The sequence below is a fragment of the Rhinoderma darwinii genome, chromosome 4 (assembly GCF_050947455.1).
Source record: "Rhinoderma darwinii isolate aRhiDar2 chromosome 4, aRhiDar2.hap1, whole genome shotgun sequence".
NCBI classification, from domain to species: Eukaryota; Metazoa; Chordata; class Amphibia; order Anura; family Rhinodermatidae; genus Rhinoderma; species Rhinoderma darwinii.
The window spans coordinates 124,203,264-124,347,442 of NC_134690.1; the positions used below are offsets into that span (position 1 = coordinate 124,203,264).

Here is a 144,179-nt window from a genome sequence, read left to right on the forward strand (position 1 = left end):
GTATTCATTATCAGGACACTTGATTAACGTTAATCTAGTGTCCTGATAATGAATACACATGACCATCCAGCCTGGACGTCATGTGTACTGAGAATCCTGACACTTCTGACTCGCAAGAGAAACAAAATCTCGTTTAGCTCCGTAATCTCGCGAGATTTCGTTTCTCTTGCTGCAATCTCACAGAAAAGATTCAGAAGTGTCAGGATTCTGAGTACACATGACGTCCAGGCTGGATTTCATGTGTATTCATTATCAGGACACTTGTGTATGTGGCTGCACATCGTTCTAGTAAGAACGCTGTGCTGCTTGTAAATGAATGGAGATGAGTGTATGATGCTGACTGGTCACGGATTGGTCAGCGTCATACACATAAACATGCCCAGTTAAAAACACAATACACGCCCAGTTGGACATAACGAAATAAAAACGCCCAGTTGTCCATTTCAAAGTACATTTGCATAAATATAAAATAGCTCATAACTTGGCCAAAAATGAACGTTTAAAAAAAAACAAAAAACGTTACTGTTATCTACATTGCAGCGCCGATCACATGCAATAGGAGATAGGGGTTAGAGAATCTGGTGACAGAGCCTCATAAATCTATAGCTAATTTTACCATTATTTCTAAAAATGCCTTTCTTCTCTCTTTACATAATTATGTCCTCGAGTTTCTTCTCTGGGATCGGCTGGAGGTACCTATATAGTACCTTGGATGTCCATATATTCATTTCCTGAAAAAAAAGTCTTCTTTTTCAGCACTGTACAGTTAGGACCTTAAATATCCAGCCAAATGTTGATTAGTCATATTCTGTAAATTTTTGGCATTTATTTGTTCTGGAGATCATGTATATACTAAATATAATGTATGAGCATTTATTTCATGCGATATATATCCCCCTAGATGTAATCAAATGTCATTCCTTTGATAGTGCCTGATTGTATTGGGACTTCACTTTGGTAATGCACTGCATATCCCATCTTAAAGCTGTAATTTACGGTATACGATGGTGAGGGGAGTTTGGTATATTCCATATATTTGTGCTGTGGATCATATAATATGACCACATTACATGCCCGTTTGATTTATTAAATATATGCTTTAAATAAACCAAATTACATTGGGATTCATCCCCTGATGGTTGTAGTATCTTAGACATTATTGACAAGTTGAATATATGTCCCGTCTTGATGTATATCCCCACTATAATTTGGGGTGCACCAAGATGGAGTATGTTGTTTATATTATGGCTGAGGTGTCCTAACATGGCTGCCGACCTCTTTGGGATACGACCCATTGGTCGGAATTTGCCTATCTGTGATGGGTTTGTATACCCTATCTGAGATATGGCAGAGATTGTGCTCTTTTCAAAAATGGTGCCTGATATATTCAGCAGCGCGAGATTAAGCATATTAGGATAAGTGGACATGCGCAATAGGTAGTATAGGACGCTGACAGCCTCTCAGTGATGGTGAAGTAAATTTATTTTAATTTGTGTATGTTGTATACCCCTGTTGATATAATATTCACATTTGTTCATGTATGTTGACAATCTTATTGATTGCCCTATTTACAGGTCCTTCTCAATGAATTAGAATATCATCAAAAAGTGAATTTATTTCAGTAATTCAATTCAAAAAGTGAAACTCATATATTATATAGATTAATTACACACAGAGTGATCTATTTCCAGCATTTTTTTTTCTTTTAATATTGAAGATTATGGCTAACAGTTAATGAAAACCCCAAATTTAGTCTCAGAAAGTTAGAATATTGGGTAAAAGTTGGAGATTGTAGACTCATGGTGTCGCACTCTCATCAGCCAATCAACACAAAACACCTGCAAAGGTTTCCTAAGCCTTTAAATGGTCCAACAGTCTGGTTCAGTAGGCTACACAGTCATGGGGAAGACTGCTGATTTGACAGTTGTCCAGAAGACAGTCATCGACACCCTCAACAAGGAAGGTAAGCCACAAAAGGACATTGCTAAAGAAGCTGGCTATTCACAGAGTGCTGTATCCAAGCATATTAATGGAAAGTTGGGAGGGAGGAAAAAGTGTGGTACAAAGGTGCACAAGCAACAGGGATAACTGGAGCCTTGAAAGGTTTGTCAAGAAAAGGCCATTCAAGGATCTGGGAGAAATTCACAAGAAGTGGACTGTGGCTGAAGTCAGCGCTTCAAGAGCCACCACACACAGACATATCCAGGACATGGGCTACAACTGTCGTATTCCTCGAGACAACGTCCGAAGCGTCTTACCTGGGCTAAGGAGAAAAAGCACTGGTCTGTTGCTCAGTGGTCCAAAGTCCTGTTTTCATATGAAAGTAAATTTTGCATTTCATTTGGAAATCAAGGTCCCAGAGTCTGGAGGAAGAGTGGAGAGGCGTCAATCCAAGTTGCAAGCGGTCCAGTGTGAGGTTTCCACAGTCAGTGATGGTTTGGGGAGTCATGTCATCTGCTTGTGTTGGTCCACTGTGTTATATCAAGTCCAGAGTCAACGCAGCCGTCTAGCAGGAAATTTTAGAGCACTTCATGCTTCCCTCTGCTGAGAAGCTTTATGGAGACAGTGATTTAATTTTCCAGCAGGACTTGGCACCTGCCTACACTGCCAAAAGTACCAATACCTGGTTTAATAACCACAGTATCACCATGCTTGATTGGCCAGCAAACTCGCCTGACCTAAACTCCATAGAGAATCTATAGGGTATTGTAAAGAGGAAGATGAGAGACACCAGACCCAACATTGCAGACGAGTTGAAGCCCTCTATCAAAGCAACCTGGCCTTCCATAACACCTCAGCAGTGCCACAGGCTGATCGCCTCCATGCCACACCGCATTGATGCAGGAATTCATGCAAAAGGAGCCCCGACCAAGTATTGAGTGCATATACTGTACATACTTTTCAGTAGGCCAACATTTCGGTTTTAAAAATCATTTTTGAAATTGGGCTTATATAATATTCTAATTTTGGACACTCAATTTTGGCTTTTCATGAACTTTTAGCCTTAATCATCAACATTAAAACAAAAAATTGCTGGAAATAGATCACTCTCTGTGTAATAAATCTATGTAATATGAGTTTCACTTTTTGAATTGAATTACTGAAATTAACTTTTTGATGATATTCTAATTAATTGAAAAGGACTAGTATATATTTGATCACATTGTTAGGCCCAATTCACACAAACGTGTTTTGTCCGTGATATACAGTCCGCATGTCGGCCACATTTCCCAGATCAAACACAGTTCAGGGAGCCGGGCTCCTAGCATCATAGTTATGTATGACGCTAGGTGTCCCTGTCTCCCCGCGGGAATACTGTCCTGTACTGAAACATGTTTTCAGTACAGGACAGTAGTCCCACGGAGAGTCAGTGACTCACAGCATCATACATAACTATGATGCTAGGAGCCCGGCTTCCTGAACTGTGTTCAGTCCGGGAAATGCGGCCGACATGTGAACCATATATCACGGACTAAACACGGTCGTGTGAATTAGGCCTTAGACTGTTATGCTTGAGGAAGGCTCACACTGAGCTGAAACGTTGCATGTGGAATTAAACAGGATCACTGTTTCATTTATTTGGTAGTGCTGACTCTCTTTCTAGTAGGATATACTACATATATATGTGTTCAGATGTTGGAGTTCAGGGGCTGTTAAAACCACCACGAAAAACCACATGACTTTCACCGCATCGAAAAACCGCATGCGTTTGTACCGCAATTTGGTGAATTTTTCTATGCAGTTGCATTTTCTTTAGCCCAGCCAGATTGAAAAACGCACCAAATCACGATAAAAACAGATGCAGTGTTCGGGTGCAGTTTTTTTAATGCAGTTTTAACCGCACCTCGACCGCAATATCTGAATGGATCGGCTGCTGAAGCAAAACCACAGCTCTATATGATTTATTGATATTCATTACACTTATCTTTTTATTATAGAATTAAAACCAAAGAAGCAAATGACCTCCAAAATAAACTTCAGAGAATGGAAATTGATAAAGAAGCAATAATAATGAGGTAATCATAGATCTATGTATGTATTTTATGTTAGAAAAAAACGGAGCTCAAAACCTGAATACAAGTCATCTCAATATTAACAGTCATATACATAAATATTCAATTAAAACCAACAGACTAAAGCCTCATGCACCTGGCTGTATTATGGCTCTGTATAAGCTCTAAATTGTACAGACTTATAGTATGGCAATGGAAGTCTATGGACCCATACTGTACCTCTAATTTAATACTAATTCATACTGAGGTTCTTTTCTATCAAATAAAGGGTGCCTATACACACAGCAGGCAGTGCGCCGTGCTGCAAAATCGCTGTCACGAGCAGGGGGTTGAGCGAACCCTCTAGGCTACTCCGCCAGATTGGCATAGTAGCTGCTGGCCAAACAGAAGCTTAACAGTCACTGACAGATGGTACCTTGGAACTTTACTGGAAGCAGACTGTGCCGGATTACTGGAAGCAGACTGTGCCAGATTATTGGAAGCAGGCTGTGATGGATAGCTGAAAGCAGGCAGTGTCAGATAGCTGGAAGCAGACTGTGCCGTATTACTGGTTATGTGGGATAGCCGGAAGCAGGCTGTGTGGGAGAGCTGGAAGCGTGGGATAGCCGGAAGCAGGCTGTGTGGGATAGCCGGAAGCAGGCTGTGTGAGATAGCCGGAAGCAGACTGTGTGGGATAGACGAAAGCAGGCTGTGTGGGATAACCGGAAGCAGGCTGTGTGGGATAACCGGAAGCAGGCTGTGTGGGAGAGCCGGAAGCAGGCTGTGTGGGAGAGCCGGAAGCAGGCTGTGTGGGAGAGCCGGAAGCAGGCTGTGTGGGAGAGCCGGAAGCAGGCTGTGTGGGAGAGTCGGAAGCAGGCTGTGTGGGATAGCCGGAAGCAGGCTGTGCCGGATAGCCTGAAGCAGGCTGTGCCGGATAGCCTGAAGCAGGCTGTGTTGGATAGCCGGAAGCAGGCTGTGCCGGATAGCCGGAAGCAGGCTGTGCCGGATAGCCGGAAGCAGTCTGTGCCGGATAGCCGGAAACAGACTGTGCCGGATTACTGGAAGCAGACTGTGATGGATTACTGGAAGCCGACTGTGCCGGATTACTGGAAGCCAGCTGTGCTGGATTACTGGAAGCAGACTGTGTCGGATTACTGGCTATGTAGGATACCCAGAAGCAGGCTGTGTGGGATAGCTGGAAACAGGCTGTGTGGGATAGCAGGAAGCAGGCTGTTTGGGATAGCCGGAAGCAGGCTGTGTGGGATAGCTGGAAGCAGGCTGTGTGAGATAGCCGGAAGCAGGCTGTGTGAGATAGGTGGAAGCAGACTGTGCCGGATTACTGGTTGTGTGGGATAGCCGGAAGCAGGCTGTGTGGGATAGCCGGAAGCAGGCTGTGTGGGATAGCCGGAAGCAGGCTGTGCCGGATAGCCGGAAGCAGGCTGTGCCGGATAGCCGGAAGCAGGCTGTGCCGGATAGCCGGAAGCAGGCTGTGCCGGATAGCCGGAAGCAGACTGTGCCGGATTACTGGAAGCAGATTGTGCCGGATTACTGGAAGCAGACTGTGCCGAATTACTGGAAGCCGACTGTGCTGGATTATTGGAAGCAGGCTGTGCCGGATTACTGGAAGCAGACTGTGCCAAATTACTGGCTATGTAGGATACCCAGAAGCAGGCTGTGTGGGATAGCTGGAAGCAGGCTGTGTGGGATAGCAGGAAGCAGGCTGTGTGGGATAGCCGGAAGCAGGCTGTGTGGGATAGCTGGAAGCAGGCTGTGTGAGATAGCCGGAAGCAGGCTGTGTGAGATAGGTGGAAGCAGACTGTGCTGGATTACTAGTTGTGTGGGATAGCCAGAAGCAGGCTGTGTGGGATAGCCGGAAGCAGGCTGTGTGGGATAGCTGGAAGCAGGTTCTCTCAGATAGCTAGATTTGGTCCGTTGGGTACTAGACTCGGGATACTGGACCTTTGCAGGATATACTTGGAAGTACAACATTGCTTGTGCACTGGAACACTGGGCAGACTTCCTATTATAGTCCTGAAAGTGCAGGTATAGGCTGGGGAAACTCTACCGGCCTGTCCTGATCGCATGACTGAAAGCTTGCCAGCGTCCCGGAGGAGGCAGGCGCCGGCGAGCACAGTTGAGCGCTATAATCACCGGCGCTACAATCACACACGTTTTTTTAACACAAATTGCCGCGGTTATTGTTCCATCGGCTTGTACAGTTTAACATTGTTTCATGGTTGGCCCTGCAGCACACTACAACCACATATCTGCTACGTGTACAGGCTTCCTGATATAAAATCTGACTGAAATTTTTTTTGTATGCTGCGTCGTATGCCATTTTACAGAGGTATTCTCACTTTGAATTATTGCATACCCTAAGAAGAAAGAATATATGAAACTAGAAATAATTCTAGTCAACAGCAAAGAATGTCTTGACCATGGGATTACAGAGCTCACCCCCTTTTGAACCCTATTGCTTAACCTCCCCTTCAATACTGTCCACCCCCTTTTCTGCTTCATGGCCCTTCCCCCCCTTTCATGCCACTCTCCCATCCCTAGTGAGACACACGAGACAGTGGGTTGGAAAATTTCGGCCACAGCAGCCATTTTATTAACAAATTTACATGAACATAAAACATAACTTTATAAATAACATTACTAGGAAAGGGAAGTCCTTGGAGCTCCAAAACTTTGGCGCCTAACTGCCCCCTGTATTGCTACTTACCCCCAGCCGTCTCCCTAAAGGCTCAGAGGCACCTTTCTACTCCGCAGTAGGCTTGCCAAGTATGTCAAACCACTCCCCGGGACACCACCCAGCAGGAGGCCAAAATACGCCCATATCCATGAGCAATTATGTACAGGGTGGGCCATTTATATGGATACACCTAAATAAAATGGGAATGGTTGGTGATATTAACTTCCTGTTTGTGGCACATTAGTATATGGGAGGGGGGACACTTTTCAAGCTGGGTGTTGACCATGGCGGCCATTTTTAAGTTGGCCATTTTGTATCCAACTTTAGTTTTTTCAATGGGAAGAGGGTCATGTGACACATCAAACTTATCGAGAATTTCACAAGAAAAACAATGGTGTGCTTGGTTTTAACGTTACTTTATTCTTTCATGAGTTATTTACAAGTTTCTGACCACTTATAAAATGTGTTCAAAGTGCTGCCCATTGTGTTGGATTGTCAATGCAACCCTCTTCTCCCACTCTTCACACACTGATAGCAACACCGCAGAAGAAATGCCTCCCGATCTGACCCCCTTAGACTTTTATCTTTGGGGTCATCTGAAGGCAATTGTCTATGCTGTGAAGATACGAGATGTGCAGCAACTGAAGCTACGGATACTGGAAGCCTGTGCTAGCATTTCTTCTGCGGTGTTGCTATCAGTGTGTGAAGAGTGGGAGAAGAGGGTTGCATTGACAATCCAACACAATGGGCAGCACTTTGAACACATTTTATAAGTGGTCAGAAACTTGTAAATAACTCATGAAAGAATAAAGTAACGTTAAAACCAAGCACACTATTGTTTTTCTTGTGAAATTCTCGATAAGTTTGATGTGTCACATGACCCTCTTCCCATTGAAAAAACTAAAGTTGGATACAAAATGGCCGACTTCAAAATGGCCGCCATGGTCAACACCCAGCTTGAAAAGTTTCCCCCCTCCCATATACTAATGTGCCACAAACAGGAAGTTAATATCACCAACCATTCCCATTTTATTTAGGTGTATCCATATAAATGGCCCACCCTGTACTTGTTAGGGACCATACCTCTGATGAATCCCCCACTTCAAATTACCACCAACTCCAAGGACCCTCCAATCCACCACACGAGTATACTTAAACCATCTTTAAGTATGCGAGCTCCCACCATCCAACATTGCGCGTTCAATCCCTTCTTGAATCCGCAAAGCCCACAGGTCAATGCCCACCGCATTCAGATGCACTCCGTCACCTAGCCAATATTTCCCTTGGCCATCCTCAAAATCGTAGTGCCAAACAAAAAAAACCCAGTTTTTTACCACAAAGCTGGAAACCGCCCGATTAACTTTTACCCGGGCCTTGTTTATACGCTCTACCGAACGCGCATTTCGCCATACACTCCGCGGCACAATTTCCGACCAAATCACCTTCACCTTCGGAAAACAGGACCACAGCCGGAGAAGGTCATACTTGACATCCCGAATTAGTTCTCTAAACGGACGAGTACCTAAGTCGTTACCCCCCACATGAAGGACCAACAAATCAGGAACCCGATCCAACTGAGCATACCGATGAAAATCCGGCAAAACTCGACTCCACACCATGCCGCGCGTTCCCAGCCACCGTATCACCACCGATGACCTTTGGAACCCCATTTGCCGCCCATCCGGCCGCACATCAGCCCTTAAAGCCCCCCAGTGCACATACGAGTGTCCAAGTATCCACACCAATGCAGGGGAGCAATCTGTAATAGAAGAATAACAAAGATGACACAAACCGGAAATAGCATGAAGAGACGAGGAATGCAAATTACATAAAGTGGAGACGCACGTAGGACTTATACCTCACAGAATCCCAACGACCTATGCGCTTCACCACCTCAGGCCCCAGACCCCATGACGCAGCTTCCGTAGCTGCCCCAATACGAAAAGAGTGTGGTGAATAAACAGCCTTATCCAAACCCAACACCTCCAAACATCTACGGAAAACAACTGTAAACTGGCATCGTGACAAGAAGGCACCATCCTTATGACATAACAGCGGCCCCCCACTACTCCCTTGTAGTGCGGCGTACCGCGCGTAGCATCTCACCGGGCACATCCCTGCCCCCGCCACAGCCCCCAGTACCACCCGTTTACCCTTACCCCCATGATCCATTTTCGACCGCCTCACCCAGAATTCCACTCTCTCTCCGCCTCCTATTACATCTTCCGATTGCAAACACCCCGCTCTCTTCTTGCTGGGGGCAACTAGCTCACCCACTCATAAAGCTCCCAAAAAACGCCCACGAAAATGCCAACTGAAACAATGCTACTTCATAGCCCGAGAAACACACCCTCCCCAATACTTCACCTAACTGCTCTAACAGCGCGAAAGAAACCGGGCGACGGCCGTCCGGCCACCCCGCCCCCTTTTTTCGAAACCCCTTTAAAGCTTGGACAATCAAGAAATCCTTTGTCAAGTCCGCCAACCCCCTTAGTTTAAAACCAAAAGCCAAAGCTGAAATAAAATGATTCACTTTAGACACCGACCAGCCTTCCACCGATACCCGACCCAAGAAGCCCAACAAAGCTACCACCTGTTCCTCCATAGACCCGACTTCGGGCAAACCTGCTAACCACGACACCCAATCCTTCCACGCCGCGTCGTACGCCAACCATGTACCAGGCGCTAGAGAGGACTTGATCAAACCTCCTTCTGCTCGCAAACCAAGTCCCAAAGCCGTTCCGGGAACGCGACCCCTTCCAGATCCGCCTCTGGTGCCAACAGACGAGTCCGCTCCCACTGTAGGCGAGAGAGAGAATCCGCAATGTCATTTTGCACCCCCGGAACATGAACTGCAACAATCCAAGCATTGAGTGACAAACATCGCAACACCAGCCGCCGCAGCAACCTAACCACTGGGGGGGAAGATAACGTTACATTATTGATCGCCACCACCACCCCCATATTATCACAGTGGAAGCGCACCTTGCTATTACGAAAACGCTCCCCCCAAATTTCCACCGCCACCACATGCGGGAAGAGTTCCAGCAGTACAAGATTACAAACCAGTCCCAAAGATACCCATTCATCCGGCCACTGCCCCACGCACCATTGTCCTTTACAATATATACCGAACCCCACACTACCTGAAGCATCTGTAAACAACTCCCATTGAACATTATCCACCACCGGCGAGATAAGTAATGACTTCCCATTATACAAGTGTAAAAACTCCCTCCACACTGCCAAATCATCCCGATGCTCCCGTGTCAACCGCACAAAATGGTGTGGGGCTCTAACCCCCGCCGTCGCTGACGCCAACCTTCTGCAAAAAACTCTGCCCATGGGCATTATCCGACAAGCGAAATTAAGTTTCCCTAATAACGACTGCAACTCCCGCGGCTGAATCTTACGAAGCCAACCCGTCCTGCTCACCTCCAATCGCAGTGCATCCAGCTTATCACTAGGAAGTCGGCATTCCATTGCCACCGAATCCAGGGTAATGCCAAGAAAGACTATACAAGTGCTGGGACCAACAGTCTTCTCTGGGGATAACGGAACCCCAAAACGATGAGCGACCCACTGGATTGCCCCCAGCAAATTAGCGCACACCCCCGAACCCGATGGGCTCACACACAGGAAGTCATCTAAATAATAGATGACCGACTCTAACCCCGCCACTTCACGGATTACCCACTCCAGGAACTAACTGAACGCCTCGAAGTAAGCGCAAGACACAGAGCAACCCATCGGGAGACACCGATCCATATAGTAAGCCCCCTCCCAGTAACACCCTAACAGCCGCTGGCTGTCCGGGTGAACCGGGAGAAGCCGGAAGGCCGCTTCAATGTCGGTCTTCGCCATAAGGGCCCCCGCCCCGTACCGTCGCACCCACTCAACCGCTGCATCAAACGACGTATATACCACCGAGCACAGCTCAGGGGCAATGCCATCATTAACGGACAACCCCCGCGGATGTGACAAGTGATGGATAAGCCGGAATTTATTCGGCTCTTTCTTTGGAACAACCCCTAGTGGCGATACAACCATGTCCTGTACGGGACGAGACGGGAACGGCCCCGCCATGCGCCCTAACCCCACCTCTTTACACAACTTGTCTGACACCACCTCCGGATAATCCATTGCCGACTTCAAATTCCGTAAAGAAAGGGGGACCGCGTGAGCCGGGGAAGGGATCACAAAACCAAACTGAAAACCACGCAACAACAACTCCCCTTTCTCCCTATCCGGGAACCTATTTAGGCACGGCTCCATCTCTTACCACCTCACCGGAGTCAGCCCCATGGCCCCCACCACTCCCCCCTTTGCCTTTACCTTTTTTGAAACACTTGGCGGACCCGTGCGAAGTCCCGCCGCAAGAGGAGCAAGAATGCTTGAACTTACATCCCGCCCCGAACTTGCATTGGCCGACGTTAAACTGCCAGCACAAGCCCGACCTCCCTCCTGTCCCTCCCCCCGATTGTCCTGAGGGGCCGGCAACCCCAGCCCCCCCCCCACTTGAAATGACTGCCCGAACTTAGCCGGGGCCATTACCTTTAACCAGAGCCCAATGTCTTTATTGTCCCACCTAATGTTGGGACGAACCGCTTTCCTCTCACGAAACTGTTCGTCATACCGCAACCAAGTCTGACCACCATACGACCGATGCGCCTCACCTATAGCATCCATGTATCCGAAAAGGGCGGAACAATTTTCTGGTGCCTTTTCCCCTATAACACTTGCCATAATGGCAAACGCCTGTAAGCAATTCACAAATGTCTGAGGGATTAAACGGTATCGACGTTTCTCCTCCTCCTCCTTTTTACTTTCCCACCTTTTACCCTTATCTAAGTTACATTTTTCCAAGGGAAGAAGCGAGAAAATTTCGACGTATTCATCTTTCCAAATTTTTTCCTTTACTTCAGTCTTTAAATGTGACCCCAACAACTCCTCAAAACAAACGTACACTTCGCCTTTCGCTTTATCATCTAACCTCACCCTATCAACATCCTTATCCTTGTCAGTCTGAACCGCAACCGTCACCCCCCCGACCTCCACCCTGGGAACCACCCTCAGGGGGTGCTCTGTTTCTCCGCCCCCCCCCCCCGCTGCAGGGACCCACGCTGCGACCGGGGATGTAGCGGGCAACCTGCCCCCCTCACAACATGCTAGCAATGCTTTTACACAGCCAAGCAATTCCTGAACATCTCCCCCCCCCCCCTAACAGTAGACATCAACCCACTATTTACAACATCTCTAACTGCCTCCCCTTGGGAACCCCCACCAACCCCTGGGGATCTAAATATAGCTGGAAACGTATGTAACGGTGAGAGTGACTCACCAGACTGCGTGGGAGCTGAGTTCCCACCAGCCGGGGCGACGGGACCCCCACGACGACCATCCTCCATCGGCACACCTCCGTCTTCACCCGCCTCCGGACATCTGGGGCCTGAAGCCGCGCCGCAGGCTCTACAGCCGTATCCACCGCCCTGGACCTCGGAATCAACACACGACTTCAGGGGCCGTCCCGACCTCCGCTCTCCCTCCACTGCTTCCCCCTCCCTCCGCCTCTGCAGCACCACCGATTGTGGCCTGCGTGACCGTCCAGGGACATCATCCAGCTGACAGGCGGGCCGCCCTACTGGTGCATCGCCAGATCGGCCCGCCGCATATCCACGCAGTGTTGACCTGGAGACGGGAGGCTGTCCCTCTGGCCTGGGACGCTGCCCTCCTCTCTCCGAAGGGCCCGACCGGCGACCGGGATTCCTCCTGGACCGGGACCTCCGCCCCCTAGCGGTGGAAGCAGAATCCCGGCCCGAAGGGTCCCTCGAGGGGCTCCCAAGCCTGCGCCGAGCCCTAGGTAAAGTGTCCGGGCTAAGGCGCTCTGGAGGCCGCACCCGCCGTGATCGCCGGAGGGGGGATGTCAACTCCTCTGGCGCTGCCTGCGTCCCGGCCGCACTCGTTCCCGCTGCCTCCTCTAGCCTTGCCGACAGCTCCTGTTCCGAGGCCGCCGGACCTGTCCTCCCGAGCTCCTCCTCAAGCCAGGCCATACCCCGCTCCGCCACAGCCTGCCGCACCTGCTCCATCAGGGCCTGCATCACGCCTCAGGTCAGTCCTGTGTGACAAGGCTAACCTGTTTTCTTGGGGCGTGAATGGCGCGAATCTGGCCCTCACCCTTCCTATATGCCTTTTGTTAACCTCGCCCCTTCCTAACCACCCCCCCCCTCCCCTTCTCCTTCCTCCCCCTCCTCCATTTGAACTTTTCACCTCTTTCCTTCTCCTCTGCAACCCTGGTCATGTCTGCCTCCCCCAATCATTTTATGATGTGTCCGGCCGTTTCTTTACCAGCACCTGTGATAGAAGATGGTGCAACACTTATTTACTCCACTAAGCAATCAACATTGGAATAAAAGAGATGCTACTTGTTGAAATAGACTGAAAATCCCTTTCATACATCTGCTGCATAGCCCCATTCAAATGCAAATCTGAATGCAACAAATCTGCCGCAAGTGAACATACCCTAAATTAATCCTGTATTAGTTAATGTGATTAAATCTCTCTAGAGCTTATTACAAACTATCCTCTTTTGATGGTGTCTCTTTTTATTTTCTGGACTCCTTCAGGAGGGGTTGTTGACCAGGGCCAGACTGGGGCTTAAAATCATCCCTGGCATTTTTAAGCAGACAGGCCCACCGCAGGCCATACGCAGCCACCAGTGTTGGGCTGGAGTACATGGGACCAGTATTAAGCTATACAAGACATGGGGAGATTTATTAAAACAGGTGTAAATGAAAAGAGGAATAGTTCCTGATAGCCCCAACTCCAACAAATCCACTGCTTTTCCACGAGAATAATGTACATGCTCGTTATTCTGGAGGATTTTTTTGTATATTTGTATATAGTGCCCCACATATAGCCCCCCTGTAGATGGTGCCCCACATATAGCCCCCATGTATATGGTGTCCCACATATGGTCCCCCCTGTAGTTAGTGCCTCACATATTGCCTCTCGTGTAGATTGTGGCCCACATATAGCCACCCCCCATAGATAATGCCCCTCACACTTTTAAGTGGAAAAAAAAGACCAAAAAAACAACTTTACATACTCACCTCGATCCCGTTCCCACGTCATCCTATGTCAATGCAGGCCTGCTCTCTTCTGAGCAGGTCTGCTGGGGCTGAACGATGGCGCTGATTGGCAGGGCAGAATGATTGCTCCATCAATCAGCGCCTTTCAACAACAGCAGTGGTGCGATGTCATCGCGCCGCTAGCATAATTGAAAGGCGCTGATAAGTGGGGAAAGTCTTTCTGCCCTGCCAATCAGCGTCATTGTAAGGCAGATACAATTAGTGCATGTGGGTGTGGTGGCAGCTGGTTTCAGTGGCGCCGCTGCCCAGGGCCAATTCTAGCTTTTCTGCTGCCTGAGGTGAAAATTGAAACGGCGCCCCCCAGATCTTGATTGGCATCAGCCTGACTGTTCTACATTACTACCAGCCTTTGAAAAACCACACCAAATTGTGGTGCAGTTTTTCGGCCAGGAATAGCCACTGAGGAAAACTGGACACTTACCATGGTGACGCTTCCCTCCTACATCCTGCAGCCCTGGGATGATGTTTCATCCCATGGGACCTCTGCAGCCTGTGATTGGCCTGCGCTCACATGGATGAAACGTCATCCCAGGAGGCCGGCCCTGACAAAAAAACGGAATTCTGAGTAAGTATAAGATTAAAATTTTTCCTGAGTTGCGATTTTTTTGCATAGGAATCAATGCATTTCCGCCGCAAAAAAAACACATCATCTGCTATTTGTTGTGGGTTTTACCTCTCCATTGAATTAAATGGGGAAAACCAGAAACAAATAAGCAGCATTTATGCAAATACGATTGACATGCTGCGGATTAAAAAAACGGACCGCAGGTCAATTTCTGAGCATTTTTTTCCGCTCATCATGTGGGTGAGATTTGTTCAAATCTCACCCACTCTCCTGCTACTGCATTAGGGCTTGTTCACACGTAATGGAATTGCTGCATATTTTCCTTCCGGAATTGCGGATGGAAAATACGCAAAATACAGTAGCAGCAAAGTGGGTGAGATTTTATCAAATATATGAGGGAAGGGAAAGAAGAAAAAAGTATGTGATCTAATAATAATTAACTTTTATTAATATGCATTAAAATAGACAATTTCACTAAAAGTCCAATGGTGCAATCTGGTATGTGTGAGTGACCCACAAACTCACGACACCGTTCCAGAGTACGACTCCGCTGTGAGCAGAGTCAGACCTAGCGTGTGCACTGAATCTCAGAGCGGAGCGAAAGCCTCCGGCGCTGAGATGTCAAAATGACCCCGCAGGACAAGCAGTCCTACAAGGCAATAGCCCTACTCTCGTAGATAAACGGGGTAGGCAGCAGTGAGAAGACCGCACGGCGAGTTCACCGGCGGTCGAATTGGAGCGTAGCGGCTAGATGAAAAGACACACCCAGCTGCTAGTAAATCACAGCAGGGTGCGCTGCGCTGACAACACAGCCGTGCTGTAAGCTAGACAGCTGACGGCTGTCAGCCGTGCAGTAGAAGTAGGTGGTAGGTTAACAATCGATTGGCCTAAGTATGGCAGCTAAGGCCATGTGTTGCACCAAGGAGACATTAAAAGTACTGAGCACCCGACGCGCGTTTCGCCATCATTCTGGCTTCTTCTACAGAGCAATTCATACTGTCAGTTTTAACTTACAATCGACCGACTTTACTAATATGATTGATTTGATTTGACTGACAACATAGCTTGCTACCCTGGCAGCATAGAAGCTCATGCGTTCTCCACTTGAACACAACTGATAGTATAACAATCCATAATTTATAACATCATTATACCATACAATATATGGCCAATTGGTATGTGAGTTTGGGGGTCACTCACACATACCAGATTGCACCATTGGACTTAGTGAAATTGTCTATTTTAATGCATATTAATAAAAGTTAATTATTATTAGATCACATACTTGTTTCTTCTTTCCCTTCCCTCATATATATATAGCTTTATTGGGTGGTGTACACCAATGTGATCTGTTCATATTATTGTGTGATAGGTGGTCCTCGACACATTACCTGAGATTTATCAAATCCTATCCACACGCTGCGTAAAATTTCTGACAAGAAAGTGGAATGAATTGCTGCGTTTTTCAGAGGAGATGTCACCATCCCCCAACATTGAGAAAAACGCAGCAAAATACGCACCATTTTCTGCAGCAATTCCAATACGTGTGGAGAAGCCCTTATGCTGCGGATTTAGGGCTTGTCCACACACAACGGAATTGCTGCAGAAAATTTCTGCAGCAATTCCATTTGAAAGTCAAAGGCTTTCCGCTGTGGCAAAAACGCACCATTTCCTGTGGTGTTTGTGGCAGTAAATGCTGCGTAAATTGCTGCGTTTTTCCCAATGTTAGGAGATGGAGACATCTCCTATGAAAAACGCAGCAATTCTGCAAATTTTTCGTAGCAGGAATTGACATGCTGCGGTCTGTAAATTATGCACCGCAGGTCAATTTTGGCTTGGAAATTTTACTCAGCGTGTGGATGAGATTTGTTAAATCTCATCCACTATTCTGCTACTGTATTCTGCTGCGTTTTTTAATGGACAAATTTCCGGGCGGAAAAAAACGCAGCAATTCAGGAGCGTGTGGACGAGCCCTTACCACAACGAAATCCATTGGTAAAATCTGCATTATTTAAACTACGAGTAAAATAAATACAACAGCTATAGCGCTCTCCACACGATATATACACACATGAACACATCACACACTATATATATACACACATGAACACATCACACACTATATACACACACATGAACACATCACACACTCTATATACACACATGAACACATCACACACTATATACACACACATGAACACATTACACACTATATATACACTATATATACACATATGTATACATATGTACACATCACAGACACACAAATAGGCACAGGCACATTACACGCACACATTATACACATATAAAGTACACATTGTAAACACACGTGCACTTACTTTTTTATGTAGGATATTTGTGAAGGCAGATTGATGGGGTGAGATTCGTCACTCCAGCACTTCTGCTGACAGTCTGACACAGAGCCTGCCAACTGTCTCCCCACCCCCACCCTCACGTCCCGAATGGCAACAGCAGGAGGAGGAGGAGAGGTTGTGTGAAGAGCAGAGAAGGTGGGCTGGAGGTGGGAGATTTTAGCACAGGGAGTTTTGTAATAGCAGCACAGACCACGGCTGCTATTACAGTCGGACGACAGTTCTAAGCTGCTGTGCCGGTCGCCCCCTTACAAATGCTGTACCCTGCCGCCTTAATTTTGGCAATCGTATTCATCCGTATTCATATGGCAAATGGTGGACACAGGCTCAGAAGCTGAGTCGGTGACACGCTGCTGTAATTTAGCTCCGACACCCACTATTCGCTGCATTTAAGGTGTTTTCAGCTCATTGCCACCCCAGCAACGAAATTGCTGGGGTGCCAGTGGCTGCAATGGGAACCGGAGGCCTAAGGCCCTGGTCACACTGAGTTTTTTTACGTGGAAACCGCGTCAGAAAATGCGCCAAAAAACGGCCGAAAATGCCTCCCATTGATTTCAATAGGAGGCAGATGCGTTTTTTTACCGAGAGCGGTAAAAAACGCTTTTGGTAAAAAGAAGCGACATGCCCTATCTTCGGACGTTTACGCCTCTGACCTCCCATTGACATCAATGCCCGTGGCGCTCAATGGCCGCGGGCGAAAAACGCAGCGAAAATTTTCTGCCTGCAAAAAACTCAGTGTGAACTCAGCCTAATACTTCCCTCCAGGTCTGCCAAGTACGGAAGCCTTCCAGGCCCCGCCTGGAGGCGGGGCCTAAACTACTTCCGTAGCCGACAGGAAGATGGAGCTGAGGGGCTGAGTCAGTGTCACCAGCGGTGGGTGCCAGCTGTATGTTACAGCTGACACCCTCCTGTAATGGCAGGAACCGGAACTAGCTCCGATCCCTACCATTAACCCCTTAGATGCAGCGATCTCTGCATCTTAGCAGTTGGTAGCAAATCGACAGCTCTGCCATTCGATCGCAGGGCTGCCGACTACTGCTATGGCAACAGGAGGCCTAACAATGGCCTCCTGCTCTGCCATTACGGAAGCCGATTAGGTCCCGCCCAGAGGCGAAGCCTAATCGGCTTGCTTTCAGTGAACAGCTGACAGATCTAATACATTGCACTACATAGGTAGTGCAATGTATTAGAAAATGTATCAGACAGTTGGACTTTCAAGTCCCCTAGTGGGACTAAAACAAAGTGAAAAAAAAAGTTGGAAAAAATATAATAAAATTTAAAGTAATAAAATAAAACACAATCGCCCTTTTTCTCTTATCAAGTCCTTTATTATTGAAATAAATAAATAAACCATACATATTTGGTATCCCCACGACCATAACGGCCTGAACTATAAAAATATTATAATATTTATTCACGCGGTGAACAGCGTAAAAAAAAACCCTGTAAAAATCAATGCCAGAATCAAAAAGTCACGTGTCCAAAAATAGTACCTATAAAAACTATAGCTCGTCTTGCAAAAAACAAGCTCTCATATTGCTCTGTCGAAGAAAAAAATTAAAAAGTCATGGTTCTCACAACATAGCAACTGAAAAAAAAACATTATTTTTACAAAAGTAATCTTATTGTGCAAAAAGTTGTAAAACATAAAAAAGTGCTATAAATTTGGTATCGACGGAATCGTACTGACCCGCAGAGTAAAGTTAACATGTAATTTCTAACACATGCCAGAATTGCTGTTTTTTGGTCAACTTGATCAAAAAGTCGCATGTACCCCAAAATAGTACCAATAATAACTACAGTTCGTCCCGCAAAAAAACAGCCCTCTTACCACTACGTCTATGAAAAAATAAAAGTTGTTAAGGCTCCAATAAGTCAGGAAAGAAAGAATATGTGTCACGTTGGGTGCGTGGACCCACTGGGCCGTACCGCCTTAACGGTATGGCAGCTGGCCTACAGGGCACAGGTCAAAGTCTATAGTTCAAATAGGTGTACCTGTGGCAACTTCGAACAGCAGCAAGACAGGCTCGGATGAGACTAAGGCAGCAGGCAGACACCAGGCGTGGTGTAACAGGACAGGCGTAGTACTTAGCGCAGCATGACTCCAACTCAATATGGCACTTGGTTCTGGATAGCACGGGACACAGGATACAGGGAGCAGGAACAGGAACACTGGGAACTAGGAACCACTAAGGGACCATTTGCAGAGACAAACATAGGTAACGCCAACCATGCTCAGGCATTGCAGGCAGGGGCTGGGCCCTTCTTATAGTCCAGGGTGCTCATGGGCTAATTTGGTACTTTAATTCATGTGCGCACCCTACGGGACCCAGTGAAGTGGAAGTGAGCGCTGGTGTCTCCTGAGGAGGAGATGCGGGCCAGCGTTTACTGATCCATGGCTGCAGCCGTCAGGACGTGAGTGAACCTGACGGCCCACTGCAATGGGCATTACAATATGCAGTTGTGCGGGCCTGAGGGGAACATTTCTTCTGTTCCAAAAGGTGATTTATCAAGGCCCTAAAATTAGGGAATCAGGAAGGGGAGGGCCCAAACATATCTGCTGGAAGCAAGGGTGCCCATATTATACCAGGACAACACTTCCCAGCAAACTTCCCCAAACTGCAAAGGTGCGGAGTGTGGCCCGAAAGGGAGATAAGAAAGGACACCATTTATTAGTGCGACACTGGCCTGTGCATAAAGGATTGCTTCACAGCGTAACACACATCTATGGATTATTTTATTGTTTTTTTTTACCCCATTATTATACCACCTGACTATGTCCCTGATGTACCCTCCCCAGCTTACATATACCCACACATTATAAACTAAATACCGGTAAAACTCTAAACAAAACTACTACCAAGCAAAATCCACGCTCCAAAAGCCAAATGGTGCTCCCTCCCTTCTGAGACCTACTGTGTGCCCAAACAGCCGTTTTACTTCTACATATATGGCATAGACATACCCGGAAGAACCCTTTTAACAATTTTTGGGGGGTGTGTCTCCAGTGGCATAAGCTGGGCACGACATATTTGCCACTGAAATGGCATATCTAGGGAAAAATTTTAATTTTTCCTTTGCACCATCCGCAGCGCATTCATTTATGGAAAAGACCTGTGGGGTGAAAATGCTCACTACACCCTTAATAAATGCCTTGAGTGGTGTAGTTTCCAAAATGGGGTCACTTCTCATGGGTTTCTTTTATTATTTAAAATCAGAGCCTCTGCAATTGTGAACCAATACTTTGTAAATCGCCAAATTTGGCCTCAATTTCTCATGGTATACTTTCACTCCTGAGCCCTGTCTAATGTCCAGGCAAAAGATTAGGGTCAAATGTAGGGTGATTCTAAAACCGGGAAACACAGCATAATAATTTAGAGAGCTGCCTTGTTATGGTGGAACAAGATGGGCACCACATATTGGCATATCTATGGAAAAATTCCCATTTTCACTCTGCAACATTGAGTGCACACTAATTTCTGGAAAACACCTGTGGGGTTAACATGCTCACTACACCCCTAGGTGAATATATTGAGGGGTGTCGTTTCCAAAATAGGGTCACTTCTGGGGGGTTTCCACTGTTTTGGTCGCACTGGGGCTTAACAAATGCGACATAGCAACCAGAAACCAATCCAGAAAAATCTGCACTCCAAAAGCCAAATGGCGCTCTTTCCCTTCTGAGCCCTACTGTGTGCCCAAACAGCAGTTTGACCACATATGGGGTATTGCTGTACTCGGGAGAAATTGCTTTACAAATGTTGCAGTGTTTTTTCTCCTTTATTTGTTGAGAAAATGAAAAATGTTGCGCTAAGGCTACGTCTTATTGAAGAAAATGTTTTATTTTTATTTTCATTCTTTAAATCAATAGATTTTCATTTAGAGTTTTCCAATTATAGCAATCGTACACTATACAAGTACATTGAAAATTTGAAGTAAGTAACATAAGTCAACCAAATGACAATATTGAAGCGTTAATGTGCATATACATCATTATATCGAGACAAGGACATTAGTAAAGAAACAGGCGTTACACCAGAGATACATGAGTTAATTCAGCTAAAGATCGGCATACAAACCAATCCAAGTTACATTATCTACAAGAGGATAATCCGCAGCACCTTCACTGCCCAATTCTAATAACATCTATGAAACACCTGTGGGGTCAAAATGTTCACTACACCCCTGTGTAGGGGTGTAGTTTCGTAAATGAAGTCACTTTTGGGTAGTTTCCACTGTACATGTCCCTCAGGGGCTTTGCAAAAGCGACATGGTGTTAAGAAACCAATCCAGCAAAATATGAGCTCCCAAAAGCCAAATGGCCCTCCTTCTCTTCTGAGCCCTGCCGTGTTCCAAAACTGCAGTTTATGACCACTTATGGGGTATTTTCGTACTCCAGAGAAGTTGTTTTACAAATGTTGGGGTTCTTTTTTTCCTTTATTTGTTGAGAAAATTAACAATTTTGAGCTAAAGCTACGTCTTATTAAAGAAAAAGGAATTTTGAAACACCTGTTGGGTCAAATGTTAATTAGCAAGTATAATGTGTGGCATTACTATCTTTTTACAAGCAGATACATTTAAATTTAGAAAAATGCTAATTTTTGCAATTTTTATCCAAATTTTTGTGTTTTTCACAATTAAATACTGAATGGATCGACCAAATTTTACCACTAACTTAAAGTACAATGTGTCACGAGAAAACAATCTCAGAATTGCTTGTATAGGTAAAAGCATTCCAAAGTTGTTACCACATAAAGTGACACATGTCAGATGTGAAAAATAAGGGTATGTTCACACGCAGTGTTTTCAGACGTAATTCGGGCATTTTACGCCTCGAATTACGCCTGAAATAACGCCCCTAATACGCCTACAAACATCTGCCCATTGCTTGCAATGGGTTTCACTGTGTTCTGTTCCCACGAGGTGTAAATTTACACGTCGCTGTATGGCTCGTAAAAAGACGCCCGCGAAAAAGAAGTGCATGTCACTTCTTGGGACGTTTTTGGAGCCGTTTTTCATTGGCTCCATTGAAAAACAGCTCCAATAACGGCCGTAAAATACGCTGCGAAAAACCCGAGTTGCTACAAAAACGTCCGAAAATCAGGAGCTGTTTTCGCCTGAAAACAGTCCCGTATTTTCAGATGTTTTTGGTCACTGCGTGTGAACATACCCTAGGGCTCTGTAGGGAAGGTCAAAAGTGACTGCATTAGGAAGGGGTTAATATTTGTGTTATTCCGTCATATTTTTATGGACACAGTAAGGCCTTGTTCACACGGCATGTATTTGACATGTTTTTGACTCTTTGTACGCGCCGAAAAACTCGTGAAAAACGCATGCTTTAAGCTTCCCATTGACCTCAATTGGAAAACGCATTGTAGTGCATACAACGCGTTTTTTTTTACACTCGCTTGTTTAAAAAGAAGCGTAAGGTCAATTAACGCGCCTAATTCCCATAGTCAATGGGAGTCCTAATTACGCGTCAAAAACGCAATACGCATCCGAAAACACCTGTATTTTAAAAAGCGGTTTATAAAAACGCTAGCGCACATCAGGTTTTTTTTAGCGCCGTGTGAACAAGGCCTAAAGAGAAAGCGAAACTACAAGCAGATCACTTATATCAGAGTGGGGCAAAATAAACAATCAACTCCTCTCTTTTTCCTATGCAGATATATTCAGTCCTGATTTATCAATTACTGGCCGTGACTTTGAATTGTTGAAAGGTTAAGCAAATTAATGTTTGTTTTTGTATAATTCAAAGTTATACAATTCTCCAATATACTTTCTGAATTATTTCCTCACGGTTTTCAAGATCTTTTCTAGTTTGTTATTCTGTGGGAATATTCATTGGTTACTTCCAGTAGATAAAATTCTGTCCATGGTCATGTGATGGACACACAGGTGCATGGCTTGTTAGAAGACACAGCTCTGATACACATAGTGTAACTGTAACGAGCCGTGCACCTGTGTGTCTGTCACATGACCAGGACAGAATAACAAGAAGCAGAGATCTTGAAAACTGTAAGAAATTAACATAGAAAGTATATTGAAAAATTATATAACTTTTAATTATACAAAAGATAACATTAATTTGCTGAAACTGCACAATCCCTTTAATTTTTTGGTCATTGTTAGGCCATCAATAGCTGATCGGTCGAGGTCCGACTCCCGGCACTCCCGCCAATCAGCTGTTTTGAAGGGGTTGCAGCATTCGTACGGGCGCTGTTTCCCCTTCATTCCTTATCTGTACGTACAGTGAATCGCCGACACACTTGTAGCGGTGGTTCACAGTATTACAGCCTTCTCCTCTTCAAAACAGCTTATCAGCAGGGGTGCCGGGAGTCGGACCCCGACCGATCAGCACAATATTTTTGGACTGGACAACCCATTTAAAGAGGTTGTCTGGATAGGAGTTAGTAGAATAGAGTCACTCCTTCATCATTTCTATCAATAAGCCAAGGCAGAGAGTAGCTGTAGGGGACTGGAACACTTGCTGCTGGGTTCCCCTGTAGATTACAGCCGATGGACAACCCCTTTTAATGTCACATATAGTGTGTTGCTGGAAAGAGAAAAAGCAACAGAAATGTGTGCCACTGTCCAAAAACAAATTGTTTTCAATTCTTGGCTATATAAATTAGGAGAAATAGCTAGAGATACCAATTTCTCCAGGTACAATTACAAAATGTAATGATTTGACTGGTCAGAGAGATTGAGGGACATGATTTCAGTCTCATCACTGCTGTATAACTCTACTGATAGACCAACATGTGATTTATGTGATTCCTTAGATTTCATATTCGTTTTTCTTTAATCTTTTAGACTTACAAAGGATCTAAGGGAGAACAATGAGGCAGTGACAGATTCCCAACAGAGGTGCAAGCAGTTACAGGAAGAGATCACAGAAGTGAGAAGAACCGTAGAAAATTACAGAAGAAGATCGTGCCGTTTGGAAAATGAACTGGAAACAATGACGGAAGTTTTAAAGCAATCAGAAGAAGAAGTAGTTAATATGAAACAGGAAAGGTGCTTACTGATATTTGTAACGGCAGGGGGTAGGGAGACGGACAAGTGAGCCCTAATCTACCCGCCACTCTGTCCCTGCCTACTTGCAACGACCCGCCCTAGGCGACGGGGTACAACTGGGCGGCGGTCCCTGCGCTCAGTAAGTGCACGACAAACACGACAAACATACAAGGAACACAAGCAAGGAAAAGGGGCCGTTGCCCACGGCAACACCGTGAGCAACCAGAGTGGTGAACGAGCCGAGTCAAGCCAGGAGTGTGCGAGGTACAAAACGAAAAGCAGAAGAGTAGTCGGTAAGCCAGGGTCGGTATGGAGCAGGATCAAAAATAGCAGGAGCTGTAGCCGGGCCAGGAACCACAAGGAAAGAAACAAAAGCAATAACAAGCACCGAGGGACAGGAAGTGCAGGCTTAAATAGACCGAGGGCGGGAGCTAGCTGAGTCTGGCCAGGTTACGATAGGCTCTCCCACTCCTAAGCCTGCCAGCCTGAATGGTGGAAGCAGGAGTCAGTCTCAGGGATGTATTCTCAGGTGCTGACTGATTAGTTCTGGGAGTTAACCCCGCAGTGCCTGGCAGATCCTTTACAGTACCCCCCCTTTTATGAGGGGCCACCGGACCCTTTCTAAGTGGACCTGGCTTACTGGGGAAACGCAGGTGGAACCTCCTGACCAATACCCCAGCGTGAACATCCCGGGCGGGTACCCAAGTCCTCTCCTCGGGCCCGTATCCTCTCCAATGGACCAGGTACTGGAGGGAGCCTTGGACCATCTTGCTGTCCACAATCCTGGCCACCTCGAATTCCACCCCCTCCGGGGTGAGGATGGGAACAGGAGGTCTCCTCGAGGGAGCCAAGGACGGGGAGCAGCGTTTGAGGAGGGAGGCATGAAACACGTCGTGTATACGAAAAGACGGGGGTAACTCCAGCCGGAAGGAGACAGGATTGAGGACCTCAATGACCTTATACGGCCCAATAAACCGGGGAGCAAACTTCTTGGACGGAACCTTGAGACGCAAGTTCCTAGACGACAACCACACCAGATCCCCGACCATAAACAGGGGGTTAGCAGAACGTTTTTTATCAGCCTGAGTTTTTTGTACGCTCTGGGACACCTCTAGGTTTTTCTGAACCTGGGCCCAGACTGTGCACAGTTCCCGATGAACGACCTCTACCTCAGGATTGTTGGAACTACCAGGTGAAACGGAGGAGAACCGTGGATTAAACCCAAAATTACAAAAAAAAGGAGAGACCCCAGACGAGTTACTGACCCGGTTATTAAGGGAAAATTCGGCGAGGGGAATGAAAGAGACCCAATCAAATTGACAGTCAGAGACAAAACACCTTAAGTATTGTTCTAGAGACTGATTAGTCCTCTCCGTTTGGCCATTGGTTTCAGGATGGAAGGCAGAGGAGAAGGACAGATCAATCCCCAACTTCATACAGAAGGCTCTCCAAAACAATGAAACAAATTGTACCCCTCTGTCCGAAACAATATTGACAGGGACCCCATGGAGACGCAGGATGTGTTTGACAAACAAGGTAGCCAACGTTTTGGCGTTGGGTAGTTTCTTGAGGGGCACAAAGTGGCACATCTTACTGAAGCGGTCCACCACCACCCATACCACCGACTTGCCTTGGGATGGAGGCAAATCGGTGATAAAATCCATGGAGATATGTGTCCAAGGTCTCTGGGGAATGGGCAACGAACGCAGTAAGCCCGCTGGTCGGGACCTGGGAGTCTTGGACCTAGCACAAACCTCACAAGCGGCGACGTAGGCCTTAACGTCTTTAGGCAACCCAGGCCACCAATAATTTCTGGTAATTAGGTGTTTGGTACCCAGGATGCCTGGATGGCCAGATAGTGCGGAGTCATGATTTTCCCTAAGTACCCTTAGCCGGAATTGCAGGGGAACAAACAGCTTGTTCTCAGGAAGGTTCCCGGGAGCTGCACCTTGATCAGCAGCAATTTCAGAGACTAAATCAGAATCGATCGAGGAAATGATTATACCTGGAGGCAAAATACAAGCAGGATCTTCCTCCGAAGGAGGGCTGGCCATGAAGCTACGCGACAGTGCATCAGCCTTAATATTTTTAGACCCAGCCCTATAGGTAACCAAAAAATTGAATCTGGTAAAAAATAACGCCCATCGAGCTTGTCTCGGGTTTAGCCTCCGGGCAGATTCTAGGAACACCAGATTCTTGTGGTCGGTAAGGACCGTTACCTGGTGCCTAGCCCCCTCCAGGAAGTGGCGCCACTCTTCAAATGCCCATTTAATGGCTAAGAGTTCGCGGTTGCCAATATCATAGTTACTTTCAGTTGGCGAAAACTTCCTGGAGAAGTAGGCACAGGGGCGGAGATGGGTGAGGGACCTGGTACCCTGGGACAAGACAGCCCCCACTCCCACCTCAGATGCGTCAACTTCCACGATAAATGGCTCCATTTGGTTGGGCTGAACCAGCACCGGGGCCGAGACAAAGCACTTCTTAAGGACCTCAAAAGCCTGGACAGCCTCAGGAGGCCAGTGGAGGAGATCAGCACCTTTGCGAGTGAGGTCCGTAAGGGGCTTAGCGATGACCGAGAAGTTAGCAATAAATCTCCTGTAATAATTAGCAAACCCCAAAAAACACTGTAACGCCTTCAGGGAGGCAGGTTGGACCCATTCCGCCACAGCCTGAACCTTGGCGGGGTCCATGCGGAATTCATGAGGAGTGAGGATTTGACCCAAAAATGGAATCTCCTGTACCCCAAACACACATTTTTCGGTTTTGGCAAACAGTTTATTTTCCCGAAGGACCTGGAGCACCTTCCTGACATGCTCCACGTGGGAGGACCAGTCCTTGGAAAACACCAGTATGTCATCAAGGTACACTACCAGAAAAATCCCCAGGTAATTTCTCAAAATCTCATTTATGAAATTCTGGAAGACCGCAGGGGCATTACACAACCCAAAGGGCATGACGAGGTATTCGAAATGGCCTTCGGGCGTGTTAAACGCAGTCTTCCACTCATCCCCCTCTTTGATGCGAATAAGGTTATACGCCCCCCGTAGATCCAATTTAGAAAACCATTGGGCCCCCTGAACCTGATTAAAGAGATCAGGAATCAAAGGAAGGGGATACTGGTTCCTTACCGTGACCTTATTCAGGCTACGGTAGTCAATGCATGGCCTAAGACCACCATCCTTCTTCCCCACGAAGAAGAAGCCAGCACCTACCGGAGAAGAAGAGGGACGAATGTAACCCTTGGCCAGGGATTCCTGGATATACACTCTCATAGCTTCACGTTCGGGACAAGAAAGATTAAATATCCTACCCTTAGGAAGCTTAGCTCCTGGTACCAATTCGATAGCGCAATCGTATTCTCTATGAGGAGGTAACACTTCGGAGGCCTCCCTAGAGAAAACATCAGCGAAGTCCTGAACAAACTCGGGTAGCGTATTCGCCTCCTTAGGGGGAGAAATAGAATTAACAGAAAAACATGACGTACAACATTCATTACCCCATTTGGTTAGCTCCCCAGTATTCCAGTCAAACGTAGGATTATGCAACTGCAACCAGGGAAGACCTAGCACCAAATCGTACGATAATCCCTGCATCAACAGTACAGAGCATTGCTCCAAATGCATGGAGCCAACAAGGAGTTCAAAAACAGGGGTATGCTGTGTAAAATAACCATTAGCAAGAGGAGTGGCGTCGATACCCACTACCGGGACAGGTTTAGGCAAATCAATAAGAGGCATAGCAAGGGACATAGCAAATTCCACAGACATGATATTAGTAGAGGACCCTGAATCCACGAAAGCACTGCCGGTAGCAGACCTACCACCAAAAGAGACCTGAAAGGGAAGCAAGATCTTAGTACGTTTCATATTTACGGGAAATACCTGTGCGCCCAAGTGACCTCCCCGATGATCACTTAGACGCGGAAGTTCTCTGGCTGCAACCTTACGCTTAGGACAGTTGTTCACTGGATGCTTGTCGTCCCCACAGTAGAAGCAGAGACCATTCTTCCTGCGGAATTCTCTACGTTGTTGGGGGGACACGGAGGCCCCGAGTTGCATAGGTATCTCTGAATCTTTCGGGGAGGAACGAAGCAACGGAGCTTCGGGAGGCATCATGGGGGAGTCGGAGGAGAAAACACATAAACGTTCACGTTGTCGTTCCCTGAGACGTCGGTCAAGTCGTATCGCTAAAGCCATAACCTGGTCTAGGGAGTCACAAGAGGGATAGCTAACTAGCAGGTCTTTCAGGGCATTCGACAGACCCAACCTAAACTGGCACCTTAAGGCAGGGTCATTCCACCGAGAAGCTACGCACCACTTCCGAAAGTCAGAGCAATACTCCTCAACAGGTCTCTTACCCTGACTTAAGGTCACCAGCTGACTCTCGGCAAAGGCAGTCCTGTCAGTCTCGTCATAAATAAGTCCGAGAGCAGAAAAGAAACAATCAACGGAGGAAAGTTCAGGGGCGTCAGGAGCCAAGGAGAAGGCCCACTCTTGGGGCCCTTCCTGGAGCCGGGACATAATTATACCCACCCGCTGGCTCTCAGAACCTGAGGAATGAGGCTTTAAACGAAAGTAAAGCCTACAACTCTCCCGAAAGGAGAGAAAAGTCCTCCGGTCCCCTGAGAACCGGTCGGGCAACTTGAGGTGGGGTTCAAGAGGTGCGGTGCGGGGAACTACCAGGGTAGCATCAGGCTGGTTGACCCTCTGAGCCAAGGCCTGGACCTGTAGGGAGAGACCCTGCATTTGCTGAGCCAGGGTCTCACGGGGATCCATAGTGGTGTCAGGGACCAGGGGTAGACTAGGTATGGGCTTGTTATTATGTAACGGCAGGGGGTAGGGAGACGGACAAGTGAGCCCTAATCTACCCGCCACTCTGTCCCTGCCTACTTGCAACGACCCGCCCTAGGCGACGGGGTACAACTGGGCGGCGGTCCCTGCGCTCAGTAAGTGCACGACAAACATACAAGGAACACAAGCAAGGAAAAGGGGCCGTTGCCCACGGCAACACCGTGAGCAACCAGAGTGGTGAACGAGCCGAGTCAAGCCAGGAGTGTGCGAGGTACAAAACGAAAAGCAGAAGAGTAGTCGGTAAGCCAGGGTCGGTATGGAGCAGGATCAAAAATAGCAAGAGCTGTAGCCGGGCCAGGAACCACAAGGAAAGAAACAAAAGCAATAACAAGCACCGAGGGACAGGAAGTGCAGGCTTAAATAGACCGAGGGCGGGAGCTAGCTGAGTCTGGCCAGGTTACGATAGGCTCTCCCACTCCTAAGCCTGCCAGCCTGAATGGTGGAAGCAGGAGTCAGTCTCAGGGATGTATTCTCAGGTGCTGACTGATTAGTTCTGGGAGTTAACCCCGCAGTGCCTGGCAGATCCTTTACAATATTATAATATAATATAATATAATATAATATAGACTGCAAATACAGCGTAATATAAGTGAGTCAGTAAGAGCAGTGGCCAAGGTACCTAATTATTTTCTATGCAACTGATGATAAATCTGCCAATTTGTCGGAATTTTCTGTCAATAACAGTGACAGATGATAGTTTTACTATGAGTTGCTTATAAGCTAATTCAAAAGTGACAACCAATATGGACTTTTACATTTTGGGTGGAAATCTTTAAATCATGATTTCCTGAGAAGTGCCAGCAATGACTATGGCTGAATAGCATGGTATCTAGTATGCTTACATGAACTATTTCACTTGAAAAGAAGGTGGTTGTTAGGTAATGTGACCCTGGCAACCAGACGGTCTGATTTAATTTAGCTGATGAGTCCATAGCTAGATTGGCACAGATAAGGATAGCTTGTCAGCATTGAAGCTATGCTTTACCATACACCATCGCTGTGGAATTCATCACAGTTTCTGTGGGACTTACTCACACAGCACGGCGAGATCTCGCGAGATCACTCTGTACTGTCATTCACAGCGTGATCTCGCGAGATCATACTGTGCTGTGAGTAAGTCCCACAGATACTTTACCAAAGTGTCGGGAGTGTGAATAGACATCACATCCTGGCTGGAGGCAATGTCTATTCACTCTCAAGACACTTCGGTAAAGTTACTGTGGGTGTATGTGACAGCACAGCGTGATCTTGTGAGGCCACGCTGTGCTGTGAGTACAGATGGAAATGAATGGAGAGAAGTGTGTGACGCTGATTGGTCAGCGTCATACACTTCTCTTTACAACGCCCACTTGGTCAAAAGTTAAAAAACGCCCTGTTGGGCATTAAGAAACTAATTCGCATAAATATAAAATTGTTCATAACTTGCTGAAAAATTATAGTTTTTCAAAATAAAAATCACGGTTGTTAACTACATTACAGCGCCGATCAGATTAGGTATGGAATAGGGCATTTATAATCTGGTGACAGAGCCTCTTTAATATTGCTATCAAGCTATAGCTTTAAATTAGTACATTGCCCAAAATAATTTAATAGTTCCTATCTCTTGTAGCGACAGTGTGGTTTTCAGGATACCTTTTCCGTTTCTCCAGATACACTTTGGTTATGGAGAGGGATTGGGGCACAGCATTTGTGGTGGGTGTGGCTTATGGATTTGGTTATCTAGTGGGTGTATCTTATGGGTGTGGCTTATACAGTGGGTGTAGCTAATCGGGACATGGCTTTCTTCCCAGAATTTCTGCATACAAATAAACGAACAAAAATTTCTGCAATAGTTTGGCTGACAACTACTATGGTGGCCGGTATCCCTCTCTTGTTATCTGGTTGTATACATGCAGGTGATGTCTTACGTTATCACTAGGGTCTTGGAAAACTTTGTGACAACCTCTATGGGAGCTTAGTGGCGGCCATATTAGCTGTCATTCAGCTTTCCCAGAAACTGATAACACTGGGCACAGGCTGAAATGAGCTTGAAAGAAGGCAACATCTCAAGGTCTTATAATTGAAGCCATATCTTCTATAAATATAACCCGTCTTTACCTACATCTCGGCTGCTACAATTGCCCTATACTGTAGGCCGAAGATACAGGTTTGAGAAACTGCGCACAAGGATAAAATGAGTAATAAGAAATACGAATTACTAGTTATGACACGCATGCTAAGAACGAAAGGTCCCATCTGTGGGGAGACACAATTCACAACATTTCTCACAATTACCACACACCAAGAAAAACACTGCTTGGAGGCGGTAAATAGGTCAATAACGTTATATTTACCAGTTGGTGTAGCGCAGGGATTTCCTACCCTCATATCATCCACTGCTGTTTCCTTTCAGGCAGCAAACTGTACACTAGGGAACACAGCAGTCTGTTACTCAGGTTTTGCCCCCGAGCGGCCGTTACGTGGAAAGACACACCACTATAATATGTCCTAGCAACTGTTCCCCAACCAGGGACAAACACAGGATTTTTAAAGGGGGGTTTCCAAACGCATACTTTGCAAACCAAGTTATTTTCAACACGCTCCCGCTACCCTCTGGTGTTTAGCCTACGAGTATTGTTATGCACCAACCAAGCCCTTTATATTACAAGCTGTAATGAAAAAAAGGGTAGGCGATATGTGCTGACCACTACCAGTAGCGCAAAAACCAGCGTAGATCGTGCCACACTTAGTGCCCCTTGTACATGGTACCCCACGCTGCCCCCTGTAGATAGTACCACACACAGCCCATGTAGATAGTGCTTCTAGGAGATAGTGCCACACACTCCCCCCTTTTATAGATAGTGCCACACATCCACATAGATAGTGCCACAGTACCTCCAGTAGATAGTGCCACACACCACTCCCTGTAGATATTGCCATACACTCCCCCCTTTGCAGATAGTGCCACACACCCGTTTTTGTAGATTGTGCCACACCCCCCTGTAGATACTGCCACACATCCCCTGTAGATAGAGTGCCTGGGTGCCCCCAAACAAATAATAAAAAACATACTCACCACAGCCCCCTGCAGATAGTTCCACACAGCCCCCTGTAGATAGTGCCACATACACCCCCCTGAAGATAGTGCCACACATCCCCTGTAGATAGTGCCTGGGTGCCCCCCAATCCAATAAAAAATGTATAATCAACTAGCTCCGTTCCTGCGAAGAACGGTGTTCCACAGCCTCCTCATTCCTGCAGCCTATATGGTGCTGAGACGGAATCCTTGCTAAGGCCCCATGCACATAACCGTAAAAAACCTCCGTTTTTGTGGACCGCAATTGCGGTCCGCAAAAACGGACCCATTCACTTTCATTGAATGCGGACACCTTTCCGTAGCACTACGGAAGGGTGTCCGTGCCGCGGAAATGTTCCGGGAATTATGGAACATGTCCGTTCTTTTGCATTTTGCGGGCCGTATGGGAGCACGGCCCGAAAATGCGTCTGTCAGTCGGCGGCCGGCTGTGATTGCGGGCACGGTCGTGTGCATGGGGCCTTAGGCTTGTGCAATCCAGTGATGCCATTCTGCCAGCATGCGCAGGGATCACCTCCCAGCGTCTTATAGGTTGCAGGCCTAACGCGACATGTAGCCTAGGGAATGGCAGAGCAGGGAACGGATAGATTCCTGCACTGCCATAGTATTCAATTGTATCTCTAAAGACGCAGATACAATTGAATATGGCGGTCGTCCGAGGCACCGGGCCAATTTCCAGTCCTAGCAACACCATTAGGGGGGATTCACACGAGCGTGTATTCGGTCCGTGCGGGCCGCGTGGTTTTCACGCGGCACGCATGGACCAATACAAGTCTATGGGGCAGTACAGACAGTCCGTGCTTTTTGCGCAGCGTTTGTCTGCTGCGCAAAAAGCGCGACAGGTTCAATAACTCTGCGTATTTCGCGCATCACGCACCCATTGAAGTCAATGGGTGCGTGAAAATCACGCGCACCACACGGAAGCACTTCCGTGGGACGAGCGTGATTCGCGCAACAGCAGTGAAAAGGATGAATGAAAACAGAAAAGCACCACGTGCTTTTCTGTTTCCGAACATCCAAACGGAGTGTCTTTGCGATGAGCGAAGCCGGACAAGCGTACCGAACTTCACCGGGTTCGGCCAAACTCGTTTTGGCCGATCCCGGCAAAAAAATTATCGGTACGCGACGTCAGGAGATAGTCACTGTCCATGGTGCTGAAAGAGTTAAACTGTTTCAGCACCATGGACAGTGACTTGCGATCCCAAAATACATTAACCTGTAAAAAAACCCGAAGTTCTAACTTACCGATTACTCCTGTCTCCTTCCTGCAGTCCGACCTCCCGGGATGACACTTCAGTTCAAGTGACAGCTCCAGCCAATCACAGGCCAAGCACAGGCTGCAGCCAATCACAGGCTGCAGCGGTCACTTGGACTGCTGCGTCATCCAGGGAGGTGGGGCCCGATGTCAAGAGAGGCGCGTCACCAAGGACGCGTCACCAAGGACGCGTCACCAAGGCAACGGCCGGGAAGTTCTCGGTAAGTAGGAACTTTATCTTTTTTTTTTACAGGTTTTTCGCTGTTGTGTTCGGCATTCACTGTCGAGGGTGCTGAAAGATTTATCTCTTTCAGCACCTTGGACAGTGACGGGCGTTGACAAGCCTCATCTCTATGATGCCGGCTGCGCGAAAATCACGCAGCCGCGCATCAGACACGCATGACACACGCAGCTGTCAAATGGTTTTTGCGCTCGCAAAACGCTGCGTTGTTTGCGCGCGCAAAAACGCAACGTTCGTGTGAATCTCCCCTTACAATGTAAGGGCCTTCCGGCCCTGGTCGCAGAAGGCGGGGTTAGCCGGGACACATCCTGGATAATAATTTGTCGGATTTTCTCTGTAAATTCAGAATAGTCCTGGCAAATTCGGGACTGTTGGCAACTATGCTCATTCCTGTACTATAAATCTTATAGGACTTAGTAACATTACTTGAATTCTCACAAATTAATATATTGCTTTCTACTGCCTTTTGTTTTAGAGAACTGAACATTTTTTCCTATCAGAACAGAATTGAACAGCTACAGGAAGCTCTCAAAGAAAGTATACTGAGTGAGGACAGCTGGGAAACAAAGGTAACAGTCCTGCTTTTACAGGAGTATGATCACTTTGACATAAGACTATTGCAGAATACTCACTTAGTTATCATATCTTAGACTGTTCTGCTTAGCTGCCATCCATAATACCAGACGTTTCTATAGCATCGCCATGATCCCTTCTCTGATAGACAAACACACTTTAGCATTTACATGGCAAGAGAGCGGAACTGTTCAAATTGACAATGAAGAGTCCGATGTAAAGTTCATATTTCCATAATGCAAGTGATTACTAGTACAGCCAATGCAAAGGTTATATTTCTCTGACTTTAACCCTTTAGTGATCAGACTATTTTGGGCCTTAATGACCAAGCGATATTTTCATTTTTTTTTTTTTTTTTTTATCATCACATTTCAAAAGCAATAACTTTTTTATTTTTTGTGGGATGAGTTGTATGTTTTAATCGCACTAATGTGGCTTACATATAAACAGCAATTCTGCAATTCTTTTTTGCATTTTAAACTTAAGCCATTTACCATGTGGTATAAATAGCATAATACCTTTATTTTGCGGGTGGGTTACAATTATGGCCATACCAAATTTATATTGTTTTTTTGTTTTGTTTTACTACTTTTTCACAATAAAAACACTTTAAAAAAAATTATTTGTTTTTGTATCCGCATATTCTAAAAACGATAACATTTGAATTTTTCCGCCAACGTAGCTGTATGAGACCTTATTTTTTTTACGACTTTTAGATTTTATTGGTACCATTTTGGGGTACATCAGACTTTTTTTTTTATAGCTTTTTATTGCGTTTTTTGGAATGCAGGATGAACAGAAATTGACATATTTTTTTTTTAAATTATTTATGGCGTCCACCGTGCGGGTTAAATGACGTAATAGTTTTATAGTTCAAGAAACAGACGTTGCAATACAAATTGTGTCGTCTTTGTTTTGTTTTTTATAATAACGCATTTTGTAATAGGAAAATATAGTTTTTGAATTTTTTTTACATTTTTTTATTCTAAACTTTATTGGTATATTTTTTACTTTTTTTTTAGTCCCACCATGGGACTTCACTATGCGATCGTTCTATCGATAATATAATACACTGCAATACTTCTGTATTGCAGTGTATTCAACCTGTCAGTATAAAATTGACAGGCATTCTATTAGGCATAAACTTTGTTAGACCCGCGACTGCCATAGAAATCATCAGCAGCCAGCGTTCACATCGCGGGGTTGTGATGGGGTGACAGTGATCTCTAAAATCACTTAGATACCGCAGTCACTTTTGACTGCAGTATCTAAGGGGTTAAACACCCTTGATAGGAGGTAACTCTGATCCTACCCGTTAGAGCAGGAGCCCAGCTGACCTTAGACAGCCCGGCACCCGCTGTAGCCGGCACAAGAAACTTTATTTTGGATTTTTATTTATTATAAATGTTATGAAACTTTTTGTTAACTTTTTTTTTTGTCCCACAAGGGGACTTCAGTAGGCGATCATTTGATCGCTTTTATAATACACTGCAATACTTCTGTATTGCAGTGTATTATTGCCTGTCAATGGCATGGCCTATAAGGCGTTCAGTAAATGCAGACTTGGGGGCCTGTTTTAGGCCCCCAGCTGCCATAAAAACCATCGGCACCCCGTGTTCGCATCGCAGTTGTGCCGATGGGATGAGAGAAGGGAGCCCCCTCCCTCTAAAACCGGTCGCTATTGACCGCCGCATCTAACGGATTAAACGAGCGGGATCTGGGATGCTGATTTAGATCCCGCCTGCTTGGGCAGGTCTGCTCCAAGCCCTCCCCTACCTCTGATAGCCGAGAGCTTTTAGTGCTCCTCGTGACGCTGCAGCATCGCAAAAAGGCTAATGCGCCAGAATGAAGCCCGGTAGTGACCGCCGACATGGCGGTCACTGACAGGTTAAAGTACAGCCAAAAACTAAACACTCATTAGGGGGGAAATTATTAACTTTTCTAGACAGTTTTCTAGCATAGAACATTCGCAAAAGTCACAATTTGCTAGGTAAATTGCGACTTTTGGGCAATAAATTTGTTGCATCTTACTCCAGTAAACTGTTTATTAAGAAAGGAGTATCTCAGTTCCAGCTAGAGATTCACCAGTTTCACATATCAGTCACCTCAAGTCTTACTTACACTGTGACCTTAAAGGGGGGTTGATCTGGTTCCTGCCAGTAAGACAAAGCTCAGCTTCAAAGCGATGTTCCATTCCAACTTAGTCCCACAACATGCCTCCTGCATTCCTGCTCCTTGCATAATAAAATACTTTTCTGTAGCTCTCAGGCTATGTTCATACAGAGTTTTTTGACGAGTTTTTTGATGCGCAAACCACGCCACGAAACTCGTCAAAAACGGCCCGAAAATGCCTCCCATTGATTTCAATGGGAGGCGTCTTTTTCCCACGAGCGGTAAAACCGTCTTGCGGGTGAAAGAAGGGACATGCCCTATCTTCGGGCGTTCACACCTCTGACCTCCCATTGACATCAATGGGAGGCAGAGAAAGCGTATTTCGCAGCGTTTATGCCCGCGGCGCTCAATGGCCGCCGGCGAAAAACGCTGCGAAAAATGCTGCGAAAATCGTCGTGCAGGGAGAGGAAAATCTGCCTCAAACTTCCAAACGGAAGCCACATACACAGCGATTCTGCTTGATTAACGTTAATCCAGTGTCCTGATAATGAATACACATGACCATCCAGCCTGGACGTCATGTGTATTCAGAATCCTGACACTTCTGAATCTTTTCTGTGAGATTTACAGCAAGGGAAACGAAATCTCGTTTACTTCTGTAATCTCGCGAGATTTCGTATCCGTTGCTGGAATCTCACAGAAAAGATTCAGAAGTGTCAGGGTTCTGAGTACACATGACGTCCAGGCTGGATTTCATGTGTATTCATTATCAGGACACTGTAGTAATGTTAGGGTTTGTGTATGTGGCTGCACATAGTGATATATCTATATCTCTAGTGCAGTGTAAATGAATGGAGAGGAGTGCATGATGCCGATTGGTCAGCGTCATACACTCCTCTGTACACCGCCCACTTGGTCGAAAGTAAAAATACGCCCACTTGGGCATTAAGAAACTCATTAGCATAAACCAAAATCGCTCCTAACGTTGTGAAAATAGATTGTTTTTTTAAATAAAAAGCACTGCTGTCACCTACATTACAGCGCCCATCTCCTTATGTAGGAGACAGGACACTTATAATGTGGTGACAGAGACTCTTTAAGCTGCAGAAAATTTGACTTCTTTGCCACTGCATTGCTGTACTATCGATCCACTCCGGACTCTAACAGTATGTTCACACGCTAAACAAAAAACGGCTGTATAATACGGAGCTGTTTTCAAGGGAAAACAGCCTCTGATTTTTAGCCGTTTTTTAAACCACAAACGTTTTTTGAGGCTTTTTTTGCGGCCGTTTTTCAGCTGTTTTTCTATTGACCCAATGAAAAACGGCTCCAAAAACAGCTCAAGAAGTAACATGCACTTCTTTTTACAGGGCATTATTTGTAACGCCGTTTTTTCAAAGGCGTTTACGGCCCGAAAACCTGCTGAAAATAAGCCATGTGAACATACCCTAAGGCCTTATTCACACGAACGTTGTATACGTCCGTGTGCTGTCCGTGAAAACAACGGACAGCACACGGACCTATGTAATTCAATGGGGCTATTTAGACATGCGTGATTTTTCACGCAGTGTCTTTCCGTTGCATGAAGCTCACTGCATGTCCTATTCTAGTCCGTTTTTGCAGGCCACTGAAGTCTATGGGTGAGTGAAAATCACAGACAGCACACGGACGTCATGCGTGTGCTGCAGGGGCGTAACTAGGAAAGACTGGGCCCCATAGCAAACTTTTGACTGGGGCCCCCCCTCTGCTGGGTATCACACAACCCCCCCCCCCCTTGTAGATAGTGCCTCCCTATAGATTCCACCACACAGCGCCCCCCTATAGATAGCACCATACACAGCCCCCTGTAGATAACGCCATACAGACCCCCTCTGTAGATAACACCATACAGAACCCCTCTGTAGATAACGCCATATAGCCCCCCCCCAAAAAAAAAAAACGGCCTATAGTTTGTCCTACAAAAGACATGCATCCCCTCTCCACAGGATCTCCACAGGATAGGGGATACATGAGTGATCGCTGGCAGCGATAAGGAGAACGGGGGACCGAAAGTCCCCCAAAGTTCTCCATGACAAACCTCGGACTTCCGGCGTCTGCGCAGTTCAATAAAAATGAAAGGAGCGCTGGTCACGCATGCGCACAAGCACGACCGGTGCGCAAGTCATTTCTACGGAGCTGCCGACACAGACCCCGGAAGTCCGAGGTTTGTGATGGAGAACTTAGGGGGGACTTTCGGTCCCCCGTTCTCCTCATCCCAGCGATCCCACATGTATCCCCTATCCTGTGGATAGGGGATGCATGTCTTTTGTAGGAACAACCCCTTCAGTGGCGTCGCGCTGTAGCAGCCATAGCGGCTGCTAGCGGAGCCTGCGGCCATCGGAGGGGGCCGTGCCGGCGGGTGGCACGGGCCCCCTCATGCTGCAGGCCCTGTAGAAGTCGCTACGGCTGCTATAGCGGTAGTTACGCCACTGCGTATAGGTTTGTACGGCGTAAAACTACAGCTCCCAGCATGGCCGGAACAATGGTAAGGATATGCTGGGAGATGCGGTTTCACAAAAAAATCCTATCACCATCATCTCGCTGCAGATCATACAGTGACTACAATACTGATTAGAGGCAGAATAAACATTTACATTAAGTGACTCACCGGTGACGTCTCAGATTCTAGTTCTTTTCTTCTCCCTCCGGTTCAGACATCTATGATGGATTTCTCCCGCCATGACCCACTTCTGCAGTTTTCCGCTCAGATGTCTTCAGCTTCTCACTTTTAAAACATTTCTGCACCTGTAAACAAAGTTAAAATTCTAAACACATCTAAATATAACTGTCACACACACACACACACACACACACACACACACACACACACACACACACACACACACACACACACACACCGTGCCCCCTGTAGATAGTGACCTACATAGAAGCCCCTGTAGATAGTGCCCACATATGGACTCCAGAGCTGCAAGGCAATAGTGCTAACCACTGAGCCACCGTGCTGCCCTACATATAGCTTCCCCTATAGTTAGTGTTCCACGTATAGCCCACCTCTGTAGATAGTGTCTCACATATAGCTCCCCCTGTATATAGTGTCCCACATATAGCCCACCCCTTTAGACTGTGCACTACATATAGCCACCCTGTTGCTAGTGCCCCACAGGTAACCCAACCCCTGTATATAGTGTCCCACACATAGCCCACCCCTATAGAAAGCACCCTAAAAAAATAGCTCCCCTATAGATAGTGCTCTCCATATAGCCCACCCCTGTATATAGTGCCCTACATATAGACCCCCCTGTATATAATGGCCCACATATAGAGCCCCCTGTATATAATGGCACACACCCCCACATATAGACCCCCCTGTATATAATGGACCACATATAGAGCCCCCTGTATATAATGGCCCACACCCCCACATATAGACCCCCCTGTATATAATGGCCCACATATAGAGCCCCCTGTAGCTACTGGCCCACATATAGACCCCATATATATGTATATATATATATATATAATAGCCCACATAAAGACGACCCCCCCCCTGTAGATAGACCCCCCCACTATAGATAATGCCTTTCACACTTTTATGAGGGGGGAAAAAAAAAACTTGACATACTCACATGATCCCGTTCCCACGCTGTTCACTGGCGATGCAGACATGCTCTCTTCTGAGCATGTCTGCAGGAGCTGAACGAGCATCCTCCAATGACGCTCATTGGCGGGGCAGAATGACTTGCCCCGCCAATCAGCACCTTCCAAGCATGGAAGCGGCGCGATGATGTCATCGCGCCGCTAGCCAATCAGTGTCATTGTAAGGCACTGGATGGTCAGGCACGGAACATGCCCGGCCATTCAGTGCTAATACATGTATTTGGCTGCCGCTAGCACTGGGGCCCCCTCCGGTGCTAGCGACACCTACAGGCATGTGTAAGGCTCGGCGGCGCGGGCCCCACAGTAGCGGCGCTACCGCTGTAGCAGCCATAACGGCTGCTAGCGGCGCCACCGGGCATTTGGGTGTGCGTGTCGGCTGGCGGCACGGGCCCCCTCAAGCCCCGGGCCCCGTAGCAGCCGCTACTGCTGCTACCGCGGTAGTTACGCCACTGGTGTGCTGTCTGTGTTTCACGCAACAGTTGCTAAGGAAAGGATGAGAAGAAAAAAAGCTGATGCCACACAGAACAAACACTGATGGCACATGGAACTGCAACGCAAGAAAAACACTGTTTTTTACGCGTGCAAAATGGACACATTCGTGTGAATAAGGCCTTAGGCCGGGTTCCCACGGGTCAGATACGCTGCGTAAAAATCACGCTGTGTGTCCGACCAGGAACATTCCGTCCGAAAAATCGCAATTTCCAATGGAATTTCTGCTGCGGAAAAATCGCTAATTCTAACCCCCTGCGCGTAGTCCGGCCTCATACGATTTGACACTGCAGCCTGTGATTGGAAGAAGGAGGGCGTTCTGGGTAAGTATGATTTATTTGTTGTGAGTTGGGATTTTTGCGGCATAATCGCTGTGATTACGCCGCAAAGGTTGCAACACTTGGTTTTCTGTTTTGTAACCCCATTGAATTCAATGGGAAAAACCCAGAACAGAAAATCAACAAAAACGTACCATAAACTGACATGCTGTGGAATTTAATTCCGCACCGCAGGTCAATTTATTAATGTTTACTCTGCGGTTTTTATCCGCAGCGTGAGCATGAGATTTTCTAAGTCTCATCCACTTTTCTGCTACTGCAAATGCTGTACACAGTTCCACTGCGGAAGTTCTGCAGCGTTCACGCTACATGAGAACCCGGTCTAATGGCAAAACACACAGCATCTCCGCACGGAACCCACAGCATAAATTGACATGCTTTGGAAAGTCGTACCGCAGAACACTTTCCGCGCCACTTTTCTGTGTGTTTTTTCCGCAGCGTGGGAATGAGATTTTCTAAATCTTGTTGACTTTGCTGCTACTGTAAACTCTGCAGAATTTCCGGACAGAACTCCGAAGAGTTTACTCTACGTGGGAATCCGGCCTTATTGAGAAACATTTTTTTGTTGCATATGCAGTTCCCATATATACTAGCATAGGGTCAACATTATTGACACTAAGGCCTTGCTGACACGGTGCTAAAAAAAATGACGTGTAAACGTGTCTAAACTGCTAGCGTTTTTGTAAAGCACTTTTTAAACTACAGTAGTTTATTATGCGTTTTCATCATGTTTTTTGATGCGTTTTGTGCGCGCTTTCGCACTTTTTTGGGGCATGTAATTAGGACTCCCATTGACTATGGAAATTAGGGGCGTTTTCGGTGCGTTTTATGCGTTGACCTGACATTTCTTTTTTTACGTAAAGCTGTTTTTAAACACAAGTGCATGAAAAAACGCTTTGTATGCACTAACGGCACACTTTCCCATTGATGTCAATGGGAAGCTTAAATCATGCCATGTGAACAGGGCCCTAAAGTTTATTAAAAAAAACAAAACACTCATGACGGCAGTAGAGGCAGGATAAACCATAGCCATGTCTGCAGTTGGCATAAATAATTGGTCAATGTAATTGGACTGCAGGTAATCTGTTTAAAGCTGCAGTCTTTTCCGTCTCTCCCCACCTCTGCTGTACAATCCTTTTATGTTACTGCACCTGGTACACTTCTTGTTTGCATATGGGAATACTTCATGTTCGAACACAAATTACAGAACAAAGAATTAGTGATGTCCTTCATTGCGCATTGCACTGAGTAATTCCTGGCATAATTGTTTGCCGTCACCTGCCCTAGAGGACAATGACTGTTTAGTCCCTTATCAGAAATCACACAACCACTCCAATCTGCTCATTGCCAGATGACAATTACATTAGAGATTGCTGTTTTTATTTCAATAACATAAACTATTCTTGTTTGTTTGTAGAGAGCAGGGTAACATGATGATGATGACGTTTAAAGGGTTATTCCCGAGTGCAGGCTTATATTTTTTTTTTCATGATTAGTAAACCTACTGCAAATAATTAGTTTAATGGTGTAAATACTTTTCAAAAATTAATTTTCTATCTTTTTTTAAGCCTTCCAACGCAGCTACTACTTGTTATATTTTCTAAATGGGGGCGTGAGATGCTTGATGTCAATCAAGCCCCACTGCTTCATTAGTGCGCGCTCCTGACGCTGCTAGCTACTGTAGTACTAGCAGTATCAGGAGTAAAGGTGGCAGATCGTCTCAACCAGCCATGCTAAGCGTGGTTGAGACGATCCTCCCGTATTCCCAGCAATCTTTATTTGACCCCACTCTAGTTTTAGTGTACAGTTGACACACATGTAGCTCTCTCTCATCAGGCACGTTCGCGACCGTCTGGGACCTAACGCGCATGCACCGTTAGGCTTGTTCACAATGTCACGGCCGGCCATTCCTGGAGTGGAAATCATTGCGCAAGCGCAGCCACCACTAAAGGAAATCAGTGGTGGCCGGATCCCTAGGCAATGAGCTATATACAATGAGGGGCTGTCATAAAGATGGAGCCTCTGTATTTACAGAACTGCATAACTTTTAGTTGATGAGCTTTATAGTATATTTATCAAGATGGGAATACTTTAAGGGCATATTTATTACATATCTTCAGTCTTGAAATAGCTATTCCTTGAGATCTTCATAGATTGCAGTTACAGATGAGTCATTACTGATAAGAATAGGTACGTAGTGGTTCAGATCGCAGCAGACTTAGTAGGTGCACGAATAGCTTCCCAACCCAAAGTATTCAGCACACAATACTGTAGTTGAAGAAAATCTTGTTTTTATTTATGAGAATATTGCCAGAGGCTTAGTGCAATGTTTCGGTCGTTAAATGACCTTCATCGGGCACTGAACCTTCCTGGGAACTTGTAATGTCAGGATAGGGAGACAGACAGGTGAGCCCTAATCTACCCGCCACTCAGTCCATGCCTACTTGCACAGCCCGTCCCAGGCGACGGCGTACAACTGGGCGACGGTCCCTACGCTCAATATGACAAAACAAGACAAGGGTACACGGAAGCAAAGGGAAGTGGAGCAGTTGCCCACGGCAACACCGTGAGCAACAGAGTAGTGGACGAGCCGAGTCAAACCCGGAGTGTGCGGGGTAACAAATGCAGAGCAGGAGAATAGTCAGTCAAACCAGGGTCAATATGAAGCAGAGGTCAATGGTAACAGCAGGAACACCAGAGCCAGGAAACAGGAGAATCACAGGCAAAGGACAAGCAGCAAATTAAAGTATAAGTAGACCAAGGGCGGGAGCTAGAACCGTCTGGCCAGGCTGCGATAGGTTCTCCCACTCCTCATCCTACCAGCCTGAGTGGTAGCAGATCGAGTCACTCTAACAGACCTAGGAACAGATGCAGGCTGATTAACCACAGGCGTCGACACAGAAGCTTTGTCAGGCAAATCCTTTACAGAACTGGCATATCCTGTAGTTGGCACTCTGTTCGGAATGGCGGCTAGCCGCTAGTATTGTTGCTCATTCTAGCGGCTAGCCGCCATTCTGAACAGAGCGCCAACTACAGGATACACCAGTTCCCAGGAAGGTTCAGAGCCTGATGAAGGACATTTGACGACCAAAACGTCGCACTAAGCCTCTTGCATTATTTCCATAAATAAAAAACAAGATTTTCTTCAACTACAGTATTGTGTGCCGAATACTTCTTTTCATTGCTGATGAGAATCACACTTTATAAAAAAAAAATATCAATCACTGCAGCAGTCCTCAATAAGGTAGAGACGTGTAGCACTGTTCATTCCAGGCTTTTTTGATTTATGAATATAATGTCAGAACTACCAAACTGCCAGAATAATTGTGACACGGACAGGGCAGCAGGAAAGTTAATAGGAACTAGATGTAACCGTTGCGTGCAGGAGGCTGTAGGTCAGCTCATGTATTATGAGATTATTTTTGCATAGAAGCAAAAGGAACATTATGGCATTTGATGGAGCAGGCCACTATTTTTTATGTTGGATTCATAGAGAGTCCGGCAGAAAAAACTCCATATAAAATCCCATAACATGGCCATGTACATGAGGCCTAAGAATGAAGATTAATTTGCCATTCAAGGTCGGTGGAAAAGCTAGATGACAAGAACGGTTCCCAATAGTGGTTGTCTGCTTTGGAAACCCAGTATCTGTAAAACCAAAATAATCTAGAAAGAGACTTACTTTATTTTTGAGCGAAATGTAATATCTTAATATGTAAGACCGCCTAACTTTCCTCATATACAGCTGAGCTGCAAGCCCACTTTTCTCACTTATAATATTGAGACACATCCCTACTATGGTATTAATAATGCAAACTACATTTTGTACATTATTAATGTTTCAGACGCATTATCCCTGCCTTGTCTGTTATCACGAAAAAAAACAACAATGTTTGTTCAGGCTTCTAAACAGAAACCTGTTTTTCCTCTTTTTTTTCTTTTTCTAAAGAAGATTCACTACATGACATCGCAAATTGGCCTTCATATTGCATTGAATTAAAAAAGGAAAGTTTATTAATACGACCTTTATGTTTTATATACCACAAATACACTTCTCAACATTGAAATTGCAACACCGAGAAGGAAAAGTTTTCGAATTGTGGAAATCATGGGATCGATAGACCTGTTAATGATATGCAAATTATAAAAATGGAAACAAAATATTCTAATCATCTTGATTTATTCAATATCGAGTATGAGCGCCACGCACTTACACGCCTTGGCATGCTATCAATGAGGTTATTAATGACTGTCTGAGCAATGTTATGCCACGCTGAATGCAATTGGGCACGCAAAACATCAAGATTGGCTGCTGGCAGCTCCGTTTGCAATTGCTGACCAATGATATCCCAGATGTGCTCGATGGGAGACAAGTCCATAGACACTGCAGGCCGTGCACGTTTAGGCCATGCAGGCTGCTCACAGTAGCATGAGCTACATGCGGCCTGGCGTTGTGCTGTTGAAAAACGGCTTCTGGGACGCTTTGGAGAAATGTCCGCACCTCAGATTCTATGACCAAATCAATGTAACGCCGAGCTGTTAGTGTACCTGAAATGAAGACTAGAAAGGTCTGGCTACCTTACATTATGCCACCCCACACCATTATCCCGGAGGTTGGACCGGTATGACATTCCCTTGTAAAAGGCTTCATCATGGAGTGGAGTGGACAATGTGGTCTCCAGACCTCCGGCTATCATTGTGTCCGAGACAAAAGCAGGACTCATCGCTGAAGCGCATAGACCTCTATTCCAGCCTCAATTGCCGTCTTGCTGTGCACCATGATAGCCTTTGAGAGCAGTGGCTTGTGTTAAATGGAACACCTGTAGCTGGACATCTGGCTCGTAGTCCAATGTCACGCAAAGGCCTTCTGATGGTTTGTGTCGACTCTGGTTGCTGCCCTAGGCTTGGGATAGCACGTCCATTTTTACTTGCAGTACAGGGTGGATCACTATGTGGCATTCTTCCGATCACAACGGTCTGTGCAGAGGTTTTCCTCCACGCACCTCTTGCTGTCATTGCCGTTCGTTGTTGTTCTCCCAACCTTCGGGACACACAAAGTTGAACAGTGCTGACATCTCGGCCTACGCACGTAGCAATCTGCCGTAGTGATAAACCAAAGTGTCTCAGTTCAAGGATTCTGTCCCTCTCAGCTTGCGACAAGTGGCGATAACTTGCACGTTGATGAAAAGGAGGCATCGCACAATCATCCCACACCGATTTTTGAGGTTTCATGTGGCTAAAAAACTTTGCTTTCAATCTGGCTTTTATGCCCCTCCCGCATGGCACATGCCATTTGATCATTTGCAGATCTTAGTAACACCTGCTACTTCCTCGATTTGCATAACCTTACGGCAGGGGTCTCAAACATGCGTCTCGGGCTGTCATCTGCGGCTCACAGGGCACCAAAGCTGTCGAAACATCCTTGGGACAGTAGAGAGCAGACTGAAGGAGGAGCACCACACATACACCCCCTGTAGAAAGTGTCACCCCCCTGTAGATAGCGCCCCACACACCCCAACCTGTCGACATTGCTAAACTCCCCCTCCCTGTAGATAGCTCCATTGGGGCTCCCTCTAGGAATGGAATCCCCAGCCAGAGCGTTGCCGACGCACTGGCTGGGGATTCCGCTCCTAGAGGTGGCCCCTAACGTCACTGTCCACATATGGACAGTGATGTCAGGGGCTCCGCCAAGAGAGGAATCCCCGGCCAGAACGTCGGCAATGCTATTGCTCGGGATTGCACTCCTAGAGGGAGCTCCAATGGAGCTATCTACAGGGAGGGGGAGTGTAGCGCTGTCGACAGGGTGGAGCGCTATCTACAGAGGGCACTGTGGCATTATCTACAGAAGGCACTGTGGCATTATCTAGGGGGTGTGTGGCACTATCTACAGAGGGCACTGGCACTATCTACAGAGGGCACTGTGGCATTATCTACAGAGGGCACTGTGGCATTATTTACAGGGGTGGGGTAGCACTATCAGCAGAGCTCACTGTGAAATTATCTACGGAGGAGGTGTGGCAGTAGTTACAGTGGACGCTGTGGCAGTGTCTAGAGAGGGCACTGTGGCACTATCTACAGAGGGCACTGTGGCACTATCTAAAAAGGGGCTGCAATTTTTGTGTCTGCCAAATACTGCCAACTGAGCAGCCAGACTGCTTTTAGCGACACTTAAACCGGAAAACTGGATTGTTAAAATAAGCACGTGGAGTAAACTTGCAAATTTCCATTAAGTTTAAACCTAGCGGTATTATTATAGTAATGTAGTATTGTTATAGTATTCAAATAACAAATTGATTAACAATAATTTTGTATTGTTTCAAATTTGAAAGTAATGCGGCCCGTCAAATTCACATTTTTTTCTATGTGTGGCCCATTTCAGACCCCTGGCTTGCCGTTCCTGGTGTTGAAATTTCAATGTTGAGGAGTGTACATTGTCTTTTAAAAATGCAGATTGATACCAGTAAGGGCCTCTTCACATCTTGTTTACCTCTTATGCAAGATAGCAACGTATCCCACTGTGTAGGCATACAGTGGGATTCGTCGCCCAAACTCCTAGGGCACAGCGCTACTTTCATATATGGACAGTGATGTCAGAGGCTTTCAACTATGGAGTCCCTAGCAAGAGCATTGATTTGCAAGCGATCTGGCTGTGGACTCCTGTCTTGGGAAAGCTCATATATGGACAGTGACGTTCGGAGCTTTAAAAACCAACGGCCAAGGCATCAGCAATGCTCTGGCCGGGGATTCCGATACTGATAAGAGACCCAGACGTCACTGTCCATATATGGACAGTGATATCAGGCGTTTTAAAGCATCGGAAGCGCTCTGGATGGGGACTGGAGGAGCCCATGGCATCAATATCCATATATGGACAGTAACGTCGGGGGCTTTTTCAATCCTGGAGTCCCTAGCCAGAGCGCTACCGATGCTCCTGACATCACTGTCCATTTATGCAACGTTTGTTGAAAACATAGTAACTATTTAACTCTTTCCCGACTGCCAAGTGTCTTTTGACGGCAGGCTGTGCAGGTGCTTAGTCTGCAGCGACGCCTTTTGGCGTCGCTGTATATCAGGCTGATGAGCGCTCGTGTGAGCGCTCATCCTCTAAGCAGGAGCTGTAACTAACAGCTCCTGATCCTAGAGCAGCCTGCTGAATACAGCTGGGGTCGGAAAATATTCGGACCCCAGCTGTTTAACTCTTTGATTGCCGCTGTCCTTGACCGCGGCATGATCAAAGGGAATTCCCCACTTTGATCACATCACCGGGATTCCGGTGATGTGATCAAACGCCGGGGAATCCCTCTGCAGTCAGCCCTGGGGACCTACAAAGCACCCCAGGGCTGTCTGTTCCGTTTGCCTGCTGTTCGGGCACACTAGGTGCTGCCCTAACAGCAGCCTGTGTCATAGTGACACAGTGTAATGTATTAGCATACAGGAGTATGCTAATACATTACAAGTAAAAACAAAAGTTATAAATAAAGTTATCCCTTAATGGGATTAAAAAAAAATGTAACAAAAAAAATAAATAAAAAAAAGTCCCCAAAAAAGTCATTATTTTGCATAAAATAAATTTTATTGCCCCTACACTAAATAAAAACAAAAAACCTACACATATTAGTTATCTACACGACCGTAATAACCTGAAGAACTAATCTAATGGGTTATTTAGCGTGAAACATGAACGGGATAAAAAATAAACAAGAAAAACAATGCAGAGAATTGCTTTTTCCTATATTCAGGCCGTAAAAAAAAATATTTTTTACCCCCAAACTGTGAGGAAAAAAATACTATTTCTTTCGCATAAAACAAGGCCTCATACAGCCACGTCAATTAAAAAAAATAAAAAGTTATGGCTGCAGAAAAGGCAGAGAGGCAAAACCAGAAAAATTTAGCTTGTCAATAAGGTCTTTTCAGGCACGGTCATTAAGGGGTTAACTGCATTCAAAATTCTGCTGTCTTCTGTTCTAACACATCCCAGAAATCCTTCCTGCTTTTCTGTTTGAATAGAATTAGCTGTAGTGATTTGCAATGAGGAAAGTGTCTAGACCAAGCACTATATACTGTAGTATTCAACTCTGCTAAGCTGTTTGTCAAAAAAGTGTTGACTGATTCCAGTGTCAAACAACACAATTGTGAATGCAGGTCTGGGGTATAATTTGATAGTATAATATGAATTGATTATGAACCTTTAAGTTTTTTTTAAAACCTGGTGACTGAGATCAGGGCCAGCTACAGGTTTGTGTGGGCCCTTGGGCGACACAGACTTAGTGGGCCCCTTTGCGGGAGACCTCACGGCAGCATTAAAACGGCAGTTTGTGCCCCATAAAGAAATTAGGCCCTTTTTATGCCCCCCCTACATAAAAGTTAGGCCCCCAGTTTGTGCCCCCATGTAAAAGTTAGGCCACCAATTTGTGCCCCCATATTTGCAATGCCCTCTGTAAATAATGCCACAGTGCCCTCTGTAGATAATGCCACAGTGCCCTCTGTAGATAATGCCACAGTGCCCTCTGTAGATAATGCCACAGTGCACTCTTTAGATAATGCCACGGTGCCCTCTGTAGATAGTGCCACAGTGCCCTCTGTGGATAGTGCCACACACAGCCCCATGTCGGTAGTGCCACACACAGCCCCCCTGTAGGTAGTGCCACACATAGCCCCCCCTGTAGGTAGTGCCACACACAGCCCCCAGTAGATAGTGCCACACACAGCCCCCCAGTAGATAGTGCCACACACAGACCCCCTGTAGATAGTGCCACACAAACTCCCCACCACTGTAGATAGCAACATTGGAGCTCCCTCTAGGTTTGGAATCCCCATCCAGGTCGTTGCCGACGCTCTGGCCGGGGATTCCTCTCCTGGAAGAGCCCCTGACGTCACTGTCCATATATCGACAGTGAAGTCAGGGGCTCCTCCCGGAGCAGAATCCCTGGCCAGAGCGTCGGCAACTGGAGGAGTCATGACCGTAGCGTAAGCGCTCGACGCCGTGGTGGGCTCCCCCAAGGGTAGTGGGCCCCGACCCTGACTGAGATAACAAGCTGTGCCATGACAAAAAGGAAATGTATTGTCTTTGTAAGGCTCATTTTGTCACTTTAACATATTTTCAATATTTTTTTCCTTTAAAGATGCAGAATGAAGTGGAAAATCAACACCAGAAATATTTACTAAAGCTTAAGGAAAGTGAGAAAAAATTGAGTGAAGAAGCAAATATGGAGTTGGAGATTGAGAGACAAAAACATAAGGAAATGTTAATGAATTTTCAAAACAAGCATGAGGCACTTGAAGGAAAGGTTAGTTCTGTTTATATGATTCAATTGATTTCAGACATTATCTACCAGTGTTTGCTGCCTACAACCAAAGAGGGCTTTTAGCATTTTCAGCTACGAGATAAAAGTTTCCATTTTTCATTTCCTGTTTTATCAGCTAACAAATATAATTTAAGAGCCTCTGATGTATTAGGAACTGTAAGTTTATTGTGACAGCCAATATGCATTTTTACAGTGGTCATTAATAGGTTCTTCACTTTGGACAATCCATACTTGTTAGAAGGGTTCTTTAAAGATAAATTGATCACAAATTGTCCCCCTTCTGGGATCCCCAATCTGTGGGGAAATCTGTCCGTAAGCATTCAATTTCCCTTCAGCACCACCACAGGGGAAATTAGGCATTACACAGTGACCATTAAAATAAATGGAGGAACTGTCCTGAATTAGAGCAGTTGCTCTTTGTAACTGCTCTCTACTCTGGCCAAGAGATAAGGATCCCGAACAGAGGACCCCCTGTATTAACTGCGAATTCCAGAATAGGGTATATGAAAATGGGTTTTCTAAACTGGACAACATCTTTAAAGGGCTTTATTTTATAGCACCACTTTTAATGCAGTAGAGTAGGAGATCCACAGACAATTATTGGAGGTCAGGTTCACTCAGTATAGAAGGTAATCTGCCTTCCCAATTGCAAGATATACCCTGTTTAATGAGTGCTTTGTATACAATAGGGAAATGGCAGTATTTTTTTCTATTGGTCATATAATCATTGGAAGACCAGTCTTGTGAAGATGCTTGATCTAAATGTAATAAATATAAGTAATATAAATGAAATGTTAGTGTTTTATGTGATTAAACATTGTAAAAAAGAAAGCTCTATAAGTCATAAAGAAAAGATGCAAAAATTGCTTTGATCTACCAACAATGAAAATAATTTAACAATCATGTTCTAAAAAGTGTCTGGTCATTATTCTTTCTTAACGTCTAATTTTTTGGATCCACATATAACTGCCCCAATATGCCCTATGTGAAAAAAAATATTTATGGTATTAGGGGTTGAGATAAAATAACTATTCATATAGATTTTTTTTTTATTATTTGTTAGGGTATGTGCACACGACCTATTTTCAGGCGTAATGGGGGTGTTTTATGACTCGAATTACGCCTGAAAAGACGGCTCCAATACGTCGGCAAACATCTGCCCATTGCTTGCAATGGGTCTTACGATGTTCTGTTCAGACGATCTGTCATTTTACGCTTCGCTGTCAATAGACTCCGCGTAAAATTACGGCCGCCTCAAAGAAGTGCAGGACACTTCTTGGGACGTAATTGGAGCCAGCTCCAATTACGTCAGTAAAAGAGGCAGCGAAAAACACGTGCACTTGTAAAAACGTCTGAAATTCAGGAGCTGTTTTCTCCTGAAAACAGCTCCGTAATTTCAGACATATTTGCCGTTGCCGTGTGAACATACCCTTATTGTCACATGTAATAGTATCAGTCGGTTAATGTAAAAAAAAAAAAAAAAAAGTGCTCATAAGAAATTTACTTAATATCAAGTTTAAAAACAAATAGAAATGTTTAGACTTATGGCACCAAACTAATATACACATATTTGATCTAATTTTAACTGTAACAATCTGTAAAATAAGTTTACTATTTGGTTGAATAGACTGCTTAAAACCTGTTTTATAAGTGGGTAGAGAGAACATCTGTTTGTTTCCTAATATAACTATTCAAAATAGCTCACCTCCAGAAAAATAGCTATTTTGCATAATTTTTTTTCCAAGGGAGCATTGCCCTTAAGACTCCCTACCAGCTGGATCTCCGCAAGGAGAATCATTACCTTCCAAAAGTTGCATAATATAACTGAAAGGAAGTAATAAATAAAGTGCAGTGCAAAGAAATAAAACTGTTACCAATCTCAAAAATGAGGCCCCAGGTAAGTTCAAACTTGGAGGTTGTGGACAGTCTACTGAACACATGCTGAAACTTACAGTTCATCAATCTAGTAAGACTGATATAAAGGTAATGCTGTCCATTTCCTGTGTAGTTTTCTAAAACTTCCTGCTGTGAATCTGTTTTTGTACAGGCTTTGACATAAGCACCTTCTAGAGTTTCTGTAAAGGGTTGTCCCTCTTTTGCTTAACCACCTTCCCCGATGATGGGATGATTGCTGCCAACACCTCCATGTTTCTCCTTTATCGAAATGTAAAATTACATGGCAAGGACCCCTCTCATTGGCATCTAGGGCATTTATACAAAGCTTGTCGTATATGTTCACCCTTGACCACCATTTTTCCGTTTATATATAGATTTATCCTTCAGGAAATGTTGAGTAAATTTGTACTTCTACTGATCCTAATTTAAAGCATTCATAACCCAGAGCTGCATTCATAGTTCTGCTGGTCTTCATTGGAAATAGTTGAGAAGCTTGTTGTCAAATACAGACCTAATACCTTATCTAAACTGCTGTAAAATAGTGTGACCATTTTTCAAAGCTCTGTGTAGACTAGTAGGGATCAACCCAATATATTGTGGGGGCCTCAAACACGGCCCTTGACTCCATCGAGTGGCTGCTCATTCTATTGAGCCAGGGCTCGGTGAAAGAGCAGACACACTCACGTGTGTTTTTTTTTTTACACAGCTGTAATTGTGGCCAGTGTTTTCTCTATATTTTATCCAGCTAAAATCAAGTTTAGACTCAGCAGTAAAAAAAAAAACAATTTAGGAGATCTGTTCTTGTTTTTGGCAAAATACATATGGAGGGAACATAGACCAAAGGCATATAAAAAAAAAAAAAAAGGCCATACGTATGTTTACATAGAAGCTGTATATAGTAAATGGTTGGATATTTAAAAATCAAGACTATTTGCAAAGTTGTTTTATTTTTTATTTAGCTGCATTGGAACAAGCAAAAAACTGGTTGCAAATGTGAACTTCTCCTTAAAGGATTCTTTAGCTTCGTCATGTCACTGATCACCGCAGCTCGACAGACTCCTGGCTTTGTGGGAGATGAGGGTATGTTCACACGCTTAACAAAAACCGGCTGTAAAATACGGATCTTTTTCAATGGAAAACAGCCTCTGATTTACTGCCATTTTTTATGCATCAGGCATTTTTTATGATTTTTTTTTTACGGGCTGTTTTCTTATGCACTGTTTTTAAAAACGGCCGTGTGAATTATGCGCCGTTGGAACGGAACGCCGTTGTTCCCATTGAAATCAATGGGCAAATGTTTGGAGTATTTTCAGTCGTTTTTCGGGGCGTTTATGGAGGGATGTTATGGTGTAAATGTATACAGATCTCATTGTAGAGCAATTATGTATGAAACCAGCATAAACATTTTTTTCATTGTTTTATGCTTAAAACTACAATCTGTCATTTTCCGCAGCCAACGTACTCCTTGATTTTTCTGCCTGACAGTCTTTATTCTATTTTATGAAAAAATTCTTTAAATGGAAAAATGCTGGCGAGCCTTTATGACTCACTTCTATGTCTAGTTTATATTAAGGAGATTAGTAATATTAGTCTGCAGTGTTCATACAAAATTTTCTAACACCATTTATTAATACAGACAATATTTGTAAAAAATACCGGGATGAGTAACCTCAGTCATACATTCAGGTGTTATACAGGAAAATATAATATTGTAACACTTAGGGTATGTTCACACGGCCTATTTACGGATGTAATTCGGGCGTTTTTGCCCCGAATTACGTCTGAAAATAGCGCCTCAATAGCGCTGACAAACATCTGCCCATTGAAAGCAATGGGCAGACGTTTGTCTGTTCACACGAGGCGTAAATTTACGCGCCGCTGTCAAATGACGGCGCGTAAATAGACGCCCGCGTCAAAGAAGTGACCTGTCACTTCTTTGGCCGTAATTTGAGCCGTTATTCATTGACTCCAATGAATAGCAGCGCTAATTATGGCCGTAATAGACGCGGCGTTCAAGCGCCTGCACATGCCGTTACGGCTGAAATTACGGGGATGTTTTCAGGCTGAAACATCCCCATAATTTCAGCCGTAACGGACGCCCTCGTGTGAACATACCCTTAGGGTATGTTCACACGCTTAACAAAAAACTTCTGAAAATACGGAGTTGTTTTCAAGGGAAAACAGCCCCTGATTTTCAGATGTTTTTTTAAGCAACTCTGGTTTTTCGCTGCGTTTTCGCAGCGTTTTTAACGTCTGTTTTTGGAGCTGTTTTCATTGGAGTCTATGAGAAAACGGCTACAAAAACGTCAGAAGAAGTGTCCTGCACTTCTTTTGACGAGGCTGTAATTTTACGCGCCATCTTTTGACAGCGACGCATAAAATGACAGGTCGTCGGCACAGTACATCGTAAAGCCCATTGAAAGTAATAGGCAGATGTTTGCCGACGTATTGGAGCCGTTTTTTCAGACGTAATTCGAGGCGTAAAACGCCTCCATTACGTCTCAAAATAGGTCGTGTGAACCCAGCCTTAGCTTGTTTTATGTCCTTACTCTAAGTTTACATAACTATACAATCTATTGTGCCACTGTATCCAGCCTCGGGTACATCCCTCAAGTTTCCTGTCCCTATGACTCCACTGCATCATATATTAATTTGCTGTACTTATCAGAACAATGGCAATATTCATGTAGCGATGTATACATTTACAATAGCTATTGACACCTGGCTCTTTCTAGGAGCTAATAGGATAGAAAGTTCTTCATAGTGTGATATGTATAAACAATTGATAATAGTAATCCTCTAGCCGGAGAAAACATAGCCGCGCTCATCAAACCCAGTTGTGCACGAAACAGGCACAACTCTGGGGTGCATGAGTAGGTCAGGGGCCTCCGATTGGCGTTGTTGCTGCTCCACCTTTAGACCTTTTATCAGAGAGCAACAGAGATAATCCAACAAAAAAAGTAAAAAGGCAGGATCTAACGGGTGCCACTAGTAAGGTAAAAAGAACGGTAGATCATGAAAAACATTAATTTGCCAATGTACAACGCATTTTGAAGTCATTCTGACTTCTTCCTCAGGTATATACAGGTGCTCACACGTTATCAGACTTTAATCAGTAATCCAACCCACTTTCCTGTTCTTCCTCAGGTACATACAGGTGTTTGTGTATAGTGTGAACACCTGTATGTACCTGATGAAGAACAGAAAAGTGGGTTGGATTACTGTTTCAATTCTGGTATCGTGTGAACACCTGTATGTATCTGATGAAGAAGTGAAAATGACTTGGAAACGCGTTTGTATGTTGGCAAATAAATCATTTTTTTATGATCTTATGAGAGCTAAGGCTGGGCAGCAATAATTCTCTCCTCTGTAAGGAAGCTTTTGACCTGCCGGCAGGGAGGATCGTAATGACAGAAATGTCCATCATAAACTTGCTAATGATTTTTAAAACCCCCATTGTTGTTTAATGGTTTAAAAAATTGCTGTGTGTGACGGCCCTTTAGTAACATCTGTTTCTTGGAAAGTTTGGCAGCATCTAAAATAGTCATTGATACAGCTTTCCCAGATTCCTGAATTACAGGTCAGCCTAGTTATTCAGTCACCCATCCCCGGCTCCTGTATTGCTGTATAACTAGAAAGTTTTGCCACCCTGGACTCCAGAAAAATGTCTGCAAACCACTTTTGAAGCTGTAATGGTGGCCATATTAATAGTCATCTTCATTTCATATATGATATATATCTAAGATACAGTTAAATGGGTGGGGTAAGAAGTATAGAAAATTCTGGCTTGTTTTCCGGTAAAATGTGTATTGAAACGCCTGATACTAGCGTGCTATGTGAAATGTGTGATAACAATACTTCTTTATACATTCAGTCCGCATGTGTGATTGATGTCTGCAGGGCAGGTTAATGATTGCTCTGCCATCTCTTCCTCATCCCTAACCTTATTTTTGGCTACTCTTGTAATCAGCCTGCATTCTCCTCCATTGACCTACTGCTCCGCAATTCTCTATTTGCGTGTTCACAATTTTCATTTTATCTCATTCTCAGGAGAATCATATAATCACTCTTGTTATTATCATTACTGTGTTGGTCTTTCTCTTTTCTCTGCTTGTGTTCCCACATCCACACTCATTACTCAGAATGTTCTTTTCTCATTTTTCCTTTTATACGGCCTCATGTTGCATTTTAGTCAATGTCCTGTCTTCCTTTAATTCTGATCATTAACAACAGGTTTACATTTGCGTCGTTTTCACGCACCCATTGACTTCAATGGGCGACTAGGTGCATGAAAACGCACCAATATAGGACATGCAGTGAGTTTGACGCAACGGAAACACACTGCATGAAAAACAATGCATGTGTGAATGGCCCCATTGAAATTAATGAGTCCGTGTGCTGTGCGTTGTTTCAGCACACAGCACACGGACAAGAATCACGCTCGTCTGAATGAGCCCTTAGGCTAGATTCACACGAACGTGTACATTTTGCGTCCACAAAAAATGCATTGTTTTTCCTGCATTACAATACCGTGTGCCATCAGTGTGTGTTCCATGTGGCATCAGTTTTTGATGTCCGTGTTGGTGCCCATTTTTTTATTTTATTTTTTTCTCTGCATTTCTTTAGCAACTGGTGCGTGCATCACGGACAGCACACGGATAACGTCCGCGTGCTGTCCATGATTTTCACACACCCATTGACTTCAGTGGGTTTGTGATCCGCAATAATGCACCAGAATATGACATGCAGTGAGTTTCACGCAACGGAAACACGCTGCATGAAAAATCACGCATGTCTGAATAGCCCCATTGAGGTGGATAGGTCAATGTGCTGTCTGTTGTTTACACTGACAGCACACGGACGTATAAAATGTTTGTGTGAATCTGGGCCTAAGTGTGAGGACCCTACCAATCATCTCCCCAGACTATTATCACTGAGACATGGTAAAGTGAGGCTTGTTAGTGTGTTTTGGCTTCCAACAGGTTCTTTAACCCCTTCGCGCCATTTCACGTACAGTTACGTCATGGGAGATGGTCTTTTCGCGCATCTCCACGTAACTGTACGTGAAGGAGATGAAGCTGGCTCAGGAGCTGAGCCAGCGACATCACCGCCGGGTGACAGCTGTATGTTACAGCTGGCACCCTGAGGTATCGGCCAGGACCGGAGCTAGCCTCCGATCCGACCGATTAACCCCTCACATGCTGCGTTCAATAGAGATCGCAGCATGTGAGGAGTTTATAGCCACCGGCGCCCCAGCAACGTGATCGCTGGGTTGCCGGTGGCTGCAAAGGCGATCGGAGGGGTAATACTTACCTCCCGGTCCGCCAGTAACGGAATCCTCCTATGCCCCGTCGTCGGCGGGGCCCAGGAGGCTTCCGGTACCATCAGAAGCTGAGCCGGCGTCATCAGCAGTGGGTGTCCGCTGTATGTTACAGCGGACACCCCGATCTATCGGCAGGAACCGGAGTTAACTCCGATTCCTGCCATTAACCCCTTCAATGCAGTGATTCAATACAATCGCTGCATCAAAGTGGTTTGTATGCATTCGGCAGCCTTGCCATGCGATGGCAAGGCTGGCGACTGCTACTATGGCAACAGGATGCCTAACAATGGCTTCCTATCTGCCATTACGTTAGCCGATTAGGCCCCGCCCGGAGTAGTGCAATGTATTAGAACATCAATGTATTAGAACATCAAACAAACAGTTGGACCTTCAAGTCCCCTAGTGGGACTAAAGAAAAGTGTAAAAAATACAATGAAAGTTTCAAATAATAACACAAAACACAATCGCCCTTTTTCCCTTATCAAGTCATTTATTATTGAAAAAAATAATAAAGCCATACATATTTGGTATCGCTGTGACCGTAACGACCTTAACTATAAAAATATTATGGTATTTATTCCGCACAGTGAACGCCGTAAAAAAAAAACTAAAAAATACTGACATAATTGCTATTTTTTGGTCACTTTGTCTTCCAAAAATTGAAATAAAAAGTGATCAAAAAGTCGCATGTACCTAAAAATGGTACCTATAAAAACTAGAACTCGTCTCACTAAAAACAAGCCCTCATACAGCTCCGTCGATGAAAAATGTAAAACCGTTATGGCTCTCACAACTTGGCGACAGAAAAAATCCATTCTCTTTACAAAAGTTATTTTATTGTGCAAAAAGTTGTAAAACATAAAAAGTGCTATAAATTAGGTATTACCGGAACCGTACTGACCCGCAGAATAAAGCTAACATGTAATTTATAACGCATGGTGAACGCTGTATAAAAAAAACTAAAAAAATATGCCAGAATTGCAGTTTTTTGGTCACCTTGCCTCCCAAAAAAAAAAGGATGTGATCAAAAAGTTGCATGTACCCCAAAATGGTACCAATAAAAACTACAGCTCATCCCACAACAAACCAGCCCTCATACCACTACGTCTATGAAAAAATAAAATTAGTCAAGGCACCAATAAGCCAGGAAATAAAAATATGCAGTTGTGCCGGCCAGAGGGGAACATTTCTTCTGTTTCAAGTGGCGAATTATCAAGGCCCCTAAAATTAGGGAACCAGGAAGGGGAGGGCCCAAACATATCTGCTAGAAGCGAGGGCGCCCGTATTATACCAGGACAACACTTTCCCAGCAAAATTCCCCAAACTGCAAAGGTGCGGAGTGTGGACCAAAAGGGGAATAAGTAAAGACCATTTATTAGTGCGACACCGGCCTGTGCAGAAAGGATTGTGTCACAGCATAACACACATCTATGGATTATTTTATTGTTTTTTTTTACCCCACTATACCTCCTGACTATGCCCCTTATATACTCCGCCTGCCTTACATGTACCCCCACATTATAAACGGAAACACTAGTAAGACTCAAAACAAAACTACTACAAGCAAAATCCACGCTCCAAAAGTCAAATGGCGCTACCTCCCTTCTGAACCCTACAGTGTGCCCAAACAGCAGTTTACTTCCACATATATGGTATCGCCATACCCGGGAGAACCATTTTAACAATTTTTGGGTTTGTGTCTCCAGTGGCACAAGCTGGGCGCCACATATTGGCATATCTATTGAAAAACTATTTTCATTCTGCAACATCGAGTGCACACCAATTTCTGCCACTCACCTGTGGGGTTAATATGCTCACTACACACCTAGGTGAATACCTTGAGGGGTGTAGTTTCCAAAATGGGGTCACTTCTGGGGGGTTTCCACTGTTTTGGTCCCACAGGGACATAGCACCCAGAAACCAATCCAGTAAAATCTGTACTCCAAAAGCCGAATGGCGCTCCTTCCCTTCTGAGCCCTACTCTGTGCCCAAACAGCAGTTTATGACCACATATGTGGTATTGCCGTACACAGGAGAAGTTGCTTTACAAGTGTTGGGGTGCTTTTTTTCATTTATTTGTTGAGAATATGAAACATTGTCAGCTAAAACTACGTCTTATTGAAGAAAAAGGATTTTTTTTATTTTCACTGCCCAATTCTAATAAAATCTATGAAACACCTGTGGGGTCAAAATGCTCACTACACCCCTAGATGAATTCCTCAAGGGGTGTAGTTTCGTGAATCGAGTCACTTTTGGGGAGTTTCCACTGTACTGGTACCTTAGGAGCTTTGCAAAAGTGACATGGTGTCAAGAAACCAATCCAGCAAAATCTGTGCTCCAAAAGCCAAATGGCACTCCTTCTCTTCTGATCCTTGCCATATGTCCAAACAGCCGTTTATGACCACAAATTGGGTATTGCCGTACTCCAGAGAAGTTGCTTTACAAATGTTGGGGTTCTTTTATTCCTTTATTTGTTGAGAAAATGAAAAATTTTGAGCTAAAGCTACGTTTTATTGGAAAAAAATGATTTTTTTTATCTTCACTGCCCAATTCTAATAAAATCTATGAAACCCCTGTGGGTTCAAAATGCTCACTACACCCCTAGATGGATTCTTCAAGGGGTGTAGTTTCCTGAATGGAGTCACTTTTTTGGTGTTTTCACTGTTTTGGTCCCTTAGGGGCTTTGCAAATGCGACGTGGTCTCCGCAAACCATTCCTGCTAAATTTGAGCTCCAAAAGACAAATGGCGCTCTTTCCCTTCTAAGCTCCGCCGTGTGTCCAAACAGCCGTTTATGACCACATGCGGGGTATTGTTTTACTCGGGAGAAATTGCTTTACAAAATTAGTGGTGCATTTTCTCCTTTTAGTCCTTGTGGAAATTAGAAAAAATTTGCTAAACCTACATTTTATTTGAAAGAATGTAGATTTTCATTTTCATGGCCTGCATCCAATAATTTCTGCAATAAACCTGCTAATGCTAACTATACCCCTAGATAATTTCCTCAAGGGGTATAGTTTCCAAAATGGGGTCACTTTTGGGGGATTTCTACTGTTTTGGCGCTGCAAGAGCCTTTCAAACCCGACATGGTGCCTAAAATATTTTCTAATAAAAAGGAGGCCCCAAATCCTCTAGGTGCTCCTTTGCTTCTGAGGCCGGTGCTTCAGTCAATAAGTGCACTAGGGCCACATGTGGGGTATTTCTAAAAACTGCAGATTCTGGGCAATAGATATTGAGTTGCGTTTCTCTGGTAAAACTTTCTGTGTTAGAAAAAAAATAGATGAAAAATGAATTTCTGCAAAAAAAAAAAGAAATTTGAACATTTCACATCTACTTTGCCTTAATTTCTGTGAAACATCTAAAGGGTTAAGAAACTTTCTAAATGCTGTTTTGAATAGTTTGAGGGGTGAAGTTTTTAAAATGGGGTGACTTTTCGAGGGTTTCTAATATATAAGGCCCTAAAATCCACTTCACAACTGAACTGGCCCCTGTAAAAATAGCCTTTTGAAATTTTCTTGAAAATGTGAGAAATTGCTGCTAAAGTTCTAAGCCTTGTGATGTCATAGAAAAATAAAAGAATGTTCAAAAAACGATGCCAATCTAAAGTAGACATATGGGTGATGTTAATTAGCAACAATTTTGTGTGGTATTACTATCTGTCTTACAAGCAGATACATATAAATTTAGAAGATGCTAATTTTTGCAATTTTGCGCTAAATTTTGGTGTTTTTCACAATTAAATACTTAATGTATCGAGCAAATTTTGCCAGTAACATAAAGTCCAATGTGTCACGAGAAAACAATCTCAGAATCGCTTGGATAGGTAAAAGCATTCCGGAGTTATTACCACATAAAGTGACACATGTCAGATTTGAAAAAATAGGCTGTGTCCTTAAGGCCAAAACATGCTCAGTCCTTAAGGGGTTAAGAGAACTCCAGCTTTTTATTTTGGTCTCTCCATAAGGCCAGGATCACACACACACACACACACACACACACACACACACACACACACACACACACACACACACACACACACACACACACACAGTATTGATACAGTATTTTTGGCAGTCTTTGGCTCAGTTTTTTTTTTTAGCTTAAAGTGGATCCAAAAGGAAGGAAGAGTATAAAGAAAAGGCCGATGCATCTTTTTCTTTTGTGTCCACTCCTGTGTTTGGCTGAAAAAAACAGAGCCAAAATCTGCCACAAAAACTGGGGTGGTTTCATACTGTTTTGTGGCAGTTTTTCATTCAGGTCTTTTTAGCCAAAGCCAGAAGTGGATTCAAAAGTAATGAGAAATATAAAGAAAGAACTTATACTTCTCCTTTCTGCTGGATCCACTTCTGGCTCTGTTTTTTTTAAACTTCCACAAAATGTTCCCAAAAAGTGCTGTGTCTGAAGCCACCCTAAGGGTATGACCAGACGTAGGCGGAATTGCTCTGGAATTCCGCTGCGGACAGTCCGCAGCGGAAATCCGCAGCGTACACGTTTCTCCATTGCCTTCCACAGCTTTGTGGTTTGGTTTGTTTACACGTTGTGGACAATTCCGCTGCGGAGCATAGGCTGCGGTGCGGAATTTGGTGTCCGCAGCATACAATGGTTGTTGTGGACGTGTGGCGGACTTGTTGCGGACTCATTGCGGAATTTCTCCATTGACTTCAATGGAGAGTCAAAATTCCGCAATGAAGTCCGCAGATGTTATGTAGATGTTATGTGTGCTGCGGAGCGTATTGGTTTTACTGACATTTCTTCATTCTGGCTGGACCTATGTATTTCTAGGTCTATAGCCAGACTGAGGAAGTCAATGGGGCTCCCGTAATTACAGGTGACTACGTGTGTGCACCCATAATTACGGGTGACTACGTGTGTTCACCCTTAATTACGGGAGTGTTGCTAGGCGACGTTAGTAAATAGTCACTGTCCAGGGTGCTGAAAGAGTTAAGCGATCGGCAGTAACTGTTTCTGCACCCTGGACAGTGACTTCCGATCACAATATACATCAACCTGTAAAAAAAATAGAAGTTCATACTTACACAGAACTCCCTGATTCTTCCTCCAGTCCGGCCTCCCAGGATGACGTTTCAGTCCAAGTGATGGCTGCAGCCAATCACAGGCCAATCACAGGCTACAGCGGTCACATGGACTGCTGCGTCATCCAGGGAGGTCGAGCTGGATGGCGAAAGAAGGACGCGTCACCAAGACAACGGCCGGATAAGTATGAAGTTCTTTTACTTTCACTAGGGAAAGTGCTGTCCCTTCTCTCTATCCTGCACTGATAGAGAGAAGGGAAGCCCTCTTCCCCTCAATACGCAACGGCTAGTCCGCATCAATTTAATGTCCATTTTAGGCAAAGCCGCAACTGAATCTGCAACGCAGATTCTGTGCGGCATTGATGCGGACAGTGGCAGAAGAACTCCGCCACGTCTGGGCATACCCTAAGTGTAGCTACATATTAACTATTTACACTCACATTTACTTATTCTTCTAGTTCTTTGCTGTAAAAAATGATTGAATGCGAAATTGTACCATGTTCCATCAGATGCCATATTACAGAGATTTTCTCATGCATTGCTTCCGGGGGAGAATACCTCTGTATCATGGTGCCATAGGGAGGCACCATGTGGTGGTACATGGAGTGCTTACGGTACCATAGTACAGAACTGTTTGGACGCCATGAGCCGGGCTCTACACACAGACTTTTGTTGCTTCAAAAGTTCAACTTCTGCTTCAACTGTATGATTTGAGCACATCATTTTTTTTTAACCCATATCTTTCTTTAGATCTATTGATCTTGATCTTTGATCTATTTGTCACATGAAAATTTCAGGAAAGTTGCATGTACATGCAACACAATGTATTCAATGGACTGAAATTTCATGCAAGAATTGCTATCACAGCTGTCACACTACATAAGGCATATGTAGCGTTACATTTTATTGGCTGACCCATGCACACGACCGTATTTTCATCTATCCCGAAATACTGCCCGTAAATACAAATCCGTATTTTATCCGTATATACTGAAGGGTGTCCGTAAATACGGTCTGTAATGCATTTGTATTCCGTCCGTATATACGGATCCGTAAAAACAGAGGGAGGATGCAAATGATGTCACCAGATACGGATGTAGATACGGATGGTATAAGGCCCCATGCACACGACTGTGCCCGCAATTGCGGGCACGGCCGGCCGCTGACTGACAGCTGCATTTTCGGGCCGTGTTGTATGGGAGCACGGCCCGCAAAATGCGAAAGAACGGACATGTTCCATAATTCCCGGAACATTTCCACGGCACTGACACCCTTCCGTAGTGCTACGGAAAGGTGTCCGTGTTCAATGAAAGTGAATGGCTCCGTTTTTGCGGACCGCAATTGCGGTCCGCAAAAACTGAGGTTTTTTGCTGTCGTGTGCATGGGGCCTTAGGATGCACATCCGTAGCCGTCCGTATTTACAGAAGCTCCCTTAGACTTCTATGGGAGAGGCCTTGCCGTAATTACTGAAAAGAATAGGACAGGTTCTATATTTTTTTCAGCACTGACACCCATCAGTAAAAATACTGAAAGGTGTCCATGGCCAATGGAAATGAATGGGTCTGTAATTACTGTCAGTAATTACTGTCCGTAATTACTGATGAAAAATACTGTCGTGTGCATGGGGCCTAAGCAGGTTCATTTATTGGAGGACCTGTATTCCACAATGGACAGAGAATGGATGACAAATGGAAACATTATAAATCACATGTTTGATCCATCTTTAGCTGTCAGTAAACGTAAAAAAATTAGAACCTTATCGGTGAGCACATACCCTAGAGATATTGATTTCTACCATAATAGAAGAGTGGGGCCTACTGATTCCAACACCCCTTGTGCTCAGTGGTCTGCACCTCCACATGGACAGCACTGATATATATGTGAAAATAATGTTACCTTGAGAAAATGGAGTCAACATTAACCTCCAAATCAATTTTATGTCTGCAGTCACACAGGGTCAGCATCCTGACCTTCACCAAACCTAAGAACTGAGCTGAAGTTGCATCATTTCTCTCACATTTTTCACTGTGGTCATCTGGACAGTGCATGTCCACATATCCAATGTACAAGCCATGAATGAGCTAACGCTTAATAATTAGACTGAGAAAAATCTATTCTATTTAAATGTCTTACAGATACCTTCACTTATATCCAAGGCATGTGATGAACTGCACGCAGAGGTAAAAATGCTGGAAAAGAAGTTACAAGAAACTCAAAGGAGACTTACTGAGAAAGATCAGACTAAAGATAATGAGGTTGCAAACCTAAAAAAAATCGTTTCTGAGCTGGAACTTAGATTGAAAAGAGAACAAGACCACAACATCTCTGTTTTGGAAGAAATGAGAAAAGACATTGACACAAAAGCTGAGAAACTGAAAGAGCTGAACTTAAACTATACAGAGCTAAGACACCATCTGGATCAGGCCAGGCGAGAGGTAAAGTGTTAATATCTTTGCTCATAACCACATTCTCCATGGTAGGCCCCTTAGTTTTCATGGTTCATGTATATGTGATTTAATATCGATCTGATCTATTTGACAGATGTATGCATTTCGTGGGTCAGATGAAGTGGTATTTATGAGTGCAAATTTTAGATGTGCATTTTGCCCATTAGTTTAACCACTTCCTGATCAAAGGCTTTACCCCCCCCCCCCCACCCCTTCCTGACTAGGCCCATTTTCAAGTTTTAGCCATGTGACCATTTTTAAAGCAAATTGTTCTTCTATTACTCTTCCAACCTACATGTATTTGGTCTTGTTTTTCTCAGAACATGTTGGGCTTCCATATTGTGTAAAAAAAGAATAGATATATTTAATTTTATTTAAAAAAAAGTAAAACAAAATCAGTTTAAATTAAAAAAAAAAAAAGTTTATGTCATGTTTTTTTTACATCTGGTGCATGCCACTGGGTAAAAATACCTGAATACATATTTGGCAACTTTTGCCGACTTCAATGATACCAAATATGTGTGCATTTCTTACACGCTAGCCGCAAGCTGGAGCTTACAATGAATAGTGCGCAAATTGGCTTTTGAAGAGCAAATGTTTGCAAAGCTGATTCCAAATCGATCTTATTGCATGCGACCTGTGTCGCTGCCGAAGTCGCCATGTAGCCCCAGTCTAAAACTGAACAATACATCAAATACATGTGATACAAAAGATATAGATAAAGAGATAGGTAGATAGAAATAATAATAATAATAATAATAATAATAATAATAATCTTTATTTGTATAACAAACAAAAAAAATTGCAATTTAGATCTATAAAGATATTATATTCGTCTATCTATCTATCTATCTATCTATCTATCTATCTATCTATCTATCTATCTATCTATCTATCTATCTATCTATCTATCTATCTATCTATCTATCTATCTATCGCATATCTATCTGTCTGTCTGGTCACAGGTCCCATGGCCAAAAATCGCTTTGTCCGGTAGCCTACATCGCAAGTAAAATTACGACGACCACATTCACTTTCATTACTTGCCATGCAGATAGATAAATAGATAGATAGATAGATAGATAGATAGATAGATAGATAGATAGATAGATAGATAGATAGATAGATAGATAGATAGATAGATAGATAGATTTTAGTAACTCACAGAGACGGACACCAACATCGCCTGAAATAACACTGCCGGGGATATTAATTAACCTTTCTGCGCCAGATTTCTGGTGTAAAAAAGCCGCAAATGATCCAAAAGTCGCAAAAATTGCAACTTTTGATCTATTTCCACCGCTCTCTACACTTTTTAAAAAAAATGTAAGGAGCTTAGCAATTTCATATTTACTATAGTTTTTGGCAGAAACTGGCATAATTTATAGCGGAAATTTATATCAGTTTATGGCTGCTGTAGATTTCATTCAGTGTTACCTCTTAATAACTTTGTCACATCTTTCTCTTGCTTGCTTCCTATTACGCCTGGCGTATGAAATGCCAGTTCTAATAAATCTCCCCCATTGACTATAATAAGTTCATCAGATTAACGACATTTCACTGTACATAATAGCACTGCATGTTGCACTATTTTATCTGGGATATTTGGCAGGATCTGCTACGGAGCCTTCAACGCAGATGTGAATACAGCCTAACACAGTTTGCGTAATATTGCTGAATTTTAATTACCAATATTACTCATGTTAGTTTACTGCCCCAAAAAAAGTAATAAATGGTTGCACCTACTTTAGCAGCAATTGTTTTCAATAGTAACATCAATCAATTCATCGATTACATCTGCAAAATAAAGATCACCAAGATGTTTGGGATAATGTTCTATGGACTTATGAGTGAAGTGGAAGGTCCAATTATGTCTGGTGTAAAGTGAACAAAGTATTGCTCATGGTAGCGTGAAGGTTTGAGGATGCCTCAGCACCTAGAAAACGTGCAGATACTGTATAGAGGGAATTAACATTTTTGTGGTGCATTGAAGAATTCATAAGGAGAATATCCTGTCATCGTATCTCAAATTATTCGACTTATCTCAAATTATTGGAAGCATTTGGTTGCAACTAATGCTGCTAAGGTCTCTTGCACACGACTGTTGTGCCACTCGGGCTGTTTTTGACGGCATCCGAGTGGCACCTGATAGTCTTCACGGACCCATTCACTTTAGCGGGTGAATCGGGTCCGTGAAAAATGGTACGAGTCTCCGATCCGAGGAAAGATAAAACATGTCCTAAATTTCCTCGGATCACTGACGGGAATCGGATGGCGCACTCGGTCGTGTGCATAAGGCGTAAAGGTGGTGCAACCATTTTTAGGGGGCAGTTACTTTTTAACATGGTATGGTGATGAGTGCTTGATAATTGTTTTCTTAAAATAAATTATAGTTTGTAAATTTTCGATAAATTGTAACCAGACTGTTCCAACTTCCTGGTTCAAATGGCTATAGGACTATGGTGAAGGTTACCTCCGACTAACTTATATGCCTGGCTCTGTAGTCGTTACAAAACGAGAGTGATATCCATTTTTAGTATGTGTGTTCATTTTAAGAGCTGCTTATTCTGTGCTAAAGTAAATAGGTTTCTGTTTTTAGATTGAATTCCTTAAGGAAACTGTGCGCATGGAGTGTGAAGAACGCTATGAGCTCACCGAGGCCTTGACACAGGCTAAGCAACTGCTTGAAATAAAAAGAGTCAGTGGAAACTTCCCAGTATCACAAATTACTCCAGACAAGCCACCTCACATCAAGACTGGTACACAGAAGAAACCTCCTCTAACTTTACCAACCACTAATGGAACCAAGCGAATGAGCTTATCCGGAACATATGGATCTGCCGGTACCACCATCTTCAACAAGCTCAGACAGAGTAGTGGTAGTAGTTTACCTATGTTACCGTCACCACATCCTCCAAAAGAGAGGACATCTTCACTGACTGATACACGACATAAAATAACTGCAATTCTGAGGAGAAATTCTACTCAGCCTTAGCACAGACAAGAGTCACGTGAAGATTTACCTGAATAATTGTTTAAAATAATTGTTTTCTAAAATATATAGCAACATATGATCAACTGGATTCCAACAGATGCATAGCACGCAGGGACAACAGCGTTCATTACTTTCTGCTCTTCGACTCTAAAGAGTGCCCTAGTGAAAGAATCCGTAGAAAGTATACCTTATAAAAAAAATACGCACACATATATATATTTAACACAAGCACTGACTGTAATATACTATTCGGAATTGTTCCTGTGTCAATTCATTTGGAGGACTCTACTCGCCATCTACTGGTGACAAGCAGTAAGCACATTTTTAACAATGTAACTGCAGTCTCATCATACCGGTAGTGCCAGCTGTAAATATGTACAGAGTACTGTGAGAGACGCAGCTTTATGGTCTGCTAAGCTTTGGACTATATTTATTTATTGTTGCTTTAAAATGCTATTTGTATCATACGGTTTTAGATTATAGACAGATAATGATATGTAGGTGCCAGATCTCTTTTATAATTTGGATTGTTTGTGCACTGAAGTAAAATAATATTTTATTTGTATTGGTTTTTTTGACCCCTTTAATTTTCCCTGAATAAAATATTTTTTTTTTACAAAGTACTATTTACACAGCTACATTGTAGACATTCCAGTAGAATTAGCCAGGACTCGGGTTAATACCTATCTGTAGAAAGATCTGTTTCCTTTTTAGACCTCATCAGCAATGTCCTCTCCATCTCTCCCAATTTTTTTTTTTTTAGAAGAAATGAAACCGCAAATATATAAAATATAATGTATATTAATAACCCCCTATTTACATTTTATTTCTCATACCATACAGTGGTATATTAAAATATTGACCTGTTACACTCAGGTGCAGTGCAGAAGAAAACTAATGTGGGCCAAGGTGGTGCTGCTGGCTCATATTCCTAAAAGAGACAGAGTAATTTGAACAATGTTAATGTATGATACACTATATGGGCAAAAGCAATTATTGAGTTCAGGTCAGGGGCGTAACTAGGAAAGACTGGGCCCCATAGCAAACTTTTAACAGGGCCACCCCCTCTCCTGGGTGCTACACAACCCCCCCCCCCCTTGTAGATAGTGCCCCCTGTAGATTCTGCCACACAGTGCACCCTGTAGATAGCGCCATACAGCCCCCTGTAGATAGTGCTATACAGTCCCCTGTAGATAGCGCCATACAGCCCCCTATAGATAGCGCCATACAGCCCCCTGTACATAGCGCCATACAGCCTCCTGTAGATAGCGCCACACACAGCCCCCTGTAGATAGTGCCATACAGCCCCCTGTAGATAGCACCATACAGCCCCCCGTAGATAGTGCCATACAGACCCCCATAAATAGTGCCATACAGCCCCCTTCTAGATAGTGCCATACAGCCCCCTCCCTATATATAGCGCCATACAGCCCTCCTGTATATAGTGCCATACAGCCCCCTGTAGATAGTGCCATACAGACCCCCTATAGATAGCACCATACAGCCACCACCCTGTATAGAGCGCCATACAGCCTCCCTGTAGATAGCATCATACAGCCCCCTGTAGATAGCGCCATACTGCCCCCCTGTAGATAGTGCCGTACAGACCCTCCCTGTATATAGTGCAATACAGCCCCCTCCCTGTATATAGCGCCATACAGCCCCCTGTAGATAGCGCCATACAGCCCCACTGTAGATAGCGCCATACAGCCCCCATGTAGAAAGCGCCCTACAGCCCCCCATGTAGATGGCGCCATACAGCCCCGCCTGTAGATAGCGCCATACAGCCCCCTCCCTGTAGATAGTGCCATACAGCCCCCCTGTAGATAGTGCCATACAGCCCCTCTGTAGACAGTGCCATACAGCCAACCCCCTGTAGATAATGCCATATGGCCCCCTCCCTGTAGATAACGCTATAAAGCCCTCCCTGTAGGTAGTGCCATACAGCCACCCCCCTGTAGATAACGCCATACAGAAAACTTCCCTGTAGATAGCTCCATACAGCCCCCCCTGTAGAAAATGCCATACAGCCCCCTCCCTGTAGATAGTGCCATACAGCCCCCTCCCTGTAGATAGTGCCATACAGCCACCCCCTGTAGACAGTGCCATACAGCCAACCACCCTAGATAACCCCATACAGCCCCCTCCCTGTAGATAACGCTATACAGCCCCCTCCCTGTAGATAGTGCCATACAGCCACCCCCTGTAGATAACGCCATACAGCAAACTTCCCTGTAGATAGCGCCATACAGCCCCCTCCCTGTAGAAAATGCCATACAGCCCCCTCCCTGTAGATAGTGCCATACAGCCACCCCACCTGTAGATAACACCATACAGCAAACTTCCCTGTAGATAGCTCCATACAGCCCTCTCCCTGTAGATAGTGCCATACAGCCACACCCATTTAGACAGTGCCATACAGCCACCCCCTGTAGATAACGCCATACAGCCCCCTCCCTGTAGATAACGCTATACAGCCCCCTCCCTGTAGATAGTTCCATACAGCCACCCCCTGTAGATAACGCCATACAGCAAACTTCCCTGTAGATAGCTCCATACAGCCCCCCCTGTAGAAAACGCCATACAGCCCCCCTGTAGATAACGCTATACAGCCCCCTCTGTAGATAACGCCATACAGCAAACTTCCCTGTAGATAGCTCCATACAGCCCCCCCTGTAGAAAACGCCATACAGCCCCCCTGTAGATAACGCCATTAAGCCCCCTCCTGTACATAACGCCTTACAGCCACCCCCATGTAGATAATGCCATACAGTCCCCCTGTAGATAACGCCATACAGCCCCAACCCCCCCCAACAACAAAAAAAACAGACAAAAAAAACGGCATGTAGCATATGGGATGTCCCACAAAACACATGTATCCCCTATCCACAGGATGGGGTATACATGTGTGATAGCTGGGGGTAGGGGATACGTGTGTTTTGTGCAACAACCCCTTTAACGGCAGAGCTGGGACATACCTCCCTGCTCTGCCGTAGTGTTCAGTGGCATCGCTACCGCTGTAGCAACCATAGCGGCTGCTAGTGGAGCCTCCGGCCGTGGGGGGGGGGGCCGTGCCGGTGGGCCCCGTAGCAGCCGCTATGGCTGCTACAGCGGTAGTTACGCCACTGGTTTAGGTGTTTCAGTCAAACGTATTGCAAACAGGTGCATAAAATCAAGCACATATACAAACATTGGTAGTAGTAGTGTGGTATTTCAGTCACTTTTAATGTGGCACTGTCACAGGATGCCACCCTTGCCACAAGTCAGTTTGTGACATTCCTGATCGGCTAGATCTCCGCAGTTACCTGTGCTGTTATTGTGAAGTGGAAGCGTCCAGGAGTAATAGCTGAGATATGAAGCAGTAGACCATGCAAACTCACAGAGAGGTGCTGCTGAGTACTGAAGCGCATGGCAAGTAAAAATCGCCAATCAATCACTCCGTACAGAGTTCCAAAAGGTTTCTAGAATTGACATCAGCAGAAGAACTGTGCGTTGTAAGCTTAAAAAAATGGGTTTCCGTGGTCGAGCAGCTGCACACAAGCCTAGGATTACCATGTGCAATGCCAAGCGTTGGTTGGAGTTGTGTAAAGCACGCCGCCGGTGGACTCCATAACAGTGGAAACGTGTTCTCTGGAGTGATGACTCACCGCTCACTATCTGGTTGTTTGATGAACGAATCTGGGTCTGGCGGATGCCAGGAGAACTCTATCTATCAGAATGTATAGGACCTAGTGAAGGGTAATGTTAATGCCAAAGCATACAAACACATTTTAGACAATTGTGTGGTAACAAATGGGGAAGGCCCTTTCATGTGCAAAAAGTGAGGTGCATGAGACATTGTGTGACGAGTTTGATGTGGAGGAACTTCAACCCCATCGAACAACCTTGGGATGATTTGAAACGCAGCTTGGGAGGCAGACCTACTTGTCCAACATTAGTGACTGACGACACAAATGCTCTTTTGGCAGAATGGGCACAAATACCCCATAGACAAACTTCAACATTTTGTGGAAAGTCTTACCAAAATAGTGGAAGCTGTTTTAGCTACAAAAGGGGGCCCAACTACATTTCCCCCCCACTGTTTTGAAAATGGTTCCCAAACAAGTTCATATAGGTGTGATGGTCAGGTGTCTATGTACTTTTGGCCAGATTGTGTATTTTGGCAGCATTATATAGTAAGTTAAGGTCATTTCTCACAGGCCAATGATAGGGCAAACAAGCATTTATATGAACGCTCGTTCCCGAACATTTCCTTGTACAGGGCAACGATCAGCCGATGACCAGGTAAACACTCGTCCATCGGCTGATCGCATCTTTTATGCAGCACTAAATGTGATCGTTGTTGGCAGCGCATCACCCTGTGTAAACAGAGAGATGTGCTGCTGAAATGTTGGAAATGTATGGGGACGAACAATCGTAGTAATGATCACTCATACCCATACATAACCAATCATTGCTCCTTGTGAAAGGAGCAAACGAGCGCCGATCAACAAGCTGTCTCGTTGATAGGACCTTTAAGACAGTTGTTTGAATGATTTAATTTTTATCAGCACAGACCAAGAAACTGGTTAACTATGTAAGCAGAGGTATAACTAAAGTCCTGTGGGCCCTAGAGTAGATTCTTTACCTGTATCATCACCCCAATATTGTACTCAGTGGCGTAACTACCGCAGTAGCAGCAGTAGCGGCTGCTACAGGGCCCGGGGCTTGAGGGGGCCCGTGCCGCCAGCCGACACGCCCACCCAAATGCCCGGTGGCGGCACTGATTGGCTAGCGGCGCGATGACATCATCGCGCCGCTTCCATGCTGGGAAGGTGCTGATTGGCGGGGCAAGTCAATCTGCCCCGCCAATCAGCGTCATTGGAGGACGCTCGTTCAGCTCCTGCAGACATGCTCAGAAGAGAGCATGTCTGCATCGCCAGTGAACAGCGTGGGAACGGGATCATGTGAGTATGGCAATTTATTTATTTTTTTCTTCAAAAATGTGAATGCCATTATCTATAATGGGGTTGGGGGTCGTCTTTATGTGGGCTATTATATATAGGGGGGTCTATGTGGGGCAGTAGCTACAGGGGGGTCTATATGTGGAGGTGTGGGCCACTATATACAGGGGGCTCTATATGTGGGCCATTATATACAGGGGGCTCTATATGTGGGCCACTATATACAGGGGGGGTCTATATGTGGGGCACTAGCTACAGGGGAGGTCTGTATGTGGGGATGTGGGCCACTATCTACAGGGGGGGTCTATATGTGGGGCAGTATATGTGAGACACTATACAAGGGTGGGCTATATGTAGAGCACTATCTATAGGGGAGCTATTTTTTAGGGTACTTTCTATAGGGGTGGGCTATGTGTGGGACACTATATACAGGGGTGGGATACCTGTGGGGCACTAGCAACAGGGTGGCTATATGTAGTGCACAGTCTACAGGGGTGGGCTATATGTGGGACACTATATACAGGAGGAGCTATATGTGAGACACTATCTACAGAGGTGGACTATACGTGGAGCACTAACTATAGGGGAAGCTATATGTAGGGCAGCACGGTGGCTCAGTGGTTAGCGCTATTGCCTTGCAGCTCTGGAGTCCATATGTGGGCACTATCTACAGGGGGCACGGTGTGTGTGTGTGTGTGTGTGTGTGTGTGTGTGTGTGTGTGTGTGAGACAGTTATATTTAGATGTGTTGAGAATTTTAACTTTGTTTATAGGTGCAGAAATGTTTTAAAACTGAGAAGCTGAAGACATCTAAACGGAAAACTGCAGAAATGGGTCATGGCCGGGAGAAATCCATCATAGATGTCTGAACCGGAGGGAGAAGAAAAGAACTAGAATCTGAGATGTCACCGGTGAGTCACTTAATGTAAATGTTTATTCTGCCTCTAATCAGTATTGTAGTCACTGTATGATCTGCAGCGAGATGATGGTGGTATGATTTTTTTTTTGTGAAACCGCATCTCCCAGCATATCCTTACCATTGTTCCGGCCATGCTGGGAGCTGTAGTTTTACACCGTACAAACCTATACGCAGTGGCGTAACTACCGCTATAGCAGCCGTAGCGACTTCAAAGTCCCCCCTAAGTTCTCCATGACAAACCTCGGACTTCCGGGGTCTGTGTCGGCAGCTCCGTAGAAATGAATGGAGCGCCAGTCGCGCTTGTGCGCATGCGTGACCAGCGCTCCTTTCATTTTTATTGAACTGCGCAGACGCCAGAAGTCCGAGGTTAGTCATGGAGAACTTCGGGCGACTTTCGGTCCCCCGTTCTCCTTATCGCTGCCAGCGATCACACATGTATCCCCTATCCTGTGGATAGGGGATGCATGTCTTTTGTAGGACAAACTATAGGCCGTTTTTTTTTGGGGGGGGGCTTATATGGTGTTATCTACAGAGGGGGCTGTATGGTGTTATCTACAGGGGGTCTGTATGGCGTTATCTACAGGGGGCTGTGTATGGTGCTATCTATAGGGGGCTGTGTATGGTGCTATCTATAGGGGGGCGCTGTGTGGTGGAATCTATAGGGAGGCACTATCTACAAGGGGGGGGGTTGTGTGATACCCAGCAGAGGGGGGGCCCCAGTCAAAAGTTTGCTATGGGGCCCAGTCTTTCCTAGTTACGCCCCTGATTGTACTGCTGTACAAAGTTTAGTACCCAAAAGTCCCTCTTCCACCTATGAGTACAGCAGTAAATGAAACAATGAGCTAATATATAGGAGTAGCATACAAGTGTGCTGGAATATCATGTTTGCCCAGTTATGTGGTAACACTAGACAGAGTTATTTCACGATACAAATGAAAGAGCTATTTCACGATACAAAGCTCCCTCTGCTCCTACGCTCTGAACTAATTCTGAAGCAGGGAGCTGATGGTTCCCTGCTTCAGAATTGCGGAAAGAAAGGCTGCCTGCAAGCAGCCAAGCCCAATTTCCCAACTACCAATTGATAGTAAAAATAAAAAATATATATAATATAATAACCTTTATTAGGCTACGTATAGCCAGACAGACCACATAGATTTAGATTTAAAATTATCACTACCTAAAAACCAGACTTAGATGTGAGTTACCTGTGTGTTTATAGGCATAAATGGTAATTGACTTAGGAGTAATGTGCAGTTCCCTAGCCAGTTATATTGTTAAACTAGCTAACAGTAAATAGTAAGTCCGGTCAGCGGTAGGAGTTAAAATCCTAACAGCCCCCCCCCCGACATGTTTCGCTACTATACAAACAATGCTAGTGTTCCCAATGCTAAAAAATTCCTATTCACAACCGACCCAACGCGTTTCAATACTCATCATCAGGGGTCTGTAGCTTGGTCACTCTGGCCGCTGACATCTATGCGAGCATGCTTCCGTGGAGTACAGCAGAATACCTGCTGCTGAACTAAATATCGCTGGCATCCCTGGCCAGAGTGACCAAGCTACAGACCCCTGATGATGAGTATTGAAACGCGTTGGGTCGGTTGTGAATAGGAATTTTTTAGCATTGGGAACACTAGCATTGTTTGTATACCTCAACACTAGGAGCTTCCGGTGCGGTTATCACGGACTCTAGTGTGAATTAGGGTCAAGACTATTGTTATGCCCATTTTTCAAATGCTGATTCCGTATTGATATTCTTGTTGAACACTGAGCTATAGTAGGTTCACAATTGAATTAGAACTCAGAGTTTATTATTTAATACGTTTTTATACACACGGTGGGGCTTTTTCACAGTGGGGAAGGTATGATACATCCACTGTTCTCAAGGTCGATATAAACCTCTGTGTTGTTCTTCTCTGTAAAGTTTTTAAAATTATATTCAGCTGTTTTAGTCCCATTCACTTCTAGAAAAGCTGGTTGACAACCTCTGTAGCAACCGGTGGTGGGTCCTGCTGTCCAGGAATGGATCCTAAAGCAAGGGAAAGTATAAAGAAAATTTTCAGGCCTTATTTACACAGTGCAGATTTGATGCAGATTTTTCATGCATTTTTTTTAAGCCAAGACCAACATTGGATCCAGGAGAGGAGACACTTTAAGGCTGGGTTCCCATAGTGCAGATTTGCTGCAGAATTACAAATGTTTTTTAAGTCAAAACCAGTAACGGAACCGAAATAGAAGAAATATATAAAGAAAGGTCTTATAGGTCTCCTCTCCTCTCAATTCTGGTTTTTGGCTTACAAAATGAAGGCAAAATCTTCAGCAGATCTGCATTGTAGGAACCCAGCCTAAGGCCTTCCTTTATATATTTCTTCTGTTTAGGTTCTGTTCCTAGTTTTGGCTTAAAAAAAAAAAAGAGTCAGAGTCAGAATCTGAATAAAATCTACACAGTGTGAACAAGGCCTTAGGCCTGATGCACACGGCCGTGCCCGTAATTACAGCCCGGGATTGCGGACACGGCCGGCCGCCGACCTCCGGACCCACAGCCCGCATTTTCGGCACGGTCCCCCATACAAAGTTTGGGAGCACGGCCCGTAAAAAGCAAAAGCTAGGACATGTCCTATCTTTTGCGGTACACTTCTACGGCACGGACTCCTATCCATAGCGATACGGAAAGGTGTCCGCGGCAAATAGAAGCAAATCGGTTCGTAATTGCGGACCGTAATTATGGAGAATTTTTATGGTCGTGTGCATGAGGCCTTAAAGAGGCTCTGTCACCAGATTATAAGTGCCCTATCTCCTACATAATGTGATCGGCGCTGGAATGTAGTTGACAACAGTGCTTTTTATTTTGAAAAACTATCATTTTCAAGTTATGAGCAATTTTAGATTTATGCTAATTAGTTTTTAATACACAACTGGGCATGTTTTTACCAAGTGGGCGTTGTGAAGAGAAGTGTATGACACTGACCAGTGTCATAAACTTCTCATTGTTCCAGCCCATTGTTACAGTGTGATTGTGCAGTGAAAGAAGCTGGGCTGGAACAATGAGAAGTGTATGACGCTGGTTGGTCACTGATTGGTCAGCGTCATACACTCCTCTGTACAACTGAAAAAACAATAGATGCTGAGAAACGAAGAGGTAGTGAAAAATACAAAAATACTTTATTGACATGAGATAATTAATACAATAATAATAAAGAATCCATAGACCAACAGTTAAAACAAGGAAACTCAACTGGGAATAACCCAAATATGCACAAATAAGATATGTGTGGGTCCCCCACTGAAGTAGTAAGTATAGCTAGTACAAGTGACTATAATTGACTATAATGTAAGTTTGTAAATGATAGTACCCAATAGATGTCAATGGTCAACAAGAATCAACAATTGAAACATGTGCAGGTATGGCCCAATGGCACAATGTAAAACATAATATAGACACAAATAATGACTAGCAGATTCAAACAGTAGATAATGTTTGGTCAGTGTACAGACAAGGTACTGGGCCACATACATAAACTATGCATGTAAAATGATTAAATATGCATAGAAGAAATGAGAGAGATATGTTTAGAAAAATAAATGGAACATAGTATGAAATTCTAACATACCCATGGTGAAAAACGGGAAGAGCAACAGTTGAGATCCACCCCAACGCGCGTTTCGGCGCAACTGCCTTCGTCTGGGGGTCATTATACATTTCTCTTGTACTTTCTATATCAATTCCTGACGGTTTTTAAGATCTCAGCTTGCAGTCATTCAATAGGAACCTTCATAGGGGAAGATTAAACAAGTGTGAATGCAGCATCCGAAACTGATTGTTACCAACTTCAAAGGCTTAGGTTCTGTTCACATTTATGTTAGTGTATTTTCCATTGTTTTTGGACTGAAGGAAAAGCGTAGCATGCGATAAGGGATCTGTCATATCCATTATGGCTCCTATAAAAAAAAAACAGAACTTATGACACCAGTTTAAACCTAATTTTATTTTATTGACCTCTTTGATAAAAGAAAACGGATCATAACAAATCCTTTAAATAGCAAACCCTGATTTAAAAAAAACCCTGATCATGACGGCACTGATGTAAAACAATGCCACTTGGCGTCAGTTTGAGTTCCATAGAAATGAAAAGGATCCATCATCTGATTTGTCATGATTAGTATTTTCCGAAAAAACAAACTGACAAAAAAGTGCGAACGTAGCCTTAGCTGATCACCAGCGATCTGTCTGCTGAAACCCTCGGTGATCAGCTGTTATCACCTGTCAGCTGCGATATGGGGCAAATGCAGTATTACATGGCAACCATTACATTTCTGCACTGACGTACTCTGCAGTTGCTTCCTGTTCTGGTTGGGGGGGGGGGGGGATCCCGAGTGGGGGACTGCCCTCTATGATGTCTGGATAGAGGTTGTCCAGATGAGATAGCCCTTTTAATAAAAGGTGTATTTTTTTCTTTCTATATTCCTATATACTGTATATGAAGAGGATTTCACATACACAAGGTTTGTGAGGAGGTAAAAGGAGTAAAGACATGACACTTCCTGAATATCTAGTACTGCTGCCTGTCAGTAATGTGACGGTGTTATATATATATATATATATATATATATATATATATATATAGAAGAAGAAAATTTGCAGCACTCCAACATGAAAAAAAGTGGTGGTTTATTCAATCCAAAACAACAGCAACGTTTCAATCCTACAATAGGATCTTTGTCAATACCATTTTGGAGTACATACAATTTGTTGATCCCTTTTTATCAAATTTTTTTTTAAGGCAGGATGAACAGAAAACAGCATTTCTTGCATTGTTTTTTACAGCATTTGCCGAGCAGGTTAAATAACCTAATAGCTTTACAGTTGGGGTCGTTACGGACGCAGCGATACCAAATATCTGTAACTTTTTCATAATAAAGCATTTTGTAAAGGAAAAAAGTGGGTTTTTCATTTTTTTTCCTTGGGATTTTTATTTATTTATTATAAACTTTGTTAAAAAAAAATTTTAATCCCACTAGGGGACTTTACTATGCGATTTCTTTTGATCGCTTTCATAATACACTGCAATACTTCTGTATTTCAGTGTATTATTGCCTGTCAGTGTAAAACTGACAGGCACCTGTTATGGATCATGCACATAACAGTGTGCACTGGCCAGGTCCCGTCAGCGATCCGTGGAAAGATAGGATATGCCCGAGAATCAGAGAGCCGATTTACCCACTAAGGCCTTATTCACACGAACGTGTTGGTTTTGCGTACATAAAAAACTCAGCATTTTTCTTGCATTTGAGTTCCGTGTGACATTCATGTACAGTGTGTGTCTGCATTTTCTTCATGTGTATTTCATCCGTATGTCACGCATTTTTTACGTCCGCAAAATAAACTGAAGGAGGTGATTTTTTTTTCCTCATCATTTCTTTAGCAACTGTTGCGTGAATCACACACAGCACACGTATGACGTCAGTGTGCTGTCCGTTTTTTTCACGCACCCATAAACTTCAATGGGTGTGTGATGCGCAAAAAACGCACAAGAAAAGGACAATCAGTGAGTTTCACGCAGGGGACACACGCTGCGTGAAAAACACTGAATGTCTGAATGGCCCCATTGAATTGCATAGGCCCGTGTGACGTCCATTGTTTTAACGCGCGTAACACAGATGTGAAATACGCTTGTGTAAATAAGGCCTAACGTGAATGGGTCCGTGAAAACTTTGGTGCCACTCGGATGCCGTTAAAAATGGCCCTAGTGGCAGAACGATCATGTGCAACTGGAATAAGGCCATGCCAGAGCATGGCCTAACTGGCATTAACTAGAGTCAGACCTGGGGGCCCCCATCTGCCATAGAGGCTACCGGCACCCTGCAATCGAATCGCGGGGTGCCGGTGAGTTAAGAGAGGGAGCCCCCTCACTCCAAAACAACTTAGATGTGGCACTCGCTATTAAGCGCCGCATCAAAATGGTTAAACAGGCGGATTTCGATCTGCCCACTTAAAGAGGCTCTGTCACCACATTATAAGTGCCCTATCTCCTACATAAGGAGATTGGCGCTGTAATGTAGGTGACAGCAGTGCTTTTTATTTAAAAAAACGATCTTTTTTCACAACGTTAGGAGCGATTTTGGTTTATGCTAATGAGCTTTCTTAATGTCCAAGTGGGCGTACTTTTACTTTCTACCAAGTGGGCGTTGTACAGAGGAGTGCATGACGCTGACCAATCGGCATCATGCACTCCTCTCCATTCATTTACACTGCACTAGCGATATAGATATATCGCTATGTGCAGCCTCATACACAAACCCTGACATTACTACAGTGTCCTGATAATGAATACACATGAAATCCAGCCTGGACGTCATGTGTACTCAGAATCCTGACACTCCTGACTCTTTTTTTGTGAGATTCCGGCAAGTGAAACCAAATCTCGCGAGATCACGGAGCTAAACGAGATTTGGTTTCACTTGCCGGAATCTCACAAAAAAAGAGTCAGAAGTGTCGGCTTTTGTCGGTGTTTTTGTATATGTCCCTGTGTTTTTATCGGTTCTGTTTGTGCATCAGGAACGTTCTGTTCCAGTTTAGGAGTTAGGGACTCGCAAGTCTGGGGATCCTTGTCGTGGATTGCGAGCTTGCGTCCTTTTGGCCAAAATGATTACCAATACCCCAGGTATTTTTCATTATTATGTATATTCGCTTCTCTTGGACACAGCCGGGTCTTTGATGCTGGGAGAGCATGGTGTGTTGTTGTTTGGCATAGCAAGCAGGGTAGCCCGCTCTATGAATTATCAAGGCGTCACAAATAGGCTTTTACCTGGCTATACACGTTGTGCCTCATGACGTACACACTATCCCTCCATGTTTCACTCACTTGCACCCCATTATCCATTTATTTCTATTGAGGCACTTCATTTATTACTGCCCCCTATATTTCACTTATAGTATTACACTTGCACACACACTATTCATTTATTATTTCTTACTACACATCCCATGCACCACACACCACACACCACTCCCCTCAAGACTAGTGGGAGTGGCTATTATTATTTAAAGCACCTGCTCGCCCTTTCATCAGCATTTCTGGCCTGGCTGTGTCCATTTGTAAGTATGGCCTTTGTCGGTGTTTTTGTATATGTCCCTGTGTTTTTATCGGTTCTGTCTGGTATGTTTTATGCAGTGTAAACAAATGATGGTTCTCCTATCTTTACAGATACAACAGAGAAATTGTACCTTAAGAAGAAGAAGAAAAATACATGGTACTGTATAGTGTAGAAATCATCAGCACGCTTAGAAGTGCAATGTTTAAATTGAGAGGTAATGTGCACATCTTGGCAAGTTTTAATTCTACAGGTACAACCCTGCTAGAATGGGTTAAAAAAAAAAAAAGAGTCCATTCAAGCAGCTGAAAAATATTTTATTTAAATCTTTCAGTTTCTCTCTCTCTTTATATATATAAAAGAGAAACTGAAGCATTTGAAACAAAATATTTTTCTGCCCCACACTTTCTAAACCCTATGTTTTCAAAAAAAACTATAGCAACGCGATTTGGCATATATATAGTGACATCTCTATTAACTATATTTCATCAGCCTTCTGAGTTTACCAGAATCATAAATGGGTCACTGGTTTCTTACTGCAAATGTGTTTTCATTTTATATTATTGTCAAAGTGGGGGTAATTCTTTTTTTTTTCCAGCTTTTGCAGGTCAGGACCAGGGTTGCGAATAAATCAGGTAATCCTTAATTTATGTTGCATCATGTGTCCTCTGTATACAGTAGAACACAATCCAACATCCAAGTGGCCAGAATTGGAAGAGAATTGGAATCTGAGAAGAAGAGAAGAAGAAATAATCTGTAATTAAACGGCTTGTATCACAGTCACCAACATCCCCTTTGTTAATCGAATCTAGCCCCTGGATCAGCTTATTGCCATGGGTCCGGCTCCAGGGACCCTCTGCTATCAGCTATTATGAGTATGAGAAACTGGCACTGGCCATACATTTCCCATAAGTGACTAATGATGTAATTCATGGATGGAGCAAAAACCATTCCTTCTTTTCAGATCTACGCTCTGGCTCTTAGAGAGGGCCTTGAGCCGGGGACCCCACTCTACCAAGTTCATATGCTCTATCTGGGCAAATGCGGTGAGGTTGTTGAGTTGAGCAACCCCTTTAAATTCTGTGATAAATAATAACAGTAATAGCAGCATTTTATTTTGGAGGGTCTTGCTAAAGGATCTTTACCCTTCCAATCTAAATGTATCCAAGTATTATCCCATCAGTACTGAGCAATAATCTGCACCAGTAATGCCTTTGTAGTGGAGACGTGAGTTTCTTCGTGCTGCAATGTACTGTACCTCACAAATTCCTTCTTTGACTTTGAAAATCCCAGTGATTTATGGCCGGAGACGTGGCAGTGGACAGTTGGGTTGTAGGGCAGTGTTAATCCCCACAGCAGCTGCCTGTTCTTACCTGGCGCTAATGTTCCACAGTAAGCAGTTTGTGTTTTCCCGACAACAGTGATTTGTCTTTGTGCTCCCTGTGTGTACAGTACATACAAAATACTCGCTGTGCACTGAACTCCTATTATAAAGTTGATGTCAGCATTGTGACAGGTATGTCAGATGTAAAGAAATACAGGCACACCTAAATCTCATATCATGTGAGGTATAAACCCTGCAGAGACAGAGCTCAAACATGAACTGAACTTCTCATTCTAGGGACAACTCCAGGAAAGTCAGTAATACATTCCTAAGAAGAATTGGGGTCAAAAGTACAGAAGAGCTTTTCATTTATGTTTACTGTAATAAAACATCAATGCATTGCCAGGTGCCATATAGACTGCATCATAATAATAATAATAATAATAATAAAAAATATATATCTTTGTCTCTGCCTCACCTATCCCTACATTTATATAAAATCAACGTGAAATAGCTGTAGTCCAAGGCTGGTTTATTCTCTTGAGAGTCTATGACAATACCACTTATGATCTAAATATAATGTTTGAGAACAACTGTGCAAGTAATGTCGCACGGCCCCCATAAGGTTTTAAAAAAATTGTATGTTGGTTTGGTATGGTTTATCTTCCCCCCTTCCCTCTTTTCTCCATTATTATTTTTATATTAGAATGGTACTTACCAATCTTGGTGTCCCCCGGGTAAGCTGTGCTGGTGGCACGAGCCAGTTCCAGATGTTTCTGTCTCCGGGCAGTTTTTATGTTGGTCCCAGCTGATTGGACCTAGGTCAGCTGTGCAATTGCATGAGCAGGTTATGGCAGATTCTATCTCCAGGAAGATTTCTGGACAAGGTCAGCTGATTGGACATTCAAAATCCCAAAGGCGGGAAAATTGGATATAAAAGAAGCAGTTTGTCGTGGTCAAGCAGCCAGTTTTGAACATTTGGACCGTCGCCCACCCTCCCTCCCTCACTAATGTCTTGAATTCCTTTACGTCACGATGTTTGTTAGAGGGGTTTGTTACCCAGCTAATGCTGGGCGGACTTGGTTTTTATTGGTCTAAATATTTATATTTTATTATTTATGGTTATTCTCTTCTAATTATTTTATCTTATGTTACCCTTAATAAACACTGTGGCCATTTTTATCCAAATAAACTGTTGTCTGTTTTATTTCAGTTGATACGTTTTAGTGGGGTTTGTGCTACCATGTATACAGGAAGCATTTTTCAATAAGACGCGAGGGATTGCAGTATGAAAATGGGAGGTCATAATCCTATACTGCGACTGGAAAAGAATCACAAGCTGGCTTGTCATTAGACTAACCAACTGTGGGGTGCGAGGACATGGATATCATAGAAAACCACCATGTAGGTTCTATGGAGAAAGGTAACACAGCTGAGGTTATCCCCTTGGGCTTCACTTCCTCTTGTCTCCTACAATGGATTCAGGTGGGGGCGTTCTCAACACGTGTTGGGGCATCCTGTTCTAGGATGCAGAGTTTTGGTAACATAAGCCAGTACCGGGAGTGCGCGATTTCCCCCTACGAACACGTCTGATGGTGAGATGTCTTACCTAACATCTATGACTGGTGAAAGCAAATGCCATTGTGCAGCTCCACCAGAACATGAAATAACAAGGATCACATATATATATATAAGGAAATTATTCAAAATATTGGAAAAATCTCCTTATGCAATATATTCATTTAAATTGTCATTGATTGTCGGATCATGGGCCCAATATATTAATATGATGTCAGAATTTCTACCCATGTATAACCAGCAGAAAGCTGCATGTACCAGACGTCTGCATTCATACACAGTATAAACCTGGACCTAGCCTAATACAAGATCACAAGATATTATAGCTGTGTATTAGCACCCTTTATAAATGCAGATCTTATTATTGTAGGTCCAACAATCAATCGCATGGGAAGAATGAAATCTGTCTTGTAAGTGAATAGGTTGTCCCTTAACACAATGCTTGTGACCCAGCTGCTGTTATCATAGGAAAATGCCACGGAGAGGGTGTGAAGAGTAATGCTATGCTGTCATAAGTTTATTTAGCTACTACTCCTGGATCCCTGCTAGCATCTTAATATCCCTAGGGGCACCAAGGGAGCAGATATCTTTGCTTGTAGTCTGGCATGCAATTTTGCGCCCCCTAAATAGCTTGGCCACATTTCCAAATTCCTTTGGCTACAGACGTTTGTATATAGAGCTAATATTTATTGTATATAAATCAAGAAGACACCAGTAAAGTACAGTACTCCAAATACAACATATTATCCTCATCAAAAGACACCATAGACCGCAGCACTCGGCACTGGTATGTCTGGTGTTTTTGCTACAATATAATAAGCTCTTCGGTGTATTCCATGCTGTCTATGTTTACAGGTATCTGGACCATACCTGAGGGACTACTTTGCACTGTATTTCTGAATTTTAGATTGTGCTACTGATTTCTACTGCCTCTCAAGACATAAAGTGACACCACACAGATACTGATCTAATAAATAATAAGGCGGCAAACAAATATATAATGCACAGTGTGCAAAACTCAATACCATACAATGCCCAAAGAACAGTGCCATAGAGTTACTACCATTCAGTGCCCAAATAATACTGACATACAGTGCATTAATACCAGGTATCTTTGGGGGTTTAGGGTGATGAAGGAGATTATATCGATATCCACTATCCATGTTGGTCTAAGATGGGTATGGGTGGAGGTCTAAGGTAGATAAGTGGTTAACAATTAATATTGTATGATAATATAATTACATTATTTAACATGGTCGAGGGGTTAATGGTGGCAGGAAACTGTAGCTATAATTTTTTAAATTTATTTTAAATAGGTTCAGAATTCTTCTAGATGTCAGAGCTCCTTTTACTGCGTTAATAGGACATTCCCTCCCTGGCAATACATCAATTATTATTCTACCGACATACAACATACATGTGGACCTCATCAGGACAGACACCATTAAATGGGGTGGTGACGGGTACTTTAATACCCAGGCCACCAAGAAGAAGATCCAGGGCATATATCCACTAACGTCTTAGGCTGGGTTCACACGAGCATGTTACGTCCGTAATGGACGGAACGTATTTCGGCCGGAAGACCCGGACCGAACACACTGCAGGGAGCCGGGCTCCTAGCATCACAGTTATGTACGATGCTAGGAGTCCCTGCCTCTCCTTGGAACTACTGTCCCATACTGAAAACATGATTACAGTACAGGACAGTTGTCCCGCAGCGAGGCAGGGACTCCTAGCATCGTACATAACTATGATGCTAGGAGCCCGACTCCCTGCAGTGTGTTCGATCCGTGACTTGCGGCCGAAATACGTTCCGTCCATTACGGATGTAACATGCTTGTGTGAACCCAGCCTTACAGAGTATGAAGCATGGAGACTTAGGCTGAGTTCACACAGAGTTTTTTGCAGGAGAAAAATTCTGCCTCAAAATTCAGTTTGGAACTTTGAGGGAGATTTTTATCTGCCTGCACGAGGTTTGGCGTGATTTTTGCTGCATTTTTCACTCGCGCACATTGAGTGCCACGGGCAAAAACGCAGTGAAATATGCTTTCTCTGCCTCCCATTGATGTCAATGGGAGGTCAGAGGTGTAAATGCCCGAAGATAGGGCATGACGCTTCTTTTTACCGCAAGCGTTTTTATAACGTGTCCGCCTCTCATTGAAATCAATGGGAGGCATTTTCTGACGTTTTTTGGAGTGGTTTCCGACGCGGTTTCCTTGTCAAAAAACTTGTAAAAAAACTCTGTGTGAACAGGGCCTTAGAGTTCTGACTGCAACAACTCATTAATGGAGACAAAAATGGAACAACGTAAGGGTATGTTCACACGAGGGCGTCCATAACGGCTGAAATTACGGGCATGTTTCAGCCTGAAAACATCCCCGTAATTTCAGCCGTACCGGCATGTGCAGGCGCTTGAACGCCGCGTCAATTACGGGCGTAATTAGCACTGCTATTCATTGGAGTCAATGAATAACGGCTCTAATTACGGCCAAAGAAGTGGCAGGTCACTTCTTTGACGCGGGCGTCTATTTACGCGCCGTCTTTTGATAGCGGCGCGTAAATATACGCCTCGTGTGAACAGACAAACGTCTGCCCATTGCTTTCAATGGGCAGATGTTTGTCAGCGCTATTGAGGCGCTATTTTCGGGCGTAATTCGGGGCAAAAACGCCCGATTTACGTCCGTAAATAGGCCGTGTGAACATACCCTAAGAGATAATGGGTAAAATGTATTAAAATTGGCATTTCATCCTTCAGTGGAATGAACAGTTGGAGTAAACCGGAACACATTTATTAAGAGGCAAAAGCCTCTTGATGAATGTGTCACATCTATCGGCAAGCCCATGCGCCTCCCATTCTCCCCACATCATCAATGAAATAAAAAAACACATACTAACCACGCAACTCCTCTTTTCCCCTCCAGGTCATCACTACAGCGCTGCTCATACAAGGTCCTAATGCCGAGCAGCGCCAGGGCCTTATCGGGTGGGCAGGGGATTTAGGGTATAGGCACAGCTCTACCTTGCAATGCCCTATGGAGTAAAATCTAGGGGCTGGCTTATATTTCCACTGTAATTAATGCAATTTTTCTAGCGAAAATTATAATAAATTTGTCGGACCACTCCCTCTTCCCACAAAGGTGGTGCGGACAATGTAAAAAGGCCAAAAATTGCAATTTGCGACTTTTCTACACCAAAAAACTGGCGTACAAAGGTTGAAAAATTACACCCATTACCTATTTAAAAAACACTTAACAATTGTGGGTGAAAACCTTGGGGTGTATAAGAGGCGATATTACTTGATGTTTGAGAAATAAGTCTGCGCAATAAGCTAAATCTAAGTGGAACGCTCTGAACTGCAATGTTTTCTTTCCACAAGTGACTAGAAGTGATTTGAACTGAACGTTACTGTCGGCCACTTTCATGATACACAGTAAACTTTGTGACAGTCTGCAAGTCATCCTTAAGCTTCCATGTTAAGCAAGATAGAGCCTGCACTCACACACCTGCAGCTCCTTTACAATTGCACTTATTGCCTTGGCAACCGGAGACATTTTTTTAATGATTGTTGACGTCAAACATAGTGGGTGTTGGCAGCTGGAATGTGGCCTTTTGGCTTGCATACAAATGTTTTGTGAGAAGACCTAGAAGTGTTTTGCTTTATATTCCCTATCCTGTTTTCTTTCTATTTGTCTTTACTCGATTATGATTGTTGAATGAGTGATGTTTTCTCTTTTTATTTCCAGTTTGGTAATAGGTTGTGATGGGCGTATAAAAATAAAGTCATCATAAAAAAGACATCGCAAAGAGAAGAAATCTGATTGGTTACAGTCTGTTTTCATTTGTGAAGAAGAAAAGGCAGCTTTCATTTAGGCTACATTCATATACTGTTTATCCTCTATGTTCGATGTGTGCGTCGGGATAGCCTATTGCTTTATTTCCTGACCTATACCGCTTTTGTTTGCTGCGAACACAGTGTGAACAGAGCCCTATAATGACAGTCGTTTCAATAAGTTAATGATGCGTGACTATCTATTCCCAAATATATTGTAATTATTGAAAGTGTTCCTTTTATAAGTGGGAGCAAAGTGATAGTAACCCAGCTGATGATGTCATAAGAACACAGGCCTACCTGTCAAAGAGGCAGACTCCACCACTGCTATGAGGCCAACGGTGAGCTAGGGCTCAACACTAAGGCTGGGTTCACACACCCTATTTACGGACGTAATTCGGGTGTTTTAGCCCCGAATTACAACCGAAAATACGGCTCCAAAGCGGCAGCAAACATCTGCCCATTCATTTGAATGGGTTTTACGATGTTCTGTGCCGAAGTACCTGTCACTTCTTGAGACGTAATTGGAGCTGTTTTCCCTTGACTCCATGGAAAAACAGCTCCAATTACGTCCGTAATGGACGCAGCGAAAAGCGCCTGCACATGCCATTACGGCTGAAATTCCGGAGCTGTTTTCTCCTGAAAACAGCACCGTAATTTCAGCCGTGACGGACGCTGCCGTGTGAACATACCCTAAAACTACTTAAACAGCTTCCTCAGTGAAATTATAATACTCTGTTTACCTGCATCTGCCACTAGGTGGAGCTTGCTGCATACAGATTTATACAGTTGCCCTCACACACAGTATATACAATTTTAGTTGTACTTTTTTTTAAAACAAAAAAACTTTTTTTCTCCTTTGGGGGTGCAGTCCATTCTGAAGTTTTCTATGGTCTCCTACAATTTCTCTGTGTGCCCCTTAACACAGGCACTGTTTGTAGCAGCCTGTATTATTTCAGTGCAGTGCTGACATATGCTTTCACAATGCTGGTCGGCACCTAACTACAGGTCAGCATTGCAAATATGACGAAAATGCTGATAACTCCTGATGCGGAACTTTAAATTCCTCGCTGCCCTGTAGGTCTATAATCTGATCACTTCAGTCCTTGAAAACAGCAACTAGTTTATTAGTAAGTGTGAACACTACATATGTTTAGTTACTAAATTCCTGTTATACACCATTAATTCTACTTTTCTAGAGTGGCCACGTGGGTTGTGTAGCACACGAGTTCTTGTATATGTAGCAAATTAGGCCCATCAATTCTTAGTGCTAGTCCTTTAGTACATATTGTCCATACATCAAAAACATAAACTGCAAAAAAAACGAAAAGGGTGCAACGTATGTATGTATTATATTTACGTTTATTTTAAAGATTCCCAATTTCATAGATCCATCAATGTGTATGTTAGAGGTATGCCCCAAATAAGAGGTGAACAGAGCCTTAGTGTGAAAAGCATCATGTCCAAAATAAGGATGAAGAGAGAGTTCAGTATTATTTTTCATTCCAAGAGGAATGCTACTTCCCAGCACGTACGCTACAAAAACAGTCTCCACATATAGGGGTTGAGCATGTAGCTGAGCAGGTACCAAGTAAGGTTAAATCAGTTTACAGACGTAAGAGGTTTTATTGTTATCTTCTATGTCTTAGGGCTAGATGAATCTTAAATGCTATCATTGATTCCATGGAAACTCTTTGCTGTTTGATCTCCTCTTGGATGTGTTTGCCCTTTGCTCTACACAATGCGACCCACTGTATCTATACAATATGTCTAGTGTCGTGCCTTAAATTAAGTGAATGTGCTCAGAAAGTTTTTTCACTTAAAATTTCCCAACTGAACAAATTAGAATCCAATGTGAGGGTGTCATGTTATAGTTGATAATATGTAGCCGACATAGTACTATCTATATAATTATTGTATTACAGCTATACATGTTGGTACACAGGGGTGGGATTAAAATTTTTAACAACAGGTTCCCTGCTTTGCGGACAAAGACATACGCGTAGGGGGGTCGGAGTATTTTGCGGTGTATCACGCCATGGAAAATTATACTAATAATAAAATAAAACAATTACGATATTCCAAATACGCCCTATATTAAAGTGGACTCTAAATAAAAAAAAATTCCCTGTCCAGATTGTTTAACTGGATTACCACACTATGTATATAATTACATAAGCGTACATACCTACCTACCTACCTAACTACCTACCCACACTCATTATATTAAACTTACCCTTTACATATAGACCTATATGCGCACATTCAATATCCTTAGCGTCCCCAGCCCATTTAGTTAGACTGTGCACTGTGAGAAGGGTGGAGGACAGTGCAGCGTGCTCAGTAACCGTGACAAATCTCCCAGTTAATGCACAGATACGGTGCCAGAACCAAGCTCAGTACATATATACAGCACCAGGCACAGTACATATATACATCACCAGAACAAAGCTCAGTACATAAATACAGCACCACAACAAAGCTCAGCACATAAATACAACACCAGAACCAAGCTCAGTACATATATACAGTGCCAGAACCGAGCTAAGTACATAAATAAAGCAACATATCCAAACTCAGTATATATATAGTGCCAAAACCAAGCTCAATACATAAATACAACACCAGAACCAAGCTCAGTACATATATACAGCACCAGAACAAAGCTCAGTACATATATACAGTGCCAGAAACAAGCTCAGTACATATATACAGTACCAGAACCAAGCTTAGTGTATATATACAGCACCAGAACAAAGCTCAGTACAGATATACAACTCCAGAACCAAGCTCAGCGTATAAATACAGCACCAGAATTAAGCTCAGTACATATAAACAGCACCAGAACAAAGCTCAGTACATATATACAGCACCAGAACAAAGCTTAGTACATAAATATAGAACCAGAACCAAGCTCTGTACAGTATATATGTTTTAAACGTGGTTGTTATGATGTATATACGTAATGAGCTTGGTTCAGATGCTGTATATATGTACTAAGCTTTGTTCTGAAGGTGTATATATGTACTGAGTTTGGATTTGATGCTGTATATATGTACTAAGCTTTGTTGTGGTGCTGTATACAGTGAAGGAAATAAGTATTTGATCCCTTGCTGATTTTGTAAGTTTGCATTGTGCACAGAGAAATAAGTATTTGATCCCCTACCAACCATTAAGAGTTCAGCCTCCTCCAGACCAGTTACACGCTCCAAATCAACTTGGTGTCTGTATTAAAGACAGCTGTCTTAAATGGTCACCTGTATAAAAGACTCCTGTCCACAGACTCAATTAATCAGTCTGACTCTAACCTCTACAATATGGGCAAGACCAAAGAGCTTTCTAAGGATGTCAGGGACAAGATCATAAACCTGCACAAGGCTGGAATGGGCTACAAAACCATAAGTAAGACACTGGGTGAGAAGGAGACAACTGTTGGTGCAATAGTAAGAAAATGGAAGACATACAAAATGACTGTCAATTGACATCGATCTGGGGCTCCATGCAAAATCTCACCTCGTGGGGTATCCTTGATCCTGAGGAACATCTGGATGATTCTGAGAGTGATTGGGAGAAGGTGCTGTGGTCAGATGAGACTAAAATTGAGCTCTTTGGCATTAACTCAACTCGCCGTGTTTGGAGGAATAGAAATGCTGCCTATGACCCAAAGAACACAGTCCCCACTGTCAAGCATGGAGGTGGAAACATTATGTTTTGGGGGTGTTTCTCTGCTAAGGGCACAGGACTACTTCACCGCATCAATGGGAGAATGGATGGGGCCATGTACCGTCAAATCCTGAGTGACAACCTCCTTCCCTCCACCAGGACATTAAAAATGGCTCGTGGCTGGGTCTTCCAGCACGACAATGACCCGAAACATACAGCCAAGGCAACAAAGGAGTGGCTCAAAAAGAAGCACATTAAGGTCATGGAGTGGCCTAGCCAGTCTCCAGACCTTAATCCCATCGAAAACTTATGGAGGGAGCTGAAGATCCGAGTTGCCAAGCGACAGCCTCGAAATCTTAATGATTTACAGATGATCTGCAAAGAGGAGTGGGCCAAAATTCCATCTAACATGTGTGCAAACCTCATCATCAACTACAAAAACCGTCTGACTGCTGTGCTTGCCAACAAGGGTTTTGCCCCCAAGTATTAAGTCTTGTTTGCCAAAGGGATCAAATACTTATTTCTCTGTGCACAATGCAAATAAATATATATAATTTTGACTATGTGATTTTCTTTTTTTTTAAATATATATATATCATCTATCTCTCACTGGTAAAATTAACCTAGCCTAAAAATTCTAGACTGTTCATGTCTTTGACAGAGGGCAAACTTACAAAATCAGCAAGGGATCAAATACTTATTTCCTTCACTGTATATGTACTGAGCTTGGTTCTGATGCTGTATATATGTACTAAGCTTTGTTGAGGTGCTGTATATATGAACTGAGCTTGGTTCTGGTGGTGTATTTATATGCTGAGCTTAGTTCTGGAGTTGTATATACACTACCGTTCAAAAGTTTAGGGTCACTTAGAAATTTCCTTATTTTTGAAAGAAAAGCACAGTTTTTTTCAATGAAGATAACATTAAATTAATCAGAAATACACTCTATACATTGTTAATGTGCTAAATGACTATTCTAGCTGAAAACGTCTGGTTTTTAATGCAGTATCTACGTAGGTGTATATTGGCCCATTTCCAGCAACCATCACTCCTGTGCTCTAATGGTACATTGTGTTTGCTAACTGTGTTAGAAGGCTAATGGATGATTAGAAAACACTTGAAAACCCTTATGCAATTATGTTAGCACCGCTGTAAACAGTTTTGCTGTTTAGAAGAGCTGTAAAACTGACCTTCATTTGAGCTAGTTGAGAATCTGGAGCATTACATTTGTGGGTTCGATTAAACTCTCAAAATGGCTAGAAAAAGAGAGCTTTCATGTGAAACTCGACAGTCTATTCTTGTTCTTAGAAATGAAGGCTATTCCATGCGAGAAATTGCCAAGAAACTGAAGATTTCCTACAACAGTGTGTACTACTCCCTTCAGAGGACAGCACAAACAGGCTCTAACAAGAGTAGAAAGAGAAGTGGGAGGCCCCGCTGCACAACTGAGAAACAAGACAAGTACATTAGAGTCTCTAGTTTGAGAAATAGACGCCTCACAGGTCCTCAACTGGCAGCTTCATTAAATAGGACCCGCAAAACGCCAGTGTCAACGTCTACAGTGAAGAGGCGACTCCGGGATGCTCGCCTTCAGGGCAGAGTGGCAAAGAAAAAGCCATATCTGAGACTGGCTAATAAAAGGAAAAGATTAATATGGGCAAAAGCACACAGACATTGGACAGAGGAAGATTGGAAAAAAGTGTTATGGACAGACGAATCGAAGTTTGAGGTGTTTGGATCACACAAAGAACATTTGTGAGACGCAGAACAACTGAAAAGATGCTGGAAGAGTGCCTGACGCCATCTGTTAAGCATGGTGGAGGTAATGTGATGGTCTGTGGTTGCTTTGGTGCTGGTAAAGTGGGAGATTTGTAAAAGGTAAAAGGGATTTTGAATAAGGAAGGCTATCACTCCATTTTGCAACGCCATGCCATACCCTGTGGACAGCGCTTGATTGGAGCCAATTTCATCCTACAACAGGACAATGACCCAAAGCACACCTCCAAATTATGCAAGAACTATTTAGGGAAGAAGCAGGTAGCTGGTATTCTATCTGTAATGGAGTGGCCAGTGCAGTCACCAGATCTCAACCCCATAGAGCTGTTGTGGGAGCAGCTTGACCGTATGGTACGCAAGAAGTGCCCATCAAGCCAATCCAACTTGTGGGAGGGACTTCTGGAAGCATGGGGTGAAATTTCTCCTGATTACCTCAGCAAGTTAACAGCTAGAATGCCAAAGGTCTGCAATGCTGTAATTGCTGCAAATGGAGCAATTCTTTGACGAAAGCAAAGTTTGGAGGAGAAAATTATTATTTCAAATAAAAATCATTATTTCTAACCTTGTCAATGTCTTGACTATATTTTCTAGTCATTTTGCAACTCATTTGATAAATATAAGTGTGTGACTCACCGGTGACATCTTCTCAGATTGGAGTCGTTCTTTTTCTCTTTTCCTTTCCAAATGGTCTAGACCTCTATGATGACGCCTCCTGGCCATGACCAATTTCTGCAAAGATTTTGCCAATCAGATATCTTCGGAAGCTAACTTTTCCAACATTTGCGCACCTATAAACGAAGATAAAATTCTCATGGTGCCATACTCTATGCACCTAAATATAATAGTATCACACACTGTGCCCCTGAATATAATAGTACCATACACTGTGCCTATGAATAAAATTGTGTCAAACACTGTAAAGTAATGCACCACACAGTGAGATCCCTGTAGATAGTGCTCCCCATAGAGCCCTATGTAGATAGAGCTCAACATAGAGCCCTCTGTAGATTGCAGTATTCCCTGTAGATAGGTCCCCCTGTAGATAGGGCCCCCTGTACCATTCCCTGTAGATAGGGCCCCCTGTAGAATTCCCTGGTGATAGTGCCCCGTCTGTGTGATATTTACAGCAAGGCAAGCGTAATCTCATTTTAAATGACAGGTTACATCGTAATCTCGCGAGATTACGCTTTCTTTGCTGTAAATATCACACAGACGCTACAGAAGTGTCAGGATTCTGAATAGACATCACATCCTGGCTGGAGGTAATGTATATTTACTGTCAGGACACTTGAGTAACGTTATAGTGTGTTTATGTGGCTGCACATAGTGATGTAATAAGATCACTATATGCTGTGTAAATGAATGGGGAGAAGTGTATGAAGCTGATTGGTCACTGATTGGTCAGCGTCATACACTTCTCTCCACAACGCCCACTTGGCCAAAAAGTAAAACACGCCCATTTGTCCATTAAGAAACTCATTAGCATAAAGCTAAAATAGGTCGTAACTCCGTCAAAAATGATAGTTTTTCTAAATAAAAAACACTGCTGTAATCTACATTACAGCGCCGATCATATTATGTAGAAGATAGGCCACTTATAATGTGGTGTCAGAGCCTCTTTAACACAAAAGGGTTGTAACATAGTTTGTCTGTCTCTATTGCAGATAGAACACTGGGGTAAGTTTTCTGCTGTAGCAAGCTGCCTCCCAGGGAGAGACAAAGGGGCTTAAGACTTCTCTAAAACCTCCCCTTTCCAATCTTCAGGTCAAATGAACTAGAAATGAAGGGAGAGAATGGAGAATATTTGCTCTATTCAGGCATAGGCCTACAGTACTAAATAAGATTTCTGAAGCTGATTATAAATCCATCAGAATTTACCACCAGGTCCATTTTCTTTTATGTAGGGTTATTTATGTGTCTGAATCTGTCTACTTTTATAATTCTGTAATAATGTGATGTTAACCCCTTAGTGAGCACCAATACGCCTTTTCACGGCGGTCACAAAGGGGCCTTAGGCTAGGCCATCGCCTTTTCACGGCGGCCCAGTCTAAGTCCTGCACATGCAGGCTGGAGCCGGGGCTCCTGCTCCAAAGGCCACGATCGAAGTTTACTTAGATCGTGGCCGTTTAACCCGTTAAATGCCACGGTCAATACAGACCCTGGCATTTAAATAATTTGTAGAGGGAGGGAGCTCCCTCTCTCACCCACCGGCGGCCCGCAAATGCAATCGCGGGCCTCCGATAGGGTGCCCTGGCAGCCGGGGGCCAAATAAAGGCCCCCAGGTCTGCCTGGATATATGCCTACTAGGACGTGCCAGAGACACGTCCTAATAAATTGCCTGTCAGATTTACACTGAAAGGCATTAACGCTCTGGTATACTTAGTGTACCAAGGCATTATAGCAGAAATCTAAAGATCGCATAATAAAGTTCCCTAGTGGGACTAAAAAAATAAGTAACGTGTTTTTATTGTGCAAAAGCAGTAAAACATAAAAAAACCTGTACATATGTGGTATCATCGTAATCGTGCCCACCCATAGAATAAAGGTAATGTGTTATTTATGCCGCACAGTGAACGGCGTCAATTTAAAACGCATAGAACTATGGCGGAATTTCAGGGGTTTTTTTCTATTCCCCCCCAAAAAAAGTTAATAAAAGTTAATTGAAAAATGATATCTACCCCAAAATGGTGCTATTAAAAAGTACAACTAATACCGCAAAAAACAAGTCCTCATACAGCTATGTCGGCGGAAGAATAAAAAAGTTACAACTCTTTGAATGCGACTATAGAAAAAGGAAAAAAAATTGCTTGGTCATTAGGGCCTAAAATAGGCTGTCACTAAGGGGTTAAAAAGAGGTTTACTGTTATTATTCATGGAAAAAATAACTATTACTTAACGTAGAGTCCTGTTCAAATTTACCATGTTAATTCCCAAATCATGCCCACACCTAAGGCCGGGTTCCCAAGTAGCGTAAACGTTGCAGAATTTCTGCAACAGAATTCTGGGCGGAAATTCCGCAGCATTTACAGTAGCAACAAAGTGGATGAGATTAAGAAAAACTTATGCCCACGCTGCGGGAGAAAAACGCAGCGTAAACGTTAATAAATTGACCTGCGGTGCAAAATTGAAATCCCCAGCATGTCAATTTATGCTGTGTTTTCGTTGATTTTCCGTTGTGGGTTTTCCCCATTGAATTAAATGGGGATGCAAAACCCGCAACATAAAGCCAAGTGTTGAGACTTTTGCGGCGTATTGTCAGCTAAAAAAAACATACTTACCCAGAAGTCTGTGTTTCTTCGTCCAGTCAGGCCTCCTGGGATGACGTTGCATCCCTTGTGATCGCTACAGCCAATCACAGGCTGCAGCGGTCACATGGGCTGCAGCGTCATCCAGGGAGGCCAGACCGGACTGCACAGGAGGGACGCATCGCCATAACAACAGCCTTGGTAAGTATGAGCGTTTGCACAATGTACTGCGGGTTCCAGGTCGGATACGCTGCACAGTTTTTATGCAGCGTATCTGACCCCTGGGAACCCGGCCTAAAGGGCTGTACCTGTTCCTGAAAACAAAAGTCACTCAGTATGGAATTTCTATTCTACATACAAACATTTTCCTTCAGAACAATTCCTCTGAGATGCATGATACACTTGTCCAAAGAAAATGTACAATTGAATGCAAATTCATTGGTGGCCTGAATGTAATGCTGATAATTGACCTGCCTTAGCCAAGAAAAATATATAAGGAATACACAGTTCTAGCATAGGAGAGGGGTGTGTGAACATCTGCAAAACATTAAACCATGCGAATCGGAAAAAGTGATAGTGGAAAGTTTAGCAAAAAATACTTGAGATTGTGGTTACAGAGACAATTAGAAGTCGTAATGTAGTCGCAAGGAAACCTATGAGAAATGTACTCCAAACATATAACTACAGGCTATTTATATGGTTAACCAATTTATACTATGTACATGCAATAACATGCTTAAAAGCACTGGATTTATCATGAGCTAACCATAGTCAATATTTGAGTTTTCATGAAACTCTAGGAAATCAATGAAGGAGATTTAAAAAGGCTTTCCTAATTTGACACTAATTATATGTCATTAAGCCTATAAATGGCAACCATGTAAGGGTAATGGTCACACCACCAAAATTATATACAACACCAAGAAATAGTATAGTGCTAGGCCAGCAAAATTATTCTTTAAAAAGCTACATTTTTATTACATGATACAAAAGTAATTAAAGCGGTTGTCCGGACATTTTTGATTGATGGCCTATCCTAAGACTAGGACATCAGTATGAGATCGGTGGGGGTCTGACTCCCGGCACCCCCACTGATCAGCTGGCTGAAGTGTTTACCAGGCACAGCGCCATACACATCGGTAGTGGCTGTGCTTGGGATTACAGCTCAGTCCCATGCACTTGAATGGGACCAGAACTGCAATCCCAGGCACAGCTGCTCCAGATGTGTATTGCGCTGTGCCTGTAAACTGTGAAAAGGCTGTGGCGTTTGGTGGGGCTGCTGGTAGTCGGAACCCCACCGATCTGATATTGATGACCCCTCCTAAGGATAGGCCATCAATAAAAAATGTCCGGACAACCCCTCTAAAAATTGATAAGAAGAAGAGACAATGCAAATATAAAAAATGGGGGATAAAGCAGGACAAGCAATGTCATAGTGATATAAATTTATATAACTTAATACATGTAGTAGGGATTGGCTAATTTATGCGATAAATACATTAAAAGTGCAAGTGCAACAGTACATAGTTTAACCTGTTTTTATAGCAGGTACAAAAATAAGCAATATATTGAGGACATGTAAACACACCAGACGTGTAGATGAAAGTATCTAGATAGAGTAATATAACGTAACCATAAAGTGCATAGAGAGAGAATAAAGAGGCTGTAGTCCTGCAAGCACCCACCACACCCGACACACGTTTCGCCAATGGCAGGTTAAACTATGTACTGTTGCCCTCGAGTTGATCTGTACAGAACAGGAAGTGTCAGTCTATTGTGAGACTCCGTGGCCAATGTGAAAACTGCAAGATTTTAGGATTATTTTGAATACAGATAGTGACTCGGAAAATGAAAAAAAGCATCATTAATCATTTTAAAATATATATGTTTAACCTAAAAATTAGATTTAAAACCATAGGTCATTTTGTGATGACACATTCCCTTTAATATCTCCCAATAAACAGTCTGATACTTAGCCAACTATATACACTCACTCAGACGACCTTAATTTGCATGTTAAACTAAAGATCAATCCAACAAAATATCTTTGCAATGGCCATTTATAGTCTATAACTAAATTTAGAATGTCCTAGTTACTTTAGGTAGAAATATTTTGAATATTTAGATCACTGCCTATCATATAAGGGTAAGTCAGTGGATGTGTCACAACATCATTGGAATCCAACAAACATTACAGAACACTTTGATGAATATTAATAAGAACATACAGCTCACAGAATTCCCATACATTATATCTTTAATGTAGCCGTTGTGTAGGTATTGTCACCTAGTACAGAATATGGAGACGCCATGTGCATTATAAAGTGTCAGGCAGTTCAGTGAATATGCGATCAATAAGGTCTAGTTTAGTCAGTTGTTTAGTCTGGTAATAACTGCCCCGTTTTGTGTTACTTATTGTCAGCAGCAAATAATAAACTGTAATTTACAAGGTGTCGTTGTAATAAAAATCATAGAGAGTGTATTGTATAAATTCTAAAACATAACCTTTTCTAATACAATTGAGAACAGTTTATAGGCCCCCTACTCTCAAATCATAGAGCACCCCTTATCATAGCGTATCCCCCTCATGTCTCTTCAACAATCCACCAGTAATTTTGAGCTATGAAGTTCATTCGCTCAGTCCCTTACATTCAATATAATAGACAGTATGTTTCTTCTATCTGCTCTACAAATACCCTCATGATTTATTTAGGTCCTCCTTACACCGGACAATTTTGGCCGATGCAACGAGCGCCGATCAACGATACAGCTCGTTGATCGGCGCTGGTTTGCTCCTGTCACAAGGAGCTAGTATGGGGACAAGCGCTCCTTACTCAGATCGCTCATCCCCATACATTTTTATTATGTCGGCAGCGGGTCTCCCTTTTTACACAGGGAGATGTGCTGCCGACAATGATCATATTTTACTTTTCTAAAACGAGGACCAGCAGATGAAAGAGCTTTTGTATCTCCAATAGTAATAGTAGTTTATTTTGTGATTTTATGGTAATATTGTTGTTTCTACTAAATTATAATAATGTTTATATTAGGAATCTATTTATTTATTTATTTGTCATTTTGATGTGTTAGGTACAGTGACTTTATTATGAGAAATAAATCTTGGGTACTTGACCATCTTGGGTAAAATCTGCGCGTATTTCAATATCTGCAGGGTGTAGTGTAAATGTAGAACTTTGCATGTTTCCGCTGAGGTCTTTCTGTGTGGTTCATGTTTACATGATTTTTTATACGAAACAGTCAGTGGTCCCTATTTCTGTGCTTCTATCAAATCCTGCATCTACTGTATTCATATTCACATAAAATAATATAAAACATCCATAGAGGCTTCTAAAATGCGGCTGGCATATCCACTGCCAACTACCAATTCTCTTATTAAAAAAAAATGGCTTGTTACATTGGCCATAATTTATTAGTTATTATTAGTTATTATCACATGTAGATGTCCTTTGTTTAGATATGAAGTATAAGAAAAATGAATCTGCCCTTCCAGTGCATCTCATATATTTTGTAAATAAAATGTTATTTAACAATGGGTGTTGAGCTATTGTATCAGTTTCTGGCATACTACCAAGGACATGACAACACAATCTGTAAAATGAGTTGGTTTGGCCTCTGCAGGACCAGCGTTGTGCTGAAATAGTGTTTATTAACATTGAATGTTTGTAACAACCGATTAAAATGCAGAACACAATATTCTTCCCATCATGATTTATGACCTCATTGCTTTATTTCATAGATGCAGTTTTCTCCGCAATTATGTTTCTGAATTACTTCTACATATGCCATGGTTGATATCACTTTACAAAAACACACTGGCATGTTAGGGTATGGGATTCCTATGAGAATATGATAATATATGCTCCACCAGGGCGACGCCTGATAAAAACAAGTACAAAACGATGTATTATGACTCTTTTTTCGACAGATGCGTAATAGGGTTTCCATTTACGTGCACGAGCCCTCTACTGTACCTCCATATGCCCCCTAATGAAATCTGAGAGTATAGCATTCCATATGTCCAAGTCAGCCAATTTTGGGCGTAACAATGAGCGCCAATCAACGTGACAGCTTTCACAAGGATCTATGATCAGTAATGAATGCGGACGAGCGATCGTAACTGTTATCATTACTACGATCACTCGTCCTGAGGCATTATCATCATGACGCTTAATTGCCAGATCATTGGCCCATGTAAACGGGCCTTAGGCCTCATGCACACGTCCGTAGCCATGTCCACGGCCGTGATTTTCGGGCCAGAGTGTCACCCGTCCATTATTTCCTATGAGCCGTAATAAGACATGCCCGTACTTTCTGCGGTCCGGGCTCCTGGGCCACGCACGGACCGTGGAAACCCTGATCGTGTGCATGGGCCCATAGAAATGAATGGGGCCACAATTCTCCTGTGGATTTTCGGGGGAATTGCGCCCGCAAAAGCACGTTCGTGTGCATTTGGCCTTAAGCCTGTACAGCAGTGCACAGAGGCTGTACGGCTAAGTACTAAAGGAACCGTATAGGCTATGTGCCCTATAGGCTCTGTGTTCATAAAACCTTAGACCCAGTTCACACAGAGTTTTTTGCAGGCAGAAAAATATTCCTAAAATTCCATGGAGAATTTTGAGGCAGATTTTGGCCTGCCTAAAAATTCCAAATGGAATTTTGAGGCAGATTTTGACCTGCCTAAAAATTGCAAATGGAATTTTGAGGCAGAATTTGGCCTGCATGCACGCAATTTGCCGCGTTTTTCGCCAGTGTCCATTGAGAGCCGCGGGCAAAAACCGCTGTGATAAACGCTTTCTCTGCCTCCCATTGATGTCAATGGGGCGTCAGAGACGTAAACGACTGAAGATAGGGCATGTCGCTACTTTTTCCGCAAGCGGGTTTTGCCACTCGTGATTAAAAAAACGCCTCCGCGGCCCATTGAAATCAATGCGAGGCGTAATCGGCCGTTTTTTGCCGCATTTTCAGACGCGATTTCCACATCAAAGAACTTGTCAAAAAACTCAGTGTGAACTCCCCTGATGATGTGTAAAAATAATGCAATTTTTACAAATAAGTTCACTAAATTAAGAAAATGGGACAGATTACTGAAGTTAAAACTAAAAAAATCAGCAAATTAAAATTATCTTTCTTTACTTTGTGCTAGCTTTTTGGCCACCCACCACCCCCATATATTCACAGTTACTGTATGGCTTTTATATTGTAAGGGTATGTTCACACGCACTGTTTTCAGACGTAAGTCTAATGGTGACGGAAACGGAAGCTGTGCTGTCACTTTCACTTTCCGTTGCGGGGTTCACCCGACGGAAACCTCAGACGGAACCCCGGAACGGAAGCGAACGGTGATGTGAACAGGCCCTAACACAAAAGTTTTGTATTTTTTTAAGCTGGTTCACAAAAAAAAATAATTCCTAATTCTACTGGACCAACTGCCTATTTAGAGACCGGCAGCAGCTCCAGGAGCGACATCATAAGGGACACACTAGGCGGATATGCTGAGTAAAACTACACAGCTTATCCGCCCCAATAGCCACAGAGAATTCTGCTAGCAAAACCGCACCAAATAGTGGCGCAGGTTTCGTGAGGCATGTCCGCTGCGGGAATCCTGCAGGGAAAAAAAAGTTTAGACTTGCCCCGGCCTTAGTCCTGGTGACGCATCTCTCTCTTCTGAACTTAGCCCCGCCTCCTGGGATGACACTGTAGACCATGTGACCGCTGCAGCAGTCACATGGGATGAAACGTCATGACAGGAGGCCGGGCTGCGCTAAGAATAGAGGATCGCGTCACCAGGACTACGGCCGGGGCAAGTCTAAACTTTTTTATAAATTTAAAAAAGTACCTTTTTTTTTCTCATTTATGATTTTTGCGGCAGAACCGCAGCATTTCCGCAACAGAGGAGCGGCGATTTCACAGAATACATTGACATGCTGCGACTTAAAAAGCCACACTGCAGGTCAATTTTTTTTGCAGCCTGTGGATGAGATTTGTTCAAATCTCATCCACTCTGCTGCGACTGTAATGCGCTGCGGATTTTCCACAATAAAATGTGTTGCATAAAATCCGCAGTGTTCATGCCTAGTGTGTTCCTACCCTAAGGCCGGATTTACACGAGCGTGTGCTTTTTGCGCGCGCAAAAACGTGGTGTTTTGCGCATGCAAAAGGTCCATAACAGCTCCGTGTGTCAGCTGCGTATGATGCGCGGCTGCGTGATTTTCATCATTATGACACTGTTTGTATGTTTGTAGCACGTAGTGCTTTTCTGTTTTCATTCATAGTTTATAGTGCTGCGGAAGTGCTGGGCGTGATTTTCATGCACCCATTGACTTCAATGGGTGCGTGATTCTCGAACAATGCACAAATATCGGACATGTCGTGAGTTTTATGCAGCGGACACACGCTGCGTGAAAATCACTGACAGTCTGCACGGCCCCATAGAGTAACATAGGTCCGTGCGAGGCGCGTGAAAATCACGAGCATTGCACGGATGTATTACACGTTCGTCTGAATAAGCCCTAACAATAAGGCCCAGTTCACAGAGTTTTTGGGCCTTGATATTGACTCGGACACTGCGTCAGAATCAGCACCAAAAAACTTCCAAAACTGCCTCCCATTGATTTAATCTGAAATCAATGGGAGCCAGTTGCGGAAAAAAGAAAAAGCAGCACGTCCTTTCTTCCCTCTGTTCCGCCTCTGACCTCCCATCGAAATCAATGGGAGGCAGAAAATGCATTTTTCCCTGCGTTTTTTGTCTGCTGTCCTCAATCGCCGCGGGCAAAAAACGCGGCAAGATAGTGTGGGCAGGTCAAAATCTGCCTCAAAATTCGGTGCGCGGTTCCAGGCGGTCGCTGGTGCGCATGCGCGGGAGTTTGCGGGTGCGCGCGATCGGTCGCACGGGCGGCGGTGTTTGACGGCCCCCATAACGACCCCCATGCTACCCAGGGCCGCCATCAGGGGGGGTATTAGGGGTACTGATGTGAGAGGCCCGGCCAAACCTAATTGAAAGGGGGGCCCGCAGCTCACGACATTCTTTTGGTGAAAAAAAACGGGCCCATTGCAGGGGCCTGTTTTTCTTCTACCAAAGGCAAGTCGCGGCAGTTTGCCGGGCCCCCCTTTCAATTAGGTTTGGCCGGGCCTCTCACATCAGTACCCCTAATACCTCCCTGATGGCGGCCCTGGGTACCATGATATAGTGCTGGACGGAGTACCGTTAACAGGTGGTGCCACGGTAGGGGGGCCCAGAAAATTTAGCTGTAGGGGGCCCTGAAATTCCTGATGGCGGCCCTGTGTACGACGCTAGGAGTCCCTGCCTCTCCGTGGAACTACTGTCCCGTACTGAAAACATGATTACAGTACGGGACAGTTGTCCTGCAGAGAGGTAGGGACTCCTAGCATCGTACATAACTATGATGCGAGGAGCCCGGCTCCCTGCACGGAGTTCGGTCCGGGACTTCCGGCCGAAATACGTCCGTCCATTACGGACGTTAATGTGCTCGTGTGAACCCAGCCTTACAGTGCATTATTTCCATGGCACAATAGTATAAAAATAGTAAAATAGTAAAATCTCCTTTTTGGCTGGAAATAGACTGATCTCAATACCCTCATATTACCTGGGGTCTTGTTATGGTAAGATACCTGTACTTTTCTCTGCCGCTTTGGGAAGTTCATGCTATCATCTCTCCTTGTGTGTGTACCTGCACTTGTGAGTAAGTATGGCCTGTCCAGTGATTTTAACCCTTAATGACCAGCCTATTTTAGGCCTTAATGACCAAGCTATTTTTTACGTTTTTCCATTGTCTCATTCAAAGAGCTATAACTTTTTTATTTTTGCGTCGACATAGCTGTATTGTCTTGTTTTTTGCAGGACAAGTTGTATTTTTTATTAGCGGCATTTTGGGGTACATATAATTTATTGATTAACTTTTATTAACTCTTTTTGGGGGGAATATAAAAAAAAACAGCAATTTCACCACACTTTATTGTGTCCTAAATTTACGCCGTTTACCGTGTGGTATAAATAGCACAATAACTTTAATCAGCGGGTTGTTACAATTGCAACAATACTACATTTATATAGTTTTCTTATGTTTTACTACTTTTACACAGAAAAAACACTTTTTTTTTTTCAAAATTATTTGGTTTTGTGTATTTGAAGAGCCATAACTTTTTTATTTTTCCGCCGATGCAGTTGTATGAGGGCTTTTTTTGCGGGACAACTTGTAGTTTTTCTTGGTACCATTTTGGAGTACATGCAAATTTTTGATCACTTTTTATCACATTTTATTTAAGGCAGGGTTCACAGAAAACAGCAATTTTTGCATTGCTTTTTATTGTATTTTTTATGGCGTTCACCGTGCGGGTTAAATAATGTAATAACTTTATAGTTGGGGTCGTTTTTTGGTTTTTTTTTTAATAATAAAGCCGTTTGTAAGGGGAAAAAGTGTGTTTTTCATTTTTGTTTTCACTTTTTTTAAATTAACTTTATTAAACTTTTCTTTTACTTTTTAACTAGTCCCACTAGGGGACTTCACTATGCAATCCTCCGATTGCATTTATAATACACTGCAATACTTTTTTATTGCAGTGTATTACTGCCTGTCCGTGTAAAACCTCTGGCATGGCATAGTAGGCAGACTAGTGGCTGCCATAGAAACCACCGACACCGTGCGATCTTACACAGGGTGCCAGTGGGGTGAGAGAGGGAGCTACCTCCCTTTCTCAAAACCCTTCATATGCGGCGTTCGCTATTGAGCACCGCATCTGAGGGGTTAAACTGGCAAGAACGATACTGATATTGATCTCGCCCGTGTGAGCAGGGCTGCTCCCAGCCCTCAGCTACCTCCGGTAGCTGGGAGCAGGGAGATTTAACGGCTCCCTGCTCTGTTTATTTATTCAGATTCAGCTCCATGAAAAGGTGTATGCATCGGAATAAAGCCAGAATAAAGCCCATTAGTGGCCGCCGTGAAAAGGAGTATTGGCGGTCACTAACGGGTTAAATTTATTATAGTTATTTTTCAGTGATTTGTTCAACATCACTCCCTGCAGTAAACTGAGTCATCTGTAAAAATAAATAATCCCTCTGCTAGATATTACAGCAGAATGTCTGTCGTCAGATTAGTGGTCAGTTCTTGACACCGCTTACTGTGGGTATGAACCAGAGGCAGCAGGCAGAATGAACAACATGGAACCCCTAGCAAGTAAAAGTTATCATTTATTATTTTTTGCCTACAGATTTACATTAAAAAAGGAAACCTTTTAACTTTTTTTTTATACAATTTTTTTTAACTTCATTGTACTTACATTTTTATAGTTGTTGTCTGAATCCAGCCCTTGGAAGAATTTCACCATTCTTTCAAGGGCTGGATTAAGACAACAACTGGATTCAGACAACAACTCCAAGCAATGAAAAGTTACAATAAAATGAATGTGATAAAAACCAGACTAATCTAATATTAAGTGACACGCATCTCAGCAGCTGGCATGGATGTCATCATTTCCATAATGCTATCTTGGGAAATGTGCCATTGTTTTGTGCTAAACCTTGAAGAAGAATTAGAGCCCCTGTTAATTGGTCGTATCTCACATCACAAGTTCTGCATGCTCTCAAGCTAATGAGATATGGTGGGAAATCTATTCCAATATATCGATTGCTAGAAACAGTCAGCAAAACACTAGACGGATCCTCCGAAATGACAGAGAAATGTTGGTAATGGAGTTGTACATCTTTTATTAAGTCGTACTAATTGAGGGCAGCATAAAGAAGTGACAAACTTGGCCCCAAAACGAACAGATGTTTACGACTCGCCCAACAGTGGGCATGGTTTATCAGAAACCGGGTGTGGCTTAAGATGCACCAAAAGGCACCAAAATATGAGTGCAAAAACAGTCTAAAATTAGACAACCAATAGGTGGTATAAAGTTAGATGGAATTGTCACAAAGATCGCCACATTTATCATCCACATGAGCCACTGTGATAGTCTAATTCTAAGCTGTTTGAATTTAGGACAGTATTAGAAAATCTGCCACAATATGTTTTCAATTTTGTTCTAATTTAATAGTATCTGAAAATGAGAAAACGAATTACAGGATAACTTGATTTAGAATGCTAATAAACAACTTGTAGATTTTTTTTAAATATCTCTGAATTATTTTTCAGTTTATCAAATTTTGTATTTTCACCAGGACAGGTCCCTGTGTATATAGTAACTTACAATTGACCTAATAACACTCAACTAGAATGCTCAATTATGCCGACATAATGCACTTTCCCAATAGACAACCCCTTCTCCTAATAAACCTTCCCCAGTAATCAGCTGTTCACGCACTTCAGGCTTTTCTAACCCATGGTGATATGTGGGGGAAGCCCTCTGAGGCCACTCATTCTGCGGTGGAATAAGTAGTATGTAGTATTACACAGCTCCAATTGAAATGTAATACATGGTCCCGCTTATTCCACCAAAGCAGAAGTCACTTTCTCTATCGGTAGTCTACTCTGGCCCTATCAGAAGGCCCCCAGATAGGGCATATGGACTAGGCTTTTCAGAAGTGGCAGATGGGCCTGGATAGCTTGCCACTTAAGCTGATAAGTATACACCGCGTTCCAAATTATTATGCAAATGATATTTTTCGCTGATTTTCCTAAATAGTCGATGCAAATGACAGTCAGTATAATCTTCAAGCCATCAACCGTTGGAGTATAATGCAAATTTTATTGAACAAATCTCCTAATGATAACAGATTTTTTTTTAGAAGTAAAAAACTCAAAATGCACTGTTTCAAATTATTATGCACAACAGAGATCAAAACATTTTACAGGTTGTAAAGAGAACTAAAATGGTAATTTGTTGAATTTGCAGCATCAGGAGGTCATATTTACAGAAATCAAAAGCTCTTTCAATCCAAAAAAACTTAACATGCCAAGTCACATTTTAACATAGGACCCCTTCTTTGATATCACCTTCACAATTCTTGCATCCATTGAATTTGTGAGTATTTGGACAGTTTCTGCTTGAATATCTTTGCAGGTTGTCAGAATAGCCTCCCCGAGCTTCTGCTTTGATGTGAACTGCCTCCCACCCTCATAGATATTTTCCCTGAGGATGCTCCAAAGGTTCTCAATAGGGTTGAGGTCAGGGGAACATGGGGGCCACACCATGAGTTTCTCTCCTTTTATGCCCATAGCAGCCAATTACACAGAGGTATTCTTTGCAGCGTGAGATGGTGCATTGTCATGCATGAAGATAATTTTCTACGGAAGGCACGGTTCTTCTTTTTGTACCATGGAAGAAAGTGGTCAGTCATAAACTCTACGTAATTTGCAGATGTCATTTTCACACCGTCAGGGACCCTAAAGGGGCCTACCAGCTCTCTTCCCATGATTCTAGCCCAAAACATGACTCCGCCACCTCCTTGCTGACGTCGCAGCCTTGTTGGGACATGGTGGCCATTCACCAACCATACACTACTCCATCCATCTGGACCATCCAGGCTTGCACAGCATTCATCAGTAAACAACACGGTTTGAAAATTAGTCTTCATGTATTTCTGAGCCCACTGCAACCGTTTCTGCTTGTGAGCATTGTTTAGGGGTGGCAGAATAATAGCTTTATGCACACTTGAAAACCTCTGTAAGGTTCCTACACCTTGAGCTTCGCGAGACTCCAGAGGCACCAGCGGCTTCAAATACCTGTTTGCTGCTTTGCAATGGCATTTTAGCAGCTGCTCTCCTAATCCTATTAATTTGTCTGGCAGAAACCTTCCTCATTATGCCTTTATCTGAACGAACCTGTCTGTGCTCTGAATCAGCCACAAATCTTTTCACAGTACGATGATCACGCCTAAGTTTTCTTGAAATATCCAATGTTTTCATACCTTGTCCAAGGTATTGCACTATTTCACGCTTTTCAGCAGCAGAGAGATCCTTTTTCTTTCCCATATTGCTTGAAACCTGTGGCCTGCTTAATAATGTGGAACGTCCTTCTTAAGTAGTTTTCCTTTGATTGGGCACACCTGGTAAACTAAATATCACAGGTGTCTGAGATTGATTACAATGATCCAAAGAGCCCTATAACATCCATGCGTTTAATTGAAAAACGAATAATTAAATGTTTATGACACTTAAATCCAATGTGCATAATAATTTGGAACACAGTGTATATAGTAACAATCCTTTCAGCTCATGTGGATAGCTAAAAAAGGATACATGACACACTTCCTAATAGCCCTGACTTCTCAGAGGAGTGGGGTGCACTTATTGTGGCTACCTTATTGGAACTTTAGCGGCCATCTAGTGGGTACAACTACATCAACTAATTTAAACCTAATGATTCAAATCTTCTAAGTTAAAGGGAACCTGTCCTGGCATTGTGTATTTAGTTCATGATGGTTGAATTACCAAATATCAACTTGAAAGTGATTTCAAATTTAGAAACTTTGAGGAACAAATTTAGGTGTTCCAATGTGGAAATGGTGAAGAATTTCATCCAGATTAAATGCTGTTCATGTAATATGAAGAGGCAGTATTTGAATAGGTTCTGCTAATGCATTACTAACTGTTTCATAGCAGACAGAGATTTGTCTCTAAACTTCTGTTCTTTATTCCAGAAGTGGAGAGGACATGGTCAGAACAAGTCATGCTTGCCAATATTTGAAAACTATGTCCAGGAACACTTTGCTGTTGGCTGGTACATATGTGTGTATCTTGTGCAGAACAGTTTATGCCGCCATTTAACACTACATCTTCCCAACATGACCAAGGTCACAATATGGTTTTGCTCCATTGAATACAGATATAAGACAAATGTCACTTAAACAGTGGACACATTCATTCTACCACACTGTATAAGCCCATTAGCCAAATGTCACCTAACAAATGGATCATAATAATGTACAGACATAGGATGCTGTACCTGCAGCATAACCTCGCTGTTGGACATGCTCATAGCACTATTCTATTACACTCTACATTGAGACAGCAAACATGCATTCACAATTATCTCACCATTGTACATGATAACAATAGTTATGCTTCATTGAATAAAGACATAAAACAATAGATCTACCAACTAGGACCTCACCACTGCACATAACCATAAAAAAAACTTCTATTAAACTCCCTACAAATGTAGGATATGACTCTGAGATGAAAATGAGACATGAACCCCAGACATAGTCATAATCCTAATCTATAATACTCTATAATGTGTGACATTATCACTTGACACAATCTTTTTACAGCCTCCTTGTGTTCTATATAAACATAGCACATTGAACCTATCCAGCATTATCTGACCATTACTATGCTAAATTTGATTGGACATTGTTAGGCAAAATTCACACAAACACAGCGTTTTTTGCGCGTTGCAGTTCCATGTGGCATCAGTGTTTGGTGCGTGGCTGCGTGTTTTTTGTGCATATGGCATCGTGGTTTTGATGTTTATAAACAGAAATGAAGAAGGTAGTTTTATTATTCGCTTCATTTCTTCAACAACTGTAGCGCGAATCACGCGCGGCACACGGAAGTCCCATTGACTAGCATAGGTCCGTGCGACGAGCGTGATTTTCACGCACGTATCACGGACGTGAACTACGCTCGTGTAAGTAAGGCCTAAGGTCCTTTTTTTTTTTTTCTTTGTTTCTTGTTTTTCCATTAAAGCTGAGAATGCTAAGCTCTCCCTTTCATACTTCGCATGAGTAAGTGGGCGGAGTCCCCCGAAACGTCCTAGTGAGATGAGGCGGTATGAGGAGGAGAGCTCAGCGTTCTAGGGCTTTGATGGAAAAACAAAAAAACAAAGAAAAAAATAAAAGGACCTAACAGTGTCAAATCAAACTTCTTGCATTATGAGTATGTTGAAATCTTGTTCTAGCCCTAAAAGGTGATACCCAGTGCATGACCTGCTAGAATTTACTGCTGAACTGTGTCTATAAAAGGAGCGGAGTGAGACTCCTGATTCCACGTGTGCTGCATAAAGTAAATTCGACGGCTACTCCCACGGATTCTTTTTGAAAACCTGTACTGTAACATCACACAATGCTAGAGATATAGAGAAGTTAAAGAAATAAAGTCTGACCCTGTGTCTACTTGATTGCATTAGGCTAGGTTCACACCAGCGTTCAGCTTTCACTGTGCTGTTAAATCAGAAGTGCAGAACATCGGAAATACTGGAAGCGTCCGTTCTGTTGCACGACGGACGCCACCGGCGGCTGACGGAACCAATTTATTTTGACGTGGTTTTACTAGAAGAAATAGCGCAGCCTGCTGCACTACTCTTTCCGGTATTTTCGGTCGGATCTGCAACAGAGGCCCCTAACAGAGTCTTCAACGCAAATGTGAATACGGCCTTACTCCGTTGTGTGTGTGGTGTATAAAAACATTACTTTCAATACTCAACATAATAATAATAATAATAATAATAATAATAATAATAATAATAATAATAATAATTAATAATAATAGTAAAGCAACAAGACTGATAATTGTTTGGCTTTGCTACACATATATATGTAAATATAGAGCATACATAGGAAGAACATACCCCACTTCCCCCACATTTACAAATGATTGTTTGTAAGGCCGCCAACATATCAGGTTTTGTGGATGATGAGCAATATTGTGGCCAAATTCTTTCTAATGTAATGGACACCTTATATCTGCAAACATGTAGTTGACAGAGTTTGCAGACACTGACATTTGACCCATTGTGGTCTTGGCCGATAGTAAGTGACTGAAAGATGGGAACACACTATGCTGTGTTTCTATTGGACATGGGTTATAGTGTTGCTAGAGCAAAACATCTGTTATGAACTTTTGCCTCCCTCACCAGATATTCTTATCTGCCAGCATTTAGTTGAATTGTCTCACTGATTCTTTACGTTATATATTACGTTATATGTTGCTGTAAGCACAAGTGAGATGTACTGTATCCCAGTTGCATGTCTTTAGATGTAATGATGCTCCTTATGTTTTGCTATCAAACGTCCAAAAAGCAGGGGCATAGCTAGTGGGGGGGAGGGGGGGTTTAGGCGGGCCATGTGCCCTGGACGCAACTAAGATTGAAGGTGGGGGGGTGTCAGGGCCGCACTGTCCATGATGTCGGCCTGAAACCAGCCGCCGCCACCCCCACCTGCACTATAGGCAATTTAGCGCCTTTCAACGACTCAAGCGGCGCGATTACTTCTTTGCTCCGCTTGTGTCGTTGAAATGTGCTGATTGACAGGGCAAGTCATAGTGACATGCCCTGTCAATCAGCGCCTTTCAACGACGCAAAGGCTGGTATGACACCATCACACCGCTTGCATCATTCAACCGCAGCAGATCTGGTCAGAAGAGAGCAGGTCTGCATTGCCACCGGACGGCACGGGAACGGGATTAAGATGAGTATGTAAAGGTTTTTTTGTTTTTTTCTTAATCCTAATAAAAATTAGTGACATTATCTACAGGGGGGGGCTATATACAGGGGTGGGCTATATGTGGAGTACTATAGGGGGAGCTATATGTGAGGCACTATATACATGGGGGCTATATACAGGGGTGGTCTATATGTGGAGCACTATAGGGGGAGCTATATGTGAGGCACTATGTACGGGGGGCTATATACAGGGGTGGGCTATATGTGAGGCACTATATACAGGGGTGGACTATATGTGGAACACTATTTATAGGGGGAGCTATATGCAGTGCACTATCTATAGGGGTGGGCTATATGTTGGACACTATATACAGGGGTGGGCTACCTCTACAGGGGGGCTATATACAGGGGTGGGCTATATATGGAGCACTATAGGGGGAGCTATCTGTGAGGCACTATATACAGGGGTGGGCTATATGTGGAGCACTATTTATAGGGGGAGATATATGTAGGGCACTATCTACAGGGGTGGGCTATATGTTGGACAATATATACAGGGGTGGGCTATATGTGGAGCACTATCTACAGGGGGCTATATGTGGGGCACTATCTACAGTGGGGGCTACATGTGGGGCACTATTTTCAGAGGGGGCTATATGTGGGGCACTATATACAGGGGGGCTATATGTAGGGTACTATCTACAGGGGTGGCTATATGTGGGACACTATCGACAGGGGGCTGTATGTGAGGCACTATCTACAGGGGCTATCTACAGTCGGATCTATGTAGGGCACTGTGTGTGTGTGTGTGTGTGTGTGTGTGTGTGTGTGTGTGTGTGTGTGTGTGTGACACAGTGTATAGTGCTATTATAATTAGAGGTGCAGTGTATGGCATTATTATATTAAGGGGCACAGTGTCTGGCATCCTGAGAACTTTATGTTTGTTTATATGTGCAGAAATGTTTGAAAAGTGAGAAGCTGAAGACATCTGAGTTGCAAACTACAGAAATGGGCTGTGGCCGGGAGAAGTTGTCATAGAGGTCTGGATCAGATGGAGAAGGAAAGAGATAAAGAACAACTAGAATCTGACATCACCGGTGAGTCACAATGTAAATGTTTATTTTGCCTATAATCAGCACTGTAGTCACTGTATGATCTGTAGCGAGATGATGGGTGGTATGATTTATTTTTTTGTGAAACAGCATCTCCCAGCACATCCTTACCATTGTTCGGGTCCAGTGGCGGATTAAGTAGACCATGGGCCCTGGGCTGTTACCCAAACTTGGGTCTCCCTTCCTCACCGCCGCCCTGCCGTAACTATTTTTAACACTACTTTTTTGGGCAAGCATTAACAGTGTTACGATTTCCCTTGTCACAGGGCTGTGTCCCTACATGCTGACAGTATCACACTGTGCTGGGACACAACCTCCTGACAAGGGGAATTGTCTATCAGTCCTGGACTGCAGAAAGACTTTTTGTGAAATACAAGGATTCCTATAATAAACATGTCAGGAGAGGTGACAGATTCTCTATAACTCTAGTGACTCACAGGTGACGACGTCTCAGATTCTAGTAGTTTTTTTCCTCTTTTCTTCTCCATCCGGTCCAGCGCTCATGACGACTTCTCCCGGCCATGACTCATTTCTGCAGAATTTGCCACTCAGACGTCTCCTCACTTTTCCAACATTTCCACACCTATAAACGAAAATAAAGTTATCATGGTGCCACATACTGTACCCCTAAATATAATAGCACCAAACACTGCGCGCCTGAATATAATAATACCACACACTGTAAAACACCACATACACACAGCCCCCTGTACATAGTGCCACATACAGCCCCTGTAGATATTACACACCCCCATAGATATCGCCATACACAGCCCCCTCTATATATCACACATCCCCCCTGTAGAGATCGTTACACACAGCCCCATATAGATAGTGCCATACAGCCCCCTGTAGAAAGCGCCACACAGCCCTCCCCCTCTTGTAAATAGCACCAAAAAGCCCCCCCTATAAAGAGCGCCACACACATACCACTGTGTATAGCACTACACAGCCCCCCCTTGTATATAGTGCCACACAGCGCTCCCCCTTGTATATAGTGCCACACAGCGCTCCCCCTTGTATATAGTGCCACACAGCACTCCTTGTATATATTGCCACACAGCGCTCCCCCTTGTATATAGTGGCACACAGCGCTCCCCCTTGTATATAGTGGCACACAGCGCTCCCCCTTGTATATAGTGCCACACAGCGCTCCCCCTTGTATATAGTGCCACACAGCGCTCCCCCTTGTATATAGTGCCACAAGGTTATGCACACATTTAAAAACTTTATATCATAATTTTCTATATATATATATATATATATATATATATATATATATATATATATATATATATATATATATTAGTATGTGTGTGATTGATTGATTTTATTAAAAAATATTTTCACTTTTTGAGATACAGCTGCTTTGTATCCTGTATCCGTCAGGTCAGCAGGACTGACAGGATCAGTGACACGAAGGATCCACCTCAAATCTATCACATCTAAGATTATAATTTAGCGCAGGGCCCGTTTCACTGATCCTGTCAGTCCTGCTGACCTGACGGATACAGGATACAAAGCAGCTGTATCTCAAAAAGTGAAAATATTTTTTAATAAAACGTAATTACAAAGTTGCACCAAACACACATTTTTATATATAAAAAAAAAAACGACGTGATTTTTGCGCCGTTTTTTCTGTAGACAATGCAGGTTTCGATTTTTATCGTTTTTATGCACACCTTTTTTGCTATTTTAGAATTTTTATTCATAAAGTTTGAAAATAATAGTACAAAAATAAGCTTTTTTACGTTTCAGCTATTTTGTTTGGTAATAACATAGTTTTACCCTAAAATAGACCTTTTATTTGTAATCGTCATTGTTTACCGTAAATTTTTATATATTACATGTCTATATTAGGGTAATTGGGTCAGCGCTAGCGTTACAACAATGATTGGCGGGGGGAACGTTTTTTTTTTGGGGTGGGTATTTTATGTGTATTTATTATTTAATTTTTTTTTGCACTTTACTTTACTATTTTTTTATTACTATGTTCTGTCCCCCAAAGGTCAAAAAAGACCTTTGGGGAACTTTATATATATTTTTTCTTTCTTTTACACCATGTTTTTCCACTATAACTGGGGTTGCACAGCAGCCCCAGTTACAGGGGAAATCAGCCCTCTCATAGTGACGATTGTCACTAATAGGGCTGTGCTGGGTCTAGTTAGACCCAGCAACAGTCTGTCACTAACGGCACCCGGCGATCATGTGACCAGTCACATGATCACCGGGAGGAATAGAGACAGCGCCGCTGCTGCTGTCTCTATTCCTATACACAGCGTTCATTGAACGCTGTGTAAGAAGACATCGGAGAAGACAGAAGCAGCGAAAGCTGCTTCTGTCTTCTCCTCAGGGTCCCCGGCAGTCACTGACAGCCGGAGACCCGACATTCAGCTGCCCGATCGCGCGGGCAGCAAGTTAAAACCCAAGCCGTAGAAAGTCTATGGCTCGGGTTTTAAGGACCCATCCCTGACCGCTGGCCATAAAAATACAGCCAGCGGTCGGGAACCAGTTGGGCAGGAGGATAACCCAACTAACCACAGCGCCGGTGACCGCCCGCCCGGCTCTTCTCTTGCAGCTTTGGAGTAACAGAACAGCCGTCCGTCGCTGTTCTGTTACTCAATGGCGGCGCTCGTACTTGTCAGGGAGGCGTGTCCTACCCCTTTCCCGGCCAATTCCCTGCTCCTCCCCTCCTCATCTTCGGCAGTTAGCAGCGCTAGCGTGCTGAATAGGTTTGTAAGATGATGTGCGGTTCGGGTCATATGATAATCCGCCACTGTTCGGGTCATGCTGGGAGCTGTATACAATTTAGTGCAAACCTATATGGCAGGGGTTTCACTAAATTGAGCTGTGTTTGTGCTGGTGTTGTATTTATATACTGAGCTTGGTCCTGGTTCTGTATTTATGTATTGTGCTTTGTTCTGGTGCTGTATTTATGTGCTGAGCTTTGTTCTGGTACTGTATTTATGTACTGAGCTTTGTTCTGGTGCTGTATTTATGTACTAAGCTTGGTTCTGGTACTGTATATATGTATTGAGCTTGGTTCTGGTGCTGTATATATGTACTGATCTTGGTTCTCCCACTGTATATATGTACTGATCTTGGTTCTGGAGCTGTACATTTAGATATTTACTGAGCTTTGTTCTGGTGCTGTATTTATGTACTGAGCTTGGTTCTGGCACTGTATATATGTACTGATATTGGTTCTGATGCTGTATTTATGCACTGAACTTTGTTCTGGTGCTGCATATATGTACTGAGTTTGGTTCTGTTGCTGTATATATGTAATGAACGTGGTTATAGTGTTGTATATAGAACTATATTGCTTGTAAAATGTACAAATGACTTTATGCTCGAGTTACATTAAAGACAAGGGGAAAAAAAATAACACATCATTGATTGGTAGAGAAAAAAAACATGGCGAGGGGGAAGGAAATGTCAGAAAAGAGGTTTGGGGGGGGTTCACCAAACTGAATCTTTGCCCCTGGTGCTGGAAAACCTAGCTACGCCTCTGCAAAAAGGGATTAAGATAGGGAGGAGAAAAGCGTTCCAGCGCAGCACTACTATTACACCCAGTGGCCACTAAAAGCTGCTTAAATTTTGGTTTTCTGCTTAGACATATGCAAAACATTTTTTTGAATGGACTGATGTATTGTTTTTGGATGGATGCATAGGTAATACAATTTATTTTTGCTGAGAAAAGTTTTTATGGATAAACATGCAATTATATGTTGCGTGGTCAGCAACATAACTTAATTTAAGTGACCCCCTAGGTCAAAAGCTATTCCTTGCCTTACTTTTGAGGAAATTTTGCTTAGGCTGTATTCAGATGACGGGGATAGTCGGCCGTGTCACACGGCTGCATTAAAATGCATGTCTATGCATGTCTTTTCACACAGCCGTTTTTTTTAATGGACTGTGTTAAATGGCCTGGGAAAAAATAGGACACATCCTATTTTTGACCGTTTTCCCAGATCCCTCAAGTCTATGTAGGATTGTGAAAACGGGTCCCGCATGGTTGCAAATCGGACATGAAAAACTGCAGTTTTTCATGGCCGATTTGACACCCGGTTGTGTGAATAAAACCTAAATTTTTATAAACCTGAAGTATTATTTTGCACACTGAGATAGCTGTGCCGAGTCATGTCTCTTATGTGTCAATAGGCCTATGGACCTCCACGTCTATTCACCAAGTTATGATGCCAATTTCTGCACACTCCATAGCTGCCCCATTGCTTATGGCTTTTAAACTATATTTTACTGAAAATTATACTACTTATTAGAGATAAAACTGGTTTAAAAAAGTGTGATAAAATGCTCTAGCACCCAATGTGGCATGAAAAAGTACCTACCTACCTACCATACCTTTTATTTAAAAGAAAAAGAAAAATTAAGCAGAAGTAAAAGGAGAGGGAAAGGGAGACAGAGGGGAGATAAAGGCAATTAAAAGGGAACAGGTAAAGGGCAAAAGGAAAGAAAGATAGAAAGCGAGAAGCAGAGGAATAGGAAAGAGGAGATAGGGACAGTGACATCATGGAGCAATTTTCTGTCTCCATCTGCCACATAACTTGTGCTTATTCAGTGTCCTTGACATATCTGTATTTGGAGGCTCTACCACTTCATATTCACTGTTGCCCAATTTGCTCTTTAAATAATTGTAATACCCGGTAAATATTTACATTTCTATCAATACTGTATCTTTTGAGCGTCTGACACATAAGATTAGTCCAGTCCATTATCTCGTCTTGTGACTATCACCCTGTGGATTCTGTGTACAAAACTGACACTGTGACTTTTTTGCAGCATTTTGACAGCTCTTGTCAGAATCAGATTTAAATGCTGTAAAATGTTAAACAGGGCTGAAAGCGCCAAGAGATAAGAGTGTTATATTCCAGTAAACCATAGGCCCGATCATTGTGCACCACTTCCTCCGCAGCTCCACAGAGAGTATATCTATTGTAGCAGATGGCTGGCTGCACTATTGATGTTCTGGATCTCATTCACATGCTCACAGTATTGCATTGTATATGTCTCAGTAGGCATACGTGTGCATGTCTTCATGTTTTGTACTAGGGATGAGATTAATATTGTGCTATAGTAGAAAGGAAGATATTCCCATGCCGGCTAGAATTTATACAAACAATGCAGTTTGTCATTGGAGCTGTTGACATGCTATAGTCTTGATGTTTTTACTTCTCTCTGCATTTCACAGACACGCTACATTTTTGCAGATATTGACGTCATTCGCAGGAGGAAGTGCTGGGAACACTGACATTGTGTATTTTGTGTTTTTCACTTGGGTGAAGTTTTGTAAATACAGCAATGCTCAAAAGCATTTTGTTATGAATGATTGCAACTATTCTCAGTTAAATGACTTTCCTTTTTATATTGTCTCCCATCACATATTTATCTTAGGCCCCTTGCACAGAGCCGTAATCCTGGTCCGTGATTACGGCTACGGCCGGCCGCAGACAGTCGTCTGCATTTGCGGGCTGTCCTCCCATTATAAAGCATGGGAGCACTGTCCGTAAAATAAAAAAATTGGACATGTCCTATTTTTTATGGAAGCTTTCTACGGACACCTTTCCATAAATATACGGAAAGTTGTCCGTCGTCCATAGAAATTAATGGGTCCGTAATTGATGAAATCTACGGTCGTCTGCATGGGACCTTAGGCACAATTATGCTCTGCAGGCTTGTATTTTCCAAATTTATCAAAAACTTATCACTACTGAATGATCACTACTCTGTGGAAAACTGAGTATTAAATAACCACACACAAGAAGGTATATATTAAATTCCAAAATACATTACTGGCTGTTCTGGCTCAAGCTCTGCCTTTACATCTACCTTTATTATGAAATTGCATAAATATCACACATGGGAGATATCCCGTAATATCTTTGATAACCTGCATCTGAGAATATCAATGTTATGTTTCTCATGTAGAAGTGGATCCTCTAAACAGCAATCGGTTGGTGCTGGCTAGACTGGGGTGCATAGTCTAAGGAATTTTCCTATTGTTTCCCAGCATGGAGCTATGGATTTCCCGGTGGGATTCCCAGGTTGTGGTTCCGAAATAGTCACCGATTGACAGAAGGTGTGCTGTAGCAAAGAACTTGTAGCGAAGTCAGGAAAGTAGTCAGGAGTCATCAACGGATTAGTCAGTCAGGGTAAGGAAAGCCAGAAGATGAGACAGCACCGTAGTCAGGAGTCACGCCAGTTCTTCACGTCGTATATTCTAGAAAAAAAAAAGCACTGGAACCGCCACCGATGAGATCTTATTTAAAGGGAAGGTGTCATGATTATTTTTTTTTTATTATATTGCTTTTAATAAAATATAAACAAAAATTTTATTTATTAGTGTTGTAACTTTACTGTGTTCTTACTTTTACTTCTCTATGGGGGCTGACATTTTTTTTTTCATCTCTGTATATGTCGATTAACGACACATACAGAGATAGAATACGAAGCATACAACCCCATAGAGAATGCGAACGAAAGGCGTTCCATTCTCAGAAGCGTATGCCGTCTGTGTGGGAACAGCGCATGCCACGCAGACGGTCTACCACACAGACCAAAACGAAGCTCATTCGTAGAGCGAAATCCGGCGCCATTTTCATGTGGACCGGAAGCCGCTGGCGGACAGTAAAATGATGACTTCCAGCCGCGGCTTCCGGCCATATGTTCAACGAAGCGGAGGCGCAAGGAGCGTAGACCAGCGGAGGCGGCGGCGGCAGGAGCAGGTAATTTATGTTCGTGTATCTGATGTGTGTATTATGTTCGTGTATGTTCGTGTGATACTGTCTGCTGAGCCCTGTATCTAATCCTCCTACACTGTGCAGTCGCTCAGAAAATAGCAGCACACAGTGTAGGAGGTTTGAAGACCTTCAAACCCCTCCTCCTGTTACTAGCCAGAAGAAGGGAGGAGGTTTGTGTGAGGACACTAGAGGAGATTGTGTCCACCCCAAATTTGCAGCATAAATCAATGAGGTTGCTTTACCACAGTGACCATGCTGCAATTTTGGTAACTGCTCCCTCTAGTTACCAGCACATGGAAATGTTATAAATTAGAATCTAATTTATAATATTTCCTGACATGTGAAAAAAAGAAAAAAATTAAAACAATGTGTAATCACTCAAATACTAATTGTTTAACTGGAAAAAAAAAACTATTTCTAGCGACACATTCCCTTTAATACCTTTATTTGGAGATTTAACGAGATTTAGTAAATACAGTTTAATAGACAGCAAACATTAATTAAACACTGTATGAATGTACATTGTGTTCCAGACCTGGATCACTTGTTCACTCTAGGGCTGCTTTAGGAATGTAAGCCAACAATATTTTTGAATAGTATCCAAGGTAGATGTTCATGCATGTCTATAAACATCTGTTTTATCCTATGCATTTCTTTACTCCACAGTGGTGGTACTAGTACATATACCAGTCTTCCATAACATTAAGTGCATTCACACGTGGCGGAATTGCTGTTGAATTCCGCTGCGGACAGTCCGCAGTGGAATTCTACAGCAGCCGTTTTTTACATTTGTTTCTATATATTTTTAGGTTAAGTTAGTTCAGACGTTGCAGAAAATAACTGTGCGGAATTTTCCCTCCGCAGCATGCTCATGACGTTGCGGAGAAGCAGCGGAATTTCACTGCAGATTTCAGCCTTTGCAATGCAAAAACTGAAATCTGTGGCAAGTCCGCTGTGATTTCTGCAATGTCTGAATTACCTGTCAAATATGCAATTGTTGGTGCTGATTCGTTGCGTTAGGGTATGTTCACACGGCCAAATTTCAGACGTATACGAGGCGTATTATGCCTCGTTTTACGTCTGAAAATAGGGCTACAATACGTCGGCAAACATCTGCCCATTCATTTGAATGGGTTTGCCGACGTACTGTGCAGACGACCTGTTATTTACGCGTCGTCGTTTGACAGCTGTCAAACGACGACTCGTAAAAATACAGCCTCGTCAAAAGAAGTGCAGGACACTTCTTTCAGACGTTTTTGGAGCTGTTTTCTCATAGACTCCAATGAAAACAGCTCCAAAAACGAGTTGGTAAAAAAATGAGTTGGTAAAAATGCGAGTTGGTAAAAAACGTCTGAAAAGCAGGGTCTGTTTTCCCTTGAAAACAGCTCTGGATTTTCAGACGTTTTGGTTGACTACGTGTGAACATACCCTAATTGTCCCAAATGTGCACCAACATTTGCAGCGGAAAAATTCCGCCATGTCTGAACGTGCCCTTCCCGCTGCAGCCAGTTTTGACCTTCCTGACACCCTTATTTTTCAAAACTGACATGTTTCACTTTATGTGGTAATAACTTTGGAATGCTTTTACCTATCCAAGCGATTCTGATATTGTTTTCTTATGACACATTGTACTTTAAGTTAGTGGTAAAATTTGGTCGATACATTCAGTACTTAATTGTGAAAAACACCAAAATTTCGCGAAAAATTGCAAAAATGAGCATTTTCATCAATTTAAATGTATCTGCTTGTACAAAAAGATAGTAATACCATTTAAAATAGTTGCTAATATACATTTCCCATATGTCTACTTTATGTTTGAATCGTTTTTTTGAACATCCTTTTCTTTTTCTAGGACATTACAAGACTCAGAACTTTAACAGAAATTTCTCACATTTTCAAAAAAATTTCAAAAGGCTATTTTTACGGGGAAGTTGTGAAGTGGCTTTGAGGGGCCTATACAATACAAACCCCCATAAGTCACCCCATTTTAAAAACGGCACCCCTCAAAGTATTCAAAACAGCATTTAGAACGTTTCTTAACCCTTTAGGCGTTCCATAAGAATTAAAGCAAAGTAGAGGAGAAATTTACAAATTATTTTTTTTTTTTGCACATATTCATTTTTAATCCATTTTTTTCTGTAACACAGAAGGTTTTACCAGAGAAACGCAACTCAATATTTATTTCCCAGATTCTGCAGTTTTTAGAAATATCCCACATGTGGTCCTAGTGTGCTAATGGACTGAAACACAGGCCTCAGAAGCAAAGGAGCACCTAATGGATTTTGGGGCCTTCTTTTTATTAGAATATATTTAGGCACAAGGAATAAAGAAGAAAAAGAACCCTAGCATTTGTAAAGCAACTTCTCTGGAGTATGGAAATACCCCATGTGTGGGCATAAACTAAAGTTTAGGCACACGGCAGGGCTCAGAATGGACGGAGTGCGATTTGGCTTTTGGAACACAGATTTTGCTGGATTGCTTTCTTGGCACCATGTCGCTTTTGCAAAGCCCCTAAGGTACCAGTGCAGTGGAAACTACCCAAAAGTGACTCCATTTTATGAAACGACATATTCATCTAGGGGTGTAGTGAGAATTTTGACCCCACAGGTGTTTCATAGATTTTATTTGAAATGGGCAGTGAAAATAAAAAAAAACATTTAGCTAAAAAAAAATCATTTTCTCAACAAATAAAGGAAAAAAAGCAACCCAACATTTATAAAGCAATTTCTCCCGAGTACGGCAATACCCCATATGTGGTCATAAACTGCTGTTTGGGCACACGGCAGGGCTTAGAAGGAAGGAGTGCCATTTGGCTTTTGTAGTGCAGATTTTGTTGGATTGGTTTCTGGTCGCTATGTCGCATTTGCAAAGCCCCTGTGGGACCAAAACAGTGGAAACCCCCCAGAAGTGACCCCATTTTGGAAACGACAACACTCAGGGTATTCACCTAGGGGTGTAGTTGCATGTTAACCCCACAGGTGTTTCCAGAAATTAGTGTGCACTGGATGTTGCAGAGTGAAAAGGGGAATTTTTCCATAGATATGCAAATATGTGGTGCCCAGCTTGTGCCACCATAACAAAACAGCACTCTAATTATTATGCTGTGTTTCCCGGTTATAGAAACACCCTATATTTGGCCCTAATCTTTTGCATGGACATTCGACCAGGCTCAGGAGTGAAAGAATTGAGGCCTAATGGGGCGACTTACAAAGTATTGGTTCACAATTGCAGAGGTTCTGATGTGAAATAATAAAAGAAACCCCAAAGAAGTGACCCCATTTTGGAAACGACACCCCTCAAGGCATTTATTAAGGGGTGTAGTGAGCATTTTCACCCACAGGTCTTTTCCATAAATGATTGCGCTGCGGATGGTGCAAAGTAAACATTTTCATTTTTTCCTAGAAATGCCAATTTTGTGGCAAATATGTCGTGCCCAGCTTATGCAACTGGAGACACACACCCCAAAAATTGTTAAAAGGGTTCTCCCGGGTATGGTGATGCCATATATGTGGAAGTTTACAGCTCTTTGGGCACACTGTAGGGCTCAGAAGGGAGGGAGCGCCATTTGGCTTTTGGAGCGTGGATTTTTCTTAGTAGTAGTTTTGTTTGAATATTACTGGTATTTTAGTTGATAATGTGGGGGTACATGTAAGCTGAGCAGTGTATATTAGGGGCATAGTCAGGTAGTATAATAATGGGGTAAAAAAAAAAAAGATTAAATAATCCACAGATATTTGTTACGCTGTGAAGCAATCCTTTCTGCACATTCCAGTGTCGCACTGATAAATGCCCTTCCTTATCCCCCTTTTGGTCCACATTCAGAACCTTTGCAGTTTGGGGAATTTTGCTGGGAAAGTGTTGTCCTGGTATAATACGGGCACCCTCGCTTCCAGCAGATATGTTTGGGCCCTCCCCTTCCTGGTTCCCTAATTTTTGGGCCTTGATAATTCGCCTCTTGAAACAGAAGAAATGTTCCTCTCGGGCCAGCACAACTGCATATTTTTTATTTCCTGACTTATTGGAGCCTTAACTAAGTTTATTTTTCATAGACGTAGTGGTATGAGGGCTGTTTTTTGCGGGACGAGCTGTAGTTTTATTGGTACCATTTTGGGGTACATCTGCCTTTTTGATCACTTTTTATACTATTTTTTGGGAGGCAAGGTGACCAAAAACCATGAATTCTGCCATCGTTTTTTTTAAGGTTTTTTTAATACAGTGTTCACCATGCGCTATAAATTATGTTAAGTTTGTAAAAATAATGTATTTTATCTGTCGCCATGTTGTGAGAACCATAACTTTTTATTTTTTTAGTCGACGGAGCTGTATTAGGGCTTGTTTTTTGTGAGACGAGCTATAGTTTTTATAGGTACCATTTTTGGATACATGTGACTTGTTGATCACTTTTTATTCCAATATTTGTAGGGTAAAGTGACCAAAAAATAGAAATTCTGGCATTGTTTTTTAAGTTTGTTTTTTGCGGCGTTCACCGCGTGGAATAAATAACATAGTATTTTTATAGTTCAGGCCGTTACGGAAGCAGCGATGCCAAATATGTATGGTTTATCATTTTTTTTCAATAATAAAGGACTTGATAAGGGAAAGGGGCGATTGTGTTTTATTTTATTACTTGAAACGTTTATTATATATATATATATATATATATTATTATTTTTTTTAAAACATTCACTTTTTTTACACTTTTTTATTAGTCCCACCAGGGGACTTGAAGGTCCAACTGTTTTTCTAATACATTGCACTACCTATGTAGTGCAATGTATTAGATCTGTCAGTCGTTCACTGACAGCAAGCAGATCGCTGCATCTAAGGGGTTAAAGGATCAGAGCTAATTTTGGTCCCCGCCATTACAGCAGGGTGTCAGCTGTAACATACAGCTGACACCCGGGGATGGTGGTACCGACTCAGCTTCTGCTGAGGAAGATAATCGTCCTGGCACGACTGGATACGATTTCTGGTTCGTCTTCAGTCGCTCCGGTGGAGGACCTGCGGGAGTAACTGATGTCACAGCGTGAGCTCGCGATTCTAGCTGAGATCACGCCATGCTGTGAAACAAGCTGTGCTGGACTGCAGAGAAGTGTATGACGCCCAGTTGGTCATTTAGAACAAATTAGCATAAATCTAAAAATACTCATAATTTTGAAAATAATAAACAGTAAAAAAAAAAAAGAATAAAAAATCAGTAGTTATCTGCATCAAAGCGCCTATTAGATTAAGTAGAAGATAGGGAAGTTATAAATTGGTGACAGAGCCTCGTTAAGCTAAATTAGAATATAATGTTCTAATAGCACATTCCAAATCCCAGCATAGACCCCAGAACTGTTTGTCTAGAAAATATATGCAGCAACCTCAATACAATTAAGGAACGAAACAGTGAGTCACGCTGACATGTCACTCAATGGCGCATGTTATGCCCTACAGATGTATCCACTGCATACATAAGTCATGAGTGAACAATGTGTAATGTGGAACCTGTCACCAGCATTTTACTGATTAAACCAGCAATACCAGGGGGTAGTGGGTGAAATATAATTTCTATTTAACCTAAAATTGTCTTCTTAGTCGGCTCTGTAGCTTTAGTATTCAGTTTTTGAGTATTTCCTCACCGTATGCAAATGAGCATAAAAGAGTCATATCTTTGTTTGAAAAGAGTCACATCTTCATTCCTCAAGTCTTTCTGAGTTTACCCCACGTCTTTACTTTTGATTGACAGCTCCTCGTCTATCCCCAGTACACAAATCCTGCACTTGTGCATAGATGTCCTCTTCTGGGGTGAGCGTACAACGGGACACCGAATTATTACGATAAAAGGTGCAACATGTTTACAGACCGTTATTTACAGTCGGAGGAGGAGTTTACGAGAGGGGATAACGGCAATGAAATTTTGATAGCAGTGGCCAGTAAGGGATAAGTAAAGTTCAATAGGTGAAATGCTGGTGACAGGTTCCCTTTAAAGGTATATCACACCACACACCATGTGTATCACACTGTGAGATCACGGCACGATCAATCCCTTCTTTACAGCTACATATACATATGTCTAAGGACATTTTACATGGAAAGCTTAACGTTTAATTAACTTTATTATTAGTGTACTCTATTCACAGACCATGCAATGCTGATACATTTATAGTGTTTGGGATCACTGCCTGATCTGACCTGTATTTGTATAATCGTGTTGCATGAACTCTGCCAGCACTGACCTCGGATTTGTACCACCATGTTTCTGTTTATCGATTCTAGTTCCTCGATTTGGATATAGTATCTGCAATCAGTGGTTGCTATTCGAGACTACTCTGTGGATCCGACCTGGGGATTCACTGCACAAAATCCATACCTCCACTTTAATAAGAAGATTGCAAAAGCCCCCATCCCCGGCTTAGCCCTAGTCAAATATAATAGTGACACAGTGGGCCCATGCTCCTGTACTGAGGCCAGCCCATGACACAGTGTCTTAACTTTTCTTGCTAGAAGGCGGTTGTATGGCAATGATAGTCAGTACTTTCCAAGGGCACTCACATTGTTAGATTTGCATATACAGGTATGATCCAAGATTAAAAGACTACCATGGCTAATAACACTTGTGAATGTTGGTAAAGAGTTGGCTCACAAATGATCGCTCATAGTGTGGATGTCTATGGCCACATTAGCTCCTAAGACTCTTGACTGATTGTGCCCATAGAATACCTCAGACCATTTGATAGAATGATCCAGCACAAAGCTAAGCCCTGTCTGATCAGCCTACAATTCGTAGGTCAAGGCCTTTTTTTGGCGAACCCTAGAGGCCCTTTTACACTGGACAATTATCGGGGAGACAAGCGTTCATAGAATGCTCGTTGCCGATAACTGCCCTGTGTAGAAAGGGCAGCGATCAGCAGATGAACAAGCAAAAGCTCGAACATCTGCTGATCGTATCGTTTTAAAAAACTAAAATATTATCATTGTCGGCAGCACATCTCCCTGCCGACATGATAATAATGTATGGGGACGAGTGATTGGAGTAACGAGCGCTCGTCCCCATACATAGCTCAGTGTGACAGGCGCAAACGAGCGCCGATCAATGAGCTGTCTCGTTGATCAGTGCTCGCTGCACCTGCCGAAAAGGGGCGGTGTATTAGGGCCTTAAGTCATAGTATATTATTTCCACTTATTCCAGATCTTGGGACATGCAGTACTGGATGGAGACTTTACTCATTAATATCTTATATTATCATTTTTCACTGTTAAAAGATAAATAAAATTTGTGAAACAATTTGTCAGTCTATTTTGTCTCCAAGTGGTTATGGATTTCTTTAACAGTGCTCCTTTATTACTGCTTCTTGGTTTTATCTTTTTGTCAGGGGTAGAAAATAAGTAAGTATCCTGATATGTTTCAGTGGAAATGTTTGCCATGAACAATCATAGTTTCTTACTTCCACCAAATATAGTCATCAGTTCTCTGTAAATATTAGAAACATTGCAGAGAAATTCAGTGTGTGTATATGTATGATCTATCATTACAGACCCACACTATATTCTTAATAACACCTATTTTCCTATCCTAGAACAGCAATGTTCCCTTCACTTCTACATTAAATCCTACAAAATTGTTGCAGATGATTGCTTGAAAAGTGTTTTGTAATTATTCCCATTACAGAGAGAGGAGCAGGTCAATCTTTAAGCTATGTGGTTTGGATATTCTGAAAGCTGTAGTCATTTTACTTGAGTCAAAAGAGTTACTCAGCAAACCCTTGGGAAAACAAAAGTGTATAACCCTACATGAGGTGATATAGTGCAAACATACAGCTAACTTTATAAGGTCCTAAAAATCAATGTGTCACCGACCACGGGAGTAAACTAACATAATCCTTTAATTTGTTCTCCTAATTGGTTTCTTTGAATGCAAATATTGTCTGGGGGGAGCTCGCACATTTAAAGGACATCTCCAGTCAAAGCAGAAAACCTAAATTTGGCTGAAGCTATACACAAAATATTACTAACTCAAAAATAATAACCAAATGAGGCAAGGAATCTAAGATCTGCTCCTCTACTCCTTGCACTGGAAAGCTCATTTACCTGTACCTACACATGAATAAACCGCATGGAGGGATCAAGGTGGTCACTGGTTACTATCTATCCCTGTTGTAAAAGAATGAGTAGCTCTGCATTCAGAGGAAGATATTATTGTGTTAGGTAAGGTAATTCACCGGTGACCACTTTGTTTCATCCATGTCAGTTCCAACGGCACAGAAACAGCTACAGCAGCTCTTGAGTGTGAGGATCCCACCAAGGACACCTAGAGCTCAGCTTCTTTCACTATGTCAACATGAGTGAAGATTTTCAGAGGTTAGTCCGGAGCAGTCACTAAACATAGAAACAGCCCCTGAACAGGTTTAGGTTTAGAAGTAAAGCTTTTTTGTGGACCAATAGAAATTTCTCTGTAAAATAGTTGTAATAATATGTCACACATAATGGTCTGTAGTAATGGAATACTAAATTCTTCATCTGCTTCCCCTACACCTGTTTTGTTAGCATTGCAGTTCCTGTATATATTTAAAGCCATATGGAGGTTCACACTGGCCACACGTAAAACAGATGTGGTCAACCTGACTGCCTACCTCTTTATGGGCCCTATTGTAACCACTGTTGGCTCTCTGCATGGCATGAAATGTGTGTAAATCCTCTCTAAATTAGTAGTTGTATCTCCAAAATTCTTATACACTAACAAGTATTTGTGCTGGGAAAATGTGATGACAAGTAAGACTAAGAATAACCAATGAACAAGTCAAAGATGAAATCGTGGACCTTTGTGAGACTGCGCTCGAAGTTTGGATATTAGTTCAATAATCCAAATAAGACCTTAAATAGTAACGCGTTTTCGGGGGTAACAGCACCCCTTCCTCAGACAATGAGTTCTGAGGAAGGGGTGCTGTTATCCCGGAACACGTTACTATTTGAGGTATTATACCTTTTAAAAAGTGCTAATAAAGCCTGTATTTTATGTGCTATTACATCTTTTGGATTATTGAATGGACATTCACACTTGGAGCGCAGTCCCGCAAAGGTTCACGATTTTATCTTTGATTTCTATGCGATTGGAGACCTAAAGAGACTGCTGCACCATCCACAAACAAATAAATGATTGCCACGTTTACAAACAGTATTGTGCCTGTAGCACAACCAAATCAGATGAGCATACCAGCCACTGCTCACTGTTATCTGCCAAACTCTCCTTATCAGACATACTATCCTATGTAGCACTCATTTTTTCCCATCATTTCCTAAGTTTAACCACTATCATACTCATGTATCTATCTTTCCTTTATGCTCTGCTGCCGAGGCTGATACCACCTGGCTTACCAGCATTGCATGTGCAGCTATGTCTACTCTATTTTCTTGCGCCAACAGTTCCTGTCTTCCACTAAAAAAGTTTAAATGTATCAAATTTACTTTCATCGAGACAGGTGGTCAGTGAGAAAATGACATTGGGCATTGTGTTAATGTCATCTCAGATTCTTTTGTGGTATCTGTTTGTACTCACCAGCATACGGTGTACTAGAATGGAAGGCACTTTTATGTTCTGCACAAGTACACATTATGCTAGTGCATATAACATGATATACTAAAGCTTCCCAAAATAAAAAAGGTTTGTAAAAAAAAATCACTTTTGCTGGCCTGTCTAATTCAATCAAATTACAATTTTTTTTTGTCTATTTTAATAGAAATACTTATAATGAAATATCACCAAAACAGTAAAGCAGGAAGAGATATATTAGCCTTTTCTAAATTCACTCCTTTATCTTGTTAAAGTTAATGTGCGTGTACAGAAAGACAGAGGCATAACTATAGGGGATGCAGAGGTAGCAGTTCGACCTGGACCCTGGTGCCTGAGGGTCCCAAAGGTCCATCTGCCATATAAGAAGACACCAGTATTATATATGATACATGGAAGGTTGGGGGCCCCTATTACAGATTTTGCATTAGATCCCAGGAGCTTCGAGCTATGTCTCTGCAGAAAGGTATAATTGTGTTTTACTCTTGCTATTCTGCATTCACATTGGTGATTGCTTATGGGTCTTTTGGACAAATGATAAAAAGCAACTGAAAAGAGTAAATATTATTGCAATGAAACAGGAGTGGGACTATTCTTACTGCATTATTAAAATGCACAACAAAATGAAATGCTCAGCAGAAAGTCCTGTAAGGCCCAATTCACATCACGTTAGCGGCTTTAGTTGGAGGTATAAGTCGGGAAGACCCCCGACGTATACCTCTGACAAAAGGCCCAAACGTATCCCACTGTATGGCATACAGTGGGATACGTTGCCCGGGGACTGGCCGTGGCAAAACTCCTGAAGTTACTGTCCATTTATGGACAGTGACATCAGGAAGAGTGCAGGAGTCCCCGGGCAGAGCATTAGCTGATGCTGTGCTCGGGAGAATCCAGCGATAGAGAACTCCTGAAGTCACTGTCCATATACAACGCGTTCCAAATTATTATGCAAATGTTATTTTTCGCTGATTTTCCTAAATATTCGATGCAAATGACAGTCACTATAATCTTCAAGCCATCAACCGTTGGAGTATAATGCGAATTTTATTGAACAAATCTCCTAATGATAACAGATTTTTTTTTAGAAGTAAAAAACTCAAAATGCACTGTTTCAAATTATTATGCACAACAGAGATCAAAACATTTTAAAGGTTGTAAAGAGAAGTAAAATGGTAATTTGTTGAATTTGCAGCATCAGGAGGTCATATTTACAGAAATCAAAAGCTCTTTCAATCAAAAAAAACTTAACAGGCCAAGATACATGTTAACATAGGACCCCTTCTTTGATATCACCTTCACAATTCTTGCATCCATTGAATTTGTGAGTATTTGGACAGTTTCTGCTTGAATATCTTTGCAGGATGTCAGAATAACCTCCCAGAGCTTCTGTTTTGATGTGAACTGCCTCCCACCCTCATAGATGTTTTGCTTGAGAATGCTCCAAAGGTTCTCAATAGGGTTGAGGTCAGGGGAACATGTGGCCACACCATGAGTTTCTCTCCTTTTATGCCCATAGCAGCAATGACACAGAGGTATTCTTTGCAGCATGAGATGGTGCATTGTCATGCATGAAGATAATTTTGCTAAGGAAGGCACGGTTCTTCTTTTTGTACCACGGAAGAAAGTGATCAGTCATAAACTCTACGTACTTTGCAGAGGTAATTTTCACACCGTCAGGGACCCTAAAGGGGCCTACCAGCCCTCTCCCCATGATTCCAGCCCAAAACATGACTATGCCACCTCCTTGCTGACGTCGCAGCCTTGTTGGGACATGGTGGCCATTCACCAACCATCCACTACTCCATCCATCTGGACCATCCAGGGTTGCACGGCGCTCATCAGTAAACAACACGGTTTGAAAATTAGTCTTCATGTATTTCTGAGCCCACTGCAACCGTTTCTGCTTGTGAGCATTGTTTAGGGGTGGCAGAATAATAGCTTTATGCTCACTTGCAAACCTCTGGAGGATCCTACACCTTGAGGTTTGCGGGACTCAAGAGGCACCTGCGGCTTCAAATACCTGTTTGCTGCTTTGCAATGCCATTTTAGCAGCTGCTCTCCTAAGCCTATTAATTTGGCAGAAACCTTCCTCATTATGCCTTTATCTGAATGAACCCGTCTGTGCTCTGAATCAGCCACAAATCTTTTCACAGTACGATGATCACGCCTACGTTTTCTTGAAATATCCAATGTTTTCATACCTTGTCCAAGGTATTGCACTATTTCACGCTTTTCGGCAGCAGAGAGATCCTTTTTCTTTCCCATATTGCTTGAAACCTGTGGCCTGCTTAATAATGTGGAACGTCCTTCTTAAAGAGGCTCTGTCACCAGATTTTGCAGCCCCTATCTGCTATTGCAGCAGATAGGCGCTGCAATGTAGATTACAGTAACGTTTTTATTTTAAAAAAACGAGCATTTTTGGCCAAGTTATGACCATTTTCGTATTTATGCAAATGAGGCTTGCAAAAGTACAACTGGGCGTGTTGAAAAGTAAAAGTACAACTGGGCGTGTATTATGTGCGTACATCGGGGCGTGTTTACTACTTTTACTAGCTGGGCTTTCTGATGAGAAGTATCATCCACTTCTCTTCAGAACGCCCAGCTTCTGGCAGTGCAGATCTGTGACGTCACTCACAGGTCCTGCATCGTGTCGGCACCAGAGGCTACAGTTGATTCTGCAGCAGCATCAGCATTTGCAGGTAAGTAGCTACATTGACTTACCTGCAAACGCCGATGCTGCTGCAGAATCATCTGTAGCCTCTGGTGCCGATGTGTCCCCGCTCGTCTGACACGATGCAGGACCTGTGAGTGACGACACAGCGTGATCTCTGGAGAACACGGCTGTGTCTGCACTGCCAGAAGCTGGGCGTTGTGAAGAGAAGTGGATGACACTTCTATACACAACGCCCAGCTAGTAAAAGTAGTAAACACGCCCCGATGTACGCACATAATACACGCCCAGTTGTACTTTTACTTTTCAACACGCCCAGTTGTACTTTTGCAAGCCTCATTTGCATAACTACGAAAATGGTCATAACTTGGCCAAAAATGCTCGTTTTTTAAAAATAAAAACGTTACTGTAATCTACATTGCAGCGCCTATCTGCTGCAATAGCAGATAGGGGTTGCAAAATCTGGTGACAGAGCCTCTTTAAGTAGTTTTCCTTTGATTGGGCACACCTGGCAAACTAATTATCACAGGTGTCTGAGATTGATTACAATGATCCAAAGAGCCCTAAGACACAGTACCATCCATGAGTCTAATTGAAATACTAATAATTAAATGTTTATGACACTTAAATCCAATGTGCATAATAATTTGGAACACGGTGTATGGGCAGTGATGTCAGGAGGATTGCTGGAGTCCTCGGGCAGAGCATCAGCTGATGCTCTTATGTCCGCGGACTCCATAACTGCTTTTGATGTAATTGTCCATATATGGACAGTGACTTCAGGAGTTTTTCCAGGGCCGGAGTCCCTGGACAGAGCCAGCGCTCTGCCCAGGTACTCCAACGCTGTGGAAGCTCCTGACTTCATTGTCCATATATGGGCAGTGATGTCGGGAGCTTCCCGAGGCATACGTTTAAAGTATACCTGTGGCGGATGCCATACATTGGCATCTGTCACCCATAGGCTCCTGTGTTAAAAAAACATATACTGTGTGGTATACGTTTTTTCTGCAGGATCCCACAGGATGGAATAGCGTAGTCTACTATGCTACTTCATCCTTCAAAAAAAAGGTATACTGATGTATACCTGCCCAACGGAGGCCAAAAGGACACTCTTTTGGTCTCTGTCAGTACAATAGAGCCCCATGGACATGTTTATCTTGTAGGTCATGAGCTTTCCCGATGTACAAGATAAACATAGTGTCTTAACCCGATGTGAATGAGGCCTAACATACACATAAACTGACAAGATATCACCTCCTATCAGAGCCCAAAATATTTGGAATGGGAAGGAACAGCAATTCATTTATTGTTCTCTGAGTTTTACTTTTACGGCATTCAACATGCGGGAAAAATGGCATGTTAACTCTATTTTGCGTGTCAATACGATTACGGCAATACCAAATATTTCTACATTTTTTATGTTTTTACAAAACAAGAAATTTGTTAAAAAAAATTTGTCACCATATTCTAAGATCAAAACCTTTTTATTTTTCCATTGATGGAGTGATGTGTGGGCTTGTTTTTGCAGGGTCGAGCTGTAGTTTTTATTGTTACCCTTTCCCAACTTTTTGATCACTTTTTATACTATTTTTTGGAGAAACGAGGTGATCAAAAAACGGCAATATTTGTGTTTTTTTTTTTTTTTTTACAGCGTTCACCATGGGGGATAAATAATATTGTATTGATTATATTATCTTGTAATAGTTCAGACTTTTATGGACATTTTTAAATTTTTATTGTTTACCTTAATTTACGGAAACTGTGTTTTTTTTTTTACTTTTTACATTTTTTAATACTGTTAAAAACTTTGTTAAACTTACTTACTTGAGGACTTGCACATGCGAAGGTTTGATTGCTGGTACAATACACTTCAATTCTTATGTACAGTCTCTTATTAAGACCTATTTAATAGGAGTACTAACATGGCAGACCTGGAGACCTTCAGTATGCAGTAGGCCCTCTGTCTATTGACTTAGATGCCACAGTCGCCATTGACCACGACATCTAAGTGGTAATACATGATGGATTGGAGTCGATCATGGAAGATGGAGCACAGTATCAGCTGTAATATACAGCTGAGACTAGCAGTGCATGGAGCAGGCTTAGCATGTAAGCTTGCTCCATATTCCCCACCTCCTGCCTTGCTTGGGAAGCAGTTGATCGGAGAGGGGCATAAATTATGTTTATTTATTTAATAAAAGAACAATGCTCTACCTTTACATTTCTTTCCACAACCAATTGTCCTATTTGCTAATAATGCTGCAGGTGCTGAGATACAATGACACTTAAATTTTTTGCATCAGTATGGAAATGATGCCTGTTATATAGCAATAGACATACCTCCCAACCGTCCCGGATTCAGCGAGAGTGCAAGATTCCGGGGGTATGTCCTGCTGTCAAACTAATTCTGAAGCAGGGAACCATCAGCTCCGTGCTTCAGAATTAGTTCAGAGCGGAGGAGCAGAGGGTGCTCCTCCGCTCACCGAGGACTCCACAGGCACAGCGCTACTGTAAGCGCTGTGCTTAGGGAAGCACTTAATGTTACTGTCCATATGTGGACCGTGACGTCAGTAGCTACTCCTGGAGTGGAATCCCCGGACAGTCGGCAATGGGGATTCCGCTCAAGGAGTAGTCACTGACGTCGCTGTTCATATATGAACAGTACCGTTAAGGGCCTCCCCGAGCACAGCGCTTACAGTAGCACTGTGCCTGTGGAGTCCTTGGCAAGCGGAGGAGCTCCCTCTGCTCTGAACTGATTCTGAAGCAGGGAGCTGATGGTTCTCTGCTTCAGAATTAGTGGCTACTCCTTGAGCAGAATCCCTATTGCCGATGATCTGGCCGGGGATTCCGCTCTTAGAGGAAACCCCTGAGGTTACTGTCTATATATGGACATTGAGGTCAGTGGCTCCTGCTAGAGCGGAATCCCCGGCCAGAATCGGAAATGGACAGTGACACCAGGGCTTTCCTCTAGGAGTGGAATCCCAGGCCTATGCTCTGGCTGGGGATTCCGCTTTTAGAGGGAGTCCCAATGGCGCTATCTACAGGGGGGGGGGCTGGTGCTATCTTCATGAGGGGTGTGGCACTATCTACATGGACATTTTGGCACTATATAGGGGCACTATCAGCAGGGGATACTGTGGCGCTAGGTACATGGACACTATATACACGGGCACTGTGTCACTATCTGCAAGGGCACTGGCACTAGGGGCAGCTAAGGGGGCATAATTCTGTATTGCGCAGCTAGGGGGGCATTATACTGCATGGGAGAATATGTGTGGGCATTATACTGTATGGGGGCATCCGTGTTGGCTTTATACTGTATGGTGGCAGCTGAGGGGGGCATTATACCGTGTCGGGGCAGCGATTTGGTATTATACTGTGTGGGAGGCACTATGGGAGCATGATACTGTGTGGGCTGAATTGGGTGTGTATGGGTGGGGATTGGGTGGGATTAGAGGCGTGGCTTAAAAGAAAAAATTGGTGCGACACTCTGCGCGCACTGCATCGGTTGTCCCTCTTTGTGATTCTTGAAAGTTGGGAGGTATGCAAGGTATGCTCAATGTATGACAGACTCCCACTGTAACCAGCACTTCTATGTATAGGAAGGCAGCTTATTAAACAAAGCTGGTACCAGCTGTTAGTCTATTTGTATATCTACAAAAATGCGTCTCTACCATTTCAGAGACTGAGGGTTGTGGGGAACATTCTAAAACCCCTAACTTTGGGCAACAAGAGAGCTTGTCCCACCTCTGAACGAGGAAGTCCACAACCCAGGGTTTATTTTTTTTCCATGCACCATTTTTACTCTGGATGTCTTGTTTCATCAGATAAGATTGATTATTAATCCTCTATTTGAGCTGAGGGTGTTCTTGAAAGTCGCTCTGGTGTGTACAACTTTTGAGTTATTGTCATGTGTGGTATTATTTCAGGGTAATACGAGGATACAAACACTTCAGTCATGTCCTCTCCTCTTCAACCAATAGCTCTGTGCAGGCCATATTCACCCACTTGCTCCACAAAGGCTTTCAGAGTAGCGGTGATGTACACAGGGAACAGCTAGGCAGGGTTTAGTGCTTGTAGCAGACATCTGATGGAAGTAGTAGTTCACTTCTACAGTAATTGCACAGTATTGTTATGGTAAATTACACCTGATTCAGATTTGCGCAAGTAACAAGGGATGACCATTGTCCAAATACAGTTCAGTCATTAATGCAACTACAGTTATTTACAATTATTGAGAAAGGTGCAGTAATACATAAATCCTTAAGTTAAAGGGGAAGAACGTCTATTTTCACACATCATCGTATTTTGGGCCCTCCGAGACATTTAAAATTATTCTCTGAGTTTGAGCGTTGCGCCTTTAACCCATTAGGTACCACCCCATAGTGTTTTTACGGCGGCCACTAACGGGCTTTATTCCGATGCAATAGCCTTTTTACGGCGCTGCATCGGAATAAATAAACAGAGCAGGGAGCCGTTAAATCTCCCTGCTCTCAGCTACCAGAGGTAGCTGAGGGCTGGGGGTATCCCTGCTCAAACGGGTGAGATCGATATCAGTATCAATCTCACCCGCTAAACCCCTCAGATGCGGTGCTCACTATCTGAGTTGTTTTGGAGGGAGGGAGCTCCCTCTCATCCCACCGACACCCGGCGATAAGATCGCCGAGTGTCTGTGTCTCCGATGGCAGCCGGGGGCCTAATAAAGGCCCCCAGGTCTGCCTGTCATGAATGCCTGCTACATCATGCCTCTAGCATGACCTAGCAGATGCCTGTCCGTTTTACACGGATAGGCATAATACACTGCAATACAGAAGTATTGCAGTATATTATAAATGCGATCGGATGATCGCATAGTGAAGTCCCCTAGTGGGACTAGTAAAAAAGTTTAAAAAAATGTAATAAAAAGTTTAAAAAAGCAAAAAAGTTAAATAAAAAATGAAAAACTCACTTTTTCCCCTTACAAACGGCTTTATTATTAAAAAACAAAATAAAGTAAAAAACATACACATATTTGGTATCGCCACGTCCGTAACGACCCCAACTATAAAGCTCTTACATTATTTAACCCGCACGGTGAACATCGTAAAAAATAAAATAAAAAACATGCAAAAATTGCTGTTTTCTTTGAATCTTTCCTAAAAAAATTGGATAAAAAGTGATTCAAAAGTCGCACCTACTCCAAAATGGTACCAATAAAAACTAGTCGTCCCACAGAACAAAAGCCCTCATCTGCATCGGCGAAAAAATAAGAAAGTTATGGCTCTTCAAATATGGAGACACAAAAACAAATAATTTTGAAAAAAATTAGTTTTTACTGTGTAAAGGTAGTAAAACATACAAAATCTATACAAATTTGGTATCATTGCAATCGCAGCAACCCGCTAAATAAAGTTATTGTGTTATTTATACCACACGGTAAACGGCGTAAATTTATGACGCAAAAAAAGTGTGGCGAAATTGCTGTTTTTTCTCTATTCCCCCCCAAAAAATTAATAAATCTTAATCAATAAATTCTATGTACCCTAAAATGGTGCTATTAAAAATTACAACTTGTCCCGCAAAAAACAAGACCTTATACAGCTATGTTGGCGCAAAAATAAAAAAGTTATAGCTCTTTGAATAAGACGATGGAAAAACGTAAAAAATGGCTTGGTCATTAAGGTCTAAAATAGGCTGGTCGTTAACCCCTTCCTGCTTTTGGGTGTGACTGTACGTCCAGATTCAAAGTGCGTTCCCGCACAAGGGCGTACAGTCACGCCCTGTAGAAAAAGCTGGCACAGGAGCTGTGCACGCCTCATCTTCAGCGGCTGTCAGCTGTCATACACAGCTGACATCCCGCTGCAACGGTGACGACGGCAGTTACCGCCGATCACTGCCGTTTAACCCCTTCAATGCGGCTGTCAATGGCGTCCGCCGCATTGAAGTGGTTGAGAGAGGGAAGGGGATCCCTCTGTACCCCCCGGCCCTCCCCGCGATGGATTGCGGGTGGCGATGGTTGCTATGGCAACCAGGAAGCTGTTGCTAGGCTTCCTGGTTGCCCAGGTACGGAAGCCTATTAGGTCCTGCCCAAGGCAGGACCTAATACGCTAACTCTCAGATGAAGAATGACAGTTACAATACACTGTACTACATAAGTAATGGGGATCAGAAGATCAGATCTTCAAGTTCCCAGGTCAGTGTAATAAAAAAAATGTGAAAGAAAAATAAATAAATAAAAGTTTTAACTAATAAAAACAACAATCGCCCTGTTTCCCTGATCAACTCCTTTATTGATACCAATGGAATCTACAGTTCGTCACGCATAAGATAAGCCCTCCCGCAGCGATATCAACTAAAAAAGAAAAAAGTTATGGCGGTCAGAAAATGGCGACACTAAAGCATGATTTTTTTAGAAAAGAGTATTTTTATTGTGGGAACGTAGTGAAACTTAAAAAAACAATATCAATTTGGTGTCGCTGTAATCGTATCGACCCGCAGAATAAAGTTAACATGTTGTGAACGCTGTAAAAAATAAAAATAAAAACCGTGCTAGCATTGCTGTTTTTTGGTTTCCTCATCTCCCAAAAAATTAAAAAAATTGAATAAATAGTGAAAATCACATGTACCCGAAAATGGAACTAATAAAAATTACAGATCGTTCCACAAAAAACGCGCCCTCACACAGCTCCGTCACCGGAAAAATAACACGTTATGACTCTCAAAATGCAATGATGCAAAATGATGCTAAATGACGGCCCAGACTAATTTTTTAGGTCCAGTAGAATTTCACTAAATACCCCACATCATCATTTGCTGGACCACACAGGTGGACCCTGTAGATGCAGCGGAGATGAGGAAACTTTAGGGCCTTGTGCGGCTTATAGGGCTAGTGAAGAAGTAAAAGATTAGGCAATACTGGAGCGCAGATATTTTGTATAATACCCAATAACCCGGCCTGTGCATAAAGGAATGGTTCACAGCGTACCACACCAATCCATGGATTATTCATTCACCCCATTATTACATCATCCTATTATGCCCTGATGTACTCTGCCCAGTTTACATATACCCTGATGTACTCCGCCCAGTTTACATATATCCTGATGTACTCCGCCCAGTTTACATATACCCTGATCTACTCCGCCGAGCTTACATATAACCTGATGCACTCCGCCCAGTTTACATATACCCTGATGCACTCCTCCCAGCTTACATATACCCTGATGTACTCCGCCCAGCTTACATATACCCTGATGAACTCCGCCCAGTTTACATATGCCCCCACATTATAAGCTGAAATACCAGTAAAACACCAAGCAAAATCTGCGCTTCAAAAGCCAAATGGTGGTCCAACTGAGCCTGGCAGAGTCCCCAAATGGCAATTTATAACCAAATATGGGGTATTACTGTATTCTGGAGAACCCACTTAACAATTTATGGGATGTGTGTCTACGGTGGTACAAGCTGGGCACAACACATTGGGCACTGAATTGGCATATCTGTGGAAAACAGCAATTTTCAATCTGCAACATATATTGTTTACTCATTTTCGCAAAACACTCATTTTCACAAAACAGGGATCTAGTTTCCAAAATGTGGTAATTTTTCGGGGGCACCACTGTACTGGTACTATAGCTCAATGCAACATGGTGTAAAAAAACGAATCTTGTAAAATCTCCACTTCAAATACTAAATGGCGCTCCTTCACTTTAGAGCCTTGCTGTGTGTCCAAATAGCAGTTTATGACCACGTGTGGGGTACTTCCCTACTCTGAAGAAGTTGCTTTACAAATGTTACGGTGCTTTCTCTAGGGGTGTAGTTTCCCAAATGGAGTCACTTTTGTGTAGTTTCCACTGTACTGGTACCTTAGGAGCTTTACAAATACGACATGGTGCAGAGAAATCAATCCAGCAAAATCTGTACTCCAAAAGCTAAATGGCGCTACTTCCCTTCTGAGTTCTGCCGCTTGCCCAAACAGCAGTTTATGACCACATGTTGGGTATTTCCGTACTCTGGAGAAGTTGCTTTACAAATGTTGGGGTGCTTTTCCTCATTTATTTTTTAAAAAAATACAAAATTCTGAGGTAAAGCTGCATCTGATTGGAAAATTGTAAAGGATCTGCCAGGCACAACTTCTGTGTATACGCCCATGGGTAATCAGTCTGCACCTGGTTCTATGTCTCTGAGACTGACTCCATCTTCCATCACTCAGTATGGCAGGCTTAGGAGTGGGAGAGCCTATCGCAGCCTGGCCAGACGGAGCTAGCTCCCGCCCTCTGTCTATTTATACCTGCCTTTCCTGTTCCTCCTTTGCTTGTGATTCTTCTCGTGTGGTTTCCTGGCCTTGCTGCAGCTCCTAGCTATTTGACCTTGCTTCATACTGACCCCGGCTTACTGACTACTCTCCTGCTCTGCGTTTGGTACCTCGTACATTCCTGGTTTGACTCGGCTCGTTCACCTCTTGTTGCTCACGGTGTTGCCGTGGGCAACTGCCCCATTTCCCTTTGCTTGTGTCCCCTTGTCTGTTTGTCTGTCGTGCACCTACTGAGCGTAGGGACCGTCGCCCAGTTGTACCCCGTCGCCTAGGGTGGGTCGTTGCAAGTAGGCAGGGACAGAGTGGCGGGTAGATTAGAGCTCACTGTCTGTTTCCCTACTCCCCTGCCATTACAAAAATAGTGTAAATTTTCACTTTCACTGCCCAATTCTAATGAAATCTATGAAATACCTGTGTGGTCAAAATGCTTACTACACCCCTAGATGTATAGTTTCCCAAATGGAGTCACTTTTGTGGGGTTTCCTTTGTTTTTGCACCACAAGACCTCTTCTAACCTGACATGGTGCCTGAAATATAATTTAAGAAAAGGAAGGCCGAAAAATCCACTAGGTGCTCCTTTGCTTCTGGGGCCTTTGTTTCAGACCAGTAGCGCACTAGGGCCACATGTGGGATATTTCTAAAAACTGCAGAATCAGGGCAATAAATATTCAGTTGTGTTTCTCTGGTAAAAACCTTCTGTATTACAGGAAAAATTGATTAAGATGGAATTTCTGCAAAAAAAATGAAATTTGCAAATTTCCCTTCCACTTTGCTTTAATTCTTGTGAAACGCATAAAGGGTTAAGAAACTTTCCAAATGCTGTTTTGAATACTTTAAGGGGTGCAGTTTTTAAAATGGGGTGATTTGTGGGGGTTCCTAATATATAAGGCCCTCAAAGCTACTTCAGAACTGAACTGTTCCCTAAAAAAATAGGCTTTTGAAATTTTCTTGAAAATGTGAGAAATTGCTTCTAAACTTATAAGCCTAGGAAAATAAAAGGATGTTCAAAAAATTATGCAAATATAAAGTAGCCATATGGGAAATGTTAACTAGTCACTATTTTGTGTGGTATAACTATCTGTCTTACAAGCAGATACATGCTAATTTATGAAAATTTTCTCTACATTTTGGTGTTTTTCCCAAAAAATATTGAATTTATCTACCAAATTTTTTCACTAACATAAAGTGCAATATCTAACGAGACAACACTCTCAGAATCGCTTGGATAGGTAAAAGCATTCCGGAGTTATTACTACATAAAGTGACACATGTCAGATTTAAAAAAAATGAGGCTGTGTCATTTGGTCCAAAAGTGGCGGCATCCTTAACCCCTTCCCGACATTTACGTCATGGAAAGCATTGACTTCCCGCAAAATGCCGTTCATGTACGTCAAACGTTTGGCACCGGCTCAGAAGCTGAGTCGGTGCCATCATCGTCGGATCTCAGCTGTATCTTACAGCTGACATCCGACTGTAACGGCGGGGACCGAAATTAGCTTCGATCCCCGCCATTAACCCCTTAAGTGCAGCGCTCAAACGCGATCGCTGCACTTAAGGTGTTTGCAGCTCATCGGAGCCCCAGCAATGAAATTGCCGGGGTTCCGGTGGCTGCAATGGCAACCGGAGGCCTAATACTGGCCTCCCGGTCTGCCTAGCACCGAAGCCGGTCAAGATCCGCCCGGCGGCGGAGCCTGATCGGCTTCCGTAGCTGCCGGCAAGATGGCGCCGGGTCAGGAGCTGATCCGGCGTCATCAGCGGTGGAGGTCAGCTGTACTGTACAGCTGACATCCACCTGTAACGGCAGGAACCGGAGCTAGCTCCGATCCCTGCCATTAACCCCTTCGATGCAGCAATCGAAAGCGATTGCTGCATCGTAGCGGTTACTAGCAGATCGCCAGCCCTGACAGGCAATCGGGACTGGCGACTGCTGTTATGGCAACAGGAGACACAATGGTCTCCTGCTCTGCCATTACGGAAGCCGATTTAGGCCCCGCCGGGAGGCGAAGCCTAAACGCCTTGCTGTCAGTGAATGACTGACAGATCTAATACATTGCACTACATAGGTAGTGCAATGTATTAGAAAAAAAATAATCTGACCGTTGGACCTTCAAGTCCCCTAGTGGGACTTGAGAAAAAGTATAAAAAAAGTATAAAAAAGTGTAAAAAAAAGTGCAAAAAATAAAAGTCTGAAAACAATAAAAGTTTCAAGTAATCAAATAAAACACAATCCCCCTTTTACTCTTATCAAGTCCTTTTATTATTGAAAAATAATAATAAACCATATGTATTTGGTATCACCACGACCGTAACGACCGGAGGTATCAAAATATTATATTATTTATTGCACGCGGTGAACAGCGTAAAAAAACCCCGTAAAAAACGTTACCAGAGTTTCTGTTTTTTGGTCACTTTGCCCTACAAATATTACAATAAAAAGTGATCAAAAAGTCGCACGTATCCAAAAATGGTACCTATAAAAACTATAGCTCGTCCCGCAAAAAACAAGCCCTCATACAGCTCCGGCGACAAAAAAATTAAAAAGTTATGGTTCTCACAACTTGGCGACAGAAAAAATACATTCTTTTTACAAAAGTAATTTTATTGTGCAAAAAGTTTTAAAACATAAAAAAGTTCTATAAATGAGGTATCGCCGGAATCGTACTGACCCACAGAATAAAGTTAACATGTAGTTTATAATGCGTGGTGAACGCTGTATAAAAAAAACGAAAAAAGCTGTGCCAGAATTGCGTTTTTTTGTTTACCTGGCATCCCTAAAAATAGGATAAAAGGTGATCAAAAAGTCGCATGTACCCCAAAATGGTACCAATAATAACTACAGCTCATCCCGCAACAAACCAGCCCTCATACCGCTACATCTATGAAAAATAAAATTAGTTATGGCTCCAATAAGTCAGGAAATAAAAAAATATGCAGTTGTGCCCGAGGGGAACATTTCTTCAGTTTCAAGAGGCGATTTATCAAGGACCTAAAATTAGGGAACCAGGAAGGGGAGGGCCCAAACATATCCGCTGGAAGCGACGGTGCCCGTATTATACCAGGCTAATACTTTCCCAGCAAAATTCCCCAAACTACAAAGGTGCGGAGTGTGGACCAAAAGGGGGATAAGAAATGACACCATTTATCAGTGCGACACCGGCCTGTGCAGAAAGGATTGCTTCACAGCGTAACACACATCTATGGATTATTTTTATTTTTTTATACCACCTGACTATGCCCCTTATATACTCCGCCCCGCTTACATGTACCCCCACATTATAAAACACCAGCAATACTCAAACAAATATAGTGCCAAGCAAAATCCGCTCTCCAAAAGCCAAATGTTGCTCCCTCGGCCCTGAACCCTACAGCGTGCCCAAACAGCAGTTTCCTTCAACATATATGGCATCGTCATACCCGGGAGAACCCTTTTAACAATTTTTGGGGTGTGTGTCTCCAGCGTCATAAGCTGGGCATGACATATTTGCCACTGAATGGCATATCTAGGGAAAAATATAAATTTTTAATTTGCACCATCCACAGCGCATTCATTTATGGAAAAGACCTGTGGGGTGAAAATGCTCACTACACTCCTTAATAAATGCCTTGAGGGGTGCAGTTCCATAGTGGGGGTCACTTATCAGGGGTTTCTTTTTATTATTTCACATCTGAGCCTCTGCAGTTGTGAACCAATACTTTGTAAATCGCCAAATTAGGCCTCCACTCCGCATGGTACTCTTCACTTCTGAGCCCTGTCATATGTCCAGACAAAAGATTAGTGCCCCATGTAGGGTGTTTCTAAAACCGGGAAACACCGCATAATAATTAGAGAGCTGTCTTGTTATGGTGGCACAAGCCGGGCACCACATATTGGCATATCTATGGAAAAAAATCCCATTTTCACTCTGCAACATTGAGCGCACACTAATTTCTACAAAACACCTGCAGGGTTAAAATGCTTACTACACCCCTTGGTAAATGCATTGAGGGGTGTAGTTTCCAAAATGGGGTCACTTCTGGGGGGTTTCCACTGTTTTGGGCCCACAGGTGCCCAGAAACCAATCCAGCAACATCTGCACTCCAAATGGCGGTCCTTCCCATCTGAGCCCTGCGGTTTGCCCAAACAGCAGTTTATGACCACATATGGGGTATTGCCGTACTCGGGAGAAATAGCTTTACAAATGTTGGGTTCTTTTTTTCCTTTATTTGTTGAGAAAATGAAAAAAATTGCGCTAAAGCTACGTCTTATTGAAGAAAAAGGACTGTTTTTATTTTCACTGCCTAATTCTAATAAATTCTATGAAACATCTGTGGGGTCAAAATGCTCACTACACCCCTAGATGCATTCCTCAAGAGGTGTAGTTTCCTAAATGGATTCCCTTTTTGGGCGTTTTCATTGTTTTGTCTCCTCAGGGGCTTTGCAAATGTGACCTGGCCTCCGCAAATCATTCCTGCTAAATGTGATCTCAAAAAGCCAAATAGTGCTCTTTCCCTTCTAAGCCCTGCCGTGTGTCTAAACAGCCGTTTATTACCACATGTGGGGTATTGTTTTACTCGGGAGAAATTGCTTTACATATTTTGTGGTGCTTTTTCTCCTTCAGTCCTTCTGGAAATGAGAAAAAATTAGCTAAACCTACATTTTCTTTGAAAAAATGTAGATTATTATTTTCAGGGCCTACTTCCAATAATTTCT

The 144,179-nt window shown here is 43.2% G+C and overlaps 1 protein-coding gene and 1 long non-coding RNA gene across 2 annotated transcripts; one reads left to right on the forward strand and one right to left on the reverse strand.

The window, feature by feature from the left end:
- Window positions 1–1,263: 1,263 nt before the first annotated feature.
- LOC142760462 (uncharacterized) lies at window positions 1,264–67,933 on the forward strand. The gene is made up of 7 exons (XM_075863653.1): window positions 1,264–1,322; window positions 3,939–4,016; window positions 23,586–23,789; window positions 33,684–33,777; window positions 49,500–49,664; window positions 64,068–64,367; window positions 66,979–67,933. The coding sequence occupies exons 1-7, from the start codon at window positions 1,264–1,266 to the stop codon at window positions 67,372–67,374; spliced, it is 1,296 nt and encodes a 431-aa protein (XP_075719768.1). The 3' UTR covers window positions 67,375–67,933.
- A 7,116-nt stretch (window positions 67,934–75,049) lies between these two features.
- On the reverse strand, window positions 75,050–82,315 carry LOC142760840 (uncharacterized). The gene is made up of 3 exons (XR_012883422.1): window positions 82,130–82,315; window positions 76,847–77,005; window positions 75,050–75,264 (listed from the first exon to the last, which is right to left on the reverse strand). It is a non-coding gene; the product is annotated as an uncharacterized LOC142760840 (long non-coding RNA).
- Between the last annotated feature and the right edge of the window lie 61,864 nt (window positions 82,316–144,179).

Excerpts from the sequence above, each read along its gene's own strand:
- LOC142760462 (XM_075863653.1), top strand. The coding sequence starts at position 1,264 with ATGGCTGCCGACCTCTTTGGGATACGACCCATTGGTCGGAATTTGCCT. Across the intron at positions 49,665-64,067 it reads ATGAGGCACTTGAAGGAAAG|ATACCTTCACTTATATCCAA; the intron begins GTTAGTTCTGTT and ends AATGTCTTACAG. Across the intron at positions 64,368-66,978 it reads TGGATCAGGCCAGGCGAGAG|ATTGAATTCCTTAAGGAAAC; the intron begins GTAAAGTGTTAA and ends TTCTGTTTTTAG.